Source organism: Danio aesculapii, chromosome 2 (assembly GCF_903798145.1).
Source record: "Danio aesculapii chromosome 2, fDanAes4.1, whole genome shotgun sequence".
NCBI classification, from domain to species: Eukaryota; Metazoa; Chordata; class Actinopteri; order Cypriniformes; family Danionidae; genus Danio; species Danio aesculapii.
In genome coordinates this window covers 36862157-37006335 of record NC_079436.1, presented here as the reverse complement: position 1 = coordinate 37006335, position 144179 = coordinate 36862157, and the positions used below count along the sequence as shown (strand labels likewise).

The 144179-nt window shown below is 34.8% G+C and overlaps 9 protein-coding genes across 11 annotated transcripts; 4 read left to right on the top strand and 5 right to left on the bottom strand.

Annotated features, from left to right (window-relative positions):
* Positions 1-11869: 11869 nt before the first annotated feature.
* Positions 11870-13193, bottom strand: apoda.2 (apolipoprotein Da, duplicate 2). Its single transcript, XM_056467403.1, has 5 exons — positions 13096-13193; positions 12882-13016; positions 12648-12766; positions 12368-12456; positions 11870-12291 (listed from the first exon to the last, which is right to left on the bottom strand). The coding sequence occupies exons 2-5, from the start codon at positions 12999-13001 to the stop codon at positions 12050-12052; spliced, it is 570 nt and encodes a 189-aa protein (XP_056323378.1). The 5' UTR covers positions 13002-13016; positions 13096-13193; the 3' UTR covers positions 11870-12049.
* A 3637-nt stretch (positions 13194-16830) lies between these two features.
* On the top strand, positions 16831-19954 carry apoda.1 (apolipoprotein Da, duplicate 1). The gene is made up of 5 exons (XM_056478461.1): positions 16831-16905; positions 18816-18935; positions 19034-19155; positions 19233-19318; positions 19433-19954. The coding sequence occupies exons 2-5, from the start codon at positions 18822-18824 to the stop codon at positions 19666-19668; spliced, it is 558 nt and encodes a 185-aa protein (XP_056334436.1). The 5' UTR covers positions 16831-16905; positions 18816-18821; the 3' UTR covers positions 19669-19954.
* Positions 19955-20999: 1045 nt separating this feature from the next.
* Positions 21000-47171, bottom strand: LOC130245692 (coatomer subunit alpha). The gene is made up of 29 exons (XM_056478449.1): positions 46976-47171; positions 44622-44735; positions 44470-44543; positions 43934-44014; positions 43761-43837; positions 41513-41622; positions 38550-38659; positions 38334-38433; positions 37144-37362; positions 36912-37062; positions 36726-36792; positions 36299-36374; positions 36135-36217; positions 34297-34522; positions 33890-34028; positions 33640-33802; positions 32974-33120; positions 32695-32884; positions 31379-31474; positions 31196-31284; positions 30995-31118; positions 30796-30885; positions 29887-29993; positions 29627-29776; positions 27107-27430; positions 24048-24158; positions 23790-23951; positions 21481-21675; positions 21000-21372 (listed from the first exon to the last, which is right to left on the bottom strand). The coding sequence occupies exons 1-29, from the start codon at positions 47013-47015 to the stop codon at positions 21313-21315; spliced, it is 3675 nt and encodes a 1224-aa protein (XP_056334424.1). The 5' UTR covers positions 47016-47171; the 3' UTR covers positions 21000-21312.
* A 19104-nt stretch (positions 47172-66275) lies between these two features.
* LOC130236642 (coatomer subunit alpha-like) lies at positions 66276-72207 on the bottom strand. Its single transcript, XM_056467391.1, has 6 exons — positions 71987-72207; positions 69633-69746; positions 69481-69554; positions 68945-69025; positions 68772-68848; positions 66276-66635 (listed from the first exon to the last, which is right to left on the bottom strand). Exons 1-6 carry the CDS (start codon positions 72024-72026, stop codon positions 66335-66337), a joined length of 687 nt encoding a protein of 228 aa, XP_056323366.1. The 5' UTR covers positions 72027-72207; the 3' UTR covers positions 66276-66334.
* Positions 72208-88222: 16015 nt separating this feature from the next.
* Positions 88223-93679, bottom strand: pex19 (peroxisomal biogenesis factor 19). Its single transcript, XM_056478430.1, has 8 exons — positions 93608-93679; positions 93128-93219; positions 92842-93004; positions 92677-92762; positions 91886-92059; positions 91650-91808; positions 89652-89696; positions 88223-89568 (listed from the first exon to the last, which is right to left on the bottom strand). The coding sequence occupies exons 1-8, from the start codon at positions 93666-93668 to the stop codon at positions 89482-89484; spliced, it is 867 nt and encodes a 288-aa protein (XP_056334405.1). The 5' UTR covers positions 93669-93679; the 3' UTR covers positions 88223-89481.
* A 298-nt stretch (positions 93680-93977) lies between these two features.
* On the top strand, positions 93978-97340 carry tspan37 (tetraspanin 37). The gene is made up of 7 exons (XM_056478440.1): positions 93978-94230; positions 94755-94943; positions 95047-95121; positions 95214-95312; positions 95381-95533; positions 96852-96935; positions 97042-97340. Exons 1-7 carry the CDS (start codon positions 94171-94173, stop codon positions 97117-97119), a joined length of 738 nt encoding a protein of 245 aa, XP_056334415.1. The 5' UTR covers positions 93978-94170; the 3' UTR covers positions 97120-97340.
* A 2417-nt stretch (positions 97341-99757) lies between these two features.
* Positions 99758-109758, top strand: elavl1a (ELAV like RNA binding protein 1a). Of its 3 annotated transcripts, XM_056478403.1 has the most exons (7): positions 99776-99866; positions 102570-102629; positions 104025-104202; positions 104640-104743; positions 105200-105353; positions 105445-105670; positions 107239-109758. In XM_056478403.1, the coding sequence occupies exons 2-7, from the start codon at positions 102594-102596 to the stop codon at positions 107561-107563; spliced, it is 1023 nt and encodes a 340-aa protein (XP_056334378.1). In that variant the 5' UTR covers positions 99776-99866; positions 102570-102593; the 3' UTR covers positions 107564-109758. The 3 variants fall into 3 exon arrangements, with proteins under 3 accessions (XP_056334393.1, XP_056334378.1, XP_056334385.1); XM_056478418.1 differs by lacking the exon at positions 102570-102629 and having other exon boundaries at positions 99758-99866; XM_056478410.1 differs by lacking the exons at positions 99776-99866; positions 102570-102629; positions 104640-104743 and having other exon boundaries at positions 104113-104202.
* A 208-nt stretch (positions 109759-109966) lies between these two features.
* On the bottom strand, positions 109967-123175 carry slc1a8b (solute carrier family 1 member 8b). The gene is made up of 11 exons (XM_056478393.1): positions 122933-123175; positions 120927-121006; positions 120133-120348; positions 117086-117128; positions 116794-117004; positions 115485-115584; positions 114080-114313; positions 113167-113361; positions 112576-112710; positions 112367-112484; positions 109967-110876 (listed from the first exon to the last, which is right to left on the bottom strand). The coding sequence occupies exons 1-11, from the start codon at positions 123173-123175 to the stop codon at positions 110724-110726; spliced, it is 1728 nt and encodes a 575-aa protein (XP_056334368.1). The 3' UTR covers positions 109967-110723.
* Positions 123176-132735: 9560 nt separating this feature from the next.
* zgc:101744 (Receptor expression-enhancing protein 6-like) lies at positions 132736-143555 on the top strand. Its single transcript, XM_056478382.1, is given in 6 exon segments — positions 132736-133079; positions 137478-137571; positions 140272-140357; positions 140360-140409; positions 142763-142931; positions 143106-143555. Coding segments are annotated over 6 exon segments (552 nt in total). The 5' UTR covers positions 132736-132961; the 3' UTR covers positions 143141-143555.
* The last annotated feature ends 624 nt before the right edge of the window (positions 143556-144179 follow it).

Sequence of the window (144179 nt, the reverse complement as noted above, 5' to 3'; positions counted from 1 at the left end):
CTTTTTGGCATGTGTATGTTAAGTGATGCCATATCCAAGTCCCAGACTTGAACTGGATGGATTTGCATGTGGATAATCTCATTAAAGGAATAAATTAAGGGAAAACTGCTGACGACTTAAATCAAGCATTGTGTTAGGGTAGGTCATATTCATTATCTGGTCTAATGTCTTCCTTCAGGGCACAAGATAATTCCAATGGTAGACAACGAAATCTGGGACAAGAATGAATGGAAGTGACTAGGATATATGTGCGCCTTTATCACTTTTTAGGTACATAAAACATTTAAAAGTGCATGTAAAAGAATAAAGAAAGATGAACGTTAAACATTATATCATTCATTGTATATGACTCACAAAATTATACATCAAAAATGAACATGTTGAATTGAGTCTATAAAAAATGCATCAGAAGAGTGAAAGATAAAGTAAAGCCAAACTGACAGACTGATGATATATTAGACTCACCTCTGAATGTCTGCCAGAGACGCGGGAATCAGTCCAAGCTCTCAGTCAGGATAAAAAATATTCATAAATTCATTCCAAATGACTCCACAAAAAAAACCAAAAGCTCCAGCGAGAAAGCACACGCTCTCCGGGACGCTTAGGTCTTGGGTCCTGCCGCGGTCTGCTTGGCCAACAAGTGCCAGCTCCTTGTCTTAACTAAAAAAGACCTTTAATTACAGATTCATGTTATCTCTATTAGCTAGGCTTTATCTGCCTGCTTAAGCCCCCCCTTACCTGACATCACTATGATCTCTCGCCCAACTGCACACGGGACACTCTGCTGAAATGTAATTAAGAGCACTGCCTAAGCACAGTGGCTAAACCTCTTTCAACATTTACCTCAGTAATCCTCTGTTAGTACTTTAAGACCGCGAATAAGACACCTAAATGCTCAACTTCCTTTTCCACAGAAAAGACAGTGTCGATTGAAATCAAGCAGAACGTGCACGCGCATCTCCATTGATTGTTTTTTTTTTTTATGCATGCACTTCATAGTAATGGTTCTCCATAACAGGTCTCGCCGGGTGATTGCCCTCCTGACTATGTTGTGGAGGATCATGTGCTCAGACTTGTTAATCTGACAGTTTGCGCTCACCACCCGCTTACAGCATCGTCTGCACTTCCCAGACTTATATTTTTTAACACTGAGAGGATCAGGGAGAATTAGTACAGGGATAGGTGTGCGCACAATTGGGCGGCATATGAGCATTTTGCTGGAAAACAGATTCTGGAGGAGACGCAGAGATTGGCGGCCAAGCGCTCAACTCCCGCAGGGATAAGCTGACAGAGGGCTAATAAAGCTGTTTTGCTGATTATTATAAATGGGCCCTACGCAACCACCTCCTGTGCGATGCCAAGCTTTGTAAGAAATAAGCAAACAAATGTTGGTGAAGATGCAGGAATTTCATGCGCTCATGACATGAACTCTCTATCACAATAGTGCTAAAGCTGAGGCTGTGGAAATGACGGTATGCTATAACAGGGAGAATGATCAAATATATTAATGAGGCATTAAACTGATCACAATATTCCTATTTTGAATGCATTTTGTTCTTTTGAACTGTCTATTCTTCAAAGAATCATGTCAAAATCTATAATAGTTTCCAAATATCAAGCAAAACAATTGGAATACATCGAAAATAATCATTCTTGAAAATGTTTCATGAGCAAGTTTGCATATTAGAATTCTAAAAATATCACATGGCACTGAAGTGCAGAGTAAATTAAAATCCAAAATATCTTAGAATATAATTACTTCAGTTTACTTACAGTCTCAGTGAGCATAAAGATACTTCTATCAAAAACATTAAAAACTTTTGAACCTTAGTGTATAAAAACAAGCTGAACATTTCATTTTAAACCTATCAATGACTACCACTTTCCTCAATAAAGGTGTAGTAGGTGATCTGCCTAAATGCTATCCGTTTGCATGATATCGTTCAAATACAATTCCTCCCCCTCCTGAAATCACGAACGTGCACTGTAAAGATGACAAAGACCTACTAGATTCACCAGTTAGAAAACTTTATAGTACTTTATAATACTACAATTACGAATGAAAAACTGTTTTATAACTAGCACGTTTTCAGTTGTGTAGTTAGCAAACAAAACTTGTCATAATGTGCAATATTTCATGCATGCAAGGATCGCTGGTCTCACTCTCTCACATGCTGTCCTAAAGCCACTACTGTATTCTTTGTGGTTAGTCAGCGGCATGCAGGAATTACACTCATTGCTAAGCCATTCTTACATGCTATTTCAGACCGAATATTCAAAGTAGCATGGTAAACAATATAGGGGCTGCGTCACAGTTTGTCATTGTTCAAAAAAGAACCAATGTGAAAATAAAACCAACTTCACCTCAGTAAAGCAGGCTAGGCGGAAAAGCGCTATTTACTGATGTTTTGTTGTTAAAGTAAATATAAATCTACATTATTGATGCTGTAAAAGGTCTTTTATGAAGCTGAAAATAGTCACATCAATCGTTTGTTGAAAGATTTCAGCGGCTGAACAACATTTCTGTGCATATAACCCATTCATAACAATAAAATCTACATAAGCTTTGCGTTGACTAAAATAGTTTTAAAACATAACATTACCTGTCTGAAAGAAACATTTTCGCATACACCTCCAGTGTGCGAAAGTAACTCTAATATTCATCCAGGATTTTAAAGGTTTAAGGGAGCATTTGTTTTTAGCGCTGTCACTCGTGTCCACATAACCGGCTTGAACGTGCATCAGCGAATCTGCGTGAACAGGGGTGCACGGATGTACAAATCTAAATTTGCTGATGGACTGCTTGGGCTACTTATCAGAATTATGGGAATTACCGGCCTGACAATAAGTAATTAGATGAACATTTTTTAGTTTTATGCCTTACCCAGAATATTACATATAAGTAATACATATAAATACATTTAGATCATTTACTTTAATCATTACTATTAGAATGTGAAGAGACTTTCAATCAGCACAACAAAAATATTTCGGAAGACAATCACCTACTGCACATATAACTGTGTATTTTCAATATTTTTTAGGTATTAAAATTTCTGGTGAGAAAAAACATTGACTATTGTTTACATTTATTAATTTAGTCCTACGCTTTTATTTAAAGTACTTCAAATCATCAGAGAGAAGCAGTATATACAGTTGAAGTCAGAATTATTAGCTCCCTGTTTATTTTTTCCCTAATTTATGTTTAACAGAAAGAAGTTTTTTCCAACACATTTCTAAACATAATAGTTTTAATAAGTCATTTCTAATAACTGATTTAATTTATCTTTGCCATGATGACAGTACATAATATTTTGCTAGATATTTTTCAAGACACTTCAATACAGCTTAAAGTGACATTTAAAGGCTTAACTAGGTTAATTAGGTAGGATAGGGTAATTAAGCAAGTCATTGCATAACGATAGTTTTTTCAGTAGACTATCGAAAAAAAAATAGCTTAAAGTGACTAATAATTTTGACCTTAAAATGTTTTTTTTTTTATTTAAGCTGCTTTAATTCTAGCCGAAATAATACAATTAAGACTTTCTCCAGAAGAAAAAATATTTTCAGACATATTGTGAAAATTTCTTTGCCCTGTTAAACATCATTTGGGAAATATTTAAAAAGAAAAGAAAATTCAAAGGGGGGCTGATAATTCTGACTTCAACTGTAAATGCTGAGATGTATGGGGTATTATAGTATGGTTTATAAGAAGGTGTCTGGTCAATATGGAGAGGAAAAGAGAGTGTCTCCTACAAGTGATTTGTCAAGCCCTTTCGTCTGTGTGAAGCACACTCAGAACTGCATGATGTTTTTCCTGAAACATGAAGTGAGGACAAGAAAGTGTCTGGTGCATGTGGAGTGGAGAGAATGTGTTTAACACATAATCTTTATTTGGAAGCTCTGCTTCAAATAACAAATAACAGAACTGTAAAACTACAGTTTAAATTAATTAGATTACATTTGCTTCTCTCAATTAAGTGAAAATACATTCTGTTTAAGAGAAAAAGAATTCTGTCAACCTAAAAATCTGATTGTTTTCAAATTTCACAGCAATTCATAATTTTTTGATTTAGTGGCTAATTCGTACGAATTCATACAATCTCATTTGTACAATTTAGTACGATTTATTTATTCCCCAATGATGGTTGGGTTAAGGGGTGGTGTTTGGTACCATGCCTTCTTTTCAAAATTACACATTTTTGTAAAACTGAACAAATTCATATGAATTAGCCACTAAACTGACAAAAACATAAAATAGTTACGTTTCCTCGTGAGATATGGCTGAATAAACTTAAACTGACTGGCAGATTTCTATTTTCTACTGTCATCAGGCTGTATAAAGTATTTACCCAGCAGGCACACAATGTCATAAGAGATTAATATTAGATTACATTTAGGTTGTGATGTTGGGTGACCAAAATTGAATGGACATTACATTACATTGGCGTCCAATAACGATGTCAAATGTTTTTGGGCTGTGACGGTAAGTGACCAAAATCCAACGTCAAGCCAGCATCTTAAAGCAACGTCTTATTGATGTAAAACACTGACTTTTATTCGTCAGGTATGGCAACCAAAATCCAACATCTGATAGTCATAGTGGTAACGTCCACACAATGTCAAGCTGGAACATCATTAGACATTGATATTTGGTTGTTTTTAGGGTTTCAGTGGAGTTACCATTGAAGAGAAGTGTATAGTATGCACTTAGATAAGCTGAATAATTTAAGACTAGAGTAAAGAAATGAGCAGTCCACCCATGAAGCTCTGGGTTAAAATGTTTATTCAAGCAGCTTGTGTGAGTTCATGTATTTGTTTAGTGCAAAATAAAAAAATAAATTTTAACTTAATTTTAGGGGCGGCGTGGTGGCGCAGTGGGTAACCCTTTAGCCTCACAGCAAGAATGTCGCTGTTTCGAGCCTCAGCTGGGTCAGTTGACATTTCTGTGTGGGGTTTGCATGTTCTCCCCGTGCTGGCGTGGGTTTCCCTTCGGGTGCTCCGGTTTCCCCCCCCAAGTATAAAGACATATTGGTGACTTGGGTAAGCTAAATTGTCCGTAGGGTATGTGTGTGAATGAGAGTGTGTGGGTGTTTCCCAGTGATAGGTTGCAGCTGGAAACTCATCCGCTGCGTAAACCATATGCTGGATAAGTTGGTTGTTCATTCCACTGTGGCGACCCCCTATTAACAAAGGGACTAAGCCCAACAGAAAAATAAATGAATGTATTTACATTTAATGAAAATATTTTGAGGGACTCGGTTTTCCCTAATGGTTTAAGTATTCTGAACTTTTGAACTAAAAACTGAATCAAGTTTAAAGTGGAGATCAGACATCAGCTGGTTACCAGAGAAGTGTTTGCTGAGATGGTCAAAATCAGCCAAAAAGAGAGAATCAAGAATAAAGTGCTTAGACATGGAAAGAACAGAGCATTAAGACATGTAAACCACTAATTTAAGAATCTATGCGGACTAAAGCTTTCTAAGAGGGATTTCGGCCCGGCCTGTTTGTGCACTGTATTATAGAGTCACAGTGAGGCGAAGGGATAATGTGGGATTTAACCCCAAAACCACCCACTAAACACTCCGTTTGCTATGTCTGAATTATGCCCGAGGATAAAGGGACACTCCATACAAATGAAAAAGATAATAAACAGATGCACTGCACAATAAATCATAATACCCTTTCATTAAAAAATGGCCTGCATACTGTTAGTCATTAGTGTTTTATTGTGTATTTATTCTTTGCAGTTGCATTATGGGAACTTGATCTCTGCTCTGACAACTTTCGGTGTTAAAAATTGTAACATTGTGACTTTTATTGACAGTTTTAGTAGTTTGAAATGAGAAATAATATGACAAATGTCAAACTACTAAAATGTTAATAAAGGAAACACAGAAGAGCTTTATGTCTCACTATGACCTCTGTCCCCTACAGGCCATGCCATGATAAGCATACAGTCCATAGACCTGCAGTATTAGCCTTAATTAACAGGTCGTTTAGGCTGATGAACATCCTGGACCAATTTTATAATTCTGTAAGCAGTCTATAAGAATCCTAAAAACATGTTTTGTTTTTTATTTTAGTTTTTCTAAAATAAATAAATAATAATAAGTAGATATTAATTTTATGATACAATTTTACATTATAACTAAACATACACGTATATAATGCATAATTGTACATATGATATATATGTGTATGATGGGCATGTTTGACCTTTTAAAATTAAACTTTTAAAGCAAATATAAATACTGTAATCTATTAAAGATTTACATTTAAAGAAAAACATTTCAAATATCAAAATACATTTAAACAAAACACCAAACCTTTGGAAATGTCCATCTCATAACCATTCTGTTTGGTCAATCACGACATTGCTAGGCATGTTATTCCCAGATAACATAATAAACTAATGACACAGACTCACACAGGTACTTCGAAGAATCTTGGCAATTAGTTCACACATTCCTATCTATATTTATATATTTATGATGCATTCTGTGACTAAATAAGTAATCTTGGCTGCATTCATTTCTGTTTATCAAACCCCTTCAGACCTGAATTATGTTCCAACTTTGAAAAATGTTTCCCCTGTTCATAAGACTTTCATAAACGAGACTAAATCAAAAGAAAAACGCCCTGGGCGCCTACCTAGGGAGGTGTTCCAGGCATGCCCACCAGGAGGAGGCCTCGGGGAAGACCCAAGACATGCTGGAGGGACTATGTCTCTCAGCTAGCCTGGGAATGCCTCGGTATCCCCGCCGGAGGAGCTGGAGGAAGTGTCTGGGGAGAGGGAAGTCGGGGTTCTCTTCTAATACTGCTGCCCCAGTGACTCTGCCCTGGAAAAGTGGATGAGAATGAATGAATGAATGAATGAATGAATGAATGAATGAACGAACGAATTAGTTAAACAATCAATGAATAAAAAGAATAAAAATGTCAATCACTTTAAATTGATTTTATTTTTATTTCAATGAACATCAGGTCAAAACAGCTGCACTTCAAAAACAATATACAAATATGAAATAAAAAAATTAAAATTAAAATTTTTGAACTGTACTTGTACAGTAGTTTCTTCTGAAGGTTACAAACTTGAATAATATAACTTTTTAACTTTAATTTTCATGTTTTTGTTTTATAGGCTGCACATTATTAGAACCCATTGTACATTTTAATGGATATACATTTTAAAAAATAGTTCACCCAAAAACAAAGATTCTGTCATTTACTTGTTTCAAACCTTTCAAACTCAAAGATTTTTTTCTGTTGGACACCAGAAACCATTGACTTCCACAGTTTTTTCCTTCTATGGGAGGAAATGATTACAGGTTTTCAGCTCTTTTTTGTGTTCAACAGAAAAGGACAAACTCATAAGAAGTATCCCTGAGAACTAGGGCTGCACAATATATTGTTTGAGCATCGATATCGCAATGTGTGCATCCGCAATTGTCACATCGCAAGATATGCAATGCTGAGTTAGGATTATAGATGACCAGAAACCACAGGTCAAAACACACTAGATTTGGGGAGACACAGCAGAAATGAACCGTAATAGAGTGAAAGTTTAATTTTATACAATTATTTATATTGTGAAGACTATACAGTGCTATTTTACATTTGATTATTTAACTTCTGTACCTGAATACTGCTGCTCTCTCCAGAAATCCATAAAGCACAGTTTGTTTCACTATTAATATTTGCTCAGTTGTGTTTATTTATGACTGTAGTTTCTGTATATAATAAATTACACAAAAATATATTTATATTTCACTCCCCTACAAAATCATCCCTTTATTAATCCAGGGTCGCCACAGCAGAATGAACCGCCAACTTATCCAGCACATGTTTTACACAGCGGATGCCCTTCCAGCTGCAACCCATCTCTGGGAAACATCCATACACTCTCATTCACACACATACACTATGGACAATTTAGCCTACCCAATTCACCTGTACCGTATGTCTTTAGACTTGTGGGGGAAACCGGAGCACCCGGAGGAAACCCACGCAAACACAGGGAGAACATGCAGAGAACAGCGACCTTCTTGCTGTGAGGCGACAGCACTACCTACTGCGCCACTGCATCGCCCTAAAAGTTAGTATCCGATTTGTGACTTTTATAAATAAGTGCTATCCTTATTTTTCTATACACTCTATGAAATATTGGCAAACATATCAATAATGCGAATAAAATCATTCAAAATGTTGCTCACTACTGTGTTTGGAACAAAGAGGTGCCATGCCTTTTTTCACCCTAGTGGATATTTCTCAAATTACATCAAACAGAGCTTTACTGCTATTTGATTGGATGACAAAAGTCCAATATCATGGACAACAAGCTTTAAATTTGGTGAAATGCCATGAAACCAAAACAACAACAACAACCTGATATGTGATTTCCATTGAAATGGACCGGGGTCCAAAAGGGTTACATGTAATTCAAGAATTAGTAAATTAATGCAACTCAGTTGTTTTGTGTCTGCTTTTTAGTTTTGTCACACGTAGTCTTGTAATAAGGAGGATAATTTACATAATATGGTTCATATTCTTATTGTTTTATTGCATCTTTTTTATTGTTGTGCTGTTTCTGCTTTTGTTGGTATTCTGCCTTGTAGCGCTTTGAGTTTAATAAAAGTGCATTACAAATAAAATGTATTATTATTATTATTATTATTATAGGTGTTTTTTGTTTACACAGAATAAAGCTTTTTACACTCAAACAAGATCTGATCAGCCTTTGATTTTATTCTGCAAGAACAACCGCCTCTAGTTGTACATTATTTCTTACTTATTAGTGTACATATAAGTTAGTACTAAAAAGTACAAGCATATAACTCATGGTACATTTAAGATTACTACTAAAATAAATCTACTCACCTTCAAGTGACTCCAAACCTGTCTGAGTTTCCTTTTGAACACAAGATATTTTAAAGAATGTTGTACACTAATTGACCTGCAAGAAAAAGCAATACATGTGAGCTAACAATCTTTTTATGTTCAACTGAAGACAAAACCGGTTCGGAACAAGTGGAAGCTAAGAAAATTATGACTATTTTTTATTTTATTTTTTGTGGGGTGTGGGGGGTAAAGTAATCTTTGAAAAATTGGCTTACTAAGTTTTTAATATACCATCGTAGACCCTTTAGGTGCAAATGTGTACCTCATTAAAAGATTAACTGTTATTTCAGGCATGAAGTGTTTAGGGGCAAAACCAATATGGCATTTACAGTAATCATTTGCTGTGAATGATGTAAGTAAGCCCCACCCCTGAGATATATTAACATGATCTGTTTCATGGGGAAGGTTGAGGCTCTTCACATCTGTTCAAACAAGGCCTTGTGTTAAACAAAGGTCATTCTCTACCTTAGATCCTTCTCTACACTAAAAAGGACACTAAAGAACTCTAAATGGTATTAAAGAACTGGTTAAATAAATTTGATCATTTGCAGCATTCAAGTAGGCCAATGTGACCATTATAACACTAATCAAATGTCTTACTTCATAAAATCTTACTACAGACTTAATGAATTTTTTAGATAATATATATGTATAATACAACTGGAATCATGCAATAAATGAATACATTTATCTAAATTAAATCTAGTTGCAATAAAATTCTACTTCTGATAAAACTCTGCTTATAAAACATTTACATAATTGTACATTACATAAAATGTTATTTTTTTGTATGTTGTGTAACAAAATAATATGTAACTTATTTGGCATGCATCCAGCAAGACTCATACCCTTATCTGTATACATTTCAGTCCAACAAAAAGTTACAAAAGGAATTTGTAAGATCATAATCCACAACATATTATTTTATATGTGAAATATATATATATAATTATGATTGTTTTATTTTTTATCATCAAAATAGCTACACATTTGATTTCAGTGAAAAAAGAAGAAAGTTATTTGAATGTTATTGTAAGGTATTTAAAATATAAATAAGAATAAGAACTTAAATTTAGACTTAAATTTAGACAGTTTAACATTACCTAGTGTGTACATCTCACCATCAGACTCTTGTTGTTCTGTATTTCTACTTCACACCACCAGATGTCATAGTATTGATGACAATGACAGAATTTAAATTAATTAAAATCGGTAATAAAGCATGACAAATGATTTACCCTTTCCTTAAAGTCTTTGGTAGTTCTGGCATGGTTAAATATGAGCATTATTGGGAGTCCTCCATCAGCATGTGCTATTCTGATGCATATTCTGTATTAAGTACATAGTATCTAATATACTATATCTAGGTACATTTGTTTAATTGCTTATTTCGTGTTTCTTTATTTTTTTTTCTAATGCTTGAACAGGATGCTTGAGGGACTTAAGTATCTTTTTTCTTCACTATTCTTTTACACAACTGAGTGTATATTTGATCACAAATGCCTGTAACATTCAAAACAGCAACAGATGAGAACACTAATTATGCAGCTCCATTATGCAAATCCCTATCTATAGCATAAGCTTAGATTTTTTTTTTCACTTGACAAAAACAAATACATAAATTTATTTAATATTTGACAGTTGTCTTCATTTTTTGGACGCCTCTAATTTCTGTGAGGGATGCAAACCGGGTCCAGTTGCAAGCTGAGCTAACCCTAACCCTAATCCTACCCCTCACAGTGACATCACTAGCTCCAATGAGTGCATTGTGTCTTACATTGCATCTTTGAGAAATGCAATGTCTGCTTGCATATGCAAGTCTGCATTTAGATACTATTGGCATTGGATATTATATCTCATTCGCAGGCATCAGGGAACCAGTATAAATATGTGGGAAGGCTCCCAGAACTTCCGGGAGACTTGGAATGTCTCCAATACACTTTACTAAACGTCATCTCTTTATGCAGAGGTTTATATTATCATGTGTGCGTATAAGAAAGTACTCAAAGCTGAGCTCATTAATATTCACGATCATTCCAAATATGGTCAATAAGGACCCTCTGATTCTAGAGGTATTTTATGTATTAAACTAGCAATTAATGAGCATATACAACTGTTTCTGAAGATTTTTTAAACTTACTTAAGGCACAAACCTACTATGTAGACATCAGAAAACAATTTAACTTATTAAATCAATACAGTATATGGCACCTTTAAAAAGTAACCTATTCTATAAAGTCTGATTATGGGTTTTATGAGTGAAATTTGGAAATATTAATTTTGCTATTTGTTGTTATTGTCACAGTGGACTCATGGAAAGTAAAGTTTCACAAACACACTTCAGATTTTCAGTAAAACTTTTAAATGACTTCATACTTATTTTTTAAAAACTATGAATCTGATATACTCAGCTTACATGCTTTTTACATACTATTTAGTATATAACTATGCAAATTAGAAAGCAGCATTGCATATTTATCACATAGGTAGTACAATTTTAGCACATTGCTATGTTTCTAGCATTATTTAACTGTAAGCTTGTTTTTACCATGAGAAAGCACACCAATTAACACGATTTAATGCCACTCTTTGTATTTCTCACCCACCCTTCACCCTCCAATATTTCCACAACTTGAGGACCCCGTTGATAACATTTGTCTTCACAGATTGAACAGAATAAGGATGTAATATTGCAGCTTTTACCTGCATGATATAACTTAAAGTGCCTGATATTTGCAGTCTGTTTTCTTAAAGCTTTCAACTGAAGTATTGCAGCTATAGAGAGTGCATTATTTCAGTGAGGATGAGAGGAAATATTCATTATTAACTTATTAAATGTATAAATTGGATTACAACTTTAAAAAAGCAGTTTGTCATGTGACTCATTTTAAAATGACTTAAAAATGTTTAATGTTTCTTCCTACATACGTTTTGTGCAAATAAGAACAAAGGACAAAAAACATTTAAATAATATTTATATTTTGTTCTTTATTCAAAGTTTGATTAATGCTGATTAAGGAACAGCTTTAGTACTTCACATAGGATTAGGTAGATACCGTTCACATTTTCTCCATATTCTCGTGCTGTGTGAGTACAGCATATACAGAAACAGCACATTTACAGAAGTAGACTGTCAAAGGCAGCTGCTTTAGGGCATTCCGCTACACAGCGCTGGTCTCTGGTCGGTCTCAGTGAAAGCCTCAGTACCGATGCCATGAGATTTGAGGATGTCCAGCAGCTCAGAGACAGTCTCCTTATCAAGTGTGCGACTCCGACTCATGATCCAGGAATACTCAGCATGGAAGAGATTGTTGAAATCAGTGCAGGAGTAAACCAGGGTGTAGTCATCATAATCAGTGGCCAGAACCCAGTATGGTGAAGGAGGAGCATCTACAGGAGGAAGATCCCAAATCAGTGACTCTTCAATAAATACACCAAATGCCTAGAATGATTTGTTCTGACTCACCTTCAAAGAAGCTGACTTCAAGTTTGGCAGGCTCTGAGGCATCTACAATCTTGGCAGTTCCCTCAATGAAGTTGATGGTGCCATTAGAGCTGAAGAGATTCACATCAAATATATTAAGTTTCAAGGTTTCACAAGAAAGTGCAGGAATATTATGAGTATTTATAAACCATTGTGAATGTAAATTTGCTTCAGGTATCCAAAATATTTTCAATATTCAGAAAATTAACAAATATATAACTTATTTGATATTATTTTATGTAATGTGCTGATCAGAACCTACAGAATCTCATCATTTCGGACCAGGACGATGCCGTCACTCAGGGTGTAAGTGGCCTGACAGCACTCGCCCAACTGGAACGGTGAAGGGAACTTCATGATCTCATGCCATCTACCCATGTACTAGCAAAAGACACAAAAATTTATGCAACAGGACCATTTCGTTTGAAAAATCACATACGTTTGCAGTTGAACATATTAACAAGTACTTAATAAATATTTTTGACCAAAAGTTTACCCTTGTGGGATCAAAGTCTTGCTGAACAGGAGGCTGTGGACATTTTCCAGAGCCGATGGACTGAGCGCTGACCGCCAACACTGCCAGCAGTGTCACAGACACAACCTGAAGAGCCTGCATTCTCTCTGTTTCAACCTGGAAAACAGTCAGATTTGAAGACCAGAGACAAACATTTTGCTGGAAATTGAGACTGAAAACCCAAGCATCATCTTACCTGTTTGGACTCACGAGTGAAGCTTGTGTTCAAGGTGGAGAACTGTGACAAACAGTGACCAACTTCTGTATTTATAGACGATTGATTTGTTATATCACTGACTCCACCTCCTCAACTGACATAACCTCATTAGTAGAGGTTTGGGGAACCGGGGCATCTGCTCAAACAGATGTTGAAGGTTAAATAAACACACCTTGGGAAAAAGGTGTTTTGAGTGAAGAACGGAGTGATGACTGACTGTAGCTTTCCATACCCATAAAACTAAAGCTCTGTTAGTTGTTCAAATCATTTTTTCCAAATCATCAATTTTTCGAATGAATTTTCTTTGTGTTATTTAATAATGAATAAATGTTCCTTTCTGTGGGAGTATATACAGATTGTGAATTGAACTGTAACAGTAAAATTTACACTTATTGATGTGAAAGAACACAAAACATAAATACCAAAGTCTATGTGCCATTATATCTGTCAGCTTAGCATATTTTTATGAGAACAATTTTTGCTGAGGATATTCATTGTCATTTCTCATTTGGATTTCACCTCTCTTTGATTTCAGGTCTGAGAACTCCATTAGTCTCATTAGTAGAAGTAAGTTGAATTCTGAAGTTTCGTTACACTGCATCTTGCATGGACAGTTTGGGTGAATTTAACTAATTAATAAAGCTGTAATTATGAAGCTGTAGTTCACACAAATTTTGAATGTCAAATTTCTTCTAGCATCTAAAATGTTATACAATGTTTTCCATTCATTCTTTTGTTATGAAAGAGGTGCATGAAGTTGTATTCTCAACTGAAGGTCACGTCACATGCAAATCTTTCACAATGTTCTTATCACAGCAGCGTTATTTAACTTCTCAGGCACAATGATACATGAAAAACATAGACCAGTCTGATGTACAACTCATCTCTGGCTCAAAAAACTGTATTTTTTTCTGAAGAATCAGACTGTTTTTAACAGTAATGTTTTGATGCCACGTTCCACCACACCTGTCAGAAGCTGGTGACTTTATTTTACCAGCCATGGTGAATTAAACGTTTATCAACCATTAATATTTATATGTCTTTTCTGGACATGACACTGTTTGTGTGTTATCTACGGTGGTCGAGAAAGCTTAATGTGCTGCAATTTAAGAAAGCATGTGCAATTACAAAAAACACCAGCAAATAAAGAAACGATCTTCATCATTTTCACAGCACACGTGTTGCAAATTGGCCACAACACAAAAAAGTGAAGAAACGCACTGCAAATTGGTCCACTTAACACAATATTGCAAATATCCACTTAACACAACATGACAAACCCTGCTGAGATATGGATGTGTTATTATGCCGTGACTGTTGCTCAGTGAAGTGATTGGTGGTCTTTGAAAGGTTTTTCGTTTATTTTAATATCCTGATTACACGACATAATAACACATCCATATCTTAGCAAGGTCCCCTTGAAACATTTCCGTTGTGTTAAGTGGATATTTGCAAGTGTCGTGACTTGTGACCTATTGCTGCGGGTTTCTTCACTTGGTTGTGTTGTGGCCAATTTGCAACACATGTGCTGTCAAACTGATGAAGATCATTTCTTTATTTGCTGGTGTTTTATATAATTGCATGTGCTTTCTTAAATTGCAGCGCATTAAGTTCTCCTGGCCAGTAAGTATTATTATCAGTAAGTTATCAGTAAGTATCATTGAAAGTGTTCATGTTTTGTAACTAAGGAATTTTTTCAAGTCTAAAAACTTTGGTTTATTAGTCTAGGAAGTTGTTCAAATATATATAAATATTGTACCTTGCAAACTTCAATGTGAATTTAGCATTTTCCTTAGATATTGCACCATGTGTCTCAAACCTGTCAACTCTCCTATTTTTTCCGGGATTCTCCCATATTTTACAGTTCTATCCCGCTATCATATCGTAAAGGTATTTTCCTGTATTGCTCCCGTATTTTCAGTCTTTCTATGAAGGGTGGCAATAAACATTAAAGAGTCAAGCGTTTCTATACGCAAACCATACCGCCAAACCACCAGGGGACGCCTCCCTACTCTTCAATGTGAATCTCTTCTGAGCTTTCATTTTATTTAGGCATGAAAACACTTTGAAATAAATATAAAAACAGCTGGATTCACTACCTTTTCATTACATGTGCTGTCGCTCCTCCTATGCAATCCTCAAAACAGTCAGTTCATGTATCATGTTTATGACTGTCAGCTGACGCGCTCCATAGTGATTAATAGACGCTGTACATGTGATCTGAAGTAGAGCGAAAGTGGACACTCTTGGTTTTGGGTTCATGTTTAAACAGACATATACACATAATTAATAATACTAATAACATCTAAAAATGTCGATCTTGGTGGATTTTCTTTCAAACACAACTAATTTTGTCTTAAATGAGTATAAAACATTAGGAAAGCAATCGAATACTTTCATTATAGATCTGTGCAATCAAACAAAAAGTCTAAATGAGAAATTAATTCACTGCTCTTTAATCAGAATGTTTAAATTATACAGTGAAGAAATGAGATTTAATAACTTTTTTCTATGTCTTTATAATAGTAATTAATTTTAATAGGCTAAACTGCTAATTTATTTACAGCTAATGAATACTGTTTATTGTATCCTTTGTAAATAATAATAATAATAATAAAACATATTACTGACCGTTTAACTGATTATTTACAATAAAACAGCTCCAGATTAACCTATTTAGTATTTTTATTTGGGGGGGGTGGAGGTGAGTGGGATATAAGGGTGGGCATATCCCTTATTTTCACATCCCAGTAAGGTTACTATTTTTTATTTATATACATGCATAACAAATAAATTTGCAAAAAATATATAGCCCGCAACATATATATATATTTTTATGCACATCTATAATTTCCAAGGATTTTCATATTTATGCCATTTAAGCCAGTGTTATTTTAGTATCACGTATAGATATTGAGCTTTTTTTTTTATCAATAATTATGATGTATTTGGTATTTACATTCCTATCTTACTTTTGAAATGGTTCTCCTAACTTTTAATGTTATACAATGTTTTTTCCATTCATTTCGTTATGAAAGGCGTGTGCAAAGTGGTGTCCTCAGCTGGAGGTCGAGACACATGTGAATCCTTCCCAAACACACCAGTGTTTTTTGACTTATCACAAACACTTGCAACATGCAAAACACACAGCTACACGTGAGCATACGGTCCTTGTGTAATGAAAAAATCTGTTGCAGAAATACTTTTTTTTCCACAGTTTTTGGTGTGGGCAACCATGAGCAGCCGCCTCATTATAGCGCCCTCTATCTGACAGCATAACCATTACAGGTAACCATAACACTTGCTTTAGAAAAAAGGTCTCAAACTCAATTCCTGGAGGGCCACAGCTCTGCACAGTTTTGCTGCAACCCTGATCAAACACAACTGATTCAAATAATCAAGGTCTTCAAGACTACTAGACACTCCTAAATCAGCTGTGTTTGATTAGGGTTGGAGCAAAGCTGTGCAGAGCTGTGGCCCTCCAGGAATTGAGTTTGAGACTTTTGATTTAGATGCTTTCTGTGTTACTTTTCCATACACAATCATGCCCTAAACTTGAACTTTATTTTAGTTCAACTTTAAAAAAAAAAGTTCAATTTAAAAGACCAAGCAGCGTAGGTTTAGTTTAGATATTCGTCCATTATGGTACATTCTCTCATGACTTCAATTTGCTTAATAACTTACTTCATGTTGGGAATAAACTCACAAAGATGTCTTGGGACAGTCACATGATTCAAATAAATACTCGGCGCTCTCCAGTCCATTGCATATTCAGCACGACTTTAGGAGGTAAGTGTCTTTTGTTTTGGGGTCAAACTTTTGATGGTTGCTTTACAATAAATTTAATCTGTGTGTACTTCACAAGTCAGAAGTGAAAGGCTTGGGGTTAATACTGTTTTCTTAGAGATAAAAATAATAACAATAATAATAATTTATTCAGCAAGACAAAACTTTTATTTAGCCTGCATTCAATTTATCAAAACATTTGCAGTACAGAAATTTGTAATGTTAAGAGAGTGATATACTGAATAATTTGTATGTGTTTTGGTTAAGTTCCTTTTGACCAAAGATTAGCAAAAAAATAAATAAAATAATAAGCTTAAAAAAGATTTTCAACACTGATAATCATATTTATTTTTATTAGAATCAAATTGGGATATTGGAATGATTTCTGAAGGATCGCGTGAGACTAAAGACTTGAGTAATGATGCTGAAAATCTGACTTGCTAATTAAATTACGTTTTGAAATATTTATATTTATAAACACTTCACAATAACAGTACATCAATAATAATGTGTTAATATGTGAACTAAACATTACTTTACTATGAACTAATGATGAGTTAATACATGCGCTAATCATGAACATCAACTACAACATGAGTCACAGGAGTTTATGTGTGAAAAACAGCTGCCTTTATTACTTGTTAATACATGATTGTTAGTTAATTAATGCATTAACTACCACATTACTTTATGCTTAATTAAACTATCACTAACTCATGACAAGTTAATGTATAATTATATTGTAACTTTACTTGTAGGGGCACATCATCATTAACTCACTCTTAACTACTCATGAACTCCTTATGTACGTCCGTCTACTGCGTTTACACAAAATAACAACAGTAAAGTGTTCAGTCAACATCAACAATTTAAACACAGGAGTTCATGAGTAGTTAAGGATGAGTTAATGATGATCTGCCCCTCCATGTAAAGTCATGAATTAATTATACATTAACAGCTCATGAGTTCATGCTGTTTAAATTTAGCTTAAACTTAAATGTTAATTAATGCATTAATTTTTGAATGCACCCATAGGATTTTAAAAATAACTGAAGGAAACGCACACTATCTATTATCTATGATTATTTATTGCTTCCAATCGTCATCAATGTAGTGCAAAATAAGGCTCAAGAATGGGTCCATCGTCCTACTTGACCAGAGATCAGACGCATGCAAAGTTACCACAGAAGTATAAATCCGCCTCAGCCTTAACAGAGCGGGGTTATGTGACTCCACACACGTTAGGGAAAGTAATTGAAACCTGGACCTGGAAAAATTTGATTGATTATAGATTTTGAACGTCGATTCAGATTACATGTAATCACCCAGCCCAAACATTTACCAATAATTAATTAAGGTAGCCGTTATTTACAAATGAATGTGTAGTTGAAGTTAGTTCATGATTAGTGTATGCCTTAACTCATCATTAATTCATAATAATGTTTAATTTACATTTACATTACTCTTTACTGTTATTGTAAAGCGCTACCTTTTATACTTATTGTTTAATATTCAAACTGCAAAACATTTTTTATGAACTGTAATTATTTATTATAAATTGTTGCCTTTTTTAGGTTTTATTTTTGGACAAATAATTGTAGCATTTGTGAATATGAGTCTTATTTTTTTACTGGTCCTAATTGTTTTGAAAGTTTTTTTTATATAGAGCAAAAAGTGCATCAAAATATATGTAGGAAAGTTATATAATGTAAAAAAAATTCTCTGTTTTGACCGTTAAATGACCGTTGTTTTGTTTGTTAATAATGCTGTTTATAACACATGCAAATAGTCAAGTATTTCCCTTTGGCTCAGTCCCTGATTTATCAGGGGACCCACAGCGGAATGAACCACCAACTACTACATGTTTTATGCAGCGGATATTCTTTACTCGTCTTTCTTTTTTTTTTGTAAAGGGTAAAATGAAGGTGTTTCTGGTTGTGTTGGCCCTCTTTCTGCCCCTCATGAGTGCCCAGGTGCCTCACTGGGGTCCTTGCCCAGAGCCTGCAACTCAGCCTGCCTTCAATCTACAAAAAGTAACTAATTTTAACTGCCACTCAACATAAGACATGATGACATCTTACATTCAGCCCTTATATTTACACACAATCTACATGCCTGTATCTCAATATAGTTTATGGGCCGGTGGTTTGAGATCGCTAAACTTCCAGCACAGTTTGAGCGAGGGAGATGCATTGAGACCAACTTCACTCTCAAGCTGGACGGAACGGCTCATGTAGTGAGCTCTGAAATTCTGTGAGTACCAAGTCAATGGATACCTAAGACCAGTGTATAATGTATAAGCTTTATATAACAGATGTACTGTGTATTAGAAAAGGGGAGCTAAAAACGATTGATGGGACGGCTGTGGTGGAAGATAAAAGAAACCCAGCAAAGCTTGGAATTAGTTTCTCCTATGGTAGGAATTTGGTTTTCCTATGAACATCAAATAATGAGTAATTACATGTTTCTTTCATAATGAATAGGAAACATCTTCATGCCCATCATATTTCATGTCTTCTTTATTTGACAGTTTTGCCCTACACGCCATACTGGATTTTGTCCACTGACTATGAGAATTCGGCTCTGGTCTATTCCTGCACTGATGTCTTGAGACTCTTTCATGTAGACTTTGCTTGGATTTTGGGACGCACCCGATCCCTGCCTGCTGCCACCATTGAACATGGAAAGGAGGTTTTTACCAGTAACAACATTGATGTGAGCAGGATGATCTTGAGCAGGCAGCAGGGATGCGACCAAAAACTTTGAATGACTGTAAACTGAAATGTGTTTGACATGTTTTGTAGGCTGTTAAAGTACTATATTATTCTTTTTAATGTTAAGCATACTTTTTTTTAAATGGTTCTATATGGATCTTCAAGGCACCATTTTTCTAGAGTACACAGTTATAAAAAAATGTTATTAAATAGTTAAAGGATATTTGCAAAATAGAAATGTTCCCCATCTGTTTTGGGAGTTTTTGTACCTATAGAATTGAAAGCACAAGTTTCCAATTGATCAAAATAAATTAGAGCACTAACCAAAACCATGTGAACACGCTTGCCTCGAGTCTGTAACTGTTTGTGGTAGGCTACATTCAGCAGCTCCTCGTGGCCGCAAAAAACAAAACACGATTATGAATTGTTATGAAAGGCCTGAAGTAACCTTGATTTAGATTACAAATATGATTTGTAAAATTTTTTCGATTTAAAGTGGCGAAATTTGACCGTCTGGGAATTGTTTGTTTTACATTTTTATCGTTAAACGGTTAAATAAACTATCTTACCTCAGTCCTTCGCAGTTAAACACTGAAGCATGGCGCAGCATATATATGCATATATATATATATGGGTGCAGCTTTCAACGGCTCTCGATGAACTCTGGGTGAACTAAAACATCTTTGATTTGATTGGTCAACTACGATGACATCCATAAACACTTCATTTTTATATTGGTTTCAAAAACAGTTACTGAATATATTACAGAAACCTACAACATTGGAAAAAGACGGAGATGTTGTTACAATCTGCATAATACATTTTAAAGAAGGGAGAAAGAAGAAGAAAATAAAATAAAACAAAGAGGGGAGATTATATAAGGTTACATACATTGAAAGCCATTTTAGACTTTTAAAATACTTTTTGTATTTTATGCCTATTAAAGACAAAACATGACTTGGTCAATAAAGAATAGACAGAATTGGATTTCTTTCAAGAGTTGTAATAAAAGAAATTTATATCAAAAGTATTTAAACAAATATCAGCCTTTGTCTTTTCTAAGGGACAGGTACATACTTCCGTCTAAAATAGTTTCACACAAGTACATTCACAAAAAAAGATGAACAATGCTTTCTTCCGTGTCACAAAATGTACATTTGCTTTCAATATCTAGCAAATATTTACTAAGCAAACTATTCCAAAGATAGCATCTAAGAAATATTTTGATATGTAATTTCTTTTACTTTGTTAGTTAGCAAATATGTGCTGTATTCTATTACTGAGGGTTCAATATTTAGCTTTTTAGAAAACTCAGAAAATGAATATAACTTATCAAAACTTTAGCTAATAGCAATAAATCTGTGACAAACAAGCAGTCAAACATTTGTTTACCAGAATTTTATTTCAATATTTAGAGTGTTCACAAAAAAAAAGAAACTTGTTTTGCACTGAGTGACAGATGCACAATGATTATTATTTTAATTATATGCATATTAATGCAAGCATACAGACAGTAGAGAGCTCAGATATACTGTAGTAACAGAAAGGACAGTCACAGAGCGTTTAGTCACACAACATGGCTCTTTTTAATCACGTTCTGATCTTAAAAGATTTCATTACTTCATCTTATAAAGGAAAAGCATATGTGAGGAGAAGCATATCTATTTTCATCCACGTTTTAACAGCACGTGAGTGTTTAGCGGAACTGCAGTGGACTGACACGCAACCCAATCACATCTTTCCCGATCTCAGTTACCTGGAAAACAGGAGAGAGACAGCCAATCAAAACCCATTCTCCACAGTCCACATACTGAAAATATTAGACTTCCTGAATTCACTAATTAAATAATAGCTGAGAACTGACCTGTGTGACCCTGCAGACCTCTCCTTTGTATTTGGGGCAGTAGCAGGCTCCAGACAGGGGACATTTCTCTACGGGCCGCCCGCGGTACAGAGGAGTGTAAGAGGCTGCGCAGATGTCGAAGGGATTGTGAGGATCATAGTTGAGCTGGTGAGCATCTGTCAGACTCTTCTCACAGGCTGCAAGAATTTTACGTGTCTGACAAGGAAAGATGAAGAACATTGGATTATTATTGAGGGATGTTTTTCACAAGAAGGACAGGAATGTAAACACTTGAGAAAAATGTATTATTTACTGAGATTTACATATTTAATAATGTCAATCTACTATTTTCTACTATTTGCTTATTATTAAAGATTACAGGCATACAATTAAATGCAAGTAAATCTAAAAAACTAAAATAATAATAAAATATACATGAATGTATAAGACAAAAACAACAAATTATTAGTAAAAAAAAACGAATACAGGGGCGTCCAAACTCTGTACTGGAGGGCCGATGTCCTGCAAAGTTTAGTTCCAACCATAATCAGACACAGCTGGGCTAGCTAATCAAGCTCTAACTAGGCCAGGTGTGTTGAGGCAAGTTGGAGCTAAAATCTGCAGGACACTGACTGGTCAGGACAGAGTTTAGGAACCCCTTCTCTTATAGCTACTTCATGCAAAAGTAACACACACAAATTTATAGACAGTGCATTAAATTAAATTATAATTATTTCTTTCTTTATTTCCCAAATGTACTGAGATAGATTACTATCCGCTTGTTAAGTGTGACGTCACGCAAATTTATATCTATCTGACTATCTATCTATCTATCTATATATATATATAGATAGATATATAGATATATAGATAGATATATAGATATATATATATATATATATATATATATATAGATAGATAGATAAATAACTCATATAATATATCTACTAAAAGACAGAAAATATTACTGTACAAACTGCATTGTACAAAAATCAGATGAACATTTTCATATTATTCAATAATATTACTGCAATTAATTTAAAAAGTGAATAAATTGAGACGTACACACATTTACTCAAGTAAATAAACAGAATTATTGATGGGCTAAAAATCTGCAGAATTCTGTGGAAATCTGCGGAATTCTGCGCGCGCAGATTCCATGTGGGCCTAGTCATCGATAAGTCACGACTTAACAAGCGGATAGGTATAAAATAAATGGAACTAAATATACAAACTAAATTAATTAAAAAAAAAACAAAATAAATTAATAAAATGAGTCAATAAAACTATAAATAAAACTATAAGCGCAAAATGACGAAAAACAGCATATTAATAAAAAAAATTATAATAAAAACTAATAGATACATGATACAGCAGTAACAATGGCTTAAATGGCATAAATATATGATGGTCTTGGAAAATTATAAAGCCTATATTAAAAAAAAATCTCAATATATATTATGGTCATTTCTAAAATTAATTTAATAATAATAACAATAATAATAATAACAACAACTTTTGAAAAATTATTAAAATGATCTCTTTGATTACCTTACGTACATGTATGTTTTTCAAAAGAAACATATTACAGACACTCCAATAAGATAATCTGCTGTTCAAAATTAACCTTTAATGCGTGCATAACATTAGGCCATGCGATGCATTACAACAGGGGTGTTCAAACTCAGTCCTGGAGGGCTGGTGCACTGCATATTTTAGTTCCAACTAGGCATGGGCCAGTATAAGATTCTGGCGGTTTTATAGTATTGTGATGATTGCTCTAAAATATATTCTTTTTCAATGTCTGGGTACAAAACAAAAACTTTTTTTCCACTTTAAACACAATAGATCTTGTTTTAAGAAACATAAAATATTTTGGATCAGTAAACATGTCAGGCTAAATAGTTCAAACGAATCATTGTCCTTATTTGTTTCAAAAACACAGATTTCTTTATGACTTAAAATGGCATCTTTAGATATCTTTTCTGCTGGAGATACTGTTGTCCAAAAGACTAAATATAGACAAAATTAAATAAAAAAAAATATATTACATATACCGTAGGAACAGATTTTGGTGGTTTTAAACGTCAACTTTTCCAAACCGCGATATACCTTGAAAACAGTCATCATCCCATGCCTAGTTCCAACCCCAATTAAACACACCTGAACCAGGCAGTTATACTACAAATTCCTTTAACACGCCTGCCTGGAAGTTTGGAGCTAAACTATGCAGGACACTGGCCTTTAAGGACCGAGTTTGAACACCCCTGCATTACACTGTCCTAAAAAAAAATAACCTAACCCTAATAAAAACACAATCAACAATTCACCTGCTGTGCCACTTCAGGTTTGGGGCCCAGCTCAAGCAGACGGCGAGCGAAACCTGCTGCAGTTTTAAAGTTGCGCAGTTTGAAAAAAAGATTGAGTGCCGTTCTCAAAACCAACACCATGTGGACAGGCTGCAGACTGCAGTGTGTGAAGTACGCCGCCATCTGAAACACACAGAAGAGATATAAATATCAATTTAGCCCATAAGTTGCTGCACATTTCAGATGATAAAAAAAGGCAACACTCTAGAAAGCACTTACCTCACAAATTCTCTTCTGCTCATCAAGACTGTCTTTAGGAAGTTTCTTCCTCTCCGTCTCCATCGTAAGGCCAATAATATATTCCTTACAAATAGTGATCAGCTGCTGGGCCTGAGTAACAGAAAAGTAGCGTTAATTTTGATTGTAATAGTCAGGCTTCATTCACAATGCATTTTTTGTCCATCCTAATGTGCTACTTTTCTATAGTTCTATGTAAACGAGCTCAAGCATTACGCTCATGTCTCTCATCTTTAGCAGTGCCTAACACACATGCCGTGTGTTTTAAATTAAATTAAAGTTAAAAGAATTTCAACTTCAACAAGTTCAACAAGCCCTGCACAATGCAAGTTGTAAGCTGTGGACCGAGCAGAAAAACTCAGAGGCGGGGCCAGCTTCTGTTTACACTAGCAAGTTGTCATGACATCGGTTTTATTTGAGGTCAACATGATGGAAGAGGCGCTTATTTAAAGGGCACCTAGTTTTACCCCTTTTTTAAGATTTAATATTAATATTATGGTTCTTCTGAGTGTGCCAGTTTAGGTTCAGCTCAAAACAATTTAGATTTTTTTTATTATAATGTGTTAAAAAGTGTCATTTTGGGGCCGTGTACACAGGTTGCTGTTTTAGGGATGTGTTGCTTCACATGAGAATTAGTTTCGACTTCCCGCCCAACTTAACAAGGGGGCAGAGCCAAGAGCTCCCCTGCTTTGTGTATGGCAACAGACAGGCAGACAGAGAGAAGCAACATGAGTGAGAGGACCAGCATTCAGCCGTACATGTATGACTCGGACACAGACCAAGCAGAGACTACTAAAGCATTTGTGTCTTTGAATAGTTTTACAGCCAACTGTGTGCTAGTTTAAAGTTCTGAGCTTGTACACCGAGACTAATAACCACGCACACTGAATTAACTTTGACTGAGGCTATAACTAAAGGGCGTCACACCGGACATGCCACTCAGAGCCAGACACCAGACGCGCACATTTGCATGTTATTTACAATGAAACTATTCACATGGCGCTCTGTGGCGTGGCAGAAATATGAAGTGTCCCGAGTCATGGCTGGGCGCCACGGACAGCCGTCAATTTACGGCGCCGGTGTGTGTACACCGATAGAAACCTATGTTTAGAATTCTAAAATGCATGGCGCTGCGCGTGGCCGAGTGGTGCTTCTAGTGTACGACCAGGTGTGAGGGAAGCTCACGTGAGGCAATGCGCTCGCACTTTCCAGCTGCACCTAGTTAAGATCACAGGGAGCTTCTGTGACCACGGGAAATGAAAACGGTTTAAGGAAGACGCAATGAAAAGTACATATGTTTGCAAACCCACCTAAAGTTACAAACAATGACACCGATCATGTGGTGAATGTTGATCTTGTGTTGAGCCCAATGAGCCTTACATCTAAAAATAGAAGGGTGTTTCTTTGGTGACATCACTTTGGCTCACACGCTAAAAATGGCAGACGTGAAACAACAAACTGAGGATATGGTAATGCGCGCCTGTCAGTCAATTCGGTGGACGGGGGACCGCACTCCTACGTGCGGTCGATCTCAAAACTGCTCCAATTGGTCCACCGTTTGTATGTTGTTATATTGAAAAAAAAAAAAAAAGGACTGGGTGTGTTTATATCACCCCAATTTGACGGTTTATACACTATACCTACACATATGCCTGTCCAAACAGCTTGAAAAGTAGATTTTTCACCATAGGTGCCCTTTAAAAAACATTCCTGAGCACATGTGTATTTTGATTACTAAAATTCCCTTTTGGTTTAGATTAAACTTTGTCATTACACATGTAAAAGTACAAGGCACCAAAATGCAGTTTAGGTCTAACCAGGAGTGCAATAGCAGCAACTGCAGGATATAGGTATAAGTTATAAAGTGCAATTATAGAAAAACTATGGTAATATTTACAGATGGATGTACTATGAACATTATATACAGGTTGCATTAGTTATGAACAGAGATTAACAATAGATGAATGCATGTACAGGTTGCTATTAATAATATATACATATATATGAATATAATTACAAATGTATATGTACAGTGGGTACTTAGTATTTAGTTATTTGGGTATTTAGTTATCTGAATCATTTTAGTTTTAAATCTATTCAGTTGACTTGAATTTAATTGATTAAAAACAAACAGGTAAATCGTCAAATAATAAACGTGTATACAAAATTTCTAAGCTCATTCATATGATGGAAAACATTTTTAAACATGAATAATGTGAATGTTTTAATAATACAGACACAGATTTAAATCTGTGATTCGGGTTATCCACATCTTATCTCTAATGCTTTTATCTTTCTCTTCTCCTACATATGAACATTTTCAAAGATTTACATGTTTTGAAATGTGCCTTTTTTATTCGATGTTGGATGTAATCTCAACTGAAAAAGGAAGAACATGGGGCATAGAGTAGCTCCTCCCCTTTTAAAAAAAACAGCTAATAGCATTTTGTTTATTGTTTCAGAGTTTGAGCTCAAGCGCATGAAATGAAAAGCAAATGTGAAGTGTCCTGTAGGTGGCACGACATGTCAGATGCTAGAGAGCATTTGATTGATCAAGATTTAATAAGAATGTGAAGTATGTATGCAGTGACTTAAAAGTAACCATTGTCTATCCATTTAGGCGAAGTGACAAACTACAAGCTTTGGATGTTTATACAGTTTTATATTTTCTGAACGTTAATTCGGTCATTGTTTTGGAGCACATTTGCTAATAGATATCCTTAAAACTAACATCTAAAAAACGTTTTCAATTTCACGAAGAGATAGAGATTTGCTTCAATTTACCAGGTAGATCTGTAGGTTAGATTTTTACTGACTAGATCTTTCACCAAATCATCCCTGCCTAACATGTTCGTCGAGACTTTATTTGTTGATGACCATACATTTTCATTATAGCTTTGGTCATTCAAAACTTTTTATTTAGTTACGGTCTCATATCTGTCATTTAAAATTAAGTTGCGAAAACAGCATGAAAATCCTAAACAAAAATGACACTGGAGTAATGTTTGCGACTCAGATCTGTCAAATGACTGAAAACGCACCTCTGCAATCTCTTGTTTGTTGTCGACCACGAGCAGAGGTACGGAGAGGAGAATGGCTCTGAATCGTTCCACGGCGTCCTCGAATCGGCCTGAGGTGGTCATCTGATAGCACTGCTGCAGGCGAGAAATGAGGTCAGCAAGACGCAGACCCACCGCTGGCAGACCTCCTTTAGGCCCGCTGTCCTTCCAGTTCCTCAGGGGAAAACTGTGCAGGCAGGGCAAAGACGGCAGGCCCAGGTAACAGGTGTGGCCACGGGACAGAGTCTGCATGAAGAGCTGCTTATACGGCCCAAACTGAACAACGCCAACCTGGTCATGTAGTAACTGTTGAAGAGAAGAATCAAAATAAAATTAGAAATAGCCAAAATAATAATAATAATCTGACATTTCAATGTTTTAATGCAGGTACATTAACGTAAAACTATAAAAAGACCTTTAGCTTCAACCCTTTCTCACGAGACAACTGAAGTTCAGAGTTTTTAAAGTCATCTGTGGAATTAATGAATAATTAAATTGAAACCAAAATCGAGATAAGGTTTGGTGCAATCATCACATAAAAAGGCTGTATGTATTGTTAGTTTTACTGTTAATATTTGAATTTTATATAGGACTGGGTGATTTGACCAAAAATCTAAATCTCGATTAATTAAACATTTTAATTCCATGACAATTAATGAGCGATTATTTTATACATTTTTTTGCACTCATAGTTCACTGACAGGTTTTGTACCAATGTTCACATATTATAAGTGAGAGGTTTATAAATGAAGGGTGCATTACTTGATTTTAAAACAATTACAGGAAACACACACTATCTACAAACTATGATTATTTATTAAACATCAATGTTGAACAACTGAAATAAAATAAACATTGCCTAAAACAAACAAAAACAAAATTGAAAACAAAAATTCATTATTTTCATCGTTTTTAAGAGCAGAAAATAAGGAGTATCTCTTCTGAATAAATTAACTCTTGTATATCCTGTAAATAATATTTTAAGCATTTCTTGCAGCTTCTAGAAGCAAATATGTTAATAATAATTTTATTGTAATGGAAAATATGCCACCCAAAGACATCTCTGGCGCAGCTTCCAATCACCGTCAATGTAGTGCAAACGTGCAACGTGTAGTTACATTATTTTTTGAGAGGTGCACAGGTATGCGACCATGTAAAGGCTTCACCGGACCATACCAGTGCGTTCGACGCAGAAGTATAAATCAGTCTTAACAGAGCGAGGTCATGTGACTCCACAAGCAGTAGGAAAAGTAATTGAAAAAAAATGTATGGATTACAGGTTCTGAATGTCGATTTCGATTACTTTCCGATTAATCCACCAGCCCTAATTATATAGTGAAATATTACAATAACAATATTTCTTAATTTATTTTTACAACAAACAACAAAAGTAAATAATAAAGAATAATAGTAACCAAATATTTTGATTCAATATAAATAATAATAATGTAAAATAATCAATTATTAGTGCTACAATATAGCAAATCAGATTTTTTTAAAAAGCTATTTTTAACAGTAGAATAAAAAGTAATTTCTTATTTTAATATTTCAGTGAGAATAATAATAAAAACAGGCCCAAAAACTACAAAGTAATATCAATTACCAAATCAATAATATTATTAATCATAATAATATATTTTAAATTATTTTAAAGCATGTAAGAACTACAAAAGGCACTATTGTAATCACAAGAAATTATACATTTGTAATTATATTATTTTTTGATTTTTATTATTTATTATATTTATATTATATAGTATAATTATTTTTAGTAGATTTATTTTATCTTTAGATTATTATTTATTAGATTTATATATTATAGTATTATTATAATAATTATTATTATTTGTAGAGTAATATTATGTTCAGGGTTTATACAAGAATCAGAGATTGATATTCAATAGCTTTTAAGACCTTTTTTAAAGACTCTTTGGATACATTAAGACCTCATCACCACTTCATGTTTCAACCAGTAACACTGCCGACATTTTAACTTACTAAATACTGATTGCAAGAAACAAATCCTAAACTAAAACTGTATTTATTTACTTAATAAAAATGTTAAGGTGGCACCTTTAAAGCAGCAGGAATAACAGTGTTTCTCTGGTTACTACAGCAAACAAAGCAGCGTGATGTTAAATCTAGCAGGGTTTTTATTTTTATTTTATAAACTACACAGCATCCAAATATTCAAAGATTAAATTCAGGTAAACTTTAGCATACTGATAATAACTAAAAATATTAATAAATAGTGATAAATACTAAAAATAACTAAAAATAGCATTTAAGAGGTATTAATACTTTAAGGGCCTTAAAATTTCTCTAAATAGATTTATAAATTTGTTATAATTTTTAAGACCCCGCGGACAACTTGATTTTTAGTGCACCGGAGCACCGGAAATGTATTTTAAACAATACAATTAAAATGTATTATTAGGTGGTAAAAGAATATATTAACAACAGCAAAAAGCCCTAATCTGTAGTTTAGCAAGATTTCATTACCCTCATAGCAGTCTCAAAAGAGCCAGCCAGTATGTGATCCACAGACAGCTGGGAGTTGTTGCACCACATCTGGGTTGGGCTTGTGCCCTTAGTGGGTGGCACAAAGAAGCCTTCACCCTCTGTGCCGCCTCCACCAACAGAAGGTACATCCTTTGTTAAAGGGAAAAACAAAACATAACAGTTACGATCTTACAGTTAAGATTGAGAATAAATCCAGCTGTAGATGGAAGTGGCTTATTTCAGTTCTACACCATTCGTACCAGCTCGGGTGGGAGATCTAGATCTTCCTCAACATCCCAGCCTCCTCCGTCCTCTTTCCCAATGGCTCCCTCATCACCAAATCCCTCTTGAGCATCCATAAAGCCATCTGAGCAGAGCATCAGGAATCAGTGTTGGGTTAGAAAAGAAAACATAGCTTCTATTGTAAGTCAAAAAGTGTCATTTTGGTCAATAAATGTGGGTTGAAAAGGGCCTTGAATTATGCCATATGTCCTGAATCAGAACACAGACTTATTGTGATTATTATTTAACCTGCTTATTCTATGCACATCTTTGTTTTTGTATTATATATATATATATATATATATATATATATATATATATATATATATATATATATATATATATATATATATATATATATATATATATATATATATATATATATATATATATATACACTATTTTTTTTATGTCCACATGCATATATATGTGTGTGTGTTCAAGCATCGTTTAGGTGCCAGTAACTTTATAAAGTTTCACTATAGAGAGTTTTTTTGCCATATCAGATTCAATGGCTATTTTAATACCAAAAACTGATTAAAAAAAAAAAAAAGCACAAACTATTTATAAATAACACTTTTTCTATAATACATAGGCTTATAACAATACATAAAAACAGTAATTAATATATACACAATAAAAATCTGTAACCGTAAAATGCATTTTTGAATAAAAAACTTAAATAAATAATGCTTTTTTTCTAGAGGGAGTTTGAAGAAATTATCTCATTGCAAAAGTATGTGCTTTACATTTAGGATGTTTTTGCAATACTGACATTTTTTAGCAGCTTAAGTCTACTGTGTCCAATATGCCATCTTGTATAAATAACGTCATCGTATCATGAATGAAATAATCATTTGATTTGGTGTTTTCGCAATAGTAAATACCTTCATCCAAATGAAGTTCTGCATCTTCTCCCCAGCCTTCACCTCCTGGAGCATCCATGTCCAGATCAGCAACCATCTGCCCTGCTCGTCCTACACAAACAAAAAAAAAAAAATTCACAGTATTTATCAAAATGAGATACATTTAACCTCATAAATCTTGGCAGTCGACTCAACATGCGACTCAAAAACAGCAGATCACCTTTGGCAGCGATGGCTCCCTCAAAGAAGCCCTTGGAGACGGTGAGCAGAGGCCAGTTTGTGTCCAGAGGGTTGATGGGAGGTGGAGGCTGCAGCAGTTGAGCATTGGGGTCCACCTCTGGCACCTGTTCAGGAACGTAAATCACAGCTCAATAATTCTGATCAAACACTCGGCTATAAATATAATGAGGACAGATCATACCATTTCTTTTTCTAGGTCAAAGGTCTCCTTCAGGGCTTCAGCTTCCTCATCCATCCCGTGAGTGGCAGCTGTCAGGTAAGCTAGAGACTCTAAGAAGGTACACGGTACAGATGATGACATTTGTATAATACGATATATTAGCATTCAAATGATGATGAAATTAAAAACAGTGACAAAACTCACTCTGCCCACAGTTCTTGAGGATCCGCACTCGCTCACTGACGTCACCCAGGTACAGAGCGCCCTGATAGTGTCCACTCATGTCCTTTCTTATCTCAGCTGTGAAGACATATATCATATATTTTCATTTAATGCCATGTCAGCAACAATGGCTATTTTCATGGCGAAAACAATTTAATAACAAATATACAATTAAAAAACAAAAACAAATTCATAAATTAGATTCTTCAGCTGTTAAAAAAAAAATCAGACGGTATTTTAAATAAGACGTCTATTTCTCATAATAGGCTTAATTTGCACTTGGTAATTGGTACTCTTTTGTTACTCCAATCACAAGTGAACTACACTACATAAAATGCAAATGGAGTGAAAAATGTTTTTAAGCTTTTTTACTTTTGACCACTTTTCAGAGGTAGTCAGATTTTTTAGCATTTCATAGTATAATTGCTCATGTGGTCAGCATCCAACCATCATATTTGAGATATTTTTTTGTGAATTGCTCATGAACATTTTTTAATTCAGGTGCATTCGGCATTTTTATTCATGTAAATTTCCTAAAAACCTAAACATCAGGCACTTTCCTTCTAAAGGACACATGCAAAAATTTGGATCTGTCATCATTATATTTTATGGGGAAGCCAACATGCTCCCAGACATGAATAGTGTTAGAAGCTTTTAAAGTTTGTTTGTTTCACTAACTGGATTAGCATAACCTGTTCACATGAACATTCACATTAACTTAAGAAAAAAAATTACTAGACTATTTTAAGAAGAAATAGACAAACTGTAATTTGTGAAAGTTTAAAAAAAAAAAAAAAAAAAAAAAAAGCCAAGATCCAGAATACATCTCATCGGAGCACTTGTGATTAGGGGTTTCACTAATAAATGTGCCATATGAACAAAATGGGGGTGGAAATGTGCTTACGCCACTTCCCCGCACAATAAAAAACGTGACTGAAAAATGTGTACAACCAAGTAAACATTTAATTTCAATATTAAATAAATTTTACCACTTTAAATAATCTTACGAGCGAAAATCAACAATAAATCAATTAAAATTTATTCTTCCGTACGCTCACTTTTAGTAAGGTTTCTACACAGGGTTTAATAAACGAGACCCCACATATCTGAAAACCTATTAATTCCACTAGGGCTGCAGAATCCCATAAAAATAAATCAACATCACGCATCAATGTTGTGACAAAAATAAAGCAGCACATCTGTTTTTAAAATGACTAATAATCAAATGTTCCCAGAACACTAAATCAGCATGTTAGAATGATTCCTCCTAAAGAGAGTCATTTTTTCTCGTCACTCACCGATCTTCATCATCTTCCTGAGCTTTGTCAGGTTGCCAGTGATGAGGTACAGAAATGTGAGCTTGTCAAAGTTCTTGGTTCTCTGGTAGCACATCTCCACCACCTGGTGATGGCCCTGCAGAAGTGCAGCCTCGCCAAGACGCTCCCAACAGCTTCGCTCATCTAGGGCTTTTGCAGCCTCCAGCGCCACCTGCAGGAACAGTCAAGTTCAAAATAAGCAGGTAATAAGAGGTAAAAGTGTTCAAGGCTTCAACATCTAAAAATGTCAATTCTTCGTACCTCAATGTTTCCACACTCCAGTGCCAAACTGAAACGGGTCTTCTCATCTTTGACAAAATGCAGTGCGACCTCTGGGTAGCCCTTCTTCTGCAGGTAGGCAATGATGGACTGGCCTACTAGCTTAGCATTCCGCACCATGTGAAGAACCTGAGGGTGTTGGGCAGAAAATAATGGGTCATTAATAGAGTAGATAATCTGAACTAAACTAAAACTATTATAAAAATTATTGTTGTTGAACTGAAATCCAGTTGAAATGAAATAAAACTGAAATAAATTTAAATACTTTAACAAAATGTAAATAAATCAAAATTAATATAAAAAAACTATTAAAATTATAATTAAAAAAAATAAATCACAACAAAATTTATTAAAACAATAAAACAAAACAATAAAACTAATTCAATTAAAAACAAATTAAATTAAATAAAAACAGCTGAAATTAAACACATCATAATTGTACTTAATGTATACAATAACTTAATTTACATGCAAATATTGTAAGATGTAAAAATAAAGCTAAATTAATATATATATATATATATATAAAAATTAAATGTGCTAACTGAAAAAAAAAATTAAAATTAATTTAACAAATGATAAAATATAAAATAAAAAGTGTTTTTAAAACAAAAAAAAAAAGTGCAAATCTGATTGCTGAACACTAACCTCTTCATATTTGCGGTTGACCAGAGCCAGTTTAAATCGGTACTCGGTGGGGTCAATGTTAAGCACACGTGGTCTGCACTCCCGATCCAGGCAATAAACGCTGTTACCCCTCACTCTTGTCACATAGATGGGCAGATCCAATGTACGGATTATACCATGATCGCTATAAGAAAAATTCAATTAGATCAGCAACCTAATAGATCAACCAAGCAGCAGTGTTTTCACAATCAAAAGGCTGTTGGGGCAGTACCCAGATGTCAGAGCATATTTGATATGGTTGGAGGTGGTGTAGATGAAGACTTCATTCTCAGCCCAGGCTCCGCTCTTCACCCGGATGTTCTCATGGATGTTGCACAGACTCTCTAACTTCTTGTTGCAGATCATGATGGCTGAAAAAAGCAAGAGCGAAAGGTTGGATATGCGTCATAACATGATAAATATAAGTGTCAACATTTAAAGTGGATCAAAAACTCTCATCAAAGTTGTCCTAAAACTATTAAGAAACAGCCATTCTTGTCTTAGGACATTTTTGATCCACTTCAAATGTTGACTACTGTACATAAAAGACACAAGGCAAAAAACACTTCTATAATAAAATTTAAGATCCAAAAACTAGAATGTTGAAGCCTATGCGAGAAATGAGTGAGTTCTGAGTACCGTGTTTGGCCAGCAGGGCCACGTGGTTGGCGTCGGAGCTCCACACCACATATTTGACTTTGGCTATTTTGACCGTGGCCAGAGAGCGCTTCTGCTGGACATCAAATAGCGTGACTCCTTCAGCATCCCGTAGCAGGAGTGAGCCGGTTCCAGCATAGAAGATCTCCTCACAGCTCGGGACCTGGACCTTCTTCACAATCTCATTCTTCAGGTTTTTTATCAGGAGCTGCAGTGGTGTAGGAGAAACAGGATGAGCCTTGATGTTTTAGAGTGTGTACTAAGGCTATGTGCTGTATTGGCAAGAGTTATGAAACAATAAAAGGCAATGCTGTGAGAAAAGCAATATAGTGTTAAGGAGATTTTTTTAATATACAATTGAAGTCAGAATTATTATCCCCCCTTTAAATATTTTTTCTTTTTTAAATATTTCTCAAATAATGTTTAACAGAGCAGAGAAATTTTCAAAGTATGTCTGATAATTTTTTTTCTTCTGGAGAAAGTCTTATTTGTTTTATTTAGGCTATAATAAGAGCAGTTTTAAATTTATGAACCATTTTAAGGTCAAAATTATTAGCCCCTTTAAGCTATTTTTCCCCCGCTAGTCTACAGAGTAAACCATCATTATACAATAGCTTGCCTAATTACCCTAACCTGCCTAGTTAACCTAATTAACCTAGTTAAGCCTTTAAATGTCACTTTAGGCTGTATTGAAGTGTCTTGACAATTATCTAGTAAAATTTTATTTACTGTCATCATGGCAAAGATAAAATAAATCATTTATTAGAAATGAGTTATTAAAACTATTATGTTTAGAAATGTGTTGAAAAAAAAATCTTCTCTCCATTAAACAGAAATTGGCGAAAAATAAACGGGGGGCTAATCATTCTAACTTCAACTGTATCATAAACATTTATTACTCCCTGAAATGTACAACTTCATAAGGACAAATATTGAAGCAATACAAACACTTGCAGAATTCTTAATGTTAAAAAAAAAGGTTGCAGACTGTATCCATTCTTAAATGCTGCAATAAGATTTAAATACTACACATGTAAACAATCTACTTAATGAAGTGTAAGATCATGAAAACATGAACTGAACTAGACTAGTGCTGAAATGTAGTTCATTCCCATAATGCAGTGTGCGTTTATGCTTGACTTAACTATGACTGAACTAAAAATGCTTTCTGCGCACCCAACATGCTGAAAACCCTCAAACTTAAGGAAAAGTGTTTTTAAATGAGACTGAAGAAGTTGTATTTAAACTTCATAAGTGTTCATTTGTTAAGGTTATCATGATGCAAGAATTACAAGGTTTTGTTGGCCACAGCCTACTTTTTCTACAATTATTGAAAATACAGTAGAAAAATCATTGATTCATTTATTGTCTTTTCGGTTTAGTCCCTTTATTAATCAGCGGTCGCCACAGTGGAATGAACCGCCAACTTATCCAGCATATGTTTCACGCAGCAGATGCTCTTCTAGCTGCAACCCATCACTAAGAAACACCCATACACCATGGACAATTTAGCTTAATCAATTCACCTATATCACATGTTTTTGGACTTGTAGGGAAACCGGAGCACCCGGAGGAAACCCACGCGAACACAGGGAGAACATGCAAACTCCACACAGAAATGCCAACTGACCCTGCTGGGGCTCGAACCAGCAACCTTCTTGCTATGAGACAATTGTGCTACCCACTGCGCCACCGTGCTGCCCCACTGGAAAAGTCTTTTTAAAAATCTTTTTAAAAAAGATAATGTCACCCAAGTTGGCCTCAAAAACAAATACACCATATACATTTTCTCTTGAACAAATGTTGCCTGATTCACTTACTGAGTGCATGCGGTCGAGTACGGCAAACCGGTTCCTGGCCACCCAAACTGCAGTCAGACCAGAGGAGCGCTTTCCCTCAGGAGCTGAAAATATGCAAGAAATGATGAAACATAACATTTTACACATGAAATAAAGAGTTCCAAAAAGAAAAGTTCAAATGTTACCATCAGGATTCTGGGAGTCACTCTCTCTGGGAATGGAGTACAGATCGTAAGTGCTGTTTTCCAAATTAGTAGCTCTCTGGAGAAAAAGGAGAAAAATAAATAAACAAATAAATCTTGATTTTGGGGGTCCAAAATGAAAACGTACTAACTATATATTCACCATCATGTATTTTTAAACCTGTAGTGCTGAACACAAAAGATGATATCTTGAAGAAAACCTGGAACCATTGTCACTTCCACAGTAGAAAAAACAAATATTATGGAAGCCAATGATTATAGGTTTCCAGCTTCTTCAAAATATATTATTTTGTGTTCAGCAAAAAAAGTAAAACAGGATTGAAACAAGAAAAGGCTGAGTAAATGACAGAATTTTCATTTTTGGGGGGAATCATCCCTATTTATGACTGTACTTGAGCAGGCTACTCACAGTGCACAACAGGACAGCATTTTCTGCTGGGTTGTAGGACATGCTGAACACTGGGAATTTGGATCCACTGTGAAGACAAAAGAAACAGTTCAACTGAAGAGTTCAATGGCACACTATCACTTTTAGATACACTTTTACAGACTTTTACTCAAAACACAATCAGAAATAGGACAAAACCGCACATACCTGCGTAGCTGCATCACAGCTGTATCTTTACTGCTGTTAAAGTCGAGCTGACGCAGGAAACGATCCTTTACATAGTAAAGCATGTTACCATACACAGCATAAGCTGGACGTTCCCTTTCCAGTTTAAACACCAGCATCCCACTGTCATGGCCTGAAAAGTTACATAAAAACAGTCAAAAGTGGCACATGTAATCACCAAAAAACATCTAGGTCAACATGATTAGTAACCTACCAGCAGCAAACAGGTTGAGGTTGGGGTGAGCACCCAGAACCCAGAAGCGGTCGTGATCTCTGCGGAAGGTCTGGACACCGGTTCTCTTGGACATGTCCCACACACGGATGCTCTTGTCCTCAGAGTTGGACAGGATAAGCTCCTGACGGGGGTGAAACACCGCACAGGACACATTGTTGTAGTGTCCCCGACAGGTGTCCAACTCCCACGCTTTAGACTCTAGAGGAGGGCATCATAAACAAAAAAAGAATTAATTCTACTAATAGAGTGAATCTGTTGGACACACAATGTCATACAGGATAGCTAATTTTAATGAAAACACACATATTTAAAACTTTAGACAGAGCTGTAGAATATAATATTTTTATAATGCATTACAATGCTAATCTAAGCGATTCTGTAGCGATGCTAAAAAAACAAATAATTGAATACATTTTAAATAATGTACTTAAGTAGGGCTATCAATACAATACTTTATTGTCAGACTTGCATCTGAAATTTTTCTAACATAACAACCTGATAAATACTCCTTACAAAGAGACAAAGACATACAAAAAAAACTATTCATTTTACATGGGCTTTATTCAGCTCCACGACAGCCTGACGTATGAATTACTTTTTTTAATTTCACTTTATTAGAACTTGGGACTCTAAATCGACGGTTAGAATTTAATGCTATAAATTCATGATTCAACGACGGTCATGATTTCTCAAGAGGTTTTCCTACTATCTTTGATTTACTATTTTAATCTCATTCATCAACTTTGTTTTTAGACTTACAGACTCACACACCATACAGAATTGCAATACTGCAGATCACTCATAAGTACAGACATTAAAATACTTTACTTTTTTTTGCTGCTCCAAAAGATCTAATCCGTAGCAAAAAATAGATTCTTTGTGTTATCTTGTTACACACAAGACCAATGTGCTCTTTCCATGAAACCTTGTTGTATATTATTACACCCAAATAATTATATTTGTCTACCTGTCTGATGTTTACACTGTGTATAACTACAGGGTTTGTAGATGTATCAGACATTATGGACCTGAACACAATTTCCTCAGATTTTTCTAGGTTAATCACAAGAGCATTTTTGTCACACCACCAAAAGATCCAAACAACGAGAATTAAAGAAAGAAAAAAATCTGATCCATGACCGTCATTTTTTCCATACAATTCTACGTACCATTCATCCTCCAAATCTTGACCTGCCGGTCATCTGCTCCTGACACAATGAGAGGCATGCTAGGATGGAAAGCTGCCCAGTTTACGCCTCGATCATGACCCTGAGACCACAGAAGCAGAATATAAACTTTCATTCAAACCAACAACAAACTTCCATCATTCAAACCTAATAAACTGGAGATGTTTTATAAAGTACTACAGTCATATTTTATTTTACCTCCAGAACATGTTTGACTACCGCATCAGAGGCTCCAAACAGGTCGACACCAGAGATGCCGCGCACCTCAGTGTCCACAGCACCCGGAGACAAGTTCTTCTTTCTCAGACCTGGAAGCAACATTTACAGTCCGACACACACAGGGGACCCGTTTACAAATTACACAGGAACACCCACATAGCAGGGAGGGAAGAGAGAGGAACACCGTTAAAACTGCTGCTTTAAAATGCATTTGTGACAGTAAAAACATACATTTTGTTGGGCTACTAAACATTCGCTGGTGCTTAAGAACACAAAACACGACATACGGCCTCCATTAAGTCTAAACCGGAGTTAAAAGATAGATCACTTATAAATGGACAATTCTGCCATTATTCTCTTACCCTCCATTTTGTTAAAACCTGTTTGAATATCCTGTCTCTATTGAACACAAATGACGACACTTTGAAGAGTTTTGGAAACTGTAGCCATTGACATCCATAGTATTTATTCTTTTCATACCATAGACATCAATGGCAACTGGTTTCCAACATTCTTCAAAGTATCTTAAATTGTGTCCAACAACAACAACAAAAAAAAAAAAACGTAATGCTTTAGAACAGGGTTTCTCAACCACGTTCTCAACACTGTGTGTTTTGGATGTCTCCTTTGTCACACCCAAAACAGGTCTTTTAGTCCCAGGTAATGAGCTGTTGATCTGATTCAGGTGTGTTTGGTTAGGGAGACACAAAAAACGTGCAGTGCTGGTGGTCCTCCAGGTACGTGGTTGAGAAACACTTCTTTAGAACAACTTGATGGTAAAAAAAATTTAATTTTTAAGTGAACTATCCCCTTTAAGATAGCAGAGCAAGCTTAGCCAACAAAACAAAGACAACAATCATTCAAAACACATAAAAGCTTAATTGTGATTACTCAAGGATCAATATATTTTCTCATTTGGTTGGATGAGTGTAAATCAACAGGAGAGAGATATGATTGGCTTAACTGAGGTGAGAAAAGGAGAGCAGAATGTGTGTCTGAAATCTCAGCACTCTAAACGGTCGCTAAATGAATAGAAGTCCAACAAAAGCTGCACTACAAATCAATGCACAGGTGCGGATGTTTCCAGAAGGAGCTGCACAGGAAATGAGCAGGGATGGATCTGACTGGTGGATTGATGGGGTGGAGCGTGTCGAAATGTTCTCTGGAGGGGCGCTGGATGTTAGAGGAGTGACGAAGACTTTAGTAAAGTCATGCATTTAGTTACTGCATATTCAAATGCATTTATAGATTGACTATGATCATGCATTTATGTAGTCTTAATAGTTTATACTGTATATGTACATATGGAAAAAAGAAGAAAATTTCAATTTTAAATTCTCAGTTTCTCTGAATTCATGATTTATAGTTGTGGGTTTCAGTAAAGCTTTTTTTAATTCTGTAAACTACTTGTGCAACTCATTCAAATGTTAAAACAGGGTTTCTAAAGGTTTCATCAAGTCAAATTTAAGACTTAAAACTTTTTTAAGAAAAAAAAGGAAAAGTTTGACTTGCACAATGCTAAACGTTAAGGATTTTTTCTATCGGCCCAGTTCAAACATAAGAAACCCATTAAAAACAAATGTTGTTAAGAAAGATAATTAAACTCATATTGGTAAATAGAGTTAATAAAATAAGCTTTTGTTAAAACATTTATTGAAATAAAATGTTAGTGATTGGACTGATTTTAGCCTGATTGGGTAGCTTTACATGGACATAGGAAAATTGAGACCTGTTAAAAATGATTTAAGGCCTACAACACAATATTTTAGTGAATTTAAGACTGTTTAAGGGCTAAAATTTAGATTTTGACATTTTGAAGACTAAGATCCTGTCGACATCCTGAAAAATAAGTCATATACTCCATTTCTTTTGGCATAAACTACACACTTACGCCAAGGGCCGTTTATATCAAAGTTGATATTTAGCCTCGCCATGTTGGTGTTTCGTAACATTTAATTTTATGAGGTGGGTCGTTAGCTCAACGCTCAACCCCCAAGCTGGAGGACCAGGGCATAAACTACATAAAAGACTTATTTTCTGAGAGCACAAAACTGACTGTTGTAAATTCAGAAAAGTTAAGAGATCAATATTTGTTGAATATCCTTAACCTTTAAGACAAATAATCATTCTGTGATTTTCAGAAGTCAAAAATGAATACTAAAGAAATAAAATAAATACTATTTTAAAAGGAATATTACCAGATTCAGACTTTTATAGAATAAAACAAATCCTTACTACAACCAGTAACTAATGAAACAAGTAAATCCAGTGAAACTGAAAATTTAATTCTTTTCTTTTCCATAACTGGTTAATATATACAGTAATATTGTTTAATCATTATTCCTTGTAGAGTAAATTAAAGCGAGCATTAAAGTCGAAATGGTTGAGAACTACGGTGTTATACTAAATGGAATGCAATATACAAACTATAATATATAACTACATTTAATATCTTTGAATTATTCATGCAGCAATGTACCAATTTTAAACTTTCACATGAAGAGAAACAGATAGAGCAAGAACTTTATATATTTAGTGTTTAGTAATGAGTATTTGTTGTCAGTCAGTGCAGAATGAAGCAGTTTTAAAGGTTAATAAGCAGAGGACACAGACATAAACAACATTAAAACATGCAGAATCTCAAAAACACCTCTAACATTTACCTAAATTATGTCATTTGGTATTTTATGAATGAATTGTTCCATAAAAGAATCACCTTTAAGTGATGTAATCTTACAAAGGATATATAGATCAAATCAAAAGACAAATGTGAGAGGTATTTTTGCTTTGAGCCCACAGAGTCTGTTCTGTACACAATGTAAAAAGAGGACATGAGGAAGACAATGGCAACAAGCAGCCTTCATCTTCCTCCATGTTCTCTTTCTCCATTCCCACCTCCCCAGCCTTCCCAAAACACTCAATCCTGTCCCAAGCCTCCTCACCGGAAATATCCCACACGCGCACAGTCTGATCCAAGCTTGCCGACACCACCAGGTCCTCAGAGGGATGGAACTGAGCGCACATCACATAGTGATTATGTCCCGTCAGCACACTACAGAGAAGAGACAACACAGATGGAGAGATATGTTACAGTATTTTGAGAGAAAACATTTTTGACAATCAATTTGTTTATAATAGGGGAAATTTTGATGAAAATTAAAATATATATATTAGCAAGTGCAAATAAAGTATGTGTTATATGAGTTAGAAACATTCATTTAAATGTACATCATTCTTAATGGCTCAAAAAATAAGCTTTAAAACGAAAACTACACAAAACAGGCTCATTTTTTTAAGTCACAGAGGAGTTAAATAGTTCAGTTTTATCTTTTTGTAATCCATTCAGTTGATCTCTGGGTCTGACAAAAGCACTTTTATCTTAGCTTAGATTGAATCATATTCGATTTTGATAATGGTCCTATTTAAAGCTGGACTCTTCCCAGGTAGCAAAAAATTATGGCCCAGATTTGGCATAAAGCTGGCACAACAGGCATTCATTCGGCACTGGCATACAGCTTGTGGGCCAAACAATGGTGGCACCATCTTTAAGGAGGCACACAATACTCGGGCCAGATGTAAAATGTAGCATTTGGCCCAGTTGTTAATAATTGATATGTGGGCCACATAAATTTGGCCTATCTTGAGCAACACTTAAAATACATTTTTCTTATATTTGAATAAAGAAAAACAATTCTATCAATCAGGTCGCTTCGAGAAAAAGCACGCCCATAGTATGCTTAAAGCACAAAGCTTCATGGGTTTATCATTTTCATTGCAGTCGTGACACACCAACATATCTGGCCCAGTTATGGGTTATTAACTTGGCTGAAACTTGGCCCAGATATGATCCATGTTTGGCCCTTGTCTGGAAGACAGACTTGGTCCAGTCATGTATCGTAATTTACTGTGGCATGTGGGCCATGCAAAAGCTGATTGTGTGTGCCTGAGAAATTTTGCTATGTGGGTTCTGTAGTTATGTCATGTACTAAGACTGACGGAAAATTAAAAATGGCTCTTTTCTTGGTGGATTTGGTTAGAAACTATCCTCTCATTCTGATGTAATAATCAATAACTTTTCTGTCGTAACATGGCTGCAGCAGACACAACGATATTACACAATACCTGAAAATATTACCCAGTTAGGTTAACAGTGCTGCGTTATATCATTGCTCGCTTGCAAGCCATGTTACGATAGAAAAGTCCTAGAGTGTGGTTCTGGCCTAGAAAATAGCAATTTTCAATTTTCTATCAGTCTTAGTACACAATGTAACTACAGAACAGTCAAACTTTAAATAGGACCATTATTAAAACACTTCTGATTCATAACTCACACTATGCAAAGCATGGTTCGGTTGGGCTTTGGCATGGTATGCTTGTGGTGTGAGTGCAAAGCGCGCCTTAGCCCGAAACTGAAGACACAATGTCACTTTTAAGGGGCTGTTTCATTTAGATTTATTAATCATTCTTACTTTTCAACGAACGCGAAGTGTCCTAGTTTATTAAAGACGCAAACCCCTTGGTGCACGTCAGCTGCCACCTTCAGCAAACCACCTAATACGTGCAGCACACTGGCTTTTATGATAATTTATGAGTATAAAAAGTTGTGGATCTGTTCAGCAGAACATTTGACTGCATGTCACTGCATCCCAAACGACTAAAAATAATACAAAAACGATATAACTAAAGCAACGTCGACTGTGGTGAGCGAGAGCGCTTCTCTTCCTGTAAAACTGAACAGTCACATTATCGATGACGCAAGCGTGCTCTAGTTCAGAAGGCAAAATGTTGTGTGAGCTGAGGAGGAGAGGGGAGGGGGGCCAATCACGCTTCGGCACGGTTCAAGACAACAGTACCTATTGCGAGTATGGTCTAAAAAGAAAATACATGTAACTGCAAAAGAGTAGTTAAATAGGAAAATTATCAAAATTAACTTTTTTTAAGGAGCGAGATGCTAATGGTCTAATCTGAATCAAAGATTTATGCTTCTCATCACTAATTTAAGTGCTTCCAGCAGACCTGGAGATCAGCTGAATGGATAAAAAAAAAAAAAAAAAAAAAGTAAAACTCAACTGTATTAGTCTAGGTGACTTGCACAATAAGCCTATGACAACCAACAATTTCCTTTTAATAAACTGTATAATGCAGATTTCTTTATATTTCCACTAGTTCTAAATCTATATAAAAACTCACCAGACACACGTCCTGGACTGCCAGTTCCATATACGAATGGTCTGATCATCTGAAGCACTCAAGATCCAGGGATACTCCTGAAGAAGAGAACTATATGTTCGTGTCTTGTGGCATTTATTTAGTAAACATTACTGAAAATGATTAAATCGCATCACAAAGTTGACAGGGCTCACATGGTGGAAGAATGTGGTGCGAATGTAGTCAAGATGTCCAAGAAGAGTGAAAAGACACCGACGCAGCTTGTAATTCCAAACCTAACCATAAAGAGCAAAAAAATGTATTAAAAACATATTAAATTAATAATTATGTAACAGAATCTCAACAACAATTTATTTAATAATTTAAACAATTAAATGAAATATTTACATTAATTTACTGCTTTAGTTTTTTTTAAATAGTCATCATACAAAAAAAATCATGTTAAAAATTATAATCTACAGTTTGATCAATTATTTCATCAAAACAGATTGTTAAAAAAAAAAAAAACATTTTAATTTTTTGGGTCAAATGGAAGTCCATTTAGGCTAATAAACAAGGGCAAAACACTTAAATCTCCATTACACTTATTACTTGATGACTGAAAATCAAATGCCTGTAATGTATTAGTAAAAATATACTCGTTAATACTAAAATTAACTTTAACATACCCTTATCAAATGATTCTAACTTTAAGATTTGTTTATTAAAAACAACAACGAAGGACCCAAACCTTGATCTTGTAGTCATCTCCTCCAGACACAAACAGAGGCTGCTGCTTATGGAAGTCGATACCTCTGACTGGACCTAAACCAATTCACACAATCATAAGAGCTCAGGAAAAAATAGCATGAGTTTATGAATCGTTGATCAGCTGTTTCATACCATCATGTTCATCAAACTTGTCGATAAGAGTGCACATGCGATAATCCCAGAGCTGGATGACACCATTGTGCAGACTAGCGAGAATCCAGGGCCGCTTTGGGTGGAAACTCAGCCCTGCAGAAGATGACAGAAGTTTTCATTAACCGTTTAAATCCCCACCAAGAAAAAAATGTTTGGATGTTAAAAATGTCGCTAGTTTACATAGATGAAAAAGCTGAAAAATCTGAAAAAAAAAAGATGAAAAATCAAAAAATTTGAAATGAAAGACCTTTTTTTTTTTTTTTAAATATACATTTTTGAGCACTAAATTACCTTTTTTTAATTTTTTTTTTTAAGTATGCCATAAAATATTTCAGATTCTCATTTAACATGACTTTGGTTTTATTGTAAAAAAAAATTAAAATAAATCAGAAAACAAGTGTAGCAGTGCAACAGGATTTTTGTTTGATTTTAATTTGAAGTCATTCTATAAATGACTTTAACAGTCATTATTTAAAACAGTAAAAACATGGTCAGCGTTTTGTAGAGGGGCAGTCACAGGATTAACATAAGAGACTTTTTTTGACACTTTTTTTTTTTTTACTTTTCATAAAAAGTAAATTGCTAAATTGTCCATAGTGTATGAGTGTGAATGAGTGTGTATAGATGTGTCCTAGTGATGGGTTGCAGCTGGAAGAGCATCCGCTGCACAAAACATATGCTGGATAAGTTGGTGGTTCATTCCTCTGTGACCACCCCTGATAAATAAAGGGACTAAGCCAAAAAGAAAATGAATGAATGAATGAATGAATGAATGAATGAATGAAAGAAAATAACAAAACTAAGATAACAATTAAATAAACAATAAGTTATGTTTTTTGGTTGGACTGTATTGAAGTATAGAAAACCAGTAATTGAAGTATAGAAATCCAGTTATCAAATGTAAAACAACACAGAATTGTATTTATTTTATTGTATTAAATAAACAATTCATATTTACTAAAGTGGCAAACTTTATAAATTCTTGTGTACAAATAGTTTAAATTCTCTTAAATTCTCTTAAACTCTTAAGTCACAGGCCTTAAAAAACACATCCAAATTTAAGTCTTTCATATTAATAAATTAGAGTTCAACTTTGCAATGACTTCACAGATCTCATGTTCTGAACTGTTTTCTGGTTAATTACACATTAATATATAATATACAAGAAATATTGTGCAGCCCTAGTTTTAATACTCAAACATATTATTCAGGTAAAGTTGGTTTTATATTCACACATTTGGACTGTCTTCATAGAAGAATCATTTCAGAAAAGTATTTTTTGCATGTTCTAAATAGTGAAATTACATTAGCAGCCAATGACTATCAAAGTACAACATTGTTTACAGTCAGTTTAATAGAGCTAATGCTGTTTTGAAGTCATATTTACACCTGATTTCAGCAGGGTTCATACACATTTTTACTAATTAAATTCCATGATTTTTCTAAGACTTAAGTAAATTTTCTTGACCTACTGTTTCATGCAATGCCTACATATGCGTGGTAAAAGAAAATCAACGCATGTTCAAATTTATTACTGCACATCATAAAACACGCAACAATCTATTTAGGTTCAATTTATATCTATGTAAAATTGATTTAGATAACGTTTACACCGCACTATTAATGTGACAGTATATGATTGGCCAATGACCGAAAAGAAGTAAATAACCTATATTTAAGTATTCAAAGATATCTGTTTTCCATGACTTTTCCAAAACTTTTCTAGGCCTGGAAAATGCCATGTCAAAATTCCATGACTTTTCCAGGTTTTCCATGAGCGCATGAACCCTGTTTCAGGCTGAATATTCAACGTTTTTAAAAGAGACTGTCACAAGTTGTCACTGTTAAAAAATGAACAAATGTTTGAATATAAAACCAACTTTACCTCAATAAACATATTATTACTATTATAAAACTAAAAATATGTTAGTAATTCTTAATGTAATGGATTCACCTGTGCCTCACATTATAAAGACAGTCAACTGGACAGCGTATTCGGATAAAACCATGATTACAGTAACCATATTATTATCATCGATTCTTTATTTAAAATGACAGTTTAGGCAAATTATTGTCATGACTAAACCTGAAGAAAATCTCTAACGTTACTGCGGCGATTGGAAGGCTAACGAATATTAGCGCTTTGCTAACGCTGAATCTCATACAGTGTTTAAAACGATCTAAACAAAATCATTGCTGAATAAGACAGTAGATTACATCCTACACCCATAAAGAATAGATTAAAATCAGAAAATATACAAAACAATAGTCCTCAATAGGTACATCATACAGGCGTAACGTTAAAGTGAAGTTAGCAAGAGCAAATATCATACCTTTCACTCGGGCCGACTTTGTCTCAAATTTGGTCAACATCTCCACCGATAATGCAAAATGAACAGGAATGTGTTATGTGTGAAGATATAGATCCGTTTTGTGCGAATTTGAATCCTAAAATCATCCCCCGGTAAGAAGGGATTTTGCGAGTATGATTCTGCAGCTCGACTTCCGTAGCTGACACGTCTCCTCAATCCACTCAACACGGGCCTTGCTTTCATGCGCGAACAAATAAAGCTTTTACTATTCAAATGCCAGCATCGCAAGCTCCACGTCACAGAGGCCTCGTCATCCTTTAGATTTATTAGTCGTTTTCTGGAAGAATAAAATCCATTATGTTAAATGTTAGATGTTATTATGAACAAGTATGATTATGGAGGGTTACATTTTCTTTGTATTGTCATCTTTAAACAATACTTTCAAAGTTAACTGGCTTAGGCAATTTATAAGTAACCCAAACTGAACTTGGAATCTTATCCTCAATTACCTTTTTTTCCAAAACTGGGTGGTCTCTCTTTTCTACTGATTTGTAACTATAATATTGCTCGAATTCCTTATAAATTATCAAATTTTCATAAGCGAGACTTGCATGGTCACTGATTTACAAACACAACTTTTCTCCACATCAATATTTTATCTGGAACAGTCAGGACATTTTGTATAAAAGCAAATCTTTATTTTTAAATGGTTGGTTTGAGAGAAATATTTTGACAGTATCTCAGTTATTTAATTCAGAAGGTCTTCTCTTAAAATATAAATAGTTTTTATGCAAGTTTGTAACTTTCTGTAATATACCCAGTGAAACTGCTGATCATATTTATTGGAATTGCCCTCATACACAATGCTTTTGGATTGAACTTTCTTTGGTTATTCATTGCAAAATACTACCGAGATTCTTGTTATCTTTTAAGGATATCCTGTTGGGTTTTTCCATAGTCCTGATGATAAAAGTAAGGAATATTTCATTATTAACCTCCTTTTAATTCTTGCAGAATTCCATATACAATGCTGTAAAATCTCTCAATGTATACCTTGTTTATCTCAAAGCCACTAGAACTTATTTTCCTCTTTAATTTGCTTAACACATGATTTTATATTATCTATTGTTTGTTTTTTAGTTTATTTTTTCCTCTTGTATTTGCTTATTTGGTTGTTATACCCTGACATGTATATATATATATATATATATATATATATATATATATATATATATATATATATATATATATATATATATATATATATATATATATATATATATATATATATATAATTTATTTATTTATTTGTTTTAGTTTTTTAGTCGTTTTCATAGGCAGGCTTTTATGTTGGATTCTTCTATACAAACACGATTTTTTAAATTATAATTTATTATTTAACAGTTTATTTTATATCGGATTAAGATGGCAGCCGCGTTGACGTATCAGAGCAATTAACTATATTTTGAGACACAAGTTGTGACTGCATTGCTCTCTGGTGGCTTAAACTAAACTATACTTTTTAGAGATTACATACAGGTTAGATACAGATTAATTTACTATATGTCTGAAAAATAAGACGTATATGCATGCAAAATAGAATATAAACATACAAAAGTTAGTCAAACGGAGAATAAAATTTGCTATTATCTATATACTTAAAAGATAGCGTTACAGGGACCTAAATCCTTAACAGAATATTATTATCATTATTATCATTATCATTATTATTATTATTATCATTATCATTATTATCATTATTATTATTGCCTTATTATTATTATTATTATTATTATTATTATTATTATTATTATTATTATTATTATTATTAGTAGTAGTAGTAGTAGTAGTAGTAGTAGTAGTAGTAGTAGTAGTAGTAGTATATTCCACAGTGCTTCACGGAAATTAAATATGGCGGCGCGGTGGCGTTGCGTGGTTACCATAGTCAGTGGCGTTCTAAAAAAAAAAGAATGTGTTCGGAAAAACCGTCGAAGACGTTGAGAAGCTAGTGTGACCTTCATTAAGTGTCTAACCATCGCCGACATTAGCGGTATGTAAAGATCTTTCTAAAAGTATCATTTTACGTTATTATACTTAGTTGTTTCGACGTGCTTTTGGTGAAGGGCACTAAAGATTTTAGTATTTCTCTCGGTCATATCGTTTTACATCGTGTTGTCAGGTTGGTAGTACACCGGTAGATACAATATTTTTGTTTGTTTGTAAGCTTTATTTTGTATATTGCTATCTTGTTTAACTTAGATTATTATTTGATATTATTTGTTGGTACAGATTTGATTAGATTGTTTTTTTGTTATATCATCAGATAATTTGATCGGCTATAATGTATTTGTATGCTGTCAGCATTAACATATTCCATATTACTATTGTATTATTTATTTTAAATTTATGCTGTCAGCCTGTTCAACATTTGTAGATTTTGATTGTTATTTGTTCTATTTACAGTTTTACTAATTATTGTAACACATTTATCTATTCTAAGTTTATAGATTGTCATCTTGTAGAGTATTTATTTATAGTTGTGAAATATTTGTTAGTGTTAGAACAGAACCAGACTGGAGACAATAGTAGATGAAACTTCCAAAGAATGGTATTAAGTTTAATTAATGACTTGATGTCTTTTTATTGTATTTTACAGATTGGAATGGACCACATGGAGAAAAAAAGGGAATTACACATCTCAGCAAAGACTGTAAACTGATAGTCAGGAATAATTTTTTTTTAAATAACAGATGGACGGGTGCATCAGTGGACGTCCTTCCAAGATGAAAGATCAGTTGTTCTCAAACTTTTTCACCTCAGAAAGAAGTTGTCTCTTTAAGTACCACCTAATGACTAGATATAATCTAAATATAGTAGCGTAAAAGATCTAGTTAATCAGCTACAGCTCTGCACAGTTCAAAAACAAGGCAGATTTATTCATAAAAATAATGCCAGCCACTTTAAACATTATAGATAGTTTGAACATTAACACTGTATTGTGCTCAAGTTTAAGTAAAAATGCGTTAAAAAGTTCATTAAAAAGGGTATTGTCGCACAAATTAAAACAATAAATAAATAATGCTGTACTTAAAGGTAAAGTATAAGCATATACATTTATATACCTCATAAATTTCATATTTCATATCAAATCACATATAAACCATTTTTAATACATTTTGAAATATATGTTGCATGTTCATATGACATATTTGTATGGGGGAGACCAGGAATAGTTGTAGTTCTATTATGTTTCTCTATATATCTTTGAGATCTTAAGTTACAAATATGCTATTAAATGGCATACAAGATATTTTTTGCTGCACAAACAGAAACTGTAAACACTTTTTAGTTTCAAACAGGAGGATTGAAAGGTTACAACTAACCCCACAGTCTGGGTTAGTTTTAACACACCCCGTGGTGATATGTAAATGATGGGGTGAGATGTAACATTAGAAAATAAGAATTATGACCTGTAAATGGATTTGAAAGCTTTTTATTCAACACTGAGCTTTCAGTATAATTTGTTTTATTCAAAGCTGAATAAAATGTGCAAATGTGCATCAGCTTCAACAGTTGAAGGCTTCATGAGGTCAAACATTGAACTCAAACTACTTTGACTTATTTCTCTTTCAACGAGCTGTAGGAATATTGAAATAAATTATATAAATACAGTTATAAATCTCCCTGGGGTTGGTGGTAACACTTCCCTGATTACTAGCTTTTGTTGTTACAATTGACCCAGCATCATGTGGCCATGAATCTGTTCTCCTTACAGCTAACAGCTAAAACATTATCACCAACAATGTGGATTAAATATATCCACACACAGACACACAAATTACATGGGTTTAACTACAAATCAGGCATTGCTATCTCAAAAATAAAGTAAAAATATGACTTTCTTAGTTGAAATGTGGTTTTTCCCATCTAATATCTGCTGTGTCTGTCACACAGACTTTTTCATATGTGATATGAGGACTAATATGAGCATGTGTGATTTGTAACTAGTTCCCGGTACTAGAGATTGGAAGTGTTACAACTATCCCCAGTCTCCCCCTTGAAATCTAAACATAACTTGTATTTGAAATATATGATTCACAATTACATATTTAGAGATTAGATCTGCTTACAGAGCGTCATTTACAGTATGTGTGTCAGAAAAGTGAGTAATTATAAATACACTGTTTGACCAATTCATATGTGATTTATCAATTCATACGTGCAGCATTTCCATGATTTGGTGGAATTGAGACTATAGATTAACCCTTTGACGCGCACGATAACATCGATGTAATCAGCATTGGCTATTCCCTGTACTGTATGATCACACCGTTTACTCTCAGAAATAAAGGTACGAGAGCTGTCACTGGAGTTGTACCTTTTCAAAAGGTATGCCACAGTTGTGGCTTTGTGCGCTCGCCTGATTATTTGTTTTGGTTCCCTCCTGCACGTGTTAAGCTGCAGTCACACTAGAGTTTGATAATGCGAAATTCTGTCGTTGCAGCACTGCGAAAAGGGGCAGGATTAAACAAGATGATTAGACATTAAAAAAGCGACCGTTTGGTCCATGTTTTAAATTCCTGTCCAGAGAGGTCATGTTTTGATCCTCGATTGGTCTCACGCAGTCAAGTGATGCGATTTCGCAGGTCAGAGTTCACCAAGTTTGAACTTTGCACCGCAGCGACCTGCTAAACATTGACACATGACCTTGCGTTTCCAGTTCTGACGCATTCGAGTGCGTATGAAGTCTATGGGGGGAAAAATACAGTGTGATCGCAGCTTTATTGTGTTTATGTTGTTTTGGTCACGTGTTTTGGCATTATCAGCTGTTCTGATTAGCTGGCCAGCTGTGGCTCGTTATTGCAACTTTATCTGGGTGGTGGCCCTATGTCTCCTTGTCAGTTTGTTTAGTTGGTCACGTACTCTGTCTCTTATTTAGGACTGGCGTGGACCCGTCTCTGGATTCCGGTTCGATTTTTGTTTCCCTGTCTGACTTCCATGTTTACTGGCTATGATTACTTATCTCCTTATTTTCTCCTTGTTTATTTATAATGACTGTGGGTACTGTATATAACCTCTGGACAATATATCACTTGCAATTGGATTCATCTTTTTCCTCTTTTCTTTAAGAAGTGTGACAAGGTGCACATTTGTACCCTAAAGGTCCATATTAATACCTCAGAGATACATATTAGTACCTAAAAAGTACAAAATTGTCCCTCTTAAATGTTTTTGGTACTGATATATACTTTTGATGTACCAATATAGACCCTTTAAGTACAAATGTGTACCTATTGAAAAAGTATCACTCCAGTCACAGCTCTCGTAACTGGCATGGGGCACAGAACATAGACTCAAGCAAATTTGGCATAGTTGAAGCTTGGAGAAACAAAGAAATTAAAGAAAATTAAAGTTAGTCTCTGTGTGCACAGACAGAGCACCCGCGAACCTTACCCAGGTCGGCCTGAAAACGGTGGTCGGGTGCACAGTTTATGCAAACTCCACGGTTTACTTAAAGGGTGTATTTATTTTTTAAAATGATTTAGTGACCACTAGAAGTAAGCCCGCATGCCACACTTTGAGAACCACTGGTATCGATAGTTAGATAGGCCTTGTCAGTGTTAGGTTTTTCTTTTTCAGCGAATGGAGAGCAGGCAGAAGAGGGAGACTCAGAAGAGCATCGGTGGACATTTGTCTAAAAAAGGCTGGAGAACAGCAGGTTTTGTTCTGTTGGTGTTGTTTTTGTCTTTTGCAGGTTGGAGTGGAGCAGAAGGAGAGTCACAATGGGAACGGTGGAGATATACTTGAGGACCTGGAGCTCAGAAAGCAGGTAGAATTGCTTGAACAGACTGAACAATGGAGTTAGTTTCCAAAGAAATGTATTAAGATTAATAATTTATATCTTTCTCTTTGGCAGATTGGCATGGAGCATGTGGAGAAACAGGGAAACACACCTCAGTAAAGACAAGAACATCATAAATCAGGTACAGCCTTAAAATGTTATGTTGAATCAAATTAACTTTATAAAACATTTAAAAATTACATATATTAATTTTTAAAGAGTAAGTGTCACAGAAGGGACAGGATTCAGGTGAACAAAATAAACAATGTTTATGTACATGATGGCAGGTGAGTACAAGCAGGCATAAAATGAACATAAACTGGATATTTGACAGTGTAGGTTTGGACACTGGAGACGGATACCACAGACGGTGAACAAGACGAAGACCAGATGAGGAATCAGAAGACACTGGAGATTACAGGAAACACAAGTAATGATATTTAAGAATCAACACTGATGGTGTATAAAGAGTTGTACAAGCAATGAGGCCGAACACTGAGTGATTGTGAGTGAGTCTTTAAAGTGCTGTTGTAGCTACCCGCCGGTTATTAAAACAATCCACGCTTCCAAATACTGATGTCCATATGCGTTTTCTTTATTGAACACCGTGAAAACTAAAAAAAATAAACAAACCGAATGTTTTACACAAACACAAATCAAAAGGAACATCAAAATAAACAAATAATATACAACAAAAGTGTAGTTTTCCGTGTGGGCCTGATAACCGGCTGTAGAATAGCAGGAGCATTAGACAGGTGCCTGCGTTGAGATCTCACTTTGCTATCCATACAAACTCTCACAGGTTAAATTAATCACACAAGATCATGTGACCTCCGACTCAAGCCAACCGGAAACAAGGAAAATTATAACATAAACCAATAAACACTCAATAAAGAAATACAAAACAATAAACAAAAATACAAGCTGAACGATCAGCGTCAGCTACAGCTGTGATTATGATGATGATGATTGTTGGGTGTTTGTCTAATTAGACTCAGGTGAGGGTGCTTGTGGTGCTTCACTAGGTGAAGAAACTGGTTTTAAGCTGTGGTCACACTAGTCTTTTCTGCCCTTAGACTTCCATTCATACGCACGCCAATGCGTCAGACCGAAACGCAAGCTCGTGCGACAAGTTTCGCAGTTTGCTGTGTTGGTAAGTTCAAGCTTGGTGAACTCTGAGTTGCGAAATCACATCACGTGTCTGCATGAGACCAATCTTAGATCAAAACATGACCTCTCTGGACAGAGATTTACAACATAGACCAATTACTTGCTTTTTAAATGTCTAATCATCTTGTTTAATCCCACCCTTCTTTTTGCAGTGTCGTAAGACAGAATTTCGCAAGCTTAAACTCTAGAGTGACAAACTCTTGAGTGATGGTCGGATTTCCTTCAGATAGACAGAGATAGAAATATGGTATTGAAGAATGGTATTAAAATTAATTAATGACTTGAAATCTTTCTATTGTATTTTTCAGATCAGACTGGACCACATGGAGAAAAAAGGAATCACACACCTCAGCAACGACTGGATGGTCAGGAATTTATTTTAAAAAAATCAGATGGACGGGTGAATCGTTGGTATAGATAGGTAATTAGACCTTGTCTGTGTCAGGTTTTTCTTTTTCAGGTAATGGTGAGAGCAGGCAGAAGAGGGAGACTCACAAGAGCATCGGTGGACATTTATCTAAAAAATGCTGGAGAACAGCAGGTAGGGCTCTGTCAGTGCTGTCTAAAGGTGCGTCCCAAATCGCATACTTATGCACTATTCTGTGCCATTTTGTAGTATAAATAGTGTAAGTAGTGCATTCACACTGAAATATTCTTCTTGTTCTAAAAGGTATATTTTTAAAACATCAGATGAACAGGTGGATGGATGGGTGGATGGATGGATGGATGGATGGATGTCCTTCGAGATGGAGTGGTGGTTGGTACAGATAGTAATTAGGCCTTTTCAGTTAATGAGAGAGAGCAGGCAGAAGAGGGAGAGTCACAATGGCAACGGTGGAGATATATTTGAAGACCTGGAGCTCAGGAAGCAGGTAGAATTGCTTGAACAGACTGAACAATGGAGTTAGCTTTCAGAAAAATGTATTAAGATTAATTAAAGACTTAATATCTTTCTCTTTGGCAGATTGGCATGGAGCATGAGAAGAAACAGGGAAACACACCTCATTAATGACAAGTACATCATAATTTAGGTACTGCCTTAAATTTTTTAGTTGAATCAAATTAACTTTATAAAACATTTAAAATCATGAATTTACATTTTTACGAAGTGATGGTCAGGTTTTCCTTTACACTTTTACAGAGTGGAGTGGAGAAATTAGGGAATCACACATCTCAGCAATGATAAGAAACTGATGGTCAGGTATCACCTATCAATGACAGATGTCCAAAAAGAAAAGGGCGGGGGAGTAGGGCTGGAGTCGAGCTCAGACTACAGGAGTTTTAAATTCCTTACCGATAATGAAATCTGCTTGCAGCACACACATGAGAATCTTCTGGGAATTTATTAGCCTACCTCAAATCTTAAACAAGCGCAACCTACAAGATATGAAACCGCAGCACACACAAGATATTATTAAGATTATTGTGACCGATGGAGCACATCACGCTCTATATCAATAATTGCCATTTATTATTATACTAATATTAGCAGACATCCCAAGTTGAGAAAAGTCATTTCCGGGGGAGACAGAGATTATTTGTAGCTGAAGAGTGGGGTGCGCACGACGTGTCTGAAGTGTTGGGGGGGGGGGGTGTTTTGACGTTTCTGAAGAGCGGTTGGGGGTGTGTGCGCATGACGTAGAGCTCGGAGGCAAGCGGTGGAGAGGGGTGTGCAGTGTATTTAAGGACCTGGCAGGAGACGTGTGATTTCTGGGAGATTATCATTCGTTTGCGGGCATCCGGGAGTCTCTATGCATTTGTCTCTATGCAGACTTGGATGTCTGTATTAGGCCACAGCCATATCAGACCACAGCCATATCACCCTGCAGCCCAAGACCGGTTACTCACTGAAGCTAAGCAGGGCTGAGCCTGGTCAGTACCTGGATGGGAGACCACATAGGAAAACTAGGTTGTTGTTGGAAGTGGTGTTAGTAAGGCCAGCAGGGGGCGCTCAACCAGTGGTTTGTGTGAGTCCTAACGCCCCAGTATAAGTGAAGGGGACACCATACTGTCAGTGGGTGCCGTCTTTCGGAAGAGATGTTAAACCGAGGTCATGACTCTCTGTGGTCATTAAAAATCCCATGGCACTTCTTGTAAAGAGTAGGGGTCCAACCCCGATGTCCTGGCCAAATTCCCTCCATTGGCCCTCATCCATCAAGGCCTCCCAATCATCCCCATCCACCGAATTGGCTCCATCACTGTCTCTTCACCTACAGCTGGTGTGTGGTGAGGCTCTGGCGCCGTTGTCCAAGTGGATGCTGCACACTGGTGGTGGGTGTGGAGAGACTCCTCATGATTGTGAAGCACTTTGGGTGTATTGCCATACACAATAAATGCGTTATATAAATACACATTAGTTTACATAGACCAACTGCCACTACTGGCAAAACACTCTCTCAAAAAAAGCACTCAAAATACATTAGGTTCCTGTTTGTGTAGCCGTTTGTGGTGGTTATAAAGTAAAATAAATGGTGACCAACATGAAATATGTCCAGACAAATGTCTGATAATTATAGGCTTATAATCTCTCCATTATGCCGCGATGCACTGTGCTTTGTAGTTCAAAAGCAAAATTGTTACCTGTTGCACTGCCTATATAGTGTGGAAAAATATAATAATTCACTAAATGCAACGTAAAACCTGGTCTGCAGTTACCGCTCTCTGAAAAAAACCTGTTATAGCATATAAAACTATAGAGTTCATACTGTACATACTATTCTATCCCCTATCCTAAACAAAGCCCTCACAGAAAAGAAATATTGTATTTCTAAAAGCACATTTTAATGTTTAAAAATTTTTGTTTTTTGGAGATAACTGGCTATGTAGTAGACCTAGCTACATCTGGGTCATAAATATTCGTGCACACCGAATAACGTTAGGGTCACGACTCTGCTCACTTCACACTCATAAACGCACTGGATCTCAGGAATTACACGTATTTATTTATGTACCACTCACTGGAAACATCGTCACACAGGAATCATGGGGTGAAGACAACACGGAATGATGTGTAGGAATGACTTTCAATATCAAACAAGGGACTAAACCAAATTAAGCGGTATAATAAACAAGGAATAATGGAACTGATAACACACGGGAGGAACACAGGTGAAACTTACAAAGGAACAGAACAAAGGAGCACATGATCACAACAGAAGCACATGGGAAAACACGGGAGCACATGGAACACACTGGGAAGTCACATGACGCAAACATAAACACAATGGGACACAAAACAGACCCTGACAGCCTGTGGCTAATGAAAAATGATAATTTAAGCTCATTATAAATGAACCCATATTTATTTATTCATGAAATGGTCACGATTCTCCCTAGCTCTTCTCTTTAGTGATGCTTGGAGGCCGTTGTCACAGCCACAAATGGAATAAGGTCGCTTTTTTTATTACTTATTATTATTATTTTTGTAATATTTGACCAACTGCCACTATAGCAAAACACTAATAGCCTGAACTCAAAGCAGGCTACATTACAAGTCTCAATTTGCATAGCTGTTAATGCAGTTAGCCTATACAAATAAATAAACACAAGCAAGGTGAGCCACAAGTGTCTGGTTAAATTCTCTCTCTCATACACAAACATTCGTTTCATAAATGCGTATTATAGCTACTAATAATAGGCATTTTGGATGTTTATCAGGGTATGACATGCAGGGACAGGACGCAGAATGAAGAAATGTTGCTTGTTGATTTGCGCAAAAAGTCTAAACAAATGTCCCAATAATATTAATATTTATAACAATAATTAAAATCTCTCCATCTTGCTGCGATGACTGTGCTGTATTTGACTGGCAAATAGCTTGGCTTTTAGATTGCTATAGCGTCTTCAAAGCAAAATTGTACCTGTTGCCATTTAATTAAGCCAGTAATGTAGAAAAATAAAGAATTCACTCAGTGCAACACCCCTGATCTTCAGTTACGCAGCTGTCAAAATATTTTCATAGTTTAAAATATTGTCTTATAGATTTAGCCTACTCTTTCTCAGTTTATGGACTAGGCTATATAAACATAGGCTTATGATTTTTATAGGCTATTGAACTAATTCTATCCCCATCACAGAAACAAAAGACATACATTTCTAAAATCACAGTTTAATATGATAATCATTTGGGTTATGGATATAACTGGCATGTTTTAGTTTTGTGCTCGCAGTTACACACGTGTCATAAATATGTGCACACCAGCATAAGAACAACGTTAAATCTGGCTAATAATAAATGATAAATCAAGCTTATACAAAAAAATTCTATATTTATTTACTGAAAGCAATACAAATCCTGGATATCAAACATGTTTGATATGATCAGGGAAGCTCTGATTTGTTTTCAAAGATTGCAAGGTGCGAGATTCTATCTTTAAACGGCTCACATTACTAGATAATCCGCGGTGAGAATCGGAACCGATCAAAGTCCTCAACAAGATTTTATCGAGAGGTAAAAATAAATGGGGCTAAAAACTCCTATTGTCTGAGCCTGGCTCTAGATGTCTTGTCTGCGGCGGATGTTTCTTTTTCAGGTAATGCACACACAACATGGAGAAGGAAACTCACAAGAGCATCTCAGCAAGCATGTAGAACTCTGTTAGTCGTGTCTTTGTCTTTTACAGACCGGAGGGCAGCATGTGGAGACTAATTAGAATCACACCACCTCAGCAATGACTGGAAAGTGATGGTCAGGAATATCCTTCAAAGGCAGAAGGGATGGGATCAGCCAGCATGTAGAACTCTGTTAGTCCTGTTTTTGTTGATTAGACTGGGGCATGTGGAGAAATGGGAATCACACACCTCAACAATGACTGCAAACTGATGCTCTGGTTAGGTATTTCCTTAATGGATGGGTGGGATGAATGAATGAATGATAAATAGATGTCCTTCCAAGAGGAAGGGGGTGGAGGTGGGTTTAGGTAGTTAGATAGATGTCTTGTCTGTGGCAGGTATTTCTTTTTTAGGTAATGCACACACAACATGCAGAAGAAGAAAAACTCACAAGAGCATCAATGGAGATTTATCTGAAGAACACTGGAAAACATCTTGTGCATTGCTGGAGCTCAGTAAGCATGTAGAACTCTGTTAGTCGATGTCCTTCCAAGAGGAAGGGGGTGGAGGTGGGCTTAGATTGTTAGATGTCTTCTCTGTGGCAGTTATCACAATTGTATACTGTTAACCCTTGCTGTAGATAATGCGGGTAAATAACCCTAAAATAGCCAGTGTTTTGCTGTAATAAATGGAAACAGTATTTTACTGTAAAACGAGTAGAATTTGTATGAAATTGTGTCCTGCAAAGAACAAATGACAGTCATTTACGTTATGTAGCCATTATAGGTAGTAACTGTGTTATTAAATGGTAAGTCACTATGCAACAATTACTGTCCCATCTACTCTGATGCTTTTATCTTGCTATTTTTAGAGAACTGCTTTTCATCTTAAGGCAGAAAAACAGTGATTTAGGCATTAACACACACATGAACAGGCTGTCTGTCTTATTCTAAACACAAAGCTGTTGCCCCTTTAAGGAGCCTGGTGTTTGATTTGTTTATTTTCTTGGTGTGCTCCATTCTCTGTCTATGATGATGCAGAGTCTGATATGTTTTAAGCCTTAAATGAGACTCTACAATGAGTAAATCAAATGTGTTCAAATATTTTTAAGGGTTGTTTTTAAATAAAGTCTACGTGTATTTGTTATCTTGACTTTTCATCTCACAACTCCTTACAAATACCTTAATTTACTGTATATGTATTAATTGGACAACTCAGCTTATTGGTGCAACAGTGTAATGTGCCTTTCTGGACTATTAAGCAGGTTTTTATACACATATAAAATCCTTCACAGTTCCACAACATATGCCATCCACACGCCAACCTCCACTGTCAGGTCACAGGTTGTGGACATTGTTGCTGTGGATTTTTTTTTTGTGCCTTTCCACAAAATGACTTCATATTCAGGGACAACACAAAAGTTTGTTGTCTGTAAGCCTTTTGCAAGGAAATAAATTAAAAAAACATACAAAAAGCTTTTTTCGGACTCCTTAATGTTGCAGTCTTTATTTCTTGCAACTACTATAATATTAGATACTATATATAGTATATTAATACTATATATATCCATTATATATTTAATATCTAGTATATCTATATATATATAGTTAAAGTCAGAATTAGTACAACTTCTTGACTTATTACGCCCCCTCCCCCACCCCTCCGTTTTATTTTTTCCCCTCCCATTTCTCTGTTTAACGGATTCCCGAGAACCCACATTTCTAAACATAATATTTTAAAAACTCATTTCAATAACTGATTTATTTGATCGTTGCCATTGCTGACAGTAGATAATATTTTAGTAGATATTTTTTAAGACACTTCTATACAGCTTAAAGTGACATTTAAAGGCTGAACTTAGGGTGAATTAGGTTAACTAGGCAGGTTGGGTAATTAGGCAAGTTCTTGTATGATGGTTGTTCTGTAGACTATCGAAAAAATGTATGGCAATAAGGGGCTAATAACTTTTTACCTTGAAATGTTGGTTATAAAAATTTGAATAAAATTTAAAATTTGTAATTAAATATATCTTTTGGTTAAATATATATATATATAGATATATATATGATATATTATATATATATATATAGATATATATAGTATATATATATATATTTTAAATATATAAGTTACAGGGCAAAGAAACTTTCAGAGTATTTCTTATAAACTTTGTTTACTTTTCTTATAATTAACCTGACTTGCCTAGTGTAAATCTAGTTAAGCTTTAAATGCACTTTAAGCTGCTATTAGTATATTTGGAAATATCTTCAAAAAAACAACTAGTAAAATGTGTTTAAAAAATCTTCTCTCCGTTAAACAACACTTGCATACATTTTTGCCAGAGGCCTCAATGAATTTGACTGGACAACTTTGAACAATTTTTTTATTATTATAGATATGTGATTGGAATAAATGCATTACAATAGTGAGTTACTCCCCCACAGGAATGGAGAGTAATTATCAAACAAATACGCATTTTAAATACAAAATAGTATTTTTGTATTTTTATTTGATCGGGTTATGAAAATGGGTTAATATTTGTTTTCAATGGTATTTAAAAAATAACTGTAAAATACTTTGTAGAAGGGTTCGGTACATGATGACATCATAAAAACGTGGCTCTGATTGGTGCTTTCTCAGTAATTGGCCTATACTTGAGATCAAACAGAACATGATTTATATTGAAGAAGCTGGATAATGCTTGTCCTGGAAGGAAATTATGCATCCCGACATGGTGATACCTACAATATATAGTTTAATATTAGTAAGTATAGTTTAATGAAGAGGAAAGACGTCTGCCTAAATATTTATACCCAAATATTTAATAATACAGCAATTCAGTCTATTCAGATTGGTCAAAAACACCCACTCAGGTAGTATGGCATCCACAGGACATAAATGAATAGTTTATTTGCAAAAAATGATAACTATTGTTAGTAATTTTAGATCTCATGTTTTTATGTTGTGCAGTGAAGCAATGATATGGAAATGACTAAAACTGAAGTTTTTAGTTTTCAGAAATCATCTATTACATTGAGTAAGCCTATAGAAGTTCAATTCCATAAAACTAGATTTAAGTACATTTAAAAAAATTAAATAATAATTCATTAACACTTCATATATGACCTTTTAAAATGTAAAATGTAATAATCATGTAATAAACCATACAGAGATAATGTCAATTTTACCGGCCACACAATGGGTGGAAACAAATCAACAGATATTGTACTATATTCTAACTTATTATTTGTATTGAACAGGGCTTTCTGTATGAAATTTGTACAAAAAAATATGCTAAATGAATAATAAAAAAAAAAAAAGTAAAAAAAATAGTTTATAAATAACTAGCTACACATGTACAGCAGGAGGTGAACAAGGTGGCAGAGAATCTGTTAAACTTTCAAATATCAGTTACTTCAGGTTTAACAGTCAAGGGGGTTGATCGAATAGGCCTATTCATAGAAGGTTTGCAAAGAAGGCTGATGCTAACCGTTGTAAAATTATTTTGTAGTATTTGAAAATACAGTATTTTATTTAATACATTTTGTGGCTGCTGTATTTTGTTGTTTAATTGGATATACCTAAAAATGGAGGTATTTGGTATTGTGTTTTAAAATACATTTCAATGTATTTTCGCCCATCCCTTCTCCCTACTAGTTGCGTTACTTAGTTACTTTTATGGAAAGTAAATTTTTGAGTTACTTTTGCATGACTTTTCTTGGCTAGATTCTCTTTCAGAACTTGCAGGTGTTTTCTTCTTATTTTAAATAGAGAAGCTCTGCAGTTAACAAGACATTTTATATTCTTTACCTTTAAAAAAACACATCAAATAATAGTAATTGAGGATAATGTTATCTTCTGAGAACTTCCTGAGGCCAGAGCTCTATATGGCGTATATACACATTATATACAGACACAGCAATGTGTTTGATGCTTTGTATTGTTGGTCTTACTAGTGAAGTAAAATTGAGCATTGAGACAGACAATCCCCTTTACTTGTCTTCCATGTGTTCAGCAAAAATGAGCATACTTCCAGTGCACAAATGTAAGGCTCTGCCATCTTGGTTTCTGTTTCTTTCTGCTGGGAAAACATGTTGAGTGCTGTAAAAGATTCATTTTAATTCAGCAATTTTTAAAAGCGAATTAATTAAACTAAAAAGCAACTCGCATTACATTTTCAAACAATACTCAAATGTTATTACTTAATTTTTTAAATAGTTATCAAAATTTTTTACTTAGAAAATTACAGTAAAGTTATTATGTAAATTGCTTATAATACGTTACCCTCACACTGTATACCATTGGTGTCAAACTCAGTTGCTGGAATTCCCACCCAATTTCAACAACACAAGTCCTATATACACTGCATGTGTTGTTCATTAATTTAACCCTTTTGTTTCAGTGTAAATAGAAATGTATTCATATATGCTAATTTGTACACATTTGTAAGACAGTTTCTGTTGTATATTTGTTTGCGCCAAAACAATAAAATATATTGTCTAGAATTGATTGCTTTCTATTTTTAATAACAGTTTAAGAATATGAATAATTTTAGTAAATATCTATATTGATATACCATTAATGTGTATGCAGTAGCCACCATAGCTGTGAGAATATCTGTCTAATCAAATTAATATTGTTGCCTTCTTGTTTGTTCAATTGCTTTCTTTTGTTCTCATTTTAACTATCAATAATAAAATCATCGCTACATGATTAAATGTAAAATGATATTAAAAATATCAGACAACTGTGTACAGTGGTGATAGTTTAATTTGATACAGTATGTAACAGGAATAAAATGGGGCAGGTAAATAATATAAAACAAGGCATGGTTAAACATTTATTTACATTTTTGAGAATTGCAGATCTTTAATAGTCGGGTATGACAAGATCAACAGAACATTGATTGGGATAAAGAATATGGATGAGCTGATTCAAGTGCTTGGGTGTGCGAGCAACCCCTGAGTGTTTTAACTGTTACTTATTTTAGTCCAGTTCATCTGTATTCTTACCTTCTTAAAATCTTTATTACTAACATAACATCACACCAAATAAACTTCCAACAGCATGTGTTAGGGAAGAAATTTGATGACCAGCTACACATTTGATCCTGCTTAAGCATCCTATTTCAATGCATTCACAAGTTTGCACAAAATTATGTAAACATCCCCTCAAAAGCAAATGACTGCACACTTGAGTTATTTTTTGTTTTTCTAATGTTAACACGATGTATCATTTAAATATTCCTTTAATCAAGGCAAATTAGGACTATTGTGACAATAGCACATCACACGGAGGCACTATCACAGGAATAATGGGAATTATTGAAATCTACATGGCAATTCACCACTTCATAATGCTCATATTCAGGCAAATACAGCATATGTTAGAAGACAAAAGGAGAGAGAATTATTCTAATTACAAATGCAGTCTATGGGGCAATAAAATTATATCGCGATTATAATCCTGAATCCTAAGTGTCTTTTACTATAAATCTATTTTGGTCACTGACTAATTACAGATATTAAAAGAGTGGAAACGGATGAGCATCTGTGAACGTTGACCATTCCTCTGAGATCAAGATGTAAAATGAAACTAATCAAAGGAAATACATTACCTGTCACTCTGAGCTCTATACATTTGTACTTTTTCCTAAATGAATTCCACCTTACATCCAGTCAAATGTGCTTGAAGGTGTAAAATCTTTACAAATCCAGATTTCAATTCTAGCACTTAACCCATCTGCCATCACTTTGAAATATCACGCTTCACTCAAAACAATAAGAGCTGCTTCTACTGTGAGTTTATGAATGGATTAGCGATGGATATGAAAAGAACCTCTGTGCACAACAACTACAGGGTAAAATTAAAGTAGTAAGCGTTCACAGTTTCAGTTTCAGACACAAACTCCTTTAAAAGGGGAGCATGATCATTTGTGTCCAAATCAGGTTCAGATAATTAGCTCCAAATTGTATCGTTTCCAAACGTACAGTAATTTTGACCTCACTGAGATCACATGACAGAGCACTGGTCTGCTCCGGGAAGCCCTTGTGCTCCAGGAAGATGCAGAGCTTCTGGGTCAAAATTCAAGCCAGGAGGCTGAAGGAGAAAAAAAGATCATGATGTAAATATGACATAGCCATTATTGTTTAGGGGGGGAAAGGAAGAAACTTAAACACACGCCTCTCCAGCAAGCTCTTTTGGAGGTTGACCCAAGTCTTGCAGCTAAGAGGAAGACAAAATTTCCATGAACAAACAATATTAACTTAGTAAAGTCATGCATTTAGTTACTGCATATTCAAATGCATTTATAGATGACTATGATCATGCATTTATGTAGTCTTAATAGTTTATACTGTATATGTACATATGGAAAAAAGAAGAAAATTTCAATTTTAAATTCTCAGTTTCTCGAATTCATGATTTATAGTTGTGGGTTTCAGTAAAGCTTTTTTTTAATTCTGTAAACTACTTGTTGCAACTCATTCAATGTTAAAAACAGGGTTTCTAAAGGTTTCAATCAAGTCAAATTTAAGACTTAAAACTTTTTTAAGAAAAAAAGGAAAAGTTTGACTTGCACAATGCCTAAACGTTAAGGATTTTTTTCTATCGTGCCCCAGTTCAAACATAAGAAACCCATTAAAAAAAATGTTGTTAAGAAAGATAATTAAACTCATATTGGTAAATAGAGTTAATAAAATAAGCTTTGTTAAACATTTATTGAAATAAAATGTTAGTGATTGGACTGATTTTAGCCTGATTGGGTAGCTTTACATGGACATAGGAAAATTGAGACATGTTAAAATGATTTAAGGCCTACAACACAATATTTTAGTGAATTAAGACTGTTTTAAGGGCTACAATTTAGATTTTGACATTTTGAAGACTAAGATCCTGTCGACATCTGAAAATAAGTCATATACTCCATTTTCTTTTGGCATAAACTACACACTTACGCCAAGGGCGTTTATATCAAAGTTGATATTTAGCCTCGCCAATGTTGGTGTTTCGTAACATTTAATTTTATGCAGGTGGGTCGTTAGCTCAACGCTCAACCCCCAAGCTGGAGGACCAGGGCATAAACTACATAAAAGACTTATTTTCTGAGAGCACAAAACTGACTGTTGTAAATTCAGAAAAGTTAAGAGATCAATATTTGTTGAATATCCTTAACCTTAAGACAAATAATCATTCTGTGATTTTCAGAAGTCAAAATGAATACTAAAGAAATAAAATAAATACTATTTTAAAAGGAATATTACCAGATTCAGACTTTTATAGAATAAAACAAATCCTTACTACAACCAGTAACTAATGAAACAAGTAAATCCAGTGAAACTGAAAATTTAATTCTTTTCTTTTCCATAACTGGTTAATATATACAGTAATATTGTTTAATCATTATTCCCTTGTAGAGTAAATTAAAGCGAGCATTAAAGTCGAAATGGTTGAGAACTACGGTGTTATACTAAATGGAATGCAATATACAAACTATAATATATAACTACATTTAATATCTTTGAATTATTCATGCAGCAATGTACCAATTTTAAACTTTCACATGAAGAGAAACAGATAGAGCAAGAACTTTATATATTTAGTGTTTAGTAATGAGTATTTGTTGTCAGTCAGTGCAGAATGAAGCAGTTTTAAAGGTTAATAAGCAGAGGACACAGACATAAAACAACATTAAAACATGCAGAATCTCAAAAACACCTCTAACATTTACCTAAATTATGTCATTTGGTATTTTATGAATGAATTGTTCCATAAAAGAATCACCTTTAAGTGATGTAATCTTACAAAGGATATATAGATCAAATCAAAAGACAAATGTGAGAGGTATTTTTGCTTTGAGCCCACAGAGTCTGTTCTGTACACAATGTAAAAAGAGGACATGAGGAAGACAATGGCAACAAGCAGCCTTCATCTTCCTCCATGTTCTCTTTCTCCATTCCCACCTCCCCAGCCTTCCCAAAACACTCAATCCTGTCCCAAGCCTCCTCACCGGAAATATCCCACACGCGCACAGTCTGATCCAAGCTTGCCGACACCACCAGGTCCTCAGAGGGATGGAACTGAGCGCACATCACATAGTGATTATGTCCCGTCAGCACACTACAGAGAAGAGACAACACAGATGGAGAGATATGTTACAGTATTTTGAGAGAAAACATTTTTGACAATCAATTTGTTTATAATAGGGGAAATTTTGATGAAAATTAAAATATATATATTAGCAAGTGCAAATAAAGTATGTGTTATATGAGTTAGAAACATTCATTTAAATGTACATCATTCTTAATGGCTCAAAAAATAAGCTTTAAAACGAAAACTACACAAAACAGGCTCATTTTTTTAAGTCACAGAGGAGTTAAATAGTTCAGTTTTATCTTTTTGTAATCCATTCAGTTGATCTCTGGGTCTGACAAAAGCACTTTTATCTTAGCTTAGATTGAATCATATTCGATTTTGATAATGGTCCTATTTAAAGCTGGACTCTTCCCAGGTAGCAAAAAATTATGGCCCAGATTTGGCATAAAGCTGGCACAACAGGCATTCATTCGGCACTGGCATACAGCTTGTGGGCCAAACAATGGTGGCACCATCTTTAAGGAGGCACACAATACTCGGGCCAGATGTAAAATGTAGCATTTGGCCCAGTTGTTAATAATTGATATGTGGGCCACATAAATTTGGCCTATCTTGAGCAACACTTAAAATACATTTTTCTTATATTTGAATAAAGAAAAACAATTCTATCAATCAGGTCGCTTCGAGAAAAAGCACGCCCATAGTATGCTTAAAGCACAAAGCTTCATGGGTTTATCATTTTCATTGCAGTCGTGACACACCAACATATCTGGCCCAGTTATGGGTTATTAACTTGGCTGAAACTTGGCCCAGATATGATCCATGTTTGGCCCTTGTCTGGAAGACAGACTTGGTCCAGTCATGTATCGTAATTTACTGTGGCATGTGGGCCATGCAAAAGCTGATTGTGTGTGCCTGAGAAATTTTGCTATGTGGGTTCTGTAGTTATGTCATGTACTAAGACTGACGGAAAATTAAAATGGCTCTTTTCTTGGTGGATTTGGTTAGAAACTATCCTCTCATTCTGATGTAATAATCAATAACTTTTCTGTCGTAACATGGCTGCAGCAGACACAACGATATTACACAATACCTGAAAATATTACCCAGTTAGGTTAACAGTGCTGCGTTATATCATTGCTCGCTTGCAAGCCATGTTACGATAGAAAAGTCCTAGAGTGTGGTTCTGGCCTAGAAAATAGCAATTTTCAATTTTCTATCAGTCTTAGTACACAATGTAACTACAGAACAGTCAAACTTTAAATAGGACCATTATTAAAACACTTCTGATTCATAACTCACACTATGCAAAGCATGGTTCGGTTGGGCTTTGGCATGGTATGCTTGTGGTGTGAGTGCAAAGCGCGCCTTAGCCCGAAACTGAAGACACAATGTCACTTTTAAGGGGCTGTTTCATTTAGATTTATTAATCATTCTTACTTTTCAACGAACGCGAAGTGTCCTAGTTTATTAAAGACGCAAACCCCTTGGTGCACGTCAGCTGCCACCTTCAGCAAACCACCTAATACGTGCAGCACACTGGCTTTTATGATAATTTATGAGTATAAAAAGTTGTGGATCTGTTCAGCAGAACATTTGACTGCATGTCACTGCATCCCAAACGACTAAAAATAATACAAAAACGATATAACTAAAGCAACGTCGACTGTGGTGAGCGAGAGCGCTTCTCTTCCTGTAAAACTGAACAGTCACATTATCGATGACGCAAGCGTGCTCTAGTTCAGAAGGCAAAATGTTGTGTGAGCTGAGGAGGAGAGGGGAGGGGGGCCAATCACGCTTCGGCACGGTTCAAGACAACAGTACCTATTGCGAGTATGGTCTAAAAGAAAATACATGTAACTGCAAAAGAGTAGTTAAATAGGAAAATTATCAAAATTAACTTTTTTTAAGGAGCGAGATGCTAATGGTCTAATCTGAATCAAAGATTTATGCTTCTCATCACTAATTTAAGTGCTTCCAGCAGACCTGGAGATCAGCTGAATGGATAAAAAAAAAAAAAAAAAAAAAGTAAAACTCAACTGTATTAGTCTAGGTGACTTGCACAATAAGCCTATGACAACCAACAATTTCCTTTTAATAAACTGTATAATGCAGATTTCTTTATATTTCCACTAGTTCTAAATCTATATAAAAACTCACCAGACACACGTCCTGGACTGCCAGTTCCATATACGAATGGTCTGATCATCTGAAGCACTCAAGATCCAGGGATACTCCTGAAGAAGAGAACTATATGTTCGTGTCTTGTGGCATTTATTTAGTAAACATTACTGAAAATGATTAAATCGCATCACAAAGTTGACAGGGCTCACATGGTGGAAGAATGTGGTGCGAATGTAGTCAAGATGTCCAAGAAGAGTGAAAAGACACCGACGCAGCTTGTAATTCCAAACCTAACCATAAAGAGCAAAAAAATTTATTAAAAACATATTAAATTAATAATTATGTAACAGAATCTCAACAACAATTTATTTAATAATTTAAACAATTAAATGAAATATTTACATTAATTTACTGCTTTAGTTTTTTTTAAATAGTCATCATACAAAAAAAATCATGTTAAAAATTATAATCTACAGTTTGATCAATTATTTCATCAAAACAGATTGTTAAAAAAAAAAAAAACATTTTAATTTTTTGGGTCAAATGGAAGTCCATTTAGGCTAATAAACAAGGGCAAAACACTTAAATCTCCATTACACTTATTACTTGATGACTGAAAATCAAATGCCTGTAATGTATTAGTAAAAATATACTCGTTAATACTAAAATTAACTTTAACATACCCTTATCAAATGATTCTAACTTTAAGATTTGTTTATTAAAAACAACAACGAAGGACCCAAACCTTGATCTTGTAGTCATCTCCTCCAGACACAAACAGAGGCTGCTGCTTATGGAAGTCGATACCTCTGACTGGACCTAAACCAATTCACACAATCATAAGAGCTCAGGAAAAAATAGCATGAGTTTATGAATCGTTGATCAGCTGTTTCATACCATCATGTTCATCAAACTTGTCGATAAGAGTGCACATGCGATAATCCCAGAGCTGGATGACACCATTGTGCAGACTAGCGAGAATCCAGGGCCGCTTTGGGTGGAAACTCAGCCCTGCAGAAGATGACAGAAGTTTTCATTAACCGTTTAAATCCCCACCAAGAAAAAAATGTTTGGATGTTAAAAATGTCGCTAGTTTACATAGATGAAAAAGCTGAAAAATCTGAAAAAAAAAAGATGAAAAATCAAAAAATTTGAAATGAAAGACCTTTTTTTTTTTTTTTTAAATATACATTTTTGAGCACTAAATTACCTTTTTTTAATTTTTTTTTTTAAGTATGCCATAAAATATTTCAGATTCTCATTTAACATGACTTTGGTTTTATTGTAAAAAAAAATTAAAATAAATCAGAAAACAAGTGTAGCAGTGCAACAGGATTTTTGTTTGATTTTAATTTGAAGTCATTCTATAAATGACTTTAACAGTCATTATTTAAAACAGTAAAAACATGGTCAGCGTTTTGTAGAGGGGCAGTCACAGGATTAACATAAGAGACTTTTTTTGACACTTTTTTTTTTTTTACTTTTCATAAAAAGTAAATTGCTAAATTGTCCATAGTGTATGAGTGTGAATGAGTGTGTATAGATGTGTCCTAGTGATGGGTTGCAGCTGGAAGAGCATCCGCTGCACAAAACATATGCTGGATAAGTTGGTGGTTCATTCCTCTGTGACCACCCCTGATAAATAAAGGGACTAAGCCAAAAAGAAAATGAATGAATGAATGAATGAATGAATGAATGAATGAAAGAAAATAACAAAACTAAGATAACAATTAAATAAACAATAAGTTATGTTTTTTGGTTGGACTGTATTGAAGTATAGAAAACCAGTAATTGAAGTATAGAAATCCAGTTATCAAATGTAAAACAACACAGAATTGTATTTATTTTATTGTATTAAATAAACAATTCATATTTACTAAAGTGGCAAACTTTATAAATTCTTGTGTACAAATAGTTTAAATTCTCTTAAATTCTCTTAAACTCTTAAGTCACAGGCCTTAAAAAACACATCCAAATTTAAGTCTTTCATATTAATAAATTAGAGTTCAACTTTGCAATGACTTCACAGATCTCATGTTCTGAACTGTTTTCTGGTTAATTACACATTAATATATAATATACAAGAAATATTGTGCAGCCCTAGTTTTAATACTCAAACATATTATTCAGGTAAAGTTGGTTTTATATTCACACATTTGGACTGTCTTCATAGAAGAATCATTTCAGAAAAGTATTTTTTGCATGTTCTAAATAGTGAAATTACATTAGCAGCCAATGACTATCAAAGTACAACATTGTTTACAGTCAGTTTAATAGAGCTAATGCTGTTTTGAAGTCATATTTACACCTGATTTCAGCAGGGTTCATACACATTTTTACTAATTAAATTCCATGATTTTTCTAAGACTTAAGTAAATTTTCTTGACCTACTGTTTCATGCAATGCCTACATATGCGTGGTAAAAGAAAATCAACGCATGTTCAAATTTATTACTGCACATCATAAAACACGCAACAATCTATTTAGGTTCAATTTATATCTATGTAAAATTGATTTAGATAACGTTTACACCGCACTATTAATGTGACAGTATATGATTGGCCAATGACCGAAAAGAAGTAAATAACCTATATTTAAGTATTCAAAGATATCTGTTTTCCATGACTTTTCCAAAACTTTTCTAGGCCTGGAAAATGCCATGTCAAAATTCCATGACTTTTCCAGGTTTTCCATGAGCGCATGAACCCTGTTTCAGGCTGAATATTCAACGTTTTTAAAAGAGACTGTCACAAGTTGTCACTGTTAAAAATGAACAAATGTTTGAATATAAAACCAACTTTACCTCAATAAACATATTATTACTATTATAAAACTAAAAATATGTTAGTAATTCTTAATGTAATGGATTCACCTGTGCCTCACATTATAAAGACAGTCAACTGGACAGCGTATTCGGATAAAACCATGATTACAGTAACCATATTATTATCATCGATTCTTTATTTAAAATGACAGTTTAGGCAAATTATTGTCATGACTAAACCTGAAGAAAATCTCTAACGTTACTGCGGCGATTGGAAGGCTAACGAATATTAGCGCTTTGCTAACGCTGAATCTCATACAGTGTTTAAAACGATCTAAACAAAATCATTGCTGAATAAGACAGTAGATTACATCCTACACCCATAAAGAATAGATTAAAATCAGAAAATATACAAAACAATAGTCCTCAATAGGTACATCATACAGGCGTAACGTTAAAGTGAAGTTAGCAAGAGCAAATATCATACCTTTCACTCGGGCCGACTTTGTCTCAAATTTGGTCAACATCTCCACCGATAATGCAAAATGAACAGGAATGTGTTATGTGTGAAGATATAGATCCGTTTGTGCGAATTTGAATCCTAAAATCATCCCCCGGTAAGAAGGGATTTTGCGAGTATGATTCTGCAGCTCGACTTCCGTAGCTGACACGTCTCCTCAATCCACTCAACACGGGCCTTGCTTTCATGCGCGAACAAATAAAGCTTTTACTATTCAAATGCCAGCATCGCAAGCTCCACGTCACAGAGGCCTCGTCATCCTTTAGATTTATTAGTCGTTTTCTGGAAGAATAAAATCCATTATGTTAAATGTTAGATGTTATTATGAACAAGTATGATTATGGAGGGTTACATTTTCTTTGTATTGTCATCTTTAAACAATACTTTCAAAGTTAACTGGCTTAGGCAATTTATAAGTAACCCAAACTGAACTTGGAATCTTATCCTCAATTACCTTTTTTTCCAAAACTGGGTGGTCTCTCTTTTCTACTGATTTGTAACTATAATATTGCTCGAATTCCTTATAAATTATCAAATTTTCATAAGCGAGACTTGCATGGTCACTGATTTACAAACACAACTTTTCTCCACATCAATATTTTATCTGGAACAGTCAGGACATTTTGTATAAAAGCAAATCTTTATTTTTAAATGGTTGGTTTGAGAGAAATATTTTGACAGTATCTCAGTTATTTAATTCAGAAGGTCTTCTCTTAAAATATAAATAGTTTTTATGCAAGTTTGTAACTTTCTGTAATATACCCAGTGAAACTGCTGATCATATTTATTGGAATTGCCCTCATACACAATGCTTTTGGATTGAACTTTCTTTGGTTATTCATTGCAAAATACTACCGAGATTCTTGTTATCTTTTAAGGATATCCTGTTGGGTTTTTCCATAGTCCTGATGATAAAAGTAAGGAATATTTCATTATTAACCTCCTTTTAATTCTTGCAGAATTCCATATACAATGCTGTAAAATCTCTCAATGTATACCTTGTTTATCTCAAAGCCACTAGAACTTATTTTCCTCTTTAATTTGCTTAACACATGATTTTATATTATCTATTGTTTGTTTTTTAGTTTATTTTTTCCTCTTGTATTTGCTTATTTGGTTGTTATACCCTGACATGTATATATATATATATATATATATATATATATATATATATATATATATATATATATATATATATATATATATATATATATATATATATATATATATATATATAATTTATTTATTTATTTGTTTTAGTTTTTTAGTCGTTTTCATAGGCAGGCTTTTATGTTGGATTCTTCTATACAAACACGATTTTTTAAATTATAATTTATTATTTAACAGTTTATTTTATATCGGATTAAGATGGCAGCCGCGTTGACGTATCAGAGCAATTAACTATATTTGAGACACAAGTTGTGACTGCATTGCTCTCTGGTGGCTTAAACTAAACTATACTTTTTAGAGATTACATACAGGTTAGATACAGATTAATTTACTATATGTCTGAAAAATAAGACGTATATGCATGCAAAATAGAATATAAACATACAAAAGTTAGTCAAACGGAGAATAAAATTTGCTATTATCTATATACTTAAAAGATAGCGTTACAGGGACCTAAATCCTTAACAGAATATTATTATCATTATTATCATTATCATTATTATTATTATTATCATTATCATTATTATCATTATTATTATTGCCTTATTATTATTATTATTATTATTATTATTATTATTATTATTATTATTATTATTATATTAGTAGTAGTAGTAGTAGTAGTAGTAGTAGTAGTAGTAGTAGTAGTAGTAGTATATTCCACAGTGCTTCACGGAAATTAAATATGGCGGCGCGGTGGCGTTGCGTGGTTACCATAGTCAGTGGCGTTCTAAAAAAAAAGAATGTGTTCGGAAAAACCGTCGAAGACGTTGAGAAGCTAGTGTGACCTTCATTAAGTGTCTAACCATCGCCGACATTAGCGGTATGTAAAGATCTTTCTAAAAGTATCATTTTACGTTATTATACTTAGTTGTTTCGACGTGCTTTTGGTGAAGGGCACTAAAGATTTTAGTATTTCTCTCGGTCATATCGTTTTACATCGTGTTGTCAGGTTGGTAGTACACCGGTAGATACAATATTTTTGTTTGTTTGTAAGCTTTATTTTGTATATTGCTATCTTGTTTAACTTAGATTATTATTTGATATTATTTGTTGGTACAGATTTGATTAGATTGTTTTTTTGTTATATCATCAGATAATTTGATCGGCTATAATGTATTTGTATGCTGTCAGCATTAACATATTCCATATTACTATTGTATTATTTATTTTAAATTTATGCTGTCAGCCTGTTCAACATTTGTAGATTTTGATTGTTATTTGTTCTATTTACAGTTTTACTAATTATTGTAACACATTTATCTATTCTAAGTTTATAGATTGTCATCTTGTAGAGTATTTATTTATAGTTGTGAAATATTTGTTAGTGTTAGAACAGAACCAGACTGGAGACAATAGTAGATGAAACTTCCAAAGAATGGTATTAAGTTTAATTAATGACTTGATGTCTTTTTATTGTATTTTACAGATTGGAATGGACCACATGGAGAAAAAAAGGGAATTACACATCTCAGCAAAGACTGTAAACTGATAGTCAGGAATAATTTTTTTTTTAAATAACAGATGGACGGGTGCATCAGTGGACGTCCTTCCAAGATGAAAGATCAGTTGTTCTCAAACTTTTTCACCTCAGAAAGAAGTTGTCTCTTTAAGTACCACCTAATGACTAGATATAATCTAAATATAGTAGCGTAAAAGATCTAGTTAATCAGCTACAGCTCTGCACAGTTCAAAAACAAGGCAGATTTATTCATAAAAATAATGCCAGCCACTTTAAACATTATAGATAGTTTGAACATTAACACTGTATTGTGCTCAAGTTTAAGTAAAAATGCGTTAAAAAGTTCATTAAAAAGGGTATTGTCGCACAAATTAAAACAATAAATAAATAATGCTGTACTTAAAGGTAAAGTATAAGCATATACATTTATATACCTCATAAATTTCATATTTCATATCAAATCACATATAAACCATTTTTAATACATTTTGAAATATATGTTGCATGTTCATATGACATATTTGTATGGGGGAGACCAGGAATAGTTGTAGTTCTATTATGTTTCTCTATATATCTTTGAGATCTTAAGTTACAAATATGCTATTAAATGGCATACAAGATATTTTTTGCTGCACAAACAGAAACTGTAAACACTTTTTAGTTTCAAACAGGAGGATTGAAAGGTTACAACTAACCCCACAGTCTGGGTTAGTTTTAACACACCCCGTGGTGATATGTAAATGATGGGGTGAGATGTAACATTAGAAAATAAGAATTATGACCTGTAAATGGATTTGAAAGCTTTTTATTCAACACTGAGCTTTCAGTATAATTTGTTTTATTCAAAGCTGAATAAAATGTGCAAATGTGCATCAGCTTCAACAGTTGAAGGCTTCATGAGGTCAAACATTGAACTCAAACTACTTTGACTTATTTCTCTTTCAACGAGCTGTAGGAATATTGAAATAAATTATATAAATACAGTTATAAATCTCCCTGGGGTTGGTGGTAACACTTCCCTGATTACTAGCTTTTGTTGTTACAATTGACCCAGCATCATGTGGCCATGAATCTGTTCTCCTTACAGCTAACAGCTAAAACATTATCACCAACAATGTGGATTAAATATATCCACACACAGACACACAAATTACATGGGTTTAACTACAAATCAGGCATTGCTATCTCAAAATAAAGTAAAAATATGACTTTCTTAGTTGAAATGTGGTTTTTCCCATCTAATATCTGCTGTGTCTGTCACACAGACTTTTTCATATGTGATATGAGGACTAATATGAGCATGTGTGATTTGTAACTAGTTCCCGGTACTAGAGATTGGAAGTGTTACAACTATCCCCAGTCTCCCCCTTGAAATCTAAACATAACTTGTATTTGAAATATATGATTCACAATTACATATTTAGAGATTAGATCTGCTTACAGAGCGTCATTTACAGTATGTGTGTCAGAAAAGTGAGTAATTATAAATACACTGTTTGACCAATTCATATGTGATTTATCAATTCATACGTGCAGCATTTCCATGATTTGGTGGAATTGAGACTATAGATTAACCCTTTGACGCGCACGATAACATCGATGTAATCAGCATTGGCTATTCCCTGTACTGTATGATCACACCGTTTACTCTCAGAAATAAAGGTACGAGAGCTGTCACTGGAGTTGTACCTTTTCAAAAGGTATGCCACAGTTGTGGCTTTGTGCGCTCGCCTGATTATTTGTTTTGGTTCCCTCCTGCACGTGTTAAGCTGCAGTCACACTAGAGTTTGATAATGCGAAATTCTGTCGTTGCAGCACTGCGAAAAGGGGCAGGATTAAACAAGATGATTAGACATTAAAAAAGCGACCGTTTGGTCCATGTTTTAAATTCCTGTCCAGAGAGGTCATGTTTTGATCCTCGATTGGTCTCACGCAGTCAAGTGATGCGATTTCGCAGGTCAGAGTTCACCAAGTTTGAACTTTGCACCGCAGCGACCTGCTAAACATTGACACATGACCTTGCGTTTCCAGTTCTGACGCATTCGAGTGCGTATGAAGTCTATGGGGGGAAAAATACAGTGTGATCGCAGCTTTATTGTGTTTATGTTGTTTTGGTCACGTGTTTTGGCATTATCAGCTGTTCTGATTAGCTGGCCAGCTGTGGCTCGTTATTGCAACTTTATCTGGGTGGTGGCCCTATGTCTCCTTGTCAGTTTGTTTAGTTGGTCACGTACTCTGTCTCTTATTTAGGACTGGCGTGGACCCGTCTCTGGATTCCGGTTCGATTTTTGTTTCCCTGTCTGACTTCCATGTTTACTGGCTATGATTACTTATCTCCTTATTTTCTCCTTGTTTATTTATAATGACTGTGGGTACTGTATATAACCTCTGGACAATATATCACTTGCAATTGGATTCATCTTTTTCCTCTTTTCTTTAAGAAGTGTGACAAGGTGCACATTTGTACCCTAAAGGTCCATATTAATACCTCAGAGATACATATTAGTACCTAAAAAGTACAAAATTGTCCCTCTTAAATGTTTTTGGTACTGATATATACTTTTGATGTACCAATATAGACCCTTTAAGTACAAATGTGTACCTATTGAAAAAGTATCACTCCAGTCACAGCTCTCGTAACTGGCATGGGGCACAGAACATAGACTCAAGCAAATTTGGCATAGTTGAAGCTTGGAGAAACAAAGAAATTAAAGAAAATTAAAGTTAGTCTCTGTGTGCACAGACAGAGCACCCGCGAACCTTACCCAGGTCGGCCTGAAAACGGTGGTCGGGTGCACAGTTTATGCAAACTCCACGGTTTACTTAAAGGGTGTATTTATTTTTTAAAATGATTTAGTGACCACTAGAAGTAAGCCCGCATGCCACACTTTGAGAACCACTGGTATCGATAGTTAGATAGGCCTTGTCAGTGTTAGGTTTTTCTTTTTCAGCGAATGGAGAGCAGGCAGAAGAGGGAGACTCAGAAGAGCATCGGTGGACATTTGTCTAAAAAAAGGCTGGAGAACAGCAGGTTTTGTTCTGTTGGTGTTGTTTTTGTCTTTTGCAGGTTGGAGTGGAGCAGAAGGAGAGTCACAATGGGAACGGTGGAGATATACTTGAGGACCTGGAGCTCAGAAAGCAGGTAGAATTGCTTGAACAGACTGAACAATGGAGTTAGTTTCCAAAGAAATGTATTAAGATTAATAATTTATATCTTTCTCTTTGGCAGATTGGCATGGAGCATGTGGAGAAACAGGGAAACACACCTCAGTAAAGACAAGAACATCATAAATCAGGTACAGCCTTAAAATGTTATGTTGAATCAAATTAACTTTATAAAACATTTAAAAATTACATATATTAATTTTTAAAGAGTAAGTGTCACAGAAGGGACAGGATTCAGGTGAACAAAATAAACAATGTTTATGTACATGATGGCAGGTGAGTACAAGCAGGCATAAAATGAACATAAACTGGATATTTGACAGTGTAGGTTTGGACACTGGAGACGGATACCACAGACGGTGAACAAGACGAAGACCAGATGAGGAATCAGAAGACACTGGAGATTACAGGAAACACAAGTAAATGATATTTAAGAATCAACACTGATGGTGTATAAAGAGTTGTACAAGCAATGAGGCCGAACACTGAGTGATTGTGAGTGAGTCTTTAAAGTGCTGTTGTAGCTACCCGCCGGTTATTAAAACAATCCACGCTTCCAAATACTGATGTCCATATGCGTTTTCTTTATTGAACACCGTGAAAACTAAAAAAAATAAACAAACCGAATGTTTTACACAAACACAAATCAAAAGGAACATCAAAATAAACAAATAATATACAACAAAAGTGTAGTTTTCCGTGTGGGCCTGATAACCGGCTGTAGAATAGCAGGAGCATTAGACAGGTGCCTGCGTTGAGATCTCACTTTGCTATCCATACAAACTCTCACAGGTTAAATTAATCACACAAGATCATGTGACCTCCGACTCAAGCCAACCGGAAACAAGGAAAATTATAACATAAACCAATAAACACTCAATAAAGAAATACAAAACAATAAACAAAAATACAAGCTGAACGATCAGCGTCAGCTACAGCTGTGATTATGATGATGATGATTGTTGGGTGTTTGTCTAATTAGACTCAGGTGAGGGTGCTTGTGGTGCTTCACTAGGTGAAGAAACTGGTTTTAAGCTGTGGTCACACTAGTCTTTTCTGCCCTTAGACTTCCATTCATACGCACGCCAATGCGTCAGACCGGAAACGCAAGCTCGTGCGACAAGTTTCGCAGTTTGCTGTGTTGGTAAGTTCAAGCTTGGTGAACTCTGAGTTGCGAAATCACATCACGTGTCTGCATGAGACCAATCTTAGATCAAAACATGACCTCTCTGGACAGAGATTTACAACATAGACCAATTACTTGCTTTTTAAATGTCTAATCATCTTGTTTAATCCCACCCTTCTTTTTGCAGTGTCGTAAGACAGAATTTCGCAAGCTTAAACTCTAGAGTGACAAACTCTTGAGTGATGGTCGGATTTCCTTCAGATAGACAGAGATAGAAATATGGTATTGAAGAATGGTATTAAAATTAATTAATGACTTGAAATCTTTCTATTGTATTTTTCAGATCAGACTGGACCACATGGAGAAAAAAGGAATCACACACCTCAGCAACGACTGGATGGTCAGGAATTTATTTTAAAAAAATCAGATGGACGGGTGAATCGTTGGTATAGATAGGTAATTAGACCTTGTCTGTGTCAGGTTTTTCTTTTTCAGGTAATGGTGAGAGCAGGCAGAAGAGGGAGACTCACAAGAGCATCGGTGGACATTTATCTAAAAAATGCTGGAGAACAGCAGGTAGGGCTCTGTCAGTGCTGTCTAAAGGTGCGTCCCAAATCGCATACTTATGCACTATTCTGTGCCATTTTGTAGTATAAATAGTGTAAGTAGTGCATTCACACTGAAATATTCTTCTTGTTCTAAAAGGTATATTTTTAAAACATCAGATGAACAGGTGGATGGATGGGGGATGGATGGATGGATGGATGGATGTCCTTCGAGATGGAGTGGTGGTTGGTACAGATAGTAATTAGGCCTTTTCAGTTAATGAGAGAGAGCAGGCAGAAGAGGGAGAGTCACAATGGCAACGGTGGAGATATATTTGAAGACCTGGAGCTCAGGAAGCAGGTAGAATTGCTTGAACAGACTGAACAATGGAGTTAGCTTTCAGAAAAATGTATTAAGATTAATTAAAGACTTAATATCTTTCTCTTTGGCAGATTGGCATGGAGCATGAGAAGAAACAGGGAAAACACACCTCATTAATGAACAAGTACATCATAATTTAGGTACTGCCTTAAATTTTTTAGTTGAATCAAATTAACTTTATAAAACATTTAAGAATCATGAATTTACATTTTTACGAAGTGATGGTCAGTTTTTCCTTTACACTTTTACAGAGTGGAGTGGAGAAATTAGGGAATCACACATCTCAGCAATGATAAGAAACTGATGGTCAGGTATCACCTATCAATGACAGATGTCCAAAAAGAAAGGGCGGGGGAGTAGGGCTGGAGTCGAGCTCAGACTACAGGAGTTTTAAATTCCTTACCGATAATGAAATCTGCTTGCAGCACACACATGAGAATCTTCTGGGAATTTATTAGCCTACCTCAAATCTAAACAAGGCGCAACCTACAAGATATGAACCCTCAGCACACACAAGATATTATTAAGATTATTGTGACCGATGGAGCACATCACGCTCTATATCAATAATTGCCATTTATTATTATACTAATATTAGCAGACATCCCAAGTTGAGAAAAGTCATTTCCGGGGAGACAGAGATTATTTGTAGCTGAAGAGTGGGGTGCGCACGACGTGTCTGAAGTGTTGGGGGGGGGGGTGTTTGACGTTTCTGAAGAGCGGTTGGGGGGGTGGGCGCATGACGTAGAGCTCGGAGGCAAGCGGTGGAGAGGGTGTGGCAGTGTATTTAAGGACCTGGCAGGAGACGTTGTGATTTCTGGGAGATTATCATTCGTTTGCGGGCATCCGGGAGTCTCTATGCATTTTCTCTATGCAGACTTGGGATGTCTGTATTAGGCCACAGGCCATATCAGACCACAGCCATATCACCCTGCAGCCCAAGACCGGTTACTCACTGAAGCTAAGCAGGGCTGAGCCTGGTCAGTACCTGGATGGGAGACCACATAGGAAAACTAGGTTGTTGTTGGAAGTGGTGTTAGTAAGGCCAGCAGGGGGCGCTCAACCAGTGGTTTGTGTGAGTCCTAACGCCCCAGTATAAGTGAAGGGGACACCATACTGTCAGTGGGTGCCGTCTTTCGGAAGAGATGTTAAACCGAGGTCATGACTCTCTGTGGTCATTAAAAATCCCATGGCACTTCTTGTAAAGAGTAGGGGTCCAACCCCGATGTCCTGGCCAAATTCCCTCCATTGGCCCTCATCCATCAAGGCCTCCCAATCATCCCCATCCACCGAATTGGCTCCATCACTGTCTCTTCACCTACAGCTGGTGTGTGGTGAGGCTCTGGCGCCGTTGTCCAAGTGGATGCTGCACACTGGTGGTGGTGTGGAGAGACTCCTCATGATTGTGAAGCACTTTGGGTGTATTGCCATACACAATAAATGCGTTATATAAATACACATTAGTTTACATAGACCAACTGCCACTACTGGCAAAACACTCTCTCAAAAAAAGCACTCAAAATACATTAGGTTCCTGTTTGTGTAGCCGTTTGTGGTGGTTATAAAGTAAAATAAATGGTGACCAACATGAAATATGTCCAGACAAATGTCTGATAATTATAGGCTTATAATCTCTCCATTATGCCGCGATGCACTGTGCTTTGTAGTTCAAAAGCAAAATTGTTACCTGTTGCACTGCCTATATAGTGTGGAAAAATATAATAATTCACTAAATGCAACGTAAAACCTGGTCTGCAGTTACCGCTCTCTGAAAAAAACCTGTTATAGCATATAAAACTATAGAGTTCATACTGTACATACTATTCTATCCCCTATCCTAAACAAAGCCCTCACAGAAAAGAAATATTTGTAATTTCTAAAAGCACATTTTAATGTTTAAAAATTTTGTTTTTTGGAGATAACTGGCTATGTAGTAGACCTAGCTACATCTGGGTCATAAATATTCGTGCACACCGAATAACGTTAGGGTCACGACTCTGCTCACTTCACACTCATAAACGCACTGGATCTCAGGAATTACACGTATTTATTTATGTACCACTCACTGGAAACATCGTCACACAGGAATCATGGGGTGAAGACAACACGGAATGATGTGTAGGAATGACTTTCAATATCAAACAAGGGACTAAACCAAATTAAGCGGTATAAATAAACAAGGAATAATGGAACTGATAACACACGGGAGGAACACAGGTGAAACTTACAAAGGAAACAGAACAAAGGAGCACATGATCACAACAGAAGCACATGGGAAAACACGGGAGCACATGGAACACACTGGGAAGTCACATGACGCAAACATAAACACATGGGACACAAAACAGACCCTGACAGCCTGTGGCTAATGAAAAATGATAATTTAAGCTCATTATAAATGAACCCATATTTATTTATTTCATGAAATGGTCACGATTCTCCCTAGCTCTTCTCTTTAGTGATGCTTGGAGGCCGTTGTCACAGCCACAAATGGAATAAGTCGCTTTTTTTATTACTTATTATTATTATTTTTGTAATATTTGACCAACTGCCACTATAGCAAAACACTAATAGCCTGAACTCAAAGCAGGCTACATTACAAGTCTCAATTTGCATAGCTGTTAATGCAGTTAGCCTATACAAATAAATAAACACAAGCAAGGTGAGCCACAAGTGTCTGTTAAATTCTCTCTCTCATACACAAACATTCGTTTCATAAATGCGTATTATAGCTACTAATAATAGGCATTTTGGATGTTTATCAGGGTATGACATGCAGGGACAGGACTGCAGAATGAAGAAATGTTGCTTGTTGATTTGCGCAAAATGTCTAAACAAATGTCCAATAATATTAATATTTATAACAATAATTAAAATCTCTCCATCTTGCTGCGATGACTGTGCTGTATTTGACTGGCAATAGCTTGGCTTTTAGATTGCTATAGCGTCTTCAAAAGCAAAATTGTACCTGTTGCACATTTAATAAGCCCAGTAATGTAGAAAAATAAAAGAATTCACTCAGTGCAACACCCCTGATCTTCAGTTATCGCACTGTCAAAATATTTTCATAGTTTAAAATATTGTCTTATAGATTTAGCCTACTCTTTCTCAGTTTATGGGACTAGGCTATATAAACATAGGCTTAATGATTTTTATAGGCTATTGAACTAATTCTATCCCCATCACAGAAACAAAAGACATACATTTCTAAAATCACAGTTTAATATGATTAATCATTTTGGGTTATGGAGATAACTGGCAATGTTTTAGTTTTTGGCTCGCAGTTACACACGTGTCATAAATATGTGCACACCAGCATAAGAACAACGTTAAATCTGGCTAATAATAAATGATAAATCAAGCTTATACAAAAAAATTCTATATTTATTTACTGAAAGCAATAAAATCCTGGATATCAAACATGTTTGATATGATCAGGGAAGCTCTGATTTGTTTTCAAAGATTGCAAGGTGCGAGATTCTATCTTTAAAACGGCTCACATTACTAGATAATCCGCGGTGAGAATCGGAACCGATCAAAGTCCTCAACAAGATTTTATCGAGAGGTAAAAATAAATTGGGCTAAAACTCCTATTGTCTGAGCCTGGCTCTAGATGTCTTGTCTGCGGCGGATGTTTCTTTTTCAGGTAATGCACACACAACATGGAGAAGGAAACTCACAAGAGCATCTCAGCAAGCATGTAGAACTCTGTTAGTCGTGTCTTTGTCTTTTACAGACCGGAGTGCAGCATGTGGAGACTAATTAGAATCACACACCTCAGCAATGACTGGAAAGTGATGGTCAGGAATATCCTTCAAAGGCAGAAGGATGGGATCAGCCAGCATGTAGAACTCTGTTAGTCCTGTTTTTGTTGATTAGACTGGGGCATGTGGAGAAATGGGAATCACACACCTCAACAATGACTGCAAACTGATGCTCTGGTTAGGTATTTCCTTAATGGATGGGTGGATGAATGAATGAATGATAAATAGATGTCCTTCCAAGAGGAAGGGGGTGGAGGTGGGTTTAGGTAGTTAGATAGATGTCTTGTCTGTGGCAGGTATTTCTTTTTTAGGTAATGCACACACAACATGCAGAAGAAGAAAAACTCACAAGAGCATCAATGGAGATTTATCTGAAGAACACTGGAAAACATCTTGTGCATTGCTGGAGCTCAGTAAGCATGTAGAACTCTGTTAGTCGATGTCCTTCCAAGAGGAAGGGGGTGGAGGTGGGCTTAGATTGTTAGATGTCTTCTCTGTGGCAGTTATCACAATTGTATACTGTTAACCCTTGCTGTAGATAATGCGGTAAATAACCCTAAAATAGCCAGTGTTTTGCTGTAATAAATGGAAACAGTATTTTACTGTAAAACGAGTAGAATTTGTATGAAATTGTGTCCTGCAAAGAACAAATGACAGTCATTTACGTTATGTAGCCATTATAGGTAGTAACTGTGTTATTAAATGGTAAGTCACTATGCAACAATTACTGTCCCATCTACTCTGATGCTTTATCTTGCTATTTTTAGAGAACTGCTTTCATCTTAAGGCAGAAAACAGTGATTTAGGCATTAACACACACATGAACAGGCTGTCTGTCTTATTCTAAACACAAAGCTGTTGCCCCTTTAAGGGAGCCTGGTGTTTGATTTGTTTATTTCTTGGTGTGCTCCATTCTCTGTCTATGATGATGCAGAGTCTGATATGTTTTAAGCCTTAAATGAGACTCTACAATGAGTAAATCAAATGTGTTCAAATATTTTTAAGGGTTGTTTTAAATAAAGTCTACGTGTATTTGTTATCTTGACTTTTCATCTCACAACTCCTTACAATACATTAATTTATGTATATGTATTAATTGGACAACTCAGCTTTATTGGTGCAAACAGTGTAATGTGCCTTTCTGGCTATTAAGCAGTTTTTATACACATTAAAATCCTTCAGTTCCACACATATAGCCATCCACACGCAAACCTCCACTGTCAGGTCACAGGTTGTGGAATTGTTGCTTGGATTTTTTTTGTGTTTCCACAAAATGAATTCATATTAGGGACAACACAAAAGTTTGTTGTCTTAAGCTTTTGCAAGGAAATAAATTAAAAAAAAATACAAAAAGCTTTTCGGATCCTTAATGTTGCAGTCTTTATTTTTGCAATTATATATATATATATATATATATATATATATATATATATATATATATATATATATATATATATATATATATATATATATATAGTTAAAGTCAGAATTATTAAACTTCTTGAATTATTAGCCCCCTCCCCCCCCTGTTTATTTTTTCCCCCATTTTCTGTTTAACGGAGAGAACATTTCTAAACATAATATTTTTAAAAACTCATTTCAATAACTGATTTATTTGATCTTTGCCATGATGACAGTAGATAATATTTTAGTAGATATTTTTTAAGACACTTCTATACAGCTTAAAGTGACATTTAAAGGCTTAACTAGGTTAATTAGGTTAACTAGGCAGGTTAGGGTAATTAGGCAAGTTCTTGTATGATGGTTTGTTCTGTAGACTATCGAAAAAATGTATGGCATAAGGGGCTAATAACTTTTACCTTGAAATGTTTTTTAAAAATTTAATAAAATTTTAAATTTTAATTAAATATATCTTTTTTAAATATATATATATATATATATATATATATATATATATATATATATATATATATATATATATATATATATATTTTAAATATATAAGTTACAGGGCAAAGAAACTTTCAGAGTATTTCTTATAACTTTGTTTACTTTTCTTATAATTAACCTGACTTGCCTAGTTTAATCTAGTTAAGCCTTTAAATTGCACTTTAAGCTGCTATTAGTATATTTGAATATCTTGCAAAACAACTAGTAAAAATGTGTTTAAAAAATCTTCTCTCCGTTAAACAACACTTGCATACATTTTTGCAGAGGCTCAATGAATTTGACTGGGACAACTTTGAACAATTTTTTTATTATTATAGGATATGTGATTGGAATAAATGCATTACAATATTGAGTTACTCCCCCACAGGAATGGAGAGTAATTATCAAACAAAATACGCATTTTAAATACAAAATAGTATTTTGTAATTTTTATTTGATCGGGTTTATGAAAATGGGTTAATATTTTGTTTCAAATTGTAATTTAAAAATACTGTAAAATACTTTGTAAGAGGTCTACATGATGACATCATAAAAACGTGGCCTCTGATTGGTGCTTTCTCAGTAATTTGCCTATACTTGAGATCAGAACAGAACATTGATTTATATTGAAGAAGCTGGATAATGCTTGTCTGGAAGGAAATTATGCATCCCGACATGGTGATACCTACAATATATAGTTAATATTAGTAAGTATAGTTAATGAAGAGGAAAGACGTCTGCCTAAATATTTATACCCAAATATTTAATAATACAGCAATTCAGTCTATTCAGATTGGTCAAAAACACCCAACTCAGGTAGTATGGCATCCACAGGACATAAATGAATAGTTTATTTGCAAAAAATGATAACTATTGTTAGTAATTTTTAGATCTCATGTTTTTATGTTGTGCAGTGAAGCAATGATATGGAAATGACTAAAACTGAAGTTTTTAGTTTTCAGAAATCATCTATTACATTGAGTAAGCCTATAGAAGTTCAATTCCATAAAACTAGATTTAAGTACATTTAAAAAAATTAAATAATAATTCATTAACACTTCATATATGACCTTTTAAAATGTAAAATGTAATAATCATGTAATAAACCATACAGAGATAATGTCAATTTTACCGGCCACACAATGGGTGGAAACAATCAACAGATATTGTACTATATTCTAACTTATTATTTGTATTGAACAGGGCTTTCTGTATGAAATTTGTACAAAAAAATATGCTAAATGAATAATAAAAAAAAAAAAAGTAAAAAAAATAGTTTATAAATAACTAGCTACACATGTACAGCAGGAGGTGAACAAGGTGGCAGAGAATCTGTTAAAACTTTCAAATATCAGTTACTTCAGGTTTAACAGTCAAGGGGTTGATCGAATAGGCCTATTCATAGAAGGTTTGCAAAGAAGGCTGATGCTAACTTGTAAAATTATTTTGTAGTATTTGAAAAATACAGTATTTTATTTTAATACATTTGTGGCTGCTGTATTTTGTTGTTTAATTGGATATACCTAAAATGGAGGTATTTGGTATTTTGTTTTAAAATACATTTCAATGTATTTTCGCCCATCCCTTCTCCCTACTAGTTGCGTTACTTAGTTACTTTTTATGGAAAGTAAATTTTTGAGTTACTTTTGCATGACTTTTTCTTGGCTAGATCTCTTTCAGAACTTGCAGGTGTTTTCTTCTTATTTTAAATAGAGAAGCTCTGCAGTTAACAAGACATTTTATATTCTTTACCTTTAAAAAAACACATCAAATAATAGTAATTGAGGATAATGTTATCTTCTGAGAACTTCCTGAGGCCAGAGCTCTATATGGCGTATATACACATTATATACAGACACAGCAATGTGTTTGATGCTTTTGTATTGTTGTCTTACTAGTGAAGTAAAATTGAGCATTGAGACAGACAATCCCCTTTTACTTGTCTTCCATGTGTTCAGAAAAATGAGCATACTTCCAGTGCACAAATGTAAGGCTCTGCCATCTTGGTTTCTGTTTCTTTCTGCTGGGAAACAATGTTGAGTGCTGTAAAAGATTCATTTTAATTCAGCAATTTTTAAAAGCGAATTAATTAAACTAAAAAGCAACTCGCATTACATTTTCAAACAATAACTCAAATGTTATTACTTAATTTTTTAAATAGTTATCAAAATTTTTTACTTAGAAAATTACAGTAAAGTTATTATGTAAATTGCTTATAATACGTTACCCTCAACACTGTATACCATTGGTGTCAAACTCAGTTGCTGGAATTCCCACCCAATTTCAACAACACAAGTCCTATATACACTGCATGTGTTGTTCATTAATTTAACCCTTTTGTTTCAGTGTAAATAGAAAATGTATTCATATATGCTAATTTGTACACATTTGTAAGACATTTTCTGTTGTATATTTGTTTGCTGCCAAAACAATAAAATATATTTGTCTGAAGAATTGATTTGCTTTCTATTTTTAATAACAGTTAAGAATATTGAATAATTTTAGTAAATATCTATATATGATATACCATTAATGTGTATGCAGTAGCCACCATGCTGTGAGAATATCTGTCTAATCAAATTAATATTGTTGCCTTCTTGTTTGTTCAATTGCTTCTTTTGTTCTCATTTTAACTATCAATAATAAAATCATCTGCTACATGATTAAATGTAAAATGTATTAAAAAATATCAGACAACTGTGTACAGTGGTGATAGTTTAATTTGATACAGTATGTAACAGGAATAAAATGGGGCAGGTAAATAATATAAAACAAGGCATGGTTAAACATTTATTTACATTTTTGAGAATTGCAGATCTTTAATAGTCGGGTATGACAAGATCAACAGAACATTGATTGGGATAAAGAATATGGATGAGCTGATTCAAGTGCTTGGGTGTGCGAGCAACCCCTGAGTGTTTTAACTGTTACTTATTTTAGTCCAGTTCATCTGTATTCTTACCTTCTTAAAATCTTTATTACTAACATAACATCACACCAAATAAACTTCCAACAGCATGTGTTAGGGAAGAAATTTGATGACCAGCTACGCATTTGATCCTGCTTAAGCATCCTATTTCAATGCATTCACAAGTTTGCACAAAATTATGTAAACATCCCCTCAAAAGCAAATGACTGCACACTTGAGTTATTTTTTGTTTTTCTAATGTTAACACGATGTATCATTTAAATATTCCTTTAATCAAGGCAAATTAGGACTATTGTGACAATAGCACATCACACGGAGGCACTATCACAGGAATAATGGGAATTATTGAAATCTACATGGCAATTCACCACTTCATAATGCTCATATTCAGGCAAATACAGCATATGTTAGAAGACAAAAGGAGAGAGAATTATTCTAATTACAAATGCAGTCTATGGGGCAATAAAATTATATCGCGATTATAATCCTGAATCCTAAGTGTCTTTTACTATAAATCTATTTTGGTCACTGACTAATTACAGATATTAAAAGAGTGGAAACGGATGAGCATCTGTGAACGTTGACCATTCCTCTGAGATCAAGATGTAAAATGAAACTAATCAAAGGAAATACATTACCTGTCACTCTGAGCTCTATACATTTGTACTTTTTCCTAAATGAATTCCACCTTACATCCAGTCAAATGTGCTTGAAGGTGTAAAATCTTTACAAATCCAGATTTCAATTCTAGCACTTAACCATCTGCCATCACTTTGAAATATCACGCTTCACTCAAAACAATAAGAGCTGCTTCTACTGTGAGTTTATGAATGGATTAGCGATGGATATGAAAAGAACCTCTGTGCACAACAACTACAGGGTAAAATTAAAGTAGTAAGCGTTCACAGTTTCAGTTTCAGACACAAACTCCTTTAAAAGGGGAGCATGATCATTTGTGTCCAAATCAGGTTCAGATAATTAGCTCCAAATTGTATCGTTTCCAAACGTACAGTAATTTTGACCTCACTGAGATCACATGACAGAGCACTGGTCTGCTCCGGGAAGCCCTTGTGCTCCAGGAAGATGCAGAGCTTCTGGGTCAAAATTCAAGCCAGGAGGCTGAAGGAGAAATAAAAGATCATGATGTAAATATGACATAGCCATTATTGTTTAGGGGGGGAAAGGAAGAGGTAAACACTTACAGCCTCTCCAGCAAGCTCTTTTGGAGGTTGACCCAAGTCTTGCAGCTAAGAGGAAGACAAAATTTCCATGAACAAACAATATTAACGGTGCTTTTACTTAAAGAAATCTCTAACATAAGTAAAATATGTACAAAAACACCACACCACCTCAAAAAGAATCACTGAAAACATGGTACACAATTATTCAAATAATTATTTAAAGGGTACTACTATGTTTTTATATTATGCAAAATAACTCTCATGTGTTCTCAGAATGTCAGTGTAAATCCAGATCAAAAATCCCCATGGATCCTTTATTTACACCATGCTGTAAATGCCCATTTGGAGTGGAAACAAAAACAGTTTTCAAATGTGTGCTCTCACGAGTTGAGGCACGACTGTCCCCCACTACCCACTCCCCTCTCTCCCTCAGCCCGCACTCACAGTGCATTTTTTGCCTTCTGAGCCTGAGCATGCTTATGTCATCGATTATGTGACTGTTTAGTTTAAGCGATCTCGCTCTGTATAATGGAGATTTCTTTAGTTTTATTATTTTGAGTTATTTTAAGTCGTTTGATATGCAGTGACACACAGTCAAATATTTTGCTGAACAGATCCACAACTTTTGATGCTTATAAATAAGTCATCCCGCTGCTTGTTATGAGGTTTGCTGAACGTGGCATCTGTCGTGCAGAGAGGGTTTGCATTTTTAATAAACTGTTCGCTTTCACTGAAAAATAATAATGATTAATAAATCCGTATGAAACAGTCCCTTAAAATTGACGTTGCGTCTTCACTACAAGCGTATCACGCCAAAGCCCAAGCAAACTGCGCTCTTGCCCACCAGGCCAGGCCAACTGAACTGCGCCTACGTCCGATTAAGAGCACTCACACTTGTCACATGAACCGGGAAACCAGGATCAAACTTGCCTGGGCACATTTGGGATAGCTAGTATAGTGGTTAGTGCATTAACACATTGCACTGAGGCTGTCACGGCGACCCGAGTTTGATTACTGGTTTGATGTCCTTTGCTGCTACTTTTCCTCTCTTACTGCTCCCCACAATTTCCTGTCAATACTCTCTATTCTCCTATTCATTAAAGGTTAAATAACCCTAAAAATGTTTATTCAAATTTAATGTATATCTAAAATGCATGATACATAACCAGTCACGCTCTCAGGGCATGCTCATATCTTATCATGTTCTTTTCATCTACATACAGCGTAATGGTAATATGAGAGCAGCTCAACAAATTAAGGAATGCTACGCAATAGTCCACAAAACCCAAACATTGAGCAACTGTGAATAGGCAAGTCTTTTTTCAACAGTTTAAAAGTCTTTAGGATAAGGCTAAAAGAAGGTCTTTAGCCTTTCAAAGCGCTCCATTTTCATGAGTTAAAGATGCAGGAGTAGTAAAAACTCCAGGCATAATCAAAGCAGAACATATGCATTTTAAAATTAAAACATGTTAGTGTGAACGCCACCTAGAGTAGTTCAGAGTAACTGTCTTTGGAGAGAACTTTCTCACTTTGAGTATTTTACTCACATTTTAATGTTCAAGCAGCAACATTATGAACTACAGTGTTAAATGCTTTAAAAGCATAAAATAATCCATTTGTAAATAAAATAATTATGTTAATCAAGTTGGACGGCACGGTGGTGCAGTAAGTAGTACGATCACCTCACAGCAAGGTCACTGGTTCGAGCCCTGGCTGGGTCAGTTTGCATGTTCTCCCCATGTTGGCGTGGGTTTCCTCAGGGTGCTCCGGTTTCCCCCACAGTCAAAAGACATGCTATATGTGAATTGAATAAGCTAAATTGTCCATAGTGTTTGTGTGTGTATGAGCGTGTATGGATGTTTCCTAGTGTTGGGTTGCGGATGGAAGGGCATCCATTGCGTAAAACATATGCTGGATAAGTTGGTGGTTCATTCTGCTGTGGCGACCCCCGATTAATAAAGGGACTATGCTGAAAAGAAAATGAATGCATGAATGTTAATCAAGTTCATTTTTTTTTACCTTTTGCATGAGTTCCAGAATGTTTTCAAATGCGCTGTCTTTGTCTTCATCTTTCTCAAACTGGTTGCATATCTCTCCCATTACCTTGTATTGTTGCTCATACCGTGTGAACTGGTCAGAAGGAAGTGACTGCCGGTTGCTCTCCAACCATTCAGGGTACTAAATGCAAATAATCAAATATTTAAAATATACTTAAAGAACAGATTTATTAAATGTTGATGCTGTAAACAACTCACCTTGACTGTTATCTCTTTAAGAGAAGGGTACAGAACTTCTTTGGATAAAAGGTTCTGCATGATGGACTGCATAATTGGCAGAATATTGCCATCTTCTCCACCAGCCTCCCCATTTTCATTCAATCCCATGTTCTCCAGGGTTTTTACCAGATCATCTCCGGCCAGTCCTGCACTCTGCATTTAGAGTTGACTCCTGCTCATTATTTTTCTTTGCATAATAAATAATTTATATACATTTCAATCTCGGGGTCAAAAAAAATAGCTTTTCGAAAGAAGTTCATACATGTATTCAGCAAGAATGCTTTAAATGAATCAAAACTGGTGGTAAAGACAATTACAATGTCAAAAATCACTGAAAATTATACTTTAGTTTCCACAAAAAAATAAATAAAATAATAATAATAATAATAATATATATATATATATATATATATATATATATATATATATATATATATATATATATATATATATATATATATATATATATATACATACATACATAAGCAAGCTCAACGTTGACAATAAGAAGCTAATCAGCTAAATAAAATGATCAAATTAGAACGATCCTAGAGCAAACACCGGAGTGATGGCTGCTTAAAATTCAATGTTGTGATCATGATGTTAATATAAAACATTAATAAAAAAATTTTAAATAAGAATATTTTTTAATATTGCTGTTTTCAATGTATATTTCTTTCAAAGCATTAACAAAACTTTCCAACCTGAAAATGCCCAAAATTTCTTTCACACCACATTTCAGTATACATGAAAATGCCAACTGGGATTACCTGCAAGTTGTCTGCATTTTTTGCCAAGCCATTAAGGGTCTCTTTAAGACAGGAGGTGAACTCTTGTTGTGAAGCTACATCTGTGCCTACGTTTTAGAAACATTATCAAAACAATTCCCAATAAACATGCATATCTTTTATCCATAAGCATTTCTGGTAACTCACCAACTTTTCCTGCTGCCTCAGACAGCTTATGAAAATGCTGTAGAAGATCAGGTTCTTCTTGCGCTAGCTCAGCCATGGCTTTTTCCCACTCCTCACGTGCTTGATTGGCCATCTCACCCTCAAAAAGGGACTCAAAAAACTTACTGTCCTCCAGTAGCGGAGGCTGAAGAAGAAGAGAAAGAGGGGGAAAAACATTATCCAGCAGTAATGATGCATCAACAAACCCAGACAGACAGAAAATACAATGAATAAACTGCTTTCATTTTAAAATGAGAATGTCTATTACCTTCTCGTTACTCTTAGCACCGGCATCAAGATCAGAGGGGGCTTCAGGGGCCACAGGTGGCACACTGGTCTTGTCGAAATCATCAAGAGCACCTGCGGTTGTGGAAACACTAACATTAGTATATATGTATGATGATGTATTACATTTTTCTGATGGAAATTTATCACGTGACTGGTTTTATCCAATCACACGACTTGAACAGCAAAGTTGGTGCTATATAAATATGGCAGCTCCGATAACAAATTCCGTTAAGATGCTAAATCTGGTTGCTCAAAACTTACGAGTTTCTAATTAACTAACAAATGCACATTTAATGTGTTACTGTGAAATACATTACAATCACTGATGCGAGCGTGAGAACAACTGACAACAAGTGACAACTGCTTTCTAAGCAGTTGTTCAACGGATGGTAAGCTTTTTACACAAGCTCGAACATTTAAACGTCACTACTTTAATATTTAAACAATCGTCAAACCTTACTGTCTAATAATTCGTCCAGTTCGCTGTCTGGAGGCCCCTGGTGCTCTGATGCTGACGCCATCTTGCTCCTCAATGACAAGACAAGCTAAATTTGTCGCAAAAATATGACGTCAGATACACACAGTTTTTATTCATGTTTGTTCTTTTTGCGCTGGCATTATGGAAATAATTGTATCATTTGGAACGACAGTAATTATTTCATACTTATGAAATTTTGTCTTCCATAAAAATAATAATAAAAAATAACGCTATGCATGTTTAACGTACATTCAGAACGATTTTAAACACGGTTTACGTTTGGGTAAAAACAATTTACATAATTTTACACTCTTCACTATATGGTTTTCACACGTGGTAATTTATTTATTTGAAACAATGCCCCCTTCTTGCTTACTCCGTCGTAATTCGCTCACTTCCGCACATTCTTATGAGGTTTCGGTTTTAAAGTCCACCCGCTTTCACATCAGTGTTTGGTTTAGTTGTCACTACTTATGTTGATCTGGACCTTGACATGGAATATGAGTGTGTCTTATCGACTCATTAATATCAATTAAAGCAAAGCCATGGCTTTAAATAGAGGAGCTATTGGATTTTTCCTAAAGATTACTTGTCTACTTTTATTGGTGAGTTTGGTCGTCATCACTCTTTTAGTTATGCATTTGTTACTTATAACATTGCATGTTTTTAAATCTATGTAACATTGTATGTTTGTTTGAAACACATCCAGGCAGCTCTATGATATATTTCCTATTATGAATGCAAACCAAACTAAAGTTCAGTATCATATTTTGTATTGTTTGGTATGCAAATAAGCAACACCATCAGTTTAGCTTACATAAAGGGAGAGGTCAGCTATGATGAAGTGCTGCTGTTGATTTGTGTTAAACAACACTTAAATTTGGACTATTCGCCAGACAAAAATATTCATATTTAGACATATAAAGGCAGTTACAAATAGACCCAGACATTTCTATTATAAATGATTATATGGTTTGTGTATTCAACAAAATATGATTTTCTGTATGTTAATAGAAGTATTTTTCAATAAGAATGACTTATATCATGTGTACGGCACATGACAAGATGGTATTGCGAAATCCATGCGGTGTTTCCTGTTGTTTTTAACTCCTTTGTTCTCTTTGTCAAGCTGACTGGCATTACAGGTCTTGGTGGTTCATTCTTGCTGCATAAATACAGAGTTTACGGCCTATTTTTTAGCAACCTTTATATAATTTTCCCTGCATTGCTGGCTGTTATCAGTGGAGCTGTTCTCTTCATCACTGGAAGCATTGGCTGTCTGGTGTCCAGCAAAAAACCTTCATGTGGACACGGACTGGTAAGATGGAGAAGCGTGTCCTTTTATTCAGTGAAGTATAATGCTGTACTCTTTATAAGGACGAACTGTGATTTTTAAGATTTGAATGTTTCTTGTCTTTCAGTTTGTTTATTTCCTCATTATTGTGTTTTGCGTTGTGGGTACCACTGCTGCATTGGCATACTTTTATCAGGGAAAGGTAATTGGAGTTTTAGATTATTTGGCTATACAGATGTCAAGTGTATTTCACTACAGTGTTTTTACAATATTTTACATGTCTTTTTTTTCAAGCTTGATGCAGAGTTGGCTCCCCTTAAAGATGTGTTTCAGAACTACAGTAATAACAGTCAAGATCCTGAAACCAAAGCAGTGGATGGCCTCCAGAGTGAGGTATTCAAGACATTTTTAGCAATACTGTTTTTTTGGCAAAATCAGATTGTGATGATTTTCTGTTATAGTTGCAGTGTTGTGGTGTCATGAACTACACGGATTGGTTGCAAACACCATGGTTTAATCACAGTGGGAAATATGAAGTTCCTCAAAGCTGCTGCAACACAACCTTTCACTCATGCAATGGGACTTTAGATGCACCCATGCTTCTCTATAATGAGGTACAGTCACTAATTCTTTTTGAGCTACCCATGATTTATAAAAAAAATTAATATTTTTTTCTCCATGGTTTCATAGGTTTAAACTAAAACTACTATTGCATTAAATTCACCCTATCTGTTTTCTGAAAGAATGTATTTGAATAATTAATCTATGGATTTTGTAATTTTATTTTTTTGTTATAACTACTACTATAACTACTTTACTATAACTACTATACCACACATTAATGTGTTTTTTTTTTCTCTTTTGATTATTTGATGTACTGGGACGTTTCTCAGTATTTGGTTACAGCTGGAAGGGCATTTGCTGCATAAAACATATGCCGAATAGTTGGTGGTTCATTCTTCTGTGGCAACTCCTGATAAAAAAAAGAGACTAAACCAAAGGAAAATGAATGAATTTCTTTTAAAAGATAAAAAGACACTTATCCAGTTTCATTATGAATTTATGGAGTATATAATGTTAAATCCGAAAATAGCTATTTTTAATTAAAGGTGCACTCACTCTAGGGTATCCGAACCATGCCCGGGCACGTTTTTTCTGGTTTGTTTGACAAGTGTGAGTGCTCCCAATCGGGTCCAGGCGTGGTTCAGTTGACCGGCCCTGGCCCGGTTGGAAGAGGCAAACAAAATTTATTAGAAATGTATTCATTTAAAACTGTGGCCCTTGACAGTACATTGTGGTCTTTAATGTTCTGCTAAAGAAAAAAGTCACCTACGTCCTGGATGGCCTGAGAGTGAGTAAATTAACTGAAAAAATACATCATTAACTGAACCATCCTTTTAACCTTTATTCAGTAATTTGTTATGATCAAGGGCAACACGGTGGTTTAGGGGTTAGCACTGTCACCTCACAGCAAGAAGGTTGCTGGTTCGAGTCCTTGCTGGGCCAGTTCACATTTCTGTGTGGAATTCGCATGTTCTTCCTGTGTTGGCGTGGGTTTCCTCCGGGGGCTTCGGTTTCCCCTACAATCCAAAGACATGCGCTATAGGTGGATTGAATAAACTAAATTGGTCATAGTGTATGTGTGTGAATGTGTGTATGGGTGTTTCCAGTACTGGGCTGCAGCTGGAAAGGCATCAGCATGTGTAAAACATATCCTGGATAAGTTAGCGGTTCATTCCGCTTTGGCGACACCTGATAAATAAGGGACTAAGCTGAAGGAAAATGAATGAATGAATAATTAACAAGATTGTATGTGGTGTTTCTTAGCACTGAGGGTTGACAAACAGACTAAGCCGAAGGAAAATGAATGAATGAATGAATGAATGAGTGTTATGATCAACAATTACATTTTGTTTTGTTTTTCTATTCTAGGCCTGTCAGATTAAACTTAAGGAGCTATTACTACTTGTGGTGCACATCATCCACATAACATCTTTGGTGGTTCTTGTTTTGCTGGTGAGCTCTGTGATTTGAGTAATAATTCATTTATTTATTATTGATGTGTATAATATAATTTACAGTGTATAGATTTGATGCCAACTCTAACCATTTCCCACTTCAGGTATTGTCTTGGATTACAGTGGGACAGCTAATGAGATATCCTGTCCCGCAAGAGTATCGAATTCTGGACCAAGACTAAAAACCTCCAAATATTCTTCAAACAATATTCCCAAATGCCTGCATATTACATTTTTAATGTATTTTGATATATCCCTTGTTATTATCTATTCTAATATATAACACTCCGCGTTTTCCTGAATTTCCAAGGTGTGACTATTCACAATGTATATTTTTATAGATGTTTCTATTTACACACAAAGGCATTTTACTTTGCACAATAAAATAGATACAACTGAATAAAAAATATGTTTGTTTTTTAATGTTGGTTACAAATGCATTGCTGGCCTTAAAAATTAAGACAATGGGGTATATGCACATAGACTTTTATTTCAGTCAGCCAGCCCCAGGGCTTCCGGTGAATTGTCATCCCATACAAAATCGCCGCGTTTAAGATGTGATTGTTTTTTAAAAATCAGCAATCTTGATCTTGTTCATGCTCTATGATCTTGTTCAAAAAAATCAACATTTCTGGAAAAGAGTTCATGAACACATTTAGAATGTTTATACTAGGTGGTTGGACAGGCAACAAAATAAAAGATAAAAACATAAAATCATGGGTCCAAACCAGTTTACTAATTGGCACACAAATAACTTTTAGAAGCTGGAAATCAGAAGATGCCCCTTCCCTTCAATAATGGGCAGTAAAACTTGCTAGAGTGGCTGCATTGGAAAAAATATCTAATAAGCAAATGGACAAGCTAAACCTATACTACAAAAATGGTCCAAGTACTTAACCTGTTTGAAAATGAAACAGTATGTGTGTAAAATAGACTGATTGTGACAGTGTAAATGTGATGTTATTGACTGAACTTACTTATTAATTTTTTTATTGTACTTTATTTTAATTTTCTTTTCATTATATAAAGATGGAAGCTTTAACTGAATTTAATGATAGCTAAGCCGGGACCTTAAAGTTGTAGTTAGGGATTATTTTTGGGTTGGGTTTGTTAATATGGTAAAATGTTGATTCTTTACAGAGTTGTATTCTGTATTCCATTCTGAAATTTGCCAGAGAATTCTGCCTGATAGATATACGATATAAAGTAGGTCTCAGACTGGAAAAGAAGCACTGCATTTAATTCCATTTTCTCCTCGCCATGTCTTTAAAATATGGACATTTATTGTACCTCATTATTTTCAATGGAGTTTCAGCGCTAGCCTGCTGCTATTGACGGCGACTGCATTTATTTAAATGGTCTTTAATCTCTTTGTACTCTTTAACAACCAAATGGATGCTTAAATCTATTTAGGCAATTATATTTGAATAACATTACAACATTGATGCTGTAAAAAGAACCATATGAAACTGAAAATAGTCACATAAACCTTTTACCGGAAGTTCAACATTGGCTGAAAAACACTCATTGTTCAACAAGATATCCTCATTTTAAAAATCAGAATTAAGTTTCCATTTCTCTTGTATCATGAATTTTGTTTCGTTGCAGGGCAAATATCACACATTAATTCGGGTCGGCAGAAAACAAATGCTAATTATATTTTGTGAAAGTATTTCAGAGCTTCAACTATTTACAGGCCTGTAGCCAGTGGATTCGGGTGGTTCGAAAGACCCACCCCCCACAGACAAAGGTCCAGATTTTGTATCATACATGAGCATACATTGTTTTATTTTGACTGCTAAGCCATCATAAATTGTGAAAATAACCTATCAATGGCTTTAAGACCAAGCAGAGTGTCATGAATGAAGTCATATTTCACCACTGACATGCTGTATTGTTGTTAAATAACAAAAACATTTTACAATGCACTTTTATTCTAAGTCTTGAACCTTATTCTTGAAAGAAAAAATGACCAATAAAAAGTGTGAAGCACAAAAGCAGACCATATTAACGTTAATTATAATAATAATAATAATAATTTGACTATTGTTGTAATCCATGGATTTTCAAATGTACTATTTTTTACAAGAGAGGCTAGAAAAATTGTCAAGCTTTACATTATTATTATTGATATGTTTTAATTATTCAATATTCAAATGGCTAAATTCTATCTGAGGAAAGTTGAATGTGATGCTCAGTTTGTTATTTGCCTTATAAACGACAATAGGCTACAGTTGTTAATTTAAAACTTTAACAGATTAATTCTGTTTCTAATGATATAGGTTAAGGTGATAAAGTTACGTATATTAAGTTAAAAATAAGTATTATTTTCTTCATATTTCATTATTCTCAAGTGTGGTATGACAACTAATCCAGCTAAAAATAGTGCTTAAAATGTTTCTAAATCCAGTATTTAAACCTCATAGTTAAATAGAAAATAAGGCAAAAAAACCCTCTTTTCACCAGGCTGGCTACGGGCCTGATTTAGTGTCTATTAAATATCGGCCAGTGTCAACGTATTTATATATCTACTGTATTTTTGGTCATTTTCTACTAAGTTTATTCTTGCTCTTTGTCCTTATTCTTCGTTTGAGTGTGTTCATCTTTGTTTGTATCATGATGGGAGATTCTTAAGATGCTTTATGTGTATTTTCTTGTGCTGTAAAATCTTCCCCCAAATAAGGAGAAAAGAAAAAAAGACATTAGAAGAAAAATAAACAAGTAAAAAAAACATATTTTATTATGAGCGGCTGTTTATCTGCATTTGAATGGATTGCGAATGTGGGAGGGGTCGAGACTTCCGCTTCCTCTGCTGTGCTCCCTTGTGGCGTGTTTTTTGTGTCACAAGAGCGCAGCGCCAAAAAGCCACGTTCCGCTAACGCTCCGCGTGCGTTCATTCATCTGCAGATTCGGAGAGACGTTGAAGTCGGTAAGGCTCCAAATATACATGTAACGTGTGTCTATGTCTGTAAAGTTGCATTTAATCGTGCTTATCAGGGTTTGGTAACGTTATAACGCGTTCGGTGTTTGAGGCCTGGCTTTATGCGGGTTAGGCCTCTTAGCGCAGCCTGCTCGAGTTTGAACTCGGGAGTTGCATGGGATTTACAGGGCGAGTCATCGCGAAAATAAGGGGACGGTGTGTGGGGATTGAGGCCTCGTGTTGGATGCTGTTTTAATGTTACATATATTTTTGCAGCCTTTACTCACCTTTTAAGCATGCTGTGTAATGCTACAAGGTTGTATTTCTGTAGCTAAGAGACGAAACTGTAACAATGGCGAGGTAATGTTATACCAGCATGACCGGAAGAGCGATGTCCTGCTGCGGGCTGCTTGTAAAATGTACGCCCCCACGACTAGACTGATTTACAAAAACTCTTTGTTTAGATTTATGGGAAACTAACAAAGGCAGAATAGTGTAGTGAGTGTTTTTTATTCCAATGCTGTTTAGTAACATCCGCCGCCTTAAATGTTGCATAAATTGTGTCGTGAATGAGTGAAATGATACCGAACTGTTTCTGGAGCCGCTTTGTTTGAATCTTTGTTCACTCTATAATTGGAGGGAAAATGTTTTATTATGTTGTCTGCTTTAGTTTATGATTAAAACGATTCATTTCTTTATTAAAAGTGTTGTATAACGTATTGTGTACTTTAAAATTGTTCCACAAAATGTGAGATTTTTATGCCATGACAGTGTGGGACTGAAGAGAGAAATTAAATATAATATACATTTACTTTTTTCTGTTAACATTTTGTAAATTGTGCTGCTTGAAAGTGTGGTAAAATACAGTTTAGTTAATATTTATGTGATTATTATAATAAGCCTTTATATTTGGATGAGTTACATCTCTACTTAAGAGGTCTGCATAATTAATAAAAATTAAAAATTTTCTTTGTTAAAGGAAAACAAAGGCGTAGAATAAATGATTTATTGTATGATGTAAATTATGCATGAACAGAACTCTACAAGATGAAGAAAATGACAGCAATACCTACATTCAACACCATTAAACAACATTAGAAAGCCATAGAGTAATAATATACAGGTAAGACAAAATAGAAGGTCTCAAAGTAGGCATGGAACGATAACCGGATTCAAGGTTTACCGCGGTTTGGAAAGGTCAAAGTGTTAAAACCACTAAAACAGTTTTTGTTATACTATTCCTGAGGTATATGTAAAGTGTGTGTATGTGTATATGTATATGTGTGTATATATATATATATATATATAATGTATATATATAATGTATATATATATGTATGTGTGTGTATATATGTGTGTGTGTGTGTGTATATATATATATATATATATATATATATATATATATATATATATATATATATATATATATATATATATATATATATATAATGTATATATATATATGTATGTGTGTGTGTTGTGAAGAAATCTGTGTTTGAAATAGGGTTAAGTCAATAAACAATATTATATGGAATCTGGATAATTTATATAGCTATCCAATCTGGCCATTGGCATTATACAACAATGTATGCTCACAACAATTTTAAAATCAATGCATTTGTTTTTATTTAAAACTAGCATTTTTAACTCCACTTACCATAATGTTTTAATTACTTTCCTTACAGTAACATTTGTTTAAAAGTTGCCCTGACCTACATTTTTTATTAAGTTATTATTGTTGTATTAAATGTATTCAATTCTAATCATTTTATAATCTATTATTTGAAAAAAATCCTTAGCATTTACCTTATATAAGTCTAAAATTTCATTTGTAATTGTCTCAAGTCTTAAATTTAACTTAATTTGTAAAATTGTAGATGTATCGAATTTTCAGCCAAAATTTATCTGCTGAAAATGTTGTGCCATTTATTGGACCCTCTAATTTTTGTGTTTTCAGTCATTGTTGGGATACTCTTTTAAATCTGGAAGCATTAACAACTGATATTGAAATGTATAACGATATTCGTTTGATATGGAAAATAATTATTGCTGTTGCATTTTTGCCGTATCGGCCAGCAATGGGTTTGAAACGAATGAAGAGAGCAGAAGTCAAGGAATTATTTTTATTATTTAGACTGACATGTTTACTGCTCCAAAATATTATAAATGTTTCCTAAAATAAAATATATTTTCTTCAACGGGGGACTATTTTAGTTTTTCAGACATTTAAAACTTAATTTAGAGTACTGTTGTGTTATCCAAGGTTATCACACTGTCAGAAACTTAAACTGGCCCATGCCTACCTGTAAGTGCAATAAAATCTGCAAATAACTACATATGGAATATTGACATTGCCGTATTTACTTTTTTTTGTGCTTTTTTTTTTCCCATTTTCAGAAGGGTTTATTTAAAGAAAAAAGGTCAATATTATTTGCAGTGTAAAAAAACACCATGTAATATCAGATTTTTGTGAAGGCAGAATAGACTCAAAGTGAGGTGCTAAAAATACACGCTGAAACAACACTTCTTAATGGCCGATGGTTGTTATTCTTTTTCCACAGGTTATTTCAGAAGGTGGCTCGTCTTTATCTCTTTGCCCTTTTATTTTAGTTCATTTCTTTTCACTCTGAACCCCAAACCCGCCCTCTTTCCTACCACCCCTTTTCGTCAGCGTGTATTTTTATTACCTTATTTTGTTTTTGGTATCTTCAGAGTCGGGATCTGTGACGGCTCTACATGGCAGTCAGAAGGGGACACGTTAGATACTTAAAAGTGAGTAGAATTTGCGTCCATCAGGGACTGAATGTGGATTTAAATTTATGTATTTTTTGTCGTTATTTTTTTGTATGCAGGACTTAGTGGTGTTTAGTGCTTGTAGGCTGTTTTCGTCCTTTTCTGTAGCTTGTGATAAGCGAATAAAACTTCTAATATAATATTAGATTAGCATTTTCAGTAGATGCTGTAGAATCATCAATTAGGTGTTTTCTAATGTCAACCGAAGACATTTGAACTGTAAATGTTCATAGGGACCAGCTTGTGATTGGATAGGGAGTAGTCGGATGGAGTGTGACCTGAATTGTCTGAGTTATTCAGAGCGCTTTATCAAAACCTCCAATGTTAGATTGTGGGACGGTCAGTAATAATGCCTGTTTGTTTCAGCCTTGAAGGTTGACTGGGTACCCATGTGGAATACACAATAAGACCTCTCTTCTAACATGAATGGGACACACTGTCCGATATCAGAGTAATCACGGTGTCCGCAGTGATCAGTTCCTTTCTACTTCACCTAAAATGTGCTCAAGGGGAGCTGTTGGATATCGAAGATAGATTTTTGAGTAATGTACACTACCAAATGGTGTTGTATTTGTGTTGAATAAATTAGATCACGTGTACTTTCGACTTGACTCCATTGGAGGCAGTGTTTATCAAGGCATGTAAAGGAACTGCAGTCCCACTGACAATTGTCTGTCCTTTTGGACGTAATGGTTACTTGTGTTTATGTAGATTTGGTATGTATTCTTATCACTCTAGTTCACTTATGGTGTACTGGATTTTCATTTTAGTGATTGAGAACTGTGGGGAAGGTATCGTTATGCAAAGTAATAAGACAATGGTCAAATGTCATCTGAAAGGTAAAGTTGTATTTAAATGCTTGAAATGTCATTTCTGTTGGGGTGTTTATTTTTCTTGTTTTTTTTTGTCTGATAATATTTATTTTTTTAATTTGTGCAGATTGGGAATGCAGGTAAATGTAATTAATTATATGATATCAAAGTGTAATTAATTGCTTTTATTTATGGAATTACTGCAGAAATGTAAAGTCATTTTGAGAAACCTGACTGCAGTTGTATAACTGAAATGAAATGGATTTTATTATTGGTAAATAAAGGGCAAAGAAATTCAGCCTTTAAGACCAATAATGCAAACTCTAATGAATAAATACCTTTTTTTTTGCATACAATTTTAGATATTTTGTATAAATGTTATTGGTCTTCCTTATGAAGAAATTGAAGTCACACATATAATCAAATTTGCTCCATTTCTCCAAGTTAAGGAGAAAGTTTAAATGTTTATGCTAAGTTTGCATTGAAATTGGCAACACCGTACAATTATACGTATAACACGCAAAATGTTTTATACTCTCAAATATCTTTTTGTCATATCTAGGAGGTGTACGACATGTCGAACGGTTACGAAGACCACATGGCCGATGAGCTCATTGACTCCAAAACCAACCTTATCGTCAACTACCTGCCTCAGAATATGAGCCAGGATGAGCTGCGGAGTCTCTTCAGCAGCATTGGGGAGGTGGAGTCTGCTAAACTTATTCGAGACAAAGTAGCAGGCAAGTGTTTATCAGCATTTGGCACACTGGTCTCAAATCAGGCACGCATAAATGAATATTGAGGATGGAAATATTGTTTGTTGATTTATGGGTGTAGTGTTTTTTATTTGGGTGCCTTTGCGTAATAATTATAGCCGTGATGTCATTTTTGAAAACTTGTAACCTCCGGCAGAACTTTTGAAGTAGTTTAAGTTTTGTTTTATAATTGTGTAACCTTCATTTCAGTGTTGAAAGAAAAATCAGCTTTTAGTGTGCTTTCTCAGGCTTGTCCCACTTGTGTGCAAGTCAATGTGGATTTATTTGTTTGGTGGCTCAACTTTCTCCCCCAAGAAGTTTAACACTTGATACTAGGATGTTTTTTTCCTTTGTATTTGGAACGTTTCATCTTTTTTTTGTTTTGTTTGTTTGTTTTATTGTTTTCCTTTTTTTTTCTCTAGGCCACAGTTTAGGGTACGGATTTGTTAACTATCTTAACCCTAATGATGCAGAAAGAGCAATCAGTACTCTCAATGGACTGAGACTACAGTCTAAAACTATCAAGGTAATGTGACATAAGGTGCTCCTGTGTAAAGTTAAATTGTGTCATTGCTTCAGATCACCGGTTGTGAGAACAAGGCAGCGAGAACAGTACAGTAGAATTGCTCAGACCTGATGGAATCTTGGTTGTGGCATTTTTTTATCAGGCTTCTCAATATTTAGATTTATCATTATGAATATTTATTTTGTTATCTGTGGTTTACAGGTTGTAAATTCTTAGCTTAAATGTTGCTTGAATGCTATAGAATATTTTTTTTCTTTTATTAAATGTTTAAAGGATAGGAATATTTATTTCCTCACCTTTTGTGGGTGTTCATAATTTGCTAAAAAAATGCTATTTTAAACCTTAATAAAAAGAAAAATTAAGTAACTCCTATCTATTTAAAAAAAAATAGCCAGTTTATTACCCTTTGATGGTTTGTCCAGAATCTGACCTTTCTAACTTTGCTTATCCTGACAGGTGTCCTATGCCAGGCCAAGCTCTGACTCCATCAAGGATGCTAATCTTTACATCAGTGGGCTGCCTAAAACAATGACACAGAAGGATGTTGAAGAAATGTTCGGACGTTATGGTCGAATAATCAACTCCCGTGTTCTTGTTGATCAGGCATCAGGTTTGTAAATGAGCAAATGTTTGCCACACCTGGAATGTTGTGGAAGATGGTCATTTTTTACATTTGTACTTTTTTTCTTTTATGCTTGTAGGGCTCTCTCGTGGTGTGGCTTTCATTCGATTTGACAAAAAGGCAGAGGCAGAGGATGCAATCAAGGACTTGAATGGGCAGAAACCACCAGGCGCTGCTGAGCAGATGACTGTGAAGTTTGCAGCCAGTCCCAACCAAGTGAAAAACACACAAGTTATTCCCCAGGTGTATCACCAACAGTCTCGCCGCTTTGGAGGACCCGTCCACCACCAGGCCCAGAGATTCAGGTGAATAGGGGCAGAGAGTGTTGCACACCTTATTTGAATCATTGAATGGTTTGGATTTTTGTGAATATCTGCTAACATTTTAACAAGTGGATACGGACAAAAAAAACCTCCAGATTAAATATTAATTTAATAGATTTCAAGCCAAATGTGAAAGCTTAATTTCTGTTAATCTGATTTATTCTGTTAGTTTGGGTCTCACAAAAGCACTAAGATTAAGCGCTATGAGCAAGTTTTGTTTTTGCCAATATAATTCAACAATTTAAATCCATAATTTCAGCAAATTCAAAAATTCTATAGGGCTGTTTGGATGCATTTGAACACACAAGCGGTTACACTATGAATTCAATATGGTCTAATGTTTTTAATGTTGAAGGTGTAAACTCAGCTTTTCAGACCCTGTTTACTTCTATACTTTAAATCATCCTATTATGACCAAATTGACAATATATGCAGTTTTATCAGACGTTTTGTTTTGGCATAGCAAGCCAACGTCCTTGTCATATAAACCAATGAAGATATTGCAAAAAACAGCACAAATTGGATATTTCACAGATTTGGTGAGCAGATTCCAATCTAGGCTGTTTCCGAAAACCATTGTTATCCAACTAAGCTTGCAAGTTCCATTACAAACTTAATTTTTTGAATTGCCATTTCCCAAATCCATTGTTCCAATAGACATTTGTAAACTTGTACGTTTTCAGCTACACCTCTAGAGCTGTAGTTAAAAGCATAGTTCAGTTTCAGCAATCCTTATATTGACGTTAATTCATTGCGTTCTCTTAGTAATGAACTTAGAAGATATTTAGGCCATCTTGAACGCAGCCGGTTTGAATGTGTCATTGTAAAAGTTGACTTTTCAAAAAATAAATAAACAATATCCTACTTAATGATGATAATAATGATAAAATAATAGTAGTAGTAGTTGTTGTTGTTATTATTATTAGGTAGGATTTTTGTCTTTTCTTAATAAATAACCTACTGTCAATTTCAACCATTAGCCTAACGATTTATGATTTATATATGAGATTAGAGTGTTGGCGAAGTAATTTTATACTTTAGAATATGTAATGTTCTCAATAGTATTTGTAAAGGGAAGCAGGCCCTATATGTGCTGTTTTCATACATTTCAATTAATATAAAAAAAGAGTGCATGTTTTTAATCAACTAATATTGGATTAAAAAAAATGCTTGTGCTTGTAAAACAATATAATATGCACAAAAGTAGGAGGTTTTTCTCTAAGGAAGTATTTACTCCACCGCATTTAGCACATCATTATGGACTTTTTACGTTATAACTAATGTGGTTCAAACGATGGATCTGCCACAAAGCGACTGGTTTTGGGGAAACACTCGTCACCACATTGTTCTTTTGCCAAACGATGCATGGTACTATGATAGTTCAGCCATGAGTTATCTCGTTGTTTGGGAAACGCACCCCTGATAAGCAAGTTATTACATGTATGTCCATTACATTGGTTAACCACATTGCTCTTAAGGAATTAAACTCTTGGTTCTTAAAACATTAAGTGCATATCTGCTGAACATATGATGTCATTTCCTGTTCTCAGGTTCTCTCCGATGAGCGTGGACCACATGAGCGGCATGTCTGGTGTAAACGTACCTGGAAACTCCTCATCAGGCTGGTGCATCTTCATCTACAACCTGGGCCAGGACGCAGATGAGGGCATTCTGTGGCAGATGTTCGGGCCTTTCGGCGCAGTCACAAACGTCAAAGTGATCCGCGACTTCAACACCAACAAGTGCAAAGGATTTGGGTTTGTTACCATGACACACTACGAAGAGGCCGCCATGGCTATTGCCAGTCTCAACGGCTACCGTCTCGGGGACAAGATTTTACAAGTGTCATTCAAAACAAGCAAGTCGCACAAGTAGAAAGCAGGGTTTGCCTGCAAAATGAAGGAGAGGGAGGGGGGTTTCTGCGATGCCAGAGAAATTGGCAGTTTTGAAAAACTATTATTTTAGTGTATAATCAAGTCTTTGCAAATGTTCACGTTTTCTCAGTCTCGTTTAGACATCTGTTTGACAGGTTATTTTTGTTTCTTTTAAGATTCAAGCTGTTGGATGCTTCAAATGCAAGTGTTTTAGGTGTTCTGGTTCATCCCAATATTTGACCAATTTCGCATTTGATACAAATTTGTCTCCGATGTTAGCCTGATATTGTTGCTACGTGCCATATATGTGGCCAGATGCCTCGTTCGCCAGATGCTGGATTTAAAATTGAGATCTTAACTTTTTAAATGTTTCGTCAGTATCCACATCCTACATTGTTCTTCAGTATTTACAATGCCTTAATTTGATGACGGTTGTCCTCTTTGCTCTCAATAATGTAGCACTTTTTGGTTTGGCAAGAAACAGCAGCAGATCATTCGTTCATTGCAATCGGAGTTTTAAATCCAGCATGCTGAGTGTTTCACAGAAAAGAGGCAGTGGCAAAGGAAGCCGAGTGTCTATGAATTGCCTGTGTTCAGTGAGGGGAAAAGTCTTTAACTTGTTAATTGTTTGTAAGGGACCCTCTGAAAAGACTGATATCTTAGAAGGACCAAAGACATGAATAGAAAGTTTAGTTTCTCCCCGGCAGAGGTGCAGCTTGCACATCTCTGAGCATATTCCAAAAATATATTTGGACATCTAAATACTAGGTACTGAGTATTTATGTAAAAATGTTATTACATTTGAGCATCAGCATCTTCTGTTTATGGTTTGCCTTTTTTTTGTTTTTTTTTCTCTAGACTAAAACATACTTTGAGTTTAGTTTGGTTCTTTGAAAATAGATATACAGTACTAATGCGTATGCTTTTTAAGACTGCCTTGTGATTTAATTTTGTGTTTTGTTCTATTAGTTTTTCTTTCTTTTTGTTAATTTTGCTTTTGTCTTTCCTTTTGAACCCTTTCTTTTTGTTTCACATGGCATTTACAATCATTAAATTTTATTTCGTTTTGCTCAACCTTTTTGTTTCTTTCTTTTCTTTTAATTGGTTCTTTAATTTCTCCATTTCTACACAGCACATTTTCACACTTCCAGAGTTTTTACTCAAGGATCTCATTTAAAAATACACCATATATCATGAGTAGAAGACCATAAGCGTTTGTTATTTTCAGGCATTGGACCAAATTGTAAATGTATAACTTTAGCTATATGACAACGGTTGATTTGATTTGGCCAATGGACTGCTTGCTATTTATTCGTAATATTTTCCAGAGGCGTTCATCCCCTCGATTGAGCAGTGGTGGATGAAACAGGAATACAGGTTCACATCATGTATGAAATTCACAATCTTACAGTTGTACAGTCGTGTTCCCCCTGAGGTCTTCCAAAATCCTGAGTAGTTTCTGTAGTAAGACACCCCACATCAATTTCCCAGGATGCCTCTTATGTCCGAATGATCATTTTCAGCACAGACAGTTCTTATGCTCCTGCTACAAGACTTAAGGTTGGTATTGTGTGTATGTGTGCGTATATTTATATTATCAGTGACTGACATTAATCCTAATTGTCTGTTTTTGTACAGTGATGCACTATATACATATATATATATATATTATCTCGTCACGTTTGTAATAAGCAGCCGTTTACTATACTCTGATCAACCGGCATCATCTGTTACTTAATGGTTTATGCAAACCTATTAGCAGCTTTACAGACACTGTTGGTTACACCACATTGATATTAAACACTTTTAACCTTGGCATTCTCTTGTGCACATTTTGGCATATGTGCAATATTGAATAGTGATTACACGTAGTAAATATGGCAATCCTTTTCCCTTTGCAACTTTTTAATGTCTGAAAGGTTAAATCGGCCAATGTTTAAGAGGTGCCAGCTGTAAGAAATATCAGGTAGGATTTACTGGATGGTTGCTCGTTTTAAGCCTTAATTTATGTAGGAAAAGATGGAAGAGTTCTGAATGGTTGGAATATTTATTTAGCATCTCGTGTATGGTTCTATGTGTTGATATTGAGTGTCTTTATTTTTTAAGTAAATACTTTTTGGATTCTACAGTGAACATCTGTCATGAGCTGCTGTCTAACATGTAGTTGTGAAATAAAACAATGGGCATCATCGCAAATGTTGACATTTGTGTCTTGGTTTTAGTGAACTTTAGTAGATGTGGGAATTGTTCATTTTTGGTCCTTTTTATTTGAGTTTCAGTGATTGTTAATTTGGTGTTATGTAATATGAGCTAATCCTAATTCAGTTACAGTACTGGAAAAAATTAAAACCAGTAGTCCACAATGTTGAGTTTAAGATTTTATTATAAAAATAAACAAGTCACTTACAGCATACAATTATAAACTAATAGCTTTACCGGTAAAGTAACAGTGACTGCATGCTCTAATCAATATAAATACTGAAGAGACACACCGCCCCTGTTTGTACAGTCATTACAAATAACTTTGTCACCATACACCCTGACAAGGCAACTGATGATCCAGTTGAGCCCCAGTCCACCTACTAGTTGTGTAATGTTTTTTCATTTGGAGAAGGTTTATATTATTGTGGTCTAATTCTTTTAGTAGTACAGTCATTAACTATTGCATTTTAAGGCAATAGAAGATGAACGTTTAAAAAAAATTATATTTTTTACAAAACCCCCAAGTTAAGGTGTCAAAAGCACCCAAATGTCCTCATTTGTCAAGTTCACCCAAGGTGACTTTGAGGTAATGGTAACATTGGTGATGTAAAAATACTGAATGGCACAAACGTGGAATGAAGAGGGAAGGTTTTAGTGAAGTCAAGGCAACTTCTGTTCCTGTGTGTTGTTGTCTGTCAGCGGCTGTGTTCCATTCAAAAGGGCTCATCCCTACGCCATGTTCCTTTTGAAGGGTTTTTCCTCCAGACTGAGAGCTCTAATGGCTGTAAGGGACTTAAACTGTATCATGGAACTCACTTGTGTCATAAACCTGCACAAACAATTCTTGAATCAAAAGTGCTTCACTTGTGCTCTATAAAGTTCTCCATTTTTAAAGGACCCTTAGAAGTGTTGAGCACTCTCACTTTAAAGTGCCCTTCGGTAGTGTAACACTGCAGTATTTAGACTTGGCAGAGGTTGTAACAGGCCGTGGGCTTCTCGATCACCTGATCACCGACAACCTCTAAGATGTAGTCTCTGTTGGCCAGCAGTGGAACCTCGGATGTGGGAAAACTTTGCACACTCTGGTTTCCAAAGGAGATCATGGTATCTCTCTGCAAGGCAAAACACTGATGTTATGCAGTTGTCAAAAATTACTACTTTGTCAAGTAGACCTGTGCGGTATTTACAATAATATTATAATTATTTTTAAAAAGTATGAGCTGACATTAAGTTTTGTTTTAAAAAAAGATTGAGTAAGTGCATTCACTGCTATTAGGATGCATAATTCAAGCCAAATATATACTTGTGTGGTTTTTAATTATGGTGAAGTTAATTTATACCACACCAGCAAGATGATTTTTCTCCAAATATCAGAATTTGAGTGTTGATTAATGATGGGCAAAACCCCCTTTGGCATTTCATAATATAATACTGATACATAGGCAAAATTATTGTACTTAAAGGGATAGTTCACCCAAAAATTTAAATTCACTCAGTATTTACTCGCACTCAAGTGGTTGCAAACCTTTGTGCGTTTAATTTTTGTGTTAAACACACAGAAAAATTAATTTTGAAGAAAGCTGATAAACAAAACTGGTAACCATTGACATTTATAGAAAACAAATACTACAGACGTCCATGTACTATGGAATACTAAATAATGCTATGGAAGTCATAGTATCTTAATGTGTTCAATAGAAGAAAACAAGTGAAAGGAGAGTAAATGATAGCAGAACTTTAAGGTTTGGGTAAACTATCCCTTTAAAAGCATCTTTTTAAATACAGTATTTATATTTTTTATCAGCAGTTTCAGCTTTCAATTAATTTTTTCTGTAACTATCTCCTATCTTAGAAAATGCTGTAATTTTAAAATAGAAATCTGTTTTAAAATAAATAAATTGCTTGTCAATATCGATTTAGTGATCCATTCATAGATACTTCACATATACTTAATTTTTAAACCCATAATAAATGAATGATTCAGTGAATCACTTAACCTCTTAAGGCCCAAGGTGTTTTTTTTACATGATTTTTTTATTTCTCTTTGCTGTTTGGGCTTATTAGAACCTAATTTAGAATAAAAACCTAAGTTTCATCTTTTGATACAATGTACTTTTAGAGAAAAATGATGTCCATATATGTGGACTCGTGGTCTGAATTAACAAAATACTTTTTCCTGAAATTTTATTTAATGCATATTTAACATTAAAAAAATTTTTTTAACTTGCTTTGACTATCAGAGAGTAAAAACAAAATGTTTCCCATTTTGGACCGTTACACATAGGGTTTTGACATTTCATATGCTACAAAACAGTTGCAGGATGACATTGTATGTCTGTAACAAAATACAAAACATTCAAAGTATTTTAAAAAGCCACTTAAGAGCTAAACTGTTCTGTCCACGTTTGTGGACACTAAATCCCTAGGAGGTTAAGATAGTGATTGCCACAACCAACATTAACTGCTGGTTTTAGTATCATATTTATCAATGACATCTTGAACAAAAATTGTGTCTATCGCACACCTCTACTGGTAAGCCACTTATGCATGTTTTTTTTTTTTTTTTGTATACATAAATGAGCACATGGTAAATATATCTTACTCTCTCTGAGTTGCCTGATGATGGGATGTCTTTCTGGAAGTCCTTTCTGCACACATGAGCCATGATTCCTGCGGCTAAAGCATCTCCAAGCACATTGATCATTGTTCGAAATCGGTCTCTAAAGAAAAAAAGATGTATGAGATTATTGACAGCTATGGTATATAATCAGTAGTAGATCTGTAGTGTGTACATGTATTAACTGCACTTACAGGATCCAGTCGATGGCCACAATGAGTGAAATGTCATCTGGAGGCAAACCTACTGAAGTGAGGACGATAACCATCGTGACGAGACCAGCCTGAGGGATTCCAGCTGCTCCGATGCTTGCTGCAGTAGCTGTGATACTGAGAAAAGACAACCAAAGTCAAGTACGTTCAGCTTTATATGCCAATACACACTCTGTTTCAAAAATGTTTGAAAGTTTTTAAATGTTTCTTTAAGTCTCTTATGCTTTTACCAGCATTCAAGAAAAACTCAATGGTTTTGAACACTCACGGGTGAGTAAATTATCTATGAATTAATTTTTTAGTGAACTATTCCTGAAGTATATCAATACCATTCATCAAAGTTGTTCTAAAACTATAGAACAACACCCATTCTTGTCTTAGGACAACTTTGAAAAACCTTTTTTAAACCACGTCAAATGTTGACTTACTGTTTAGTTAACAAGAACACTAAAGTGTAACCTATTTTTTTAATCCAATCAATGCCGTTTTGTTTAGCATAAGAGACTTTTTTTAATGCCATTTTTCCAAAGTTTTAGTATTGTGTATTGTCCTTTATATAACAGAAATACTTACCTAATAGTTACGAGTTGTCCAAAGTCAAGCTCGTACTCGTTGACCTGTGCAATGAAGATGGCTGCCACTGCCTCATACAGCGCTGTGCCATCCATATTGATAGTAGCACCCACAGGAAGTACAAATCGAGCGATTTTACGATCCACATGGCAGTTTTCCAGTAAGCACTTCATAGTAATGGGCAGAGTAGCTGAACTGGAGAAAGAATGAGCATTTAAGTGTACAATATAGTTTATAATAATGAAAAATATTAGTCACTCAAATGATACAATTAGAAATCTAAATGCTGAAACCAAGTTTGTTTTGGTGGTACATTTCGAAGAGGTAGTTGACCTTTTTAACACTAAAGAAGATATTTTGAAGAATGTTAGAAACCTTTCTTAAAGTTTTTGTCTTTTGTCTCTAAAAAATATTATCTAAAATTTTTTTTTTTTCAAAAATGTTGTTTTTTTTGTTTGAAATAAGATTATTTTGCTTGTTTGAAGGAAAACTCATTTAATTTTTATATTATTTCTGGGGAAAAAAATAAGAATTTTGTTTTTGCTTGTCTAAAAATGCTTCTTGATTTAACAATTGTTGAAAAAAGACACACACACAAAAAAAAAACTCTAAGTAAAAAAGGACATTTTTGTAGCGTTAATCATTAACTTGCATAGTATTTATTTCCCAACTGTAATATCAGTGGTTACAGGTTTCCAACATTCTTCAGAATATCTTCTTTTGTATGCAATAGCAGAAAGGAATCCAAACAATTTTGGAACCACTTGAGTGTGAGTAAATTTTAACATACATGATGAACTCTCTATTTAATTTGATTTAATTTGGATTTGATAGGACTACTCCCTGAAATAGATCATGCATTAGCGTTGATTGTTGCAATGGGATAAAAGACTGTTCAAAATGGCTTCCTTACCTGGATGAAGTTGCTAAGGCGATAACCAGCGCCTGGAGGAGGCCACGAATGTAGCTAAAGGGGTTTTTCCTGGTGAATACGAAAAAAAACAGCGGCAGCAAAATCACACCGTGGACGAATAGGCCTGCCAGAACAGTGATGAAGTACATGCCCAGCTTCTCCGCAAGGACTGCAGGGTCGTGCATGTCCAAGATCTTTCCAGCAACCAGAAATACGATTCCAAATGGAAAATACCTGTATAAAGCAATGGAGTTTGTTTATTGAAGGTGCATGGAGTAGATCAAGAGTTAAAATCCATTACTGACGGACTAAATCAGCTTTTCAGTTGACCTGCCAACATCATGGAGAAGGCTTAGAGCTGCTTTTAAACTTTTCCACAGACCTATTTTAGAGGCTATTAAAAAGATGGCTGACTCTTCCATGTGTTTTGGTCGGGGGTTCTGATTTTTTGACTGTCACGTGAAGCTTTCACAGGTTTGTATGTTTTTTAAATGATATGAAAGAACAGTTCATCTAAACCTTCTCTATGATTTCAAAGAGTTTGTTCATCCTTGGAACACAAAGATCTTTTTAATGGAATTGAAGAGGTTTCTGACTGTATTCAAGTAGTCCATGTCAGACTTGTGGCCAAACCAAACCCCGCTCAACATAAATAAACACGCTTTATTCACCAATTTATTTACATCTGCATGTTGATGGTACTTGTTGCAGATGCACTATATTGTTTGCAAGCTGAAAAATAGGAATGTTGTGTGCCAGCATAGTTGATTAAATTCTACACTCATGGTGGTTTAGGTTTTTATGTGCTAAAATGTACTCTTCTTCAATGCCAGAACTGAGAGAAACCACCAGATGAAGGTTTTTATTTTGCATATTTCCGAGTAAATGGCTGTTGATTTGATTGTTAGTTTATTTCGATGTGTCCAGCAAATGTTAACAAAGAGTGCAGTGCTCCCAGGAAAGGTTGTATTGCTCATGTATCAACACAACATTGTGTTCTCATGAAAGCATGTCAAAGATTGATGAGCAAATAAAGAAATTGGTGAATAAAGTCATTGTTGCTATAGACGATTTCAATGTGGTAATGTCATTGGCCCATGAACATTTCCTGCTTATCCAACTATTTCATAACTCTAAAAAGAAGCAATTCAATCATAACTTAATGTTAAAACAGCAATCATAACATTATTTATCAATATGTGGCTCCTTTTGCATTCTCCGAAGTTACAAAAATTGAAAAATGTCAAACAGGAAATAGAATGGACTACTTCAATGTGAGTAACAACAATCTCTCAGATTTGATTACAAATTCTTCATTTGTGTTCTAAAGTTGAATGAACTTGACGGTGATGAATTTATGAGCAAAGTTTAGTCATTTTGGGCAAACTGATTGACTTCTACTCACCACATAGCAGCATTGATGATCTTCATGACGCATTCATTGATACAAAGACACACATTCACCAGGGGTGAACCTCTGGATCCCATTCTGCCAAGCAGAAGACCTGGAGAGCAAAAGTACATAAAACATAATAATGAAAAAAGTTTATATGCTTGCTACCGTTATATGACAATCAAAAATCCTGAAAAATATGTCACTTTTCCAAAATATATTAAGCGATTCCAGGGACCAAGGATCATGAGAAATTATAGACTGAAGTAATGACCATCATAAATTATATTAAAATAGAAAACAGTTGTTTAACATGACTTAAATTTCAGCCATCTTTAAAACATACATTTATTTTATTTTTGGCTCAGTCCCTTTATTAATCTGGGGTCGCCACAGCGGAATGAACCGCCAACTTATCCAGCATATGTTTTATGCAGCGGATGCCCTTCCAGCTGCAACCCATCACTGGGAAACATCCATACACTCATACTCATTCACACTCATACACTATGGACAATTTAGCTTAGCCAATTCACCTATAGCGCATGTTTTTGGAGCACCTGGAGGAAACTCGCGCTAACACGGGGTAGTAAACACAAAAAGCAGAAATCTTAAACATTTGAACACGTCACACATTATTTATTTAATATAAATTATTAACTTTTTTATTTACTTAATTAAATATTCATTTATTTTAATCGTGATAATTTCAGCTGCCTTTTTATGCTTTTTCCCAGTAAATATTCCGCTTCAGTAAAAACTCATGTAGATTTAAACAGTTGTTATTGTACAATAAATCTGAGATTCACAGCTGAAATGATTAACACTACACAAAGTTGTTATCATTATTTACTCCCCCTTGACTTGTTCCTAATCTCAGTTTCTTTCTTACACTGAACTCAGGAATATTTGTATGGATGTCAATGGAACCATCAACTATTAGGTGACTGTTATGTTCCTCAAAATCATCTTTTGTGTTCAGCAGATAAAGAAACACATACAGTTTGACTTGAAGGTAAGTGAATTTTAATCATAATTTTTGGGCAAACTGCCATGTTTGTATAGTTAAAAGAACAAATCTATTTCAATGTCAAAAGCCATTTGACATCTACACGTTAATGTCATTTTGACCTCCAAAATAGCTTGTATAATATAAGAAAAGTTTGATTAATCTAAAACCTTCAATTTCAAATTCCAACTGACACCACGTCGATTATCATTTTTGACATGTTTTTGAGATCAAGGTACCCACTAGTGGGTTTAAACAGATCTTTTCAGAAGGGTAACTGGGAGATATGTGACATTTTTCATTAATACACACCCATAGTGGCAGAGAAAATGACGATTCCCAGCACATTCATCCCATTGCTTTTTCCTGGTACGATCTTGTAGTGGATTTCAGGAGGAGGAGTGAGTTCCAGAAACACTGGGTGACCCATTTTGGGGTTTTCATAGTCTGGCATGATGTACACAAAGTTGGCTTGTGAGGACTTTGCACTGTTTTTGAAATTAGGCACAAGCTCTGTCTTATACTGAAACAGAATAATAAAGATGGATTAGATACAAACACAGTAAGATGGTTAATTCCACTGTTTTTCATTTGTTTCTCTCACCTGCTGAAATGTGGCTTCAATCAGGTTGGATGGAATCATGTTCCTGTTGGAGAAACACAGCATTTGTCACACATATTGTTCTTAAACAGTTTATAATAATAGAAAATAGCAAGTCATCCTGATTACATACTTTTAGCTTGTTGTCCTGAGGTCAAAGAATGCAAAAATTTAACATTGTTTGTTTTTCCAGAATCAAAAGATTTGGGTTTTGTGTAAGACTGTATACGCAAAAAAAAAAAGCCGGTTAGATTTAGTTTAGCCTAAAGACTAGCAAAGGGCAAAGGCGACAGGCTAATGCTTTATTTATAAAGTCCTATTGGCGTGTTGCTGACTGAAATCCAATTAAATCTGGTACGGAGCTCAGGAGCATCTTTCGCACTTCAGAAATCCATGCCATTCACATCCTCTTGAGTGGCTCTATATATACCTAATTCCAATCCTTCTGTTCAGTGACAGGATGGTGCAAAAGGGAAGCTAAGCCTTGCTGTGCGAAAGCAGTTATGTAACCTCAACCATTACTTAGACTGATGAATTAAACTAAATTGAACAGCTATGACTTTGGTTTTTGATTGGTACATTAAGCATAGTTTGTAATACACATAAGGGGTTTTAAAATGTTACCTTCGATTGGGTATGACTAGTTTCACAACCAAAAATTTTTGTTTATAGTAAAGATTTCTAATTCAAGAGGAGTCGTTATTTACTTTTAAGATAATCACTGAATCAGAACTTGATGATTTTATTCATGGCTAATTGATTGGATTTTGTAAAGTGTGCGTAATATGGTAATGCTAGTTAAAATGCTAAAATATGTCTAAATAGCTATTTGGCTACTTGCTATTTATTCAAAATATTTTTTTTTAACCTAAGTGAGGTTGAAGATAGTGAGTTGTGTAACATTATGAACATTATGAAAACAAACTGATGAATAAGACAACAAAGGAAATTTTAGGAACAAAATCAAGGAATGTAAACAGTGGCCATTTTGATTTCATGTTGAATTGATGATGACGTAAGACTTGAAGAGATTCTTTGTGTATGTTTTTTTTTCCCAACACAGCACAGTCAGTAAACATTTTCTGTCTAGAAGTTAAACACATATTCTTTTTGGCATTAATGGAGATACCTTTAACAACATATTTTAAATAACCAATGATATGTCATTAGAAATGCAAAAAATGTCCTTATCAGGGCAACATAAGACAAAGGCTGAGTCTGAAATTGAATACTTTTATGTATTCAACTTTTATGTACTTTTATGACCAAATATACAGGGCTGTCCCATACTAGTTAGTGTAATTTCACCAAGACCAGCAAAGGCATCTATGAAACATCTATGCAACATTCCAATCAGCCATTCAGATATAAGGGATAAGTTTATGTTAAGTATAGGTTTACACAAGGGGTGCTATAGAAGATTGCATGGAGTAGACGTGCTTTGCTGAGCTCCTCCACACTAACTTTACAAATGAAATAAATTAGCCGTCTTGGCATCTTCAACTTTAATTTCATACCCCTGCTTTCGGAATATCTTATTGAACTTTTCTCACTGCTCAGTCTACATTTTGATGCATGTGACCGCCTTTAAAGCACTTGAATATACCATCAAAAAGTCTGGCCAGTTAGCAGCCAGCAACAAGGAAGCTAACTCGACTATCAGCCAAACAACTGTCAATGAAGACACACAGTTGAAGTCAGAATTATTAGCCCCCCTTTAATTTTTTTAATCTTTTTAAAATATTTCCCAAATAATGTTTAACAGATCAAGGAAATTTTCACAGTATGTCTGATAATATTTTTTCTTCTGGAGAAAGTCTTATTTGTTTTATTTCGGCTAGAATAAAAGCATCTTTTAATTTTTTAAAACCCATTTTATGGTCAAAATTATTAGCCCCTTTAAGCTATATATTTTTTTCTACAGAACAAACCATCATTATACAATAACTTGCCTAATTAACCTATCCTGCCTAGTTAACCTAATTAACCTAGTTAAACCTTTAAATGTCACTTTAAGCTGTATAAAAGTGTCTTGGAAAAATATCTAGTCAAATATTATTTACTGTCATCATGTCAAAGATAAAATAAATCAGTTATTAGAAATGAGTTATTAAAACTATGTTTAGAATGTGTTGAAGAAATCTTCTCTGTTAAACAGAAATTGGAGAAAAAAATAAACGAGGACTAATGATTCGTGGAGCTAATAATTCTGACTTCAACTGTACCTCCAGCGTGGGAAAAGATTTTGAACAAGTATAAGTTTACACTATGTTTTCTATATCATTGTTAACTAACTATTAATGAATTTGGAAATAATTTACAGTTAGGGTTAGGTTTAGAATGAAATTACTATCCAATCACATTTCTATATTGATCAAGTTTCAGTTAGTGAAGGCGGGACCTGCGCCATTTGGCGTTACACTCTATCTGGTCTCAATGTCAGTGAAAGGAGATAAAGTAGTATACAAATTTAAAAAGCAATTAGCGATAGGTATAGAAGATATAAAGCATGGCTGAACAACTTCCTGAAATTTATCACATCTCATATATCCACTGAATCAATGTTTCAACCGTGGAACGGCATCAATAATACATCTGGAAAACTATGTCACATTTACCTCTGAAAAGCATCTTATATATTATATGTAAAAATCATTTGTGACAACATTAGTAAGATAAGAGTATTCAAAAAGCACTTTGATGACCTAGTTATTTACTGATGGACATTCTATATTGCAATTCCATGATGCTATGAGAAATTGGCAGGAAAGCACCAACTGATTCTGGTAAAACACTTAACCCTGACAAAATGGCGAATGTACTAGATCTGAATTTCACTGATACTACACACATGCACTCCATTTTGAACGCAGCCAAAGCGCCACCATTACCGATAAAGCCAATCGTGTTGTTTTATCATATAGGAAAGATGTTCATTTGCTACAGTAATCGTATTCTGAGCTGTGTTATCTCCAGTTCATTTTTAATTTAATCTCCTATTTGAACCATTTCGGCAAAAACCCAAGGTGCTAATATTAATGTAAAGTCACCTGATCAAGTCGAGCAGGGCATCGGCAGAGGTCATCACTGGCCCTCCCGCAGCTTTATGTCCCTCTTTTTCAGTTCCGGTTCCAGGATGAATGATCAGCACCAGAATAATTCCTACAATTACAGCGATGAAGGTAGTCCAAAGGTAATACGTAATGGTGAGAAGGCCCAAGCGTCCACTGGCCTTGGTATCCATAGCAGACAAGCCAGACATTAAACTGAAAGAGAGTTTAAATCCTTAAAAATCTGTATTTGTCACATAAAACCTGCAGGATATTTCCAGAATTTGTAAATTTCATTTTCTCTGTTTGGTGTGAACACTCGGATCAAGTTAAAAAATAATCCTCAGTTGGTAACACCTAATTGTTTAAATTAATCCAACTTAATTTGCTGCATTCCAACTTAATTATTTCCCAAATCCTGCAGGTAAAAACATTATATTTTCAAATATAATGTGTCTTTAAGTATATCTGGTTTTGTATATGTTTTATTCAGTTTATATGGTGACAACAAGTTCCTTTAAAGTTTCCAATGTAATTTCATAGTATATTTTTTTTAAGTATGCATACATTTGAGGCTCTATAATATATTCCCTACACCACAAAAATCTGAATCTACTATTCATTCAGAGGGGTTTAAAACGGGATGAAATTTAAAAGTTTAGTATTTATCATGATATAACTTTTTCCTGATATATGATAGTGTGCTGGTTTCTCAAAATGATCTAAAAGATGTCTGGCCTCAGGAACGCTGACATCTATAATGAATGTGAAGGACGGACGTGGTTTGTAGTTACCTGGATGTGATGAGAGGAAGAATCAACATTTTCAGCATTCTCATTAGAAGTTCTCCAGGAAAGGAAAAGTAAATTTTTGCCTGAGGGGAAAAGGAGAAACATGACTCTTAGCGACTTTGCTGCTGAAATATTTAAATTCACTTCGCTACTTTTAATGTTTACTATTTCAGTAATGTCCCTGGAGAATTACGTCAGTTGACTTTCTAAGTCTGTTTGTTCTTAGTTGACCTTGTAAGCTGAAGCAGAGCTGAAGCAAGATTGTATAATGTCTGAATGTCATATTCTCACGCATGGGAATATATGTTTATATATGGCATTTTGATCTTATGGAAATGTAATCAACAATATTGTTTATTTAAAGTAACTGTGCCGATTTTAAACAAGTTAATATCAGTTACCCACTTATTATTAGACAATATTTGGTTTGTTTATGTCATCCATGAGTTGCTAAAAACAATTATGTATCATTTAAAAATAATAGAGATATTAAAAGCAAAAATGTGACAACCAAATATTTTTTCTGTCATCGGTGTCACTTCTGATTATGAATCATTCTCCATGTAAACAGCTTTCTTGGTATCATTGTGGATATCCTGCAAAGGTTTTTGATGAAAAAGTGCACATAACTTTGCACACACAAGATTAGTAACATTAGATTAGTAAACATTAGTGAGATTATCATAATAGACATGAATGATGTTAAGGTCTAAGGTCTGGCTATAGGGAACTTTTTTATGCTTCGTACCACAGATTTCCATTTGAATTGAGTTACAGTAAACTTTCTTAATTCAATTTAGGTTTATTTCTATAGCGCTTTTACAATGTAGATTAGACAGTGTAAGTTAGAACTTCTATGTGTTCTTTACATTGTGTTGTGTCAAAGCAGCTTAATATAGAAGTTCTATCTTATATACTATCTAACTTGTTTCTTTTTTTGAATTTGTATCTGAATGTCAAAGCTTTTAACCGTTCTTCTCTAGACACAAAACAACAAATGCAATTTTCTTGGTTGCAGGTAAAGTTTCAAACATTCCAAAATAACATCAGTCCACTTCTGATATTCTGATGTGTTTACTGACCTTAATGTTAAAGATTCCTTTAACATCAGGGCCTTTAACATCTATCAAACCTTTCTTTACTGTGAAAAAATGTTCTTAGATTATTAAAATGTTCTTCATACAATGAAAAAAGGTTCTTTAAAGATCTTTTTGTTAGCAAAATGTTCTTTGGGGAACCAACAAAGTTTCTCATGGCATCGTTGTGGAAAAAACACTTCATAGTTCTTCCTGCTTCACATTTTTAAGCATGCTGTAACTTAAAACATTGGTTTAAAACTTTGGTTACACTTTATTTTGGTGTTCCCCTGTAGATAGTAAGTAATTATGCAACTGGGTGGCCCAACAAACTCTAAAAGTATTAGGAAAGTATTACTAGTTCATTAAATTAGTGCATTGAAAAAACTTTAATGCCACTTTAATGAACCATCCTTGGAACGTAAAGGTTCTAAGGATGTTTTAAAGGCTCCATCAAGGTCAAACAATTACAGTTGTTGGTAAGATTTTATGTTGATGATCTGTTTATCACATTTTGTTGACTAAAAGTTGCATTGCAACTACATGCCAATTACTAGTCCTTTGAGTATTAGTAGACTGTCTGCTTAATATCTGCTGACTCCTTCAACAGATATTTAACTGACTTTGAACTGAAAGAAACTTTGCAAGTACACAACTTACACTAACCCCAACCGAACGGGCTACTTATAATCTAATGAGAATTAGTTGGTATGTAGATGCAATGTAACTTAAGTTCAGCAAAATGCGTCCAAAAGGACCATCAAAATAAAGTGAAACCCAATAGTTTTTTTTTTTTTTTTTTTTGTATAGAAGTTGACGTATTTTAAAAGTTGTGGAGGAACCATCAAATATTAGCAATCTACTCATACTATGAAGACATGTACGTTATTACTTCATGTAATAACTTTTTCTTCATTAAGGTTTCCATGTTACCTGTGTTGACAAGTTCAAGCTCCTTAATGTGAATCCCACCACGCAGCCTGACATCACTGCTAGCACTGATAAGGTGAGCAGGCCGTTCCTTTTGCAGTAGTCCTTCACCCATTCACGAATCTTTTGAGATACCGAGTTCTTGACAATTTTCTTGAAATATTTCACCATGTTTCTCCAGGGACTCGGAGGAGGGGAATGGCACTGGGAAGATGCCGGTCTCGAGCTACTCCGACTCTCATCCATCCTAAGACCTGTGTGGGAAGGAAGTGTTTCCGAGAGCCTTTCAGTGTAAACCTTTTCTAACAACAGATTAAGCAATCAAGTATAGATCCAAACCACTGCCTCCACGACAGCGCAGAGGCGATTACAAGGAATAAAGGTATTAACAGAACCTAGTCTGGAAGCCATTGACTGTGGAAAGATCAAGTGGTGATGCACTAATCCTAGAGCGTAAGAGGCCAAGGTCAGGATGGGGTCCGCTTCAAAACGTATGTACATTTGAAAGAAGGGTTTACAATGAGTTTGCACTTTTGGAAGAGGGTGGCACGGTGGCTCAGTGGTTAAGACTGTTGCCTCACAGCATTAAGGTTGCTGGTTTGATTACTTGCTGGGCCAGTTGGCATTTCTGTGTGGAGTTTGCATGTTCATGTGTGTGAGGGTTTCCTCCGGGTGCTCCAGTTTCCCCCACAGTCCAAAGACATGCGCTATAGGTGAATTGAAGAAACGAAATTGGCTGTAGTGTATGAGATAGTGTATGGGTGTTTCCACGCATGATGCTGGGTTTTGGTTGAAAGGGCATCTGCTGCGTAAACCATATTGCAGAGTAGTTGGTGGTTCATTCCGCTGTGATGACCCTTGATAAAAAAATAGTAATAGAATTAGGAATTAAGCCAAATGAAATGAATGTTTTTGGACGCATGATGAAAGTTTTAAAAGTCAGATCAGAGGAGAATGAAGTGGAAATATGCAAAAGGATCAAACCTGCATCTTCCACATGAACCGCTGAACATTGTTTGTTTGTTTGTGTACTTTATTGTCCCTCAGGGGGATTTTTTCTGTGGACTCAGAGCACTTCAGAAAGTTCTGACACATTAAAAATGATGAAAAATTAAAAAAACAAACATGCAAAAGAATTACATACACGAAAAAAAACATATGCACACTATCGATCAGTGTTAAACAGTCTGATTGACACTGGGATAAAAGAGAAAGAGGAAGCTTCTGTATCTTCTACCAGAAGGTAAAAGATCATAACATGGGAAGAGTACATGAGATGGATTGTTCAGAATTTTTTTCGCTTCACTCAGAGTGCATTGCTTGTAGAGTGTTTGAATACTGGTAAAGGTTTCTGATCCTATTAATCTCATAGCAATTCTGATAATTGTAAACAGTTTTTGATTTCAGATTTACAGAATGATTACCGTATCATGTACATAGACCGTACCTGATGACACTCTCAAATACAGCCTGATAAAAGTACATTGTCAACACCATAGAACCATAACCTTCATAGAGAATAGTCTTTCACAAATCCAATTTACGTGAGTGTCTCATATAAGAGACCAATCTATGTATCTATGAACATCTGGATCCAACACTGCTAACAAAAATAGTGTATTCTTAATTTTTCTGCCAGTATGTTACCCATTCATTAATTTTCAATGCAGTAAACAATTTTTAATTAAATAAAAGAAAAATGTTAAAAATGTAAGGTTACACTTTATTTTAAGGTGACGTAGTTACAGTATAATTCATTTAACTACTGAGTACACTGAAAAAAAATTATGTCTGCAAAATTGTTGCAAACTATTTATATTTGTCGAATTTAAACAAACAAGTTATATTTAGTAATGTTCAACTTAATTTGTTTGTTTAAATTCAGCCCAAATAAATTGTTTACAAACACTTAATTTAAAAGAGAAGTTGTAAATCCAAGGAATCATCTTTTTTCAGCGTAATATTAAAAAATTACACTGCCGGTTAAAAGTTTGGAGTCGGTAGGATTTTTAAATGTTTGAAAATACGCTTCTGCTCACCAAGGCTGCATTTATTTCATCAAAAGTACAGTACAAATATTGTGAAATTGTGAAATGTTATTGCACTACAAAATAACTGTTCAGAAATAGTTTATAATTCAATTTTATAATTTATTCCAGTTTTTTTTAAGATAAATTTTCAGCTTCATTACTCCAGTCATCAGAATCCAATGACTCTTCAGAAATCACTCTATTACTTATCATTATTATTATTATTATTATTGTTATTGTTGTTGTTATTTATTATTATTGTTATTAATGGTAATAGTAATAAAAGCAATAATGACTGGAGTAATAATTTCATTTGAAACTTCGTACAACAAAAAAGCAGTTATTTAAAATTTAAATAAATAATTAACAATTTAACATTTTGTTTGCATTTAATAAATGCCGCCTTGTTGAACAGAATAATCTTCATTTAAAAAAAAAAACATGAAAAAAAAAAACTGACCTCAAACTGACCGTTAGTGTACATTACTGTATGGTTGGGGTTGGAATGTGGGTTAGCTTTAGGGTTAGTTACATGTAATTATGCAAAATTCATTGTAACTACTATAGTAAGTGATGTGGAACATGTGGAACTTTGTCACCATAAATTAAAGTATTAGCAAATTTAATGCACTGAATATATTAATATAATTTATTATTCCTTATTTTCACACACTGTAAAACCCAACAGTCAACTTTATCAAATGAAAGGAGTGTAGTTAACTCAAAATCTACTGTAAGTTAATTCTACTCATTTTAATTTTTTTTTAACTCAGTGTTGAAGGTAATGAGTTAATTAAACACCTCATTACTTTAACTCAAACAGAATAAGTTCACAGTACTCATATAGATTAGTTTTTTTTAACTCAAATAGCTTTTTAGCAATCGGTTTCCTCAAACGGTTTGAGTTGCCTTAACTTATTGGGCTTTACAGTACTCAGTTGGTTTGAGTTCTCTTCATTTATTGGGTTTTACTGTGCTCAAATTTCTTTGTTTACTCAAATGGAATAAGTTCACAGTACTCATTAGGATTAGTTTTTGAACTTAAATGGTTTGTTGCAATCGGTTTCCTCAAATGGTTTGAGTTACCTTAACTTTTGGGATTTTACAGGGCGTTTATATAGACTAACCACTGCTTCACAGTTCCAGATTATAAGAAAACAAGAAGAAGTTTTTGTATAATCAACATTATTAACAGACAAGTCAATCTCGAAAAAAAAAAAGAGATAACACTATAATAACTTTTTTGTTGAATATGAAATACTCGTCATTAGAAGCAGAATACAAAACAATTTATACATACATCATATAGCAATGAACGAAAATGATCAACCATTATTAAAATACAGTGATGTTATGATCATGTAAATTTTATAAATATATAGAACAGATATTTGTGGACAATGAATATTTAAATACCTTTAATTCATTTTCGTTATGACAAAATATACACAACCACGTAACGCATACCAGATGTAACACTGCACAACCCTATACTATACAACTCTTCCACACAGAATACACAACCTGATGCATAACAACACTACAAAACTATTACACACCATTACAGAAATAGAGAACAAAAGTAAAAAATGTGGACGGTGTGTAAAACCTTTCTTGTTCTGTTTCAAATATATTTATTTCATTCATGATGATGTAAGTACGCATGTTTTTTTTTTTTTAAGTTTAGAGACCAATAATTAAATAGCAAACATGTACATAACTGATTATGTCACATTTAAACTATACTGTTCCATTTCAGCTTTCCCTTGTTTCTTTATGTTTAATTTAATGATTTAATGAAACCTCGTAGTGTCATTAATCGCTAATACTGACTGTGCTGGGTCCAGGTGTTCTTTTCCTCCAGCACTTCTAGCTCACATGGGAAAAGGATGTTCTTGTGTTTTTACAGCTTTGTATGGCTGCACCACTTTTACTCTGAGCGCATGAGGTGGAGGCTATTCGGAGATGAAGGACATGCCCCTTATTAGTCCCAACGTCATGCCTTAATGGGATTTCTGCAGGTGGACTCAAAAGGCACTTCCGACACTAGCGTGTACAGCGGGTATTGGTTTAATTACCAGACAGATTTGGAAGAACTCCAATCCATGAAATCAAGGTTTGTTTTGGTTTTGGAAGGTAAAAGAGCCTGGATGTAACATGCTTTTTATATGAATGGAAATGTTCTCAATGATAGGAAACAAACAGTGATTCCTAAAGTGTTTTATTTTAAATTGAAATATGCCTGTTGGAGACAAAATGACAAACAGTCAAATAATATTAATTTAATTTATTCTTGCTCCAGCGACTGAATCAATGTCAGTAGACTGCATTAATAACGTATATATAAATAACATTATATACTTAACACACACACACGAACACACACACACACATACATAACATTAACAAAAATGGAAATCATCCAGCTAAATCATCCAAATTTAAATTACTTAACACTCGCAGGCAACTTTAGGTACACATTACTAGTATTGGGTTGAATGCCCTTTAGCCTTCAGAACTGCCTTAATCCTTTGTGGCATAGATTCAACAAGGTACTGGAAATATTTCTCAGAGGATTTGGTCCATATTGACATGATAGCATCACACAGATGCTGCAGATTTGATGGCTGCACATCTATGATGTGAAACTTTCGTTCCACCACATCTCAAATGTGCTCTATTGGATTGAGTTCTGGTGACTGTGGAGGCCATTTGAGTACAGTGAAGTCATTGTCATGTTCAAGAAACCAGTCTGATATGATTTGAACTTTATGACGTGGCGCATTATCCTGCTGGAAGTAAAAGGATGGGTGCAATGTGGTCAAAAAAGGGATGGACATGGTCAGCAACTATACTCAGGTAGGCTGTGGCATTAACACGATGCTCATTTGGTACTAATGGGCCCAAAGTGTGCCAAGAATATATCCCCCACACTATTACACCACCACCACCACCAGCCTGAACCGTTGATACAAGGCAGGATGGATCCATGCTTTTATGCTGTTGATGCCAAATTCTGACCCTACCATCAAAATCTCGTAGCAGAAATCGAGACTCATCTGACCAGGCAATGTTTTTCCAATCTTCTATTGTCCAATTTTTGTGAGCCTGTGCAAATTGTAGCCTCAGTTTCCTGTTCTTAGCTGACAGGAGTGGCGTCCGGTGTTGTCTTCTGCTGCTGTAACCCATCTGCCACAAGGTTGGACGTGTTGTGTGTTCAGAGATGCTCTTCTGCATACCTCGGTTGTAACAAGTGATTATTTGAGATACTGTTGCCTTTCTATCAGCTTGAACCAGTCTTGCCATTCTCCTCTGACCTCTGGCATCAACAAGGCATTTGCGCCCACAGAACTGCCGCTCACTCAATATTTTCTATTTTCCAGACCATTCTCACGGTTGTGCGTGAAAATTTCAGTAGATCAGCAGTTTCTGAAATACTCAGCCCAGCCCGTCTGGCACCAACAACCATGCCACGTTCAAAATCACTTGAATCACCTTTCTTCCCCATTCTCATGCTCAGTTTGAACTGCAGCAGATTGTCTTGACCATGTCGACATGCCTAAATGCATTGAGCTGCTGCCATGTGATTGGCTAATTAGATATTTGCGTTAACAAGCAGTGCCTAATACTCAATAAAGTAGCCGGTGAGTGTGTGTGTGTATATATACACACAATTATATATATATATATATATATACACACACACACATGCAAAGATTCTTAAATCCAGTCAAATGTTGTTGCCACATAAAGGTTCAAGGTCAGTTTTTTACACTTAAAGAAAATTAATTCTGTGTCAAAATGACATGAGGAAAAGACAGAACTAAATCTTGGTATATTAATTACCATTGATTAAAACAATGTTGTGGCATCTTGGAAATCTCTTTTATTCTTTTTACTGTGATTGACAGCATGTTGACTGTTCAAAATGGCAGACACGTTGATGTTCTATGTTGTGTAACGGTCAAATATCGGTTCTATGTATATGAAAGATGCACATGCTCCTGAAAATAAACATGACATAAAACAATAAAACATACAAAAATCAGGCCCAAATGTTATTTCTTTTTAAATTTAATTTATTAGCATATTAATAGCATACGCATTTTTAGCATAGTTTCTGCAAAACAAGAACAAAAAACAAATCCATAAACATGACTCTTTGACTAGAAGCTGACCCACCCTCGACATCCCAGTAAACTGGAGAGGCTGGAAAATCTCCAAATGTAACAAAGACCTTCACATGCATGACAGTGGTGTTTCTGGTGCAGTCGAATACTAATCCATTTACTGAGAGCGGATAAATTCACCCACTGTATGGTCAGCCTTATTAACCACTACGACTGTTTTGACGTCACTCCATTTACCCTGCGTAAAGCACAGGAATTGAGTCACAGAATTAGCATTAGTCATTAAAAGTGCGTGACTTCAAGATATAGCTGAAGGACACCTCAGTTTATGTTAACACATATGTTTCTATGAGAGCATAGGCTAGTCAGTGTACATAAAAAAACTGTATATGATTTCATAACCTCTATGTACATGAAATCTCTAAATTATTTTAAAAAGCAAGGAAGAGAGGTAGCTATTAAACATAAATTACGAGGCACAGCCGCTTCATAAGTTTCTCCCACATGTACAGCCAATGGCAGTGCTAATAATCTGGTATAAAGTCTTCCGCAATTCTGTGAAAAGAGGATTAAGTCCTCTGGACAATTAGCAGCACATCCTCTGAATGTACAACATGGTGTTATCCACTGTAATATGGTCTGATGACTTTATAAGAGTTAGGATACACATGCATGTCCCATTTAGTGACATTGTTGGCACTGTGACCTGTCAAGAGATGTGCAGACAAAGGACAGTCTCATCGAACTAGGACAGCCAGTTATATGGATCAACAAACTGCAGGTGTGTGTGTACAAGAGGTGTTGTAAATACCGGTCTGAGCACTAAATGGATTCATGACAAAAGAGTAACAGACAAAACAAAACAAAATAAAATGGTTTATATGAATGGAGGACTATAAATAAGGATAAATTTAAGTAAAAAAAATAAAAGATCTGAATGTGTATTATTCTGATTAAATTGTTTACATTAAATTATAATCAAAAATCATGTCTTTGTATTTGACCAAACAGCATTGCTTTTATCATTTAGGTATGTAAGTGGCTTAAAAGATTAATATCTGGATTTCATAATACAACACAAAAGCTTTCGGTGCTGCTAAAACCCATGATGATAATCTACCCAAAGGTATTAGAGTAATTTACTTAGCGTAAATAATCGTATTGGTATTTGAAATTAGTTTCTTTTTTGCTATATCTGTGTGTATATATTCACACTGACTTCTCATACAGAAATATAGAACGATGTCATAAACCAAACATTAGTTTCATAGTAGATATCTTACATGACAAAAAAGATCACAGGCTATGTTTACTTTTAAAAAACACCAAATTGCTCACTAGCATATTAGGCTGTGTTGAAAGCACACATTTCCCTACTAAAGCTAAAGAAAAGGTGTGTAAAAGTCAGATCTTCAGCTTAAAAATAGGGAAAGGTTAAGACTAAACAATGTAAAATGTCCAAATAATATTCATATTGCACACAGTCATGTAGAATGTACCAACGTAGATGTAGATTAGATTAGTGCTCATTTATATGTGTTTATTTGGATCAGCTTTTATATGCAAAAGTTTAAATTGTCTTTTTGTTCTTGGTGTATTTGGTGAGAAGCAATTGTAAATAATTTTATACTGAATGATCAGCTATTTTTCAGTTTGTGTGATACATAGCCTATGTATGTCTCAGTAAACCAAATTCATAATTTTATTTCAATTTCAACATCACATTTATTAATTAAACTTATTCTCAGTGTCTTAATGATTGGATTATGGTATACAGTATATCATGTGATTGGGCTATTTCAACAAAAAAAGACGAGCTGTTTTAGATACAAGATAAAAAGTGATTTTTGCCAAACAGAGACAAGTTTGAATTCCTACACCAATAGAAATGATCATAAAAGATTACACCACTGTTAACTAGCAGGCTATATAAATTCCATGTGCATGGCTTTTTTACAGTCTATGGCAGAGATGCCCAAAGTAGGGCCCATGGGGCAAAGTTTTCCCATTGTGATTTTGATTTGGCCCACCATCCCAACTGCGAGGAGAGTGAGAATGATGGAGAGGGTTGGACTGGATGCCTTTAACACAGAGATCGTCATTTCTAATTTGACGTAACATTTTTTGTTAGTTATATTGCTGAGCTACAAAAAAAGCAAACTGAAATTAAATGTTTCAATTAAATGTTGTAAATGAATCTGATTTTTTAAAATGTAAATACTGTCACTTGACGGATAGAGGACTATGCAGAAGCAAAAGGCAAAACTAGTGTAATTCCGTTATAAATGAGATTTTTACTGTGATAGGTTCATTGTAAAATGTAAAGAAAATACTGTATTAGTTAATATAAAGCAATGTTTTCTAGTCATTTAAAATTTTTGTTAAATATATTAGGAATTTACCCATGGCAACCATATTTACCTTCGGCCCAATAGGCTCAAAGTTTGGTTTTTGGCCCTTCAAATGAAAAAGTCTGGCCATGTCACCCCTGGTCTATGGGGCATATAGTGTCTATTAAAATACACACTATATTTAATTTGACTTCACTTTTAGGTTTATGTAGAAACATCTAATTTACAAGAAAAAAAAAACTTTTGAAAACTTACAGTGCCTATCGGACACTGATCGGAGGACAGTGGGCTAGATCTTCCTGTTTCAGATTGACGCACAACGTTTGGCCAGCTGAGAAATTAAAATGGTTGTGCCTATCTGAGTCTGGTTTCTCTTAAGGTTCAAGCATGAATTAAGAGTCTGGCTGAAGCTCCACCACCACCCATGAGAATTCGCACCCTGCATAGTTACCTCAGATTGGAAAGTAAAGAACATGATTTGTATTTTGAGTCTACTTTTAGGCCTATTTTCAGCGTTACACCAGGGTAAGTATAAAAGGGTGAATATCTTAGAGAGGGTCGGTTGAAAACAATATATGATCACGGTGAACTACTATTATGAAGATGTTCTCCAGTTAAGAGTGGTCAATTATGAAAAGATGCTTAATCATGTTAACGTTTTTTATATATATATATATATATATATATATATATATATATATATATATATATATATATATATATATATATATATATATATTTTTTTTTTTTTTAATGAGCCAAATCACCAAATCACTTATGCAAAAGCTAAACATACATTAGGCACAAAGCTATGAAGGAGACCACAAACGGCTGTGAATAGAAAGAAGAGAGGATCAAATGAAGAGAAAAGTGAAGAGTGCCCTCGCCTGGCACATTTTAAAAATGCCAGTTGTTTTTTTTAATTGAAGTAACGTAAAATTGCACAGACAAAAAACTAAAACTGAAGTTGTCACTTAAAATGCAATTAAAAACTTGCATTACAACTACAACTATGATTTTATCCCTAATTAAGGTAATCTTTTGGAGATAGATAGTCATATGCTAAACAGTTTTATTAAAAAAAAATTGTATTAACGTTAGATTTTTTATTGATATTTACAGCGGTTTAGCTTATATGCCAAAAGCCAGAGGTCGTTATAGTGAAATAGTTCTGGAGAACTGCAGATTTATTTCTCTGGAAAAATAAACAAAACCTACAGATTCTCGTTAACCCGCCCCCTGCTCTTGTCATTCATATAAATGTGCCCTCATTCAATAGCAGAACTTCCTATTCAGCATTTTAGCGGAATCATAATCACCTGTGAGGGAGGTGGAATCATAAATTTTTATTAGATTCGATTGGTCATCATAGTGTTGTGCCCGCCCGTGGTAAGCTGCGCCGCACAGAGGGGGCAAACTTTCCCAAAGTATAGTGTTAGTTTGCTTGGCTGGAAAACTGTTTACAGTTCTGGTCCTGACCAGCCAGTACGGTCTGCTGTACTTTAAACGAGGAAGAGCAACATGTTAAATACTGTTACAGAACGTTACGACGCGTTTTTTAAACAGAAGAACGTGTTAACGGATTTTCTGGCAGTTTTGGAGGAAAAAACTGGAGTTCAGAAACAATACATTGCGGCAGGTACGTGACTGGTTTTAATAACGTTCACCCTTTGGAGACGCTTTTAATTATTTATTCATGAACAATACGGCGTACATTATATATTTAAGCTGTACTTTCGATCAGCTGTCAGGCTTTATGTGTGTTTAAATGTTCTTTGTATCCATTACTGCTTTCTTTACAAAGGTATGAGCTCATTTTCTTACCACGTGAATAAAGTTACTGTGATCCATATGTAAAGCCTTTGTTGAATGTTGCAAATGAGTGCAAAGGGCACTGGGAACCATAATGATAAGTCTGTACACGACATGGGTCTGCCTTGGGAAGTCCGAATCATTTAGTTGAATCGGTTCCTATAAGTGTCGACGATAAGTGATTCAGCTCTTCTTAATTGCCCTCTAAATTAATTTTGTCTTTAAGTGGTCCCGGATATCAAGGTAGCATATGTTGTGTTATCTTAAGCAGTGCACGCTGTTTATCACAGTTTTCGATTAATGTTAGGTTTTTATCGGTTCACAGTTTGAGTCGGAATTGTGGACTCCTAGATATGCTTCAGTTTGTTTTCTTAAAGAGATAGTTCGCACCCCCCAAAATGTGTTACTTGTACTTTACAGGCCACCCGAGATTGAGGTAAAGTTGGTTTTATATTCGCACATTCAGACTTTCTCCTAAACTAACTTAATATAACCTTTTTTAATAATTATTTGCTAATTCTAAATAGGGAAATCATCTCATCAAAATACAACATTGTTCACAGTCAATAAAATAGTAATGTTGTTTTCAAGTCCTAATTAGATGAGATTTCGGACACAAAGTACCATGGTAAACAATACAGGCACCATGTCACAAGTTGTCACTGAACAAATGTGCGAATATAAAACCAACTTTACCTCAGTCCACCCGAGATGTAGGTATGGATCTTCTGTACAATCAGCGTTAAAGATTTCTATCTAAAACCGGGTTCTTGGTGGTTCATTATTAAGCATAAGTCATCAACAGCTGCACTGCAAAAAATGATTTCTTATATGTTTTGTCTTCTTTCTAGTCCTAATATTTAAACATTTTTAAATCAAGAAGCATTTTCTAGGCAAGAAAAATATCTCGTCTTGTTTTCAGAAACAATATGCCAATATTAGGTGAGTTTTTCCTTAAAACAAACAAAAATAATTATACGCCAATGGGGTAAGCAAAATCATCTTGTTTTTCCTTTTGACAAGATTTTTTTTGCTTGCCCTATTGGCAGATTATTTTGCCTTTTTTTTTCCAAGGAAAAACTCACTTAATGTTGCCATATTATGTCTTAAAACAAGACTATATGTTTTGCTTGTATAGAAAATTCTTCTTGATTTTAAGAATTTTTGGGTGTTTGGACTATAAACAAGACAAAATATAAGTAAGAAAATATATTGTTTTTGTAGTGTGACAGCACTTTGAGTGTCACAAAAATGCATCGCCTACAGGCAAAACAAAATTTGAATTGGGAAGTTCAGGAACTGGCACTACAGTAAGTTCCTATGAAGCTAAACAATTGGTCTGTACAAGTAACAGAAGATTATTTACAATGTTATTGAGCAATTCCATGCAAATGTCAACCTTGCTATGAAAAAATAGGCTTCAACCAAAATAGCGAAACCGATTCTACATTTTTGGTGTAAGCAAGTATTTTACTGTACTTAAAAACTACTCAAAAATATCTGTTTTCAATATATTTGATTGGCACTCATGTGACTTTGCTGAATTTCACATCTGTCACGTCCATAACTGAGAGGTGTCACATACATAACATAACTTTTACCTCATAAATGCAAAAATATCAAACAAAATAAAATCAATCAATCATTTTTGTGCTATAGAGAGCCAACTCTTAGCCTCTTGATTAGCATTGTTTCTTTTGGGTTGTGCAGTTTAATTCACAGAATTTCTACAAAGCATATTGTATACTGCAAAACCCGCTAACTTTTTTTAGTCACATCCACATTTCATCACAATGCAATCTAAAATGTTTGCAGATTGATATTCTTCTGATCCCATAACTATGTGGTTAGTTGTTTTGGAAAATATAAACTGATGTTTCAATATAATGTTAACGTATACTTTCTCTCTAAATTTAAGTTAAATAGTTTAAATTTACTGCAAATGTCACATCCATAACGCTGGAATTGCTCTATTACAATTAACCTCAAGTGTGTTTATGACTATCTTGAGTAGAGATTCTTGTCGCACAATGACATACTGCGAGCGGTTTGTTTACAACTGGGTTGGAGAGTGCATGTATGTATGTATGTGTGTATGTATGTATGTATTGGTTACCAAATGGGTAATTATCATTTTGTAAGTTCATGGTAATGCGAAACCTCATTAGAAATAATGACTTTTCACAGATTCCAACTGTATAATATTATGTGACGCGAATCTTGAGTTCAAACTCTTGATCATTTGGCTTGGTAAGACCTCAGTGTCTACATACACTGCGTACCAAGGTTATTTTAGAAAGCTAAAACGAATTCAAATAAATGTCCTTAACTGAAATAAAATTCACACACATACAAAAACTAATTAAATCTAGCAGAAATAATATAACAGGGTGTCTGCGGGGTCTTTAAAAGTTGGCAAATCAATTATGAGAAACATAAGACCCTTAAAAGGTATTAAAGTCTTAATTGTGTTTTACGAGGTCTTACATTTAGTTCAAGTGTTGTCCAAAGTGTTTGACTGCAAAAACACAAATATATTTATTTTCCTCTAATATTAACAACGGCGTGCTTGATTGGTTCAGGCCGGGGCGCATCCGGCCAAGCTCTTCCATCCGGGTGGCGTCACGTCATTTGCGACAAATGCGGGAACATGATGTGACGCTCTTCACATGTAGTGAAACAATAGAGCGAAACATGGGTGTGCTCCATTGATTTATTTGACAACAATTGTTTAAGTTAAGGGTTTGATACTCATGAGAACTTTAAGTGGCGATCATGTCTTAAAATATTCTGAGAAGGTCTTTAAAAAGGTATTGAAATTATCTTTAGGATTCCTGCATATACCCTGTATAATCATTAGCAAAAACAATAATTGTTTTCAGTATTAATTAACAATCTTCTGTGGTGGAAAATTTGACCAGTATCTATATAGAAGTACCCGTAGACACTCTTAACACATTTTATTCATTTGCCAATAAATGTAAACAAGGCATGTTTAACTACATGGTCTTTAACATGAAGAAGTTTGACTTTAATTCTTCATAATTTTATTGAAGTTGGTTCATTGTCTGTTCAAACTATTATTTTACTTTGATCACTTTGGTGAGGTTTGCACAAGAGTTGGATGTATGCTGTGCAAACACTAAACTTTGCTTTGGTCAACTACACAGGATGTGACTTGTTAACTCTGTTAAACTGGAATTACTAAAACTGAATTTTAAATTATATAAAATCTAAATGGAAGTGTATTCATAAAAAAAAAACATTAAAGATCACACATTTTACCCTTTTTCAAGATTTAAGAGAAGTCTTTTGTGTCTCCAGAGTGTATCTGTAAAGTTTCAGCTGAAAACACCCATCAGATTATTTATTATACCTTTCAGAACAAGTTGCGATGGACCCCAAAATAGTAGGGATCTGGATCCTATTTTTACGTCAGGAAATTTTAAAAAAGAGATTTATTGTATAGATAGATAGATATATATATATATAGATATATATTATATTATATTTAAAAATGCAAAACTATAATAACCCTGCTTTGTACTCCTTTTAAAATACAGTTCCAACCTGTTTTGCAAATCAGTCCAATGATTCATTAAAGATTCGAATAGTGAATCAAACATTACTCTGTTTTGTGCATCTGTGTGTGGCATGAACAGATGCTATACAGCACTCACAGTTTCCCCTCAGGGTTATCTGTCATTTCCCTCTTGCATTTGCATTGGTTGAACTGGTATTGCTCTTTATTTTAACAGCAAAAACCACATGTTTGTTTGAGAAGCACAAAGCAAATAATTGGTCTTTTATCAGGTGTGATTATCAGGTGCATTAATGGGTCCAATGGGTCATCTGCATCTATTGCTTATCTGAAATGTGTTGTGGCTAGTCCTTGTAGGATGTCTCTCTGGGTCTAATTTCCTGTACCAAAAGCCGCTCCCAAGGGTTATTTTAAACGTATAGTATGTCCTCAAGTTTCTGTGTAGAGTTGCAGGGCCTAGACTACATGGTCTGATTGGGGACAGAAAATAACAACCTTCATATGTTCGCATATAAACAATACTCTGTTCTCGCATAAACGAGGTGTTCAAGCAGGCCTTGTTTCTTCTCCTTTTATCCTGTTATAGGTGTCAACACTGACACCCAACAGAGTCATTGGTGCTTTTTAAATGCCCTTCTTCATTTGAATAATGGCAGTGATCACGTGTCTCTGCTTGTTCTGCAGGTGTAGTGTCTATTGTGGCTTTCTACCTGATATTTGGATATGGTGCCTCTCTCCTCTGCAACTTGATTGGTTTTGTATACCCAGCATATGCCTCGTAAGTGTGCATGACGTCCAATTCTACAATAGTATTTATATTTATTATGGAAACTTGATTCGCACGTGGAATTAAAACTTTTCATAAATGTAATTTAGATTTTTCATCAGACGATTCTGGCTTAGAATACGTTTTAAAAAATTTAAAATGCATAAGTTTTGCTACGGTTATGCCATCCGTCCACACTACGCCAGAGTTTTTGAGCACTGAAAATGGAGCTTTTAGAAGATGCTGTTTTCATTTTAAAATGCTGCTGCTCCATGTTAGTGTGGATGGGGGAAAATGGTTCACAAGTTTGATATGGAAAACAAACTCGGGTACACATCGGGTAACTCTTCAAAGGGAACAGTGTAATTTATAACCTCATTCACATCACCCTGCGGGCTACATTGTTTTATTTTCTTGGCAATAAAATGAAAACATGATATGAGGAACTGCCAATTTTCATTTTGATATTAACAACTTAACAGACACCAAAAATGTTGAGGTGTAGTGTAGCTACATTTTTATATGAGCGTCATCTTGACTGTATGCATATTTATAACAAAACAGAGCCTATAACATTACTGCCTCCTTTCATTTTCATTAAATACTAAACACCCTTTCTTTGGCTGAATATCAGTTTTAGTAGTCAATAATGGCCATTATAAAAGTATAACGTACAATAAGTTTATGCGTTATAGGAAATAACGGCAAGCAATCAGTCAATGTGCAGAATCAGTATATGTGGTTACATTAATATATTAACTTATGTTTGTGCTCAGCCAAACCACGTTACCTGAGAACAAGTAATAGATTCAAAAAACCAAAGTCGGGCAATATGTATTTCAGCTGTATAGTGTGGACAGAGTTGTTCAGAAACGCCAGTGTGATGTGGATCGTTTTCATTCTAAAATGCCGTTTTAAAACTAAAATGTACTAGTGTAAATGGGGCCTTATTTTCATCCCAATTCTTAGAATGAAAAGAAGGAAAAATTGGGAGATGCTACCTCAAAATTGAGAGAAGAAGGATTCTATGTTTCTACATTGTAGTTCTATAAACCTAATTCTTAAATCGAATTAGAGTTTTTGAAATTCTGCCATCACACAATTCTGCCTTTTTTTGCAATTTGAGTATCTCACAATGGACTTATTGTCATCTCTGAGAGTTCCAATTGCAAGAAAATAAACTAAACAATGAGGGGAAAAAGACAATTTCTAGTTCATCTAGCAATGGACTTTTTAATTTGAGAAATCACTCAATTACAAAATGTCAACTTGGAATTAAGAGACTAAAATACCTCAAATCTGGAATTTTCATAATTCTTAGTTCATATCTTGCAGTTCTGATTTAATAAGTCACAGTTTTGACTTTCAACACAAACATTGCAAGATGTAAACATGTTTAAAAAAAAAAAAAAGTGATATTCTGCAATTTAATTTTTCCCCTTGGAATTCTTAGCTTACATTTTCAGTTTCTACTCTATATGTGCATGCAAATCTAGGTTTACCCCTTTATAGTTTTGAAAAAAAAAATTTAATTATGAAATGTTATCTCACAATTTTAACATTACTGAAAACTAAGATATAAACCCTTTCTAAAAAAAAAAGTCTGAATTGCAAGATATAGGACTGGATTATTATAGTGCACAAATCAGCATGAGTCTGCAGTCTTATAAAAGGGCTGATGTATGTCAAATTAAACAGACACAGCAGATCATTTCCATAATGTCTAACGCAGTGCATGCAGCAGCACAAATTAGGATGCAAACCAGCAGAATGGGCTATAGGCACAGCTTGTGTTTTTCAGCCAACTGTAAACTTCCGGTGAAAGGTTAATGTGACCCATTTTTAGTTTCATAAGGTTTACAGCATCTATGTTGTAATGTATTTAAAATACAATCAGTTAAATAGATTTAAGCATTTATTTAGTTGGTCTTATCTCGTTTTATGCATGAACGTGTAAACGCCAGTGCTGTCATTAGCAGCAGTCTAGTGGAGAAACTCTCTAACTGGGGTAAAATAAATGTTCATATTTTTAAAGACAGTGGGGGAAAAAGTGGAATTTAATGCAGTGCTTCTTGCCTGGTCTGACACCCACTAGATACCATAGATCAATGAGGCAGTGAAGATCATTGATTTTTAAAGAGATCAGATCTTAAATGTGGCGATTTTGTAATGTATAGACAGTTCAGTGGAAGTGCTTTGGGTGGCTGACTGAAAATTAAAAGTCTGTGTGCATAGACCTCATTGATGATGGTTAGGGGTGTGTAATCTACTGAAAAAAAAAAACATATTTCAAATATTTTGTGTTAGGCTTTTCGAGTGTTAAATAATGACATTGATTAATTGATTTAGCAAACTTTTCTCTGCATTGTTTCTTTAAATGATCTCTCATTAACTTTGCTTATTAAAGGGCAACCTTCTACTTGTGCATATACAACAAGCTTAGCTGCTGAAATAACTGTTAATGCTTTTTTAGGACTCATTGTTTTATTTTATTATCTTAAATGTATGTAAAGAAGGGTTTGCACTGGTGCAAGCAGTCATTAAAACAGAAATGCGAGAGGGGGAGAAGTCTCAATTAAATTTGTCAAGGCTTTCATTCCTAATGGTGCAGATGTTAGATGTAGAGCGAACCTGCTGTTTATCTATGTGCACAGCACAGTAATGTGAGCAGCACACACTGATTGGCCTGTTTTCATTCTTTTTCTCATGCAGCATCAAAGCCATCGAAAGTAACAATAAAGAAGATGACACCAAATGGCTAACCTACTGGGTGGTTTATGGACTCTTCAGTGTGGCTGAATTTTCTCTGATATCTTCCTTTTCTGGTTTCCCTTTTACTATGCTGGGAAGGTAATAAAATATATTTTATGTATGTTTTCATTGCATTTCCATATTTGTTGGAGATCTGTTTAATAAACCATTCACTTCATTATGTTAGCTTGCTGTAGGAGGACTGTAAATGTATTGGTATGTAGGTCATGCTGAGAGGTTTTGCATAGTGTATATTTAGTATGCCTGACTAACTGCCGACTCGACCAACAGCCTCATTTCAGTTTTGATCCTTGTTCTAAATTTGACTGAATGCTTTATTACCAATTTATTCAAATGAACTAGCAGCTGACTGATTTGAGCTAAAGTGATATGCATGACTTTCTTTTCATAATAAAGGATATTCATCATGGTATGAGGCAATGAATTTGGATATTTTGCTGTGGTTGTACATTTAATCAGTGTTTCTTTAACAAGGTAGGTGGAATATGGTGTCAGTAACCAACTGTGTTGAAGATGTAAATGTTTGGAATATTTTTTTAATTGATTGTAATACTACTACTACTAATAATAATTAACAATTTAAAACTAATGTGCCTCAACTTGAGCTATTATGGTACTCACAGATCACAGTTGATGTACAGCCATATAACTCTGCTTATTGTGTGATTTATTTCATATACTAATTATTTCTTATTATTTGTCCAGTCACGTGAACCTTCAAAAATCATTCTAATATGATTATTTGCTGATCAAGAAACATGAAATTATCTGTGGGTGTGTGACTTAATCCAAGTGTGTTGATTGCCACCTTTGCCAATCTTGAAATTTTCTGTTAGTAGGATTATAACGAAGTGCATGCAAATCTAAACGACGGATGGTAGATGGTAGACCCTATAAAAACAGGGTGGGCTCAATGCAAATTGAGACATACAGTGTGCAGAAGTTATGAACTTTTTGCTACAGACCTCCAAACGTCCATGGCAATCAGCTACATTCAAGCCTTACATCACCAACCAAGTACAATGCAAACATCAGATGCAGTGGTGTAAAGTGCGTTACCACTGGACCCTACAGCACTGGTGTTCCACGAGTGATGAATCATGGTTCTCTGTCTGGCAATCCAATGGACAACTCTGGGTTTGGCAGCTGCCAGGAGAACAATACTTGCCTTACTGCATTGTGCCAAGTGTAATTATGATGTAAGGCTGTTTTTCAGGATTGGGTCTTACCCCTTTAGGTCCAGTGAAAGAAACACTTGATTTTCAGCATATCAAGTCAATTTTTACAATTTCATACACCCTACTTTGTGGAAAAGATAGGGGATGACTTCTTTTTGGCCTGTTCCAGCATGACTGCGCACCAGTGCACAAAGCAACATCCATAAAGACATGTTGAGTGAGATTGGTGTGAAGAAAGTTGACTGGCCTGCACTGAGTCCTGACCTGAACCTGACTGAAAACTGAGCTTTGTGATGAATTACAGTGGAGACTGATAGCCAGGTCTTGAGTTAAAGCTGTTACAACTGCAGAGTGTAGGTCATTTCCATATTAAACCCTATGGATTACGATTGGGATGATATTAAAGTTCCTGTGCATGTAAACGCACCCTGTAAAGGACTCTGAAGGACTGTGTTTATTGTCCCGGGTGATTTCAACCATTTGAATCTCAAAGAATTTCACCAGCATGTGCACTTTGAAATATATGTTTGAAATAAACATTCCTGGTGTGCACCACACAGAGCCCTGCCCGCACCTCGGCTACTTAGACCACATATCTGTTATGCTGATAACGGCACACAGGAAGCTTGTCATGTAAAAGACCAATCCTGAAGCAGGCCAGAACATGACTAGCAGGAGTCATCTCTGCTCTTCAGGACTGTTTTGAGCACACTGAATTGAGCATTAAAAGAGACGACTAAGTGTGGAAGAACCCACAGCATCTGTGACTAGCAACATCAACAAGTGCACTGATGGTATCACAGATTCCCAGACACACACTCCAAATAGAAGCCATGGATGACTGCGGATGTGCACTGAAAATCCATAACTCCTTTAGAACAGGCGATGTACTGTAGTAGAACCAAGATAGACAAAGGCTACATTTTCTGACAGATGCAAAAAATCTCACAGCATATGACCTATATGACAAGGCATGATGATGTAAGGAAGACTCTGAACCAAGTTAACCCATAGAAATTTACAGGACCTACACCCTGGACAAAGTGCTTGGAGTATGTGCAGAGCAACTGCATAAATGTGTATAAACTTGCATATTTTTGGTGTTTATATGCATGTACATATGTTATTTAAATGTGAATTCATCTGAAGTTGGCGCTGAAAAAAGTAGTTGAAAAGACCATGCACTGTAAAAATCTTTGAATATAATGGTAGCAAATGAGTTGACGTTCTGCATTTTTAAATCTTCATTTCAGTGCCTGTTTTTGCTGTGGTGCATGGCTCCGATCTCCTGGAATGGCTCTCAGGTCATATATACACGCGTGGTGAGGCCTTTCTTCCTCAAGCATGAAGCTGCATTTGACAACGTTGTCAGTGACCTGAGCGGCAAAGCCAAAAGTGCAGCAGAGACCATGGCAAAGGAAGGTAATTCATAAAGCCTCATAAATCCATTATCGGTTCACTTTGAGAAGGTTATTAAGTTTGGGGTTTAATCTTTTATGTGCTTCTTGGCTGTTTAATTCAATTTTGCATTGATGTAATTGAATCAATATTTGGACATTGTCAGCAACACTTTTTCTCTGCTTTTTTTCCCAACAGGCTTGACATTGCTGAACAGCGATAAGAATAAATGATTTGGAGGTGGGGATATGAATAATCATTTTACCAGGAGCCCTGTGTTTACATTTATCTTTTTATTTGACTAGCTTATTGTTTAACTCACTAAGTTCACTGGAAATGATCTGCATCTGAGCCAGGCAGCACAATCACCCCAGAAATGGCTATTCATAATTTCTGAATTTCTCAAACTGTCCACAAATGTTCTTGAGATCCATCACATTTCTGTTTTGAGTTCATTCTATTCAATATTTTAGCACTATGACCAATGAAAGAAATGCCACTGTATTTTAATAAATAAAACTGGAAAAGGTTATACCTAAATATAAGATTTTAGTCATTTTGCTTGTTTTGTGGGCTAATTATTACTTGTTGTTGTCCCAGGAAAAAATTAACAGACTTGTCTTAATAAATTTGATCTTTTTCAGTGTATTCAACTGATCTGAAGGCCAGTGAATGGTTTTTATATGCTCATAAACTTGCTGGTTATGTGGTCAAGTAAGACCAAGGTCTGTGTTTGTAAGGAAGTGGATTACAGAAACTATTTCAGCTGCAGTTCAACACACAAAGTATGAATACCTTTGTTTCCCAACAATCACATGTTAGGTTAGTAGGCAGAGTGTAGGTGGTCTTTTGTGGCTATTCATAGTATTTCAAGAACACTATGAAAGCAATCATTTTCAAGAACACCAAGTTCAAGTATTCATGAAAATAAATGCATCTCCAAGTACCTCTGGTCAAAAGTTCACCATAAACTTGGTTGCCTTGAAATGATAACGCTCTACAAAACTTTTTTTTTTTTCTCTCAGAATTGGTATATATTCATAAATTGTTATTCTGTGACAACTTATTTTAATATTTTTTTGGGGGGGGTACATTCTGGGACTTCTAAATAAACAGTTGGTTCTACAAGGTTCTATTTGTGAACCAAACAGTAAGAGGGCCAATAAGGATCATCTCGAGGCCAAGATGAGATTTCCAATTCATCAGAGCAGGGGTTCCCAAATTTTTTAGCCCGTGACCCCCAAAATAACAATGCCAGTGACTTGCGACCAT

Excerpts from the sequence above, each read along its gene's own strand:
- apoda.2 (XM_056467403.1), bottom strand. The coding sequence starts at position 13,001 with ATGCAGGCTCTTCAGGTTGTGTCTGTGACACTGCTGGCAGTGTTGGCG. Across the intron at positions 12,767-12,881 it reads AAGACTTTGATCCCACAAGG|TACATGGGTAGATGGCATGA; the intron begins GTAAACTTTTGG and ends GTCTTTTGCTAG. Across the intron at positions 12,292-12,367 it reads TGAAGTCAGCTTCTTTGAAG|ATGCTCCTCCTTCACCATAC; the intron begins GTGAGTCAGAAC and ends TTCCTCCTGTAG.
- apoda.1 (XM_056478461.1), top strand. The coding sequence starts at position 18,822 with ATGAAGGTGTTTCTGGTTGTGTTGGCCCTCTTTCTGCCCCTCATGAGT. Across the intron at positions 18,936-19,033 it reads CTGCCTTCAATCTACAAAAA|TTTATGGGCCGGTGGTTTGA; the intron begins GTAACTAATTTT and ends ATCTCAATATAG. Across the intron at positions 19,156-19,232 it reads GTAGTGAGCTCTGAAATTCT|AAAAGGGGAGCTAAAAACGA; the intron begins GTGAGTACCAAG and ends ACTGTGTATTAG.
- LOC130245692 (XM_056478449.1), bottom strand. The coding sequence starts at position 47,015 with ATGTTGACCAAATTTGAGACAAAGTCGGCCCGAGTGAAAG. Across the intron at positions 36,375-36,725 it reads ATGCTGTCCTGTTGTGCACT|AGAGCTACTAATTTGGAAAA; the intron begins GTGAGTAGCCTG and ends CTTTTTCTCCAG. Across the intron at positions 33,121-33,639 it reads TCAACCGCAAATATGAAGAG|GTTCTTCACATGGTGCGGAA; the intron begins GTTAGTGTTCAG and ends CAACACCCTCAG.
- LOC130236642 (XM_056467391.1), bottom strand. The coding sequence starts at position 72,026 with ATGTTGACCAAATTTGAGACAAAGTCGGCCCGAGTGAAAG. Across the intron at positions 69,555-69,632 it reads CAAGTTTGATGAACATGATG|GTCCAGTCAGAGGTATCGAC; the intron begins GTATGAAACAGC and ends GAATTGGTTTAG. Across the intron at positions 69,026-69,480 it reads GAGATGACTACAAGATCAAG|GTTTGGAATTACAAGCTGCG; the intron begins GTTTGGGTCCTT and ends CTTTATGGTTAG.
- pex19 (XM_056478430.1), bottom strand. The coding sequence starts at position 93,668 with ATGGCGTCAGCATCAGAGCACCAGGGGCCTCCAGACAGCGAACTGGAC. Across the intron at positions 93,005-93,127 it reads GTGCTAAGAGTAACGAGAAG|CCTCCGCTACTGGAGGACAG; the intron begins GTAATAGACATT and ends CTTCTTCTTCAG. Across the intron at positions 89,697-91,649 it reads TTCTGGAACTCATGCAAAAG|CTGCAAGACTTGGGTCAACC; the intron begins GTAAAAAAAAAT and ends TCTTCCTCTTAG.
- tspan37 (XM_056478440.1), top strand. The coding sequence starts at position 94,171 with ATGGCTTTAAATAGAGGAGCTATTGGATTTTTCCTAAAGATTACTTGT. Across the intron at positions 94,944-95,046 it reads CTTCATGTGGACACGGACTG|TTTGTTTATTTCCTCATTAT; the intron begins GTAAGATGGAGA and ends CTTGTCTTTCAG. Across the intron at positions 95,313-95,380 it reads TGGATGGCCTCCAGAGTGAG|TTGCAGTGTTGTGGTGTCAT; the intron begins GTATTCAAGACA and ends TTTCTGTTATAG.
- elavl1a (XM_056478403.1), top strand. The coding sequence starts at position 102,594 with ATGGCAGTCAGAAGGGGACACGTTAGATACTTAAAA. Across the intron at positions 105,354-105,444 it reads TCTTGTTGATCAGGCATCAG|GGCTCTCTCGTGGTGTGGCT; the intron begins GTTTGTAAATGA and ends TTATGCTTGTAG. Across the intron at positions 105,671-107,238 it reads CACCAGGCCCAGAGATTCAG|GTTCTCTCCGATGAGCGTGG; the intron begins GTGAATAGGGGC and ends TCCTGTTCTCAG.
- slc1a8b (XM_056478393.1), bottom strand. The coding sequence starts at position 123,175 with ATGGATGAGAGTCGGAGTAGCTCGAGACCGGCATCTTCCCAGTGCCAT. Across the intron at positions 117,129-120,132 it reads GCCCTGCTCGACTTGATCAG|GAACATGATTCCATCCAACC; the intron begins GTGACTTTACAT and ends TTTCTCCAACAG. Across the intron at positions 117,005-117,085 it reads TTGAAGCCACATTTCAGCAG|TATAAGACAGAGCTTGTGCC; the intron begins GTGAGAGAAACA and ends ATTCTGTTTCAG.